General features: G+C 42.6%; 6 protein-coding genes across 7 annotated transcripts; 4 read left to right on the top strand and 2 right to left on the bottom strand.

Moving 5' to 3' along the window:
- Positions 1-10515: 10515 nt before the first annotated feature.
- Positions 10516-42622, bottom strand: wtip (WT1 interacting protein). Its single transcript, XM_086189307.1, has 8 exons — positions 40666-42622; positions 31505-31606; positions 21054-21121; positions 19361-19423; positions 18691-18821; positions 18215-18266; positions 17585-17653; positions 10516-15020 (listed from the first exon to the last, which is right to left on the bottom strand). The coding sequence occupies exons 1-8, from the start codon at positions 42161-42163 to the stop codon at positions 14868-14870; spliced, it is 2136 nt and encodes a 711-aa protein (XP_086045433.1). The 5' UTR covers positions 42164-42622; the 3' UTR covers positions 10516-14867.
- A 796-nt stretch (positions 42623-43418) lies between these two features.
- Positions 43419-46637, bottom strand: sdr42e1 (short chain dehydrogenase/reductase family 42E, member 1). 2 transcript variants are annotated; one of them, XM_086189321.1, is made up of 3 exons: positions 46364-46499; positions 45990-46066; positions 43419-45660 (listed from the first exon to the last, which is right to left on the bottom strand). In XM_086189321.1, the coding sequence occupies exons 2-3, from the start codon at positions 46049-46051 to the stop codon at positions 44562-44564; spliced, it is 1161 nt and encodes a 386-aa protein (XP_086045447.1). In that variant the 5' UTR covers positions 46052-46066; positions 46364-46499; the 3' UTR covers positions 43419-44561. The 2 variants fall into 2 exon arrangements, with proteins under 2 accessions (XP_086045447.1, XP_086045459.1); XM_086189333.1 differs by having other exon boundaries at positions 43497-45660; positions 46485-46637.
- An 834-nt stretch (positions 46638-47471) lies between these two features.
- On the top strand, positions 47472-49017 carry LOC147269695 (arylamine N-acetyltransferase, pineal gland isozyme NAT-10-like). Its single transcript, XM_086189344.1, has 2 exons — positions 47472-47601; positions 48130-49017. The coding sequence occupies exon 2, from the start codon at positions 48135-48137 to the stop codon at positions 49005-49007; it is 873 nt and encodes a 290-aa protein (XP_086045470.1). The 5' UTR covers positions 47472-47601; positions 48130-48134; the 3' UTR covers positions 49008-49017.
- Positions 49018-49698: 681 nt separating this feature from the next.
- cnep1r1 (CTD nuclear envelope phosphatase 1 regulatory subunit 1) lies at positions 49699-52634 on the top strand. Its single transcript, XM_086189360.1, has 6 exons — positions 49699-49810; positions 50393-50464; positions 51039-51112; positions 51673-51782; positions 51926-51980; positions 52242-52634. Exons 1-6 carry the CDS (start codon positions 49699-49701, stop codon positions 52281-52283), a joined length of 465 nt encoding a protein of 154 aa, XP_086045486.1. The 3' UTR covers positions 52284-52634.
- Positions 52635-52809: 175 nt separating this feature from the next.
- heatr3 (HEAT repeat containing 3) lies at positions 52810-63325 on the top strand. Its single transcript, XM_086195626.1, has 15 exons — positions 52810-53083; positions 53373-53545; positions 55069-55156; positions 55415-55515; positions 56329-56438; positions 56930-57070; positions 57298-57584; positions 58718-58808; positions 59010-59164; positions 59839-59921; positions 60041-60177; positions 60475-60563; positions 61476-61619; positions 61687-61863; positions 62112-63325. Exons 1-15 carry the CDS (start codon positions 52943-52945, stop codon positions 62223-62225), a joined length of 2031 nt encoding a protein of 676 aa, XP_086051752.1. The 5' UTR covers positions 52810-52942; the 3' UTR covers positions 62226-63325.
- Positions 63326-64117: 792 nt separating this feature from the next.
- tent4b (terminal nucleotidyltransferase 4B) lies at positions 64118-88249 on the top strand. The gene is made up of 12 exons (XM_086189247.1): positions 64118-65038; positions 81192-81315; positions 83021-83067; positions 83268-83388; positions 84343-84450; positions 84714-84842; positions 84971-85184; positions 85326-85452; positions 85947-86050; positions 86190-86386; positions 86663-86809; positions 88075-88249. Exons 1-12 carry the CDS (start codon positions 64479-64481, stop codon positions 88231-88233), a joined length of 2037 nt encoding a protein of 678 aa, XP_086045373.1. The 5' UTR covers positions 64118-64478; the 3' UTR covers positions 88234-88249.
- Positions 88250-114118: the final 25869 nt, after the last annotated feature.

Genomic DNA, 114118 nt, shown 5'->3' with positions numbered 1-114118 from the left:
TCTGCAGTACTACCCCCCCCCCCCCCAAGAAAAAAAGAACAAAAATCCAAACTCCACAGAATCCATTTAGAGAGGAAAAGCAAACAACTGGGCAAAAACGGCATCTGGACTACAAGCCGGTTGTACTCTAATCTTAACATTGCCTAACTGATTAAGTTCAATATTTCAGAACCCTTCTCAAAAATCTCGCGTGTCTCTCGTAACCTTAGAAATCAAATTTAAAAACAGAACAAATCACCAAATGCAGCGTGCAGCATTTAAACAAAGGCTTGCCTAAAATATATTTCTCTGTTTTGTTCATCTGAAACATACTGCTGGGTACAATTATTGAGTGTGTATGAGGACAAACAGAAAGTTTGAAAAAAAAAATCCCAGACCCCCAGACACTGCTGGGTTTTCAATGCTGTTGCCAGGCAACAATACTTTACTTCAACTTGTGTTTTTATCTGCGGCTCTGAAACACGATACAGAAGAAAGTGAGTTTGGCCGTGGAGAGAGTAAACCTGCTCGTCATTTTTAGGATATTGCAAATTGTTAGCAGAATGCTGTTTTGTCTCTAATGTTAAAAAGAACAAGAGGCTTTTCTTTTTTTCTTTTTTTTTTAATTTAAAGCCATCACATTTATGTATGAAATTCATCCATGGAGAACTGCTCCTGGAGTCAAGGTTACATCCTTTACAGTCAACAATATGAAAGCTGCTCTTCAGTCAGAAAGTGTATTTTGCCTGTCAAGCACGGACTCTTGGGGTCACGAGGACTTCTTTTTTCCTCTCCTGCATCACTTCTCTGGAACTCCAAGAAGAGACAGTATACAGCTGAAGCTAACGGTGACGGACACGAACAGAAAAACTGTTCTATACAACGTCCATTCACAAACACTCAAGCACACGGCCTGGTGTAATCCAAGTCCTCTTGTTCCAGCTGTATGCTCAGCAATCCATTAGAACTTTTAGCATATTAGCGCCAACAGGAGCACAGACACAGAAGTGCGGGGGCAAATTTGGTTTTAGCACAGATTAAATGGTTTCTGGATCATAGAGCACACGGCTGGCTAACGAAGATGGAGATTATACAGGATGATGCACTGAGTTGTCAGTCAACATCAATGTCAGCGTCAAGCTTTACGTACGTGGCTGGCTCTTCCTGCTTTCTGGAGTCACAGACAAGTGACTGTTTTTGGATACTTGGAAAGCAAAACGCACTTTTTTTGGGTGAATTACCGCTTTAGGAGCTTTAGCAACTAATTATCTCCGTTGTAAACGATTTGGAACAAGTGCGTGTGGCTTAAACAAACAAACAGCGAGTCAACATGAGGAAATAAATGGTCAGGACCCGCCTTTGTTCATTGAGGAGCAGAATCAAACAGCTTGAAAGCATGAAAAAGGTTCTGGGTGCGTTCCTGAGATGTTTTTCGAACAATGGCACTGCATACCCTCACATTCCACTTCATGCTTTATTGGTTGGGCCTGTCAGTCATTTTTTTTTTTCCCCTGCAGCCTATTAAAGAGCTGCCCCCCCCTGCCCGATCAGGATCACAACCTGCCCAAGTGCGGTGGTTGCCATGGGGATGTCACCCCCTGCCATCCTAACTGGGCAGTCCCAAGTTCATGGCGGTGTCAGAGGAAGGTTTGGGATTCCTCTGAGCTAACAACAATGATTCAACAACATATAATCGCTAAAAACTAAGGAACTATCTCAACAGCTTGTAGAGTAATGACTTCTCTGATGAGTTTTTGGGTGTCTTGTATATGTTACTGGATATTCTGCAGCACCCCGTTGAAACTGCACTGGTGACGATGATGAAGATAGTTGTACTGGTGCTCGTCAGGTACTGCAGCCAGGTTGTACTTGTACAATCATGCGAGGGGCTTGTTACACAAGTAAAAATGCTCTCAACGAAAGCAATAAAATAGATTTCCAAGACATACCGGGTTTGTGCAAACTTGAAATGCCTGCTTTCAACAGGAAATGTGTATTTGAATCAACCGTGTTACAACCCACGATGGGTCCCTGTCGACACGGGACGTATCGTTTAAAAAAAAAAACCCAACGAAGTACCGCAGGGAGGGAGGGGAGAGCAAATGAAGGGATTCAGATTAGATTAGATTTCTAAATTCGATCAAACCTGCTCAAGACTGAAAATAGTAAAGACTAGTAAGCAATCAGCGAGCGTACACCTCCACCAAAGAGGCTACACGGGTACAGGGGAAGAATATCAAGCATCCTCATTCATACACCAGAATTCGGTTGTCTGGATCACCGACCGCTTCTTATTTATCCACCTAATCTTAATGGCCTCCACAATGATATCAGCGTGTCATCAGGATCAGCAGATATTGATTGTATTTTAAAAGTATCCGTATCGGTCTGCTGGTGATCATCAGCCCAGTAAATGAAGATTTATTTCTTCTTCTCTGCTGATTGTTGTAGACACATCCTGCTCTGTAACCGAGGTTGTGTTTTCTCTTTTTGTCGCCATCATCCCTTATGTTTCCTGTCTCGTGCTTTCTCACCTGTTTTCCTGTCTTCAGGTCCTCCACCTCATGCCCTCATGTGCCTCCCTCAGGTGCGACTACCTGGCCCCACCCTCATGCGTCGCACCCGTGTCTCGTCGTCTCCCCTCCTCAGTGTATTTAAGTCATGTCTTCCCTTCTATTTGTCTCCTTCCTCATGTTCAGCGTCTCCTGAATTCCTTTGGTTAGAATCTCAAGATTCTTCCTGTTTCGGAGCATCGATTCCTGCTCTTGCTTTTGTACCCGAGGCTCCACTGACTGTGTGCCATGCTCTTTTCCAAGCATTTTAGAGAAAAATATAAATCACTATTCTTTCAATTTGACTTTGTTCATGTGTGTTTTTCGGTATGAAAGAAATGTCATATAAACTAAACAAAAAAAAAAAAAAGATATTATCAGCATACATACATCAACATACATCAGCCAAAGTAGTTGTAAAATGTCAACATATCTGATATTGGAAAAAAAAAAAGAAAAAAGATCCACAACCGTGCACCCTCAGTCTCAATGATGTTAATCATCAAATGCTGAAACTGTCATGTTGGATCATAGATCCAGAATACAATCAAGATGGTTTCCAGAAGTGGAATTGTTCCTTCATCATTTCATGTGTACACTTGTTCCATTACCATCTTGATGGCACTGATTCGCACAGTAGCTAATTCCAGCACATTTAGTGCCTACAGCACAGGAGGTCATCGCCACCATCATGAGCTGCAGTGCTGGAAGAAGTTTCACGGTCAGCATCTTTGCATGTAAACAAGCTCCCTGTAGAACGAAGCGCCACACACATTCACACAACATTCCCCAGGACGGGACACAGTGAAGGGTCTGTAGTCTGAGGCTGCCACTGACAGCAGTGACACTGAGACCCCGCAGGCTGTAAAAAGTCAAGCCCAGCTTCATTTTTCCCACGACTACTGGAGTTATATAAAGATTAACTTAAGTACGTGGGCAGAGCTCGCCGCAGCATCGGACGCCAGCAGCGGTCCCGAGAGGCTGCAGGGCGCTCCAGCTGACCCCTTGTTGCTCAGGCTCCCTGTTCCCCTTCAATAAGTTTCTTCAGTTCAACATTAGCTGGCACTATCTTGAAATGTCTTTGCCAGCAAAAATACAAGAACAATACGACGTGAAGATGTGGTTCCCATGTTGATGTAAATCTATAGGACCATGGGGGGAACTCGAAGGTTCTCGCCCTTCTGAGCAGCTACAAGCTAACGATGGCTAATTCTTTCACCACAGGGACGTATGAAGACGCGGTAAATTCTCTGGGATGTCCCCGACCTCAAAGAAGAGTCGAGGATTACTTTCTTCTCGTTTTCTTTCATGTCTGCCAAACCAGCAGACAGCTGGGCTCGTCTGTCCTCCAGGGTTTGCCCTCGGTCACTTGCGTGTTATCTCCGTGGATTTCTTCACGCTGAGCACCCATTGAGAGATTCTTAGTTTCACTGGTTACCCTGAAAAAAAAACAACAACAACAACCCTCAGATATTCTGACAGAAACAGACTCGTGGGGATTTAAAAAAAAAACAAAAAACAAACAAAAACAAACCCAGAAGACTCCCACACTGATTTCAGCTCCTGTGGGTCAGTTGGTGAGACAAAATATCGTCTTCTTCACAGCGATAGTTGATGCCTCACATATTTCGATGGCATATTTGATCCCAAGCAGAAATGACGGAAGGGGGGTTTTGAAACCAGCAGCTGAAATAGGAATTCATTTAACCTTCACATTGTCTCTAGGAAGTGACTCAGGCAAGCATTAACACCCCCCCCCCCCCCCAACACACACATCCAAGAGTAATAGCACAGTCTACTCAGGTTTCTGAGGTGAATCACTCCTCCCTGTGCTTATTCTTTTACAAAAAGATCACGGATTGTTGTTTTTCTTAGGGTTTTTTTGGGGGGAGGGGGCTTTGTGATTTGGGGTTAAAAACGTGGTAAATATCTAGCAACTCAGCCACAGGAGCAACTGTGACAGATTTTCTTGTGTTATAAAAGTCGATAAAACTACAGCTTGTGTTTAAGTGCATAATATCACAACATTTTCATATCATTCCCTGGAACATAGAGTTTCAATTTCTTATATCTGTCAGGACGTAAAACAACAGTAAATTCTTCTGGTATTTGAATGTAGGTACTGTGAAATGACAATTTCTTACATAATATAAGCAAGAGGGTGCGGCACGGTGGTGCAGTGGTCAGCTCTGTCGCCTCACAGCAAGAAGGTTCCGGGTTTGAGCCCCGGCTCCAGCACAGGATCTTTCTGTGTGGAGTCTCCATGTTCTCCCTCTACCTGTGTGGGTTCTCTCTGGTACTCCAGCTTCCTCCCACAGTCCAAAGACATCAAGAGAGGACGAGGCTGATTGATACTCTAAATTGACCGTAGGTGTGGCTGTGAGTGTGAATGGTTGTCTGTCTCTATGTGTTGGCCCTGAGATGGACCGGCGACCCGTCCAGGGTGAACCCCGCCTCTCACCCAAAGGCTGCTGGGATAGGCTCCACCCCCCCTTCAACCTCCAACCCTTGACAAGATAAGACAAGATGCTTTATTGTCATTATACACGTGTTTAACAAAATTAAGGTGCACGGTCAGGGTATGGACTCATTGACAAAAGAGAATACATGAGAATAAAATTGAATAAAACGCTAAAACAACGTACATCACTCACAACCAATCACCGATTCACACAAGATTCAAGCATCACACATTCACAACAATACCAAATAAGAGGTAGACAATGGATGGATGGAATATAGGCAAGTGGAAACAGATTAAACTGCTAGTATTTTGGAAGTACTGGGTACTACTTATGAAGGTTGCCTGCCTGGCAAAGGTGCACCTGTAAAAACTGACAACTCAGACATAGTTGGCGTCAAAGACTCTGTATTTCAAAACAATGTAACATGCATTTCTTTCTCTCTAATACCAGATTGTTGCTCTCTTGTTCCACATGATGGAACCATCAGTAGGAACAGGTGAGTCGCTCATACTCAGAATGTTACAGTGTAAGTTCTGGGGAATGACATCATAACTTTGGGGAGTTACACTCTAAAACTTCTTTCCCACTGGCCATAAAACCTGCTAATATCTGGCTTTTGTCTGCAGAGGGAAAGGATTTAATTGGCATTCAATTCCGGGACAAATGACCTCTGCAGACGTCCAGTGCGAGCGTGCTCATTTGCAGGCTGCATCATGATGCATCATCTCTGGCACCGCTTCAAACCGTCTACGTTCAAGTCACACTCACGCAATTGGGGTTGAGTTTGAAAACGAACAGTACGCTCGAGTTAAAGAACCCACATGTAGGTGGAACCAAAACCTTAACAACAAACCAGTGACTTTCCTCAAAGTAGAAATGGTAAACAATAATCATCAGCTAATGATGTGAGATGTTCTGCCGATCCGTCCAGGGTGTGACTTGCTGGCTCTTTTTGTATATATTTAGGGCCTGAGCCTGAAGGTACTTCCGGCGAAGACCCTATTATGTTTGCTAGTTATATATATTTCTTTATTTATCTGTTTTTTTATTCTATACTTTTATTTTCACCAGGGAGCTCTTTTTTTATTTTTGTTGTAACTTGATAATGAAGCATTCTGATTCCGTGTCCTCTGCCTCCCATTAATGACAGCTGGGAAAGGCTCCGGCCCCCCACAAGCCTTAAAGGATAAGAGGTTGTCGAAGGATGGATGAAGGGGAAGGGATGTGAATGTTCGCCGTGATTTGGATGACCCGACCCTTTAAGCACACAGGTGTGTCTTTTCTCCTGAATTTTCTGTGGACGAAGTTGAGCTTTCTCGCAGACGTTTGATCAAATCAAGAAAACCTAACCGCGCTCGCATCATCCGTAGCTGCATTTAGTAGGCGACTCAGAGTTCCTGTCTGTGCAAAGTGACAAACTTTGAAATGATGAGCGTGTATGAGTTAAGAACCAGACGACAGCAGGCAGGAGGCGAAAATCTTTGTAACCAAAGACTGAGACGGGTGAGGTAATCCTGCGGTGAGCATATTTTCACTCACTTCCTGGCAGCGGAGGGACCTGTGTTCTCCAGGAGGAAGGTACTCTTTTGTGCAGTGTAACAGAGCTCACCTCACATCACATCCCTCTGGGGCACAGCTACCTACACACACACACTCTCACACACACACACACACACTGAGTCACAGGGTGGAACCCTGACACACATAAAGGGCGCTTTGTGCCCCAAATCATGGAGCTGTCAACCAACACCAGAACGCTCCTCCACTGAACGCCAGTGTTCTGCTCACATGAGCGCTCAGACGGCGCTTTTATGTTTGCCCACGTAAAATGCATCCACATCAGTTTCTCTGTGTATCAGTGCCGAATAAACACTGCTCTACCTTGTGCAACTCAAATTCTAGACGAAATGGTGACAGGGCTTGTTCACATTATGAATTTTCTTTTTAAAATTCTCTGTAAAGGTGAAGCCACCGTGAAAGCCCCCCCATCCTCGTCTGTTTTTTCCCCCTCTTATTTTCCTGAAAGTTCTACAACCATATTTAGCTGGCATGCACAAGTCTGTCCTCAACCAAGTATTTTCATGGCTAAAAGGAGAGGATGGTTTGATTTGTTCCCACGGTTGCTCTCGGGGATCATTTAGAAAGTGAGAATTCAAAGCATGTGACTGTGTAACCCACCGACTCACCTGGGGGCGTGAAGTGGAGGTCAAAGGTCATCTTCCTACTTCCGAACACCTTTGCTTGAACTTGAACTTCATTTGAACACACCTTTAATTTTTGTTATTGTAACTCCGCATGTTTGTGGTGATACCTCAGGGACAAAATCCACCAAACTAGATTTCAGTTCAGTCCCCACATTAAAAATCGTCCAGGTTTCATGGCTTAAAGTGGGTGGAAACAATTTTAAACTTTTAAAAAGAAGCCTGCATTGTAGAACTAATCAAGTATTTAAGGCAGCTCTTCAAGCAAAGAGCGTCGGAGCCCAAGATGACGACCGCATTGCCGCCATTTTGGACTCAATACATCAATAGAAGCAGAACAGAATAGCATCCACAGACCAGGACAACCGAGAAGAAAGTGTGGAGTCAAACGTGGTCTCGTTCAGCTCCTTGATAAGTTACCACATATTTCCTTATTTTTCTTGTAATATCAAACATGGCAACAGGAAGCCGGTGAACATGGTGTGTGATTTTTGCAGCTGAGGAACCAGATTCTCTCTGTGGTGCGTGGAGGTTAAAACAAAGATGGAGAGTAAAAATGACATTTGACTCAAGGCTTCAGACACCACGTCAGCTAAGGCTTCGACTGCTCCGCCGGATGAGGGGAAGTCTTTGCTAATATATGAATTTAGACGTGATAAACGCAGTCTTAGAGATGAGATTGCACTGTTGTTGTATCAACATGTGAACTGAAGCAGAGGCTTGGACCTGCTGTGGTCCACGTTAGGGGACCAACACACGTGTTTAGTGAGCGCACTGCTCCTGCTTTTGTGTCCTCTGTTGAGACGGTCTCTTATCTCACTGTTATCTTCTCAAATCAAAGGCCCAGAGCTTTGTGAAACAGTTTCACCGTGTTTTTCTTACCTTCTGCCACCTCAGTAAAGATAAGACTTTATATGATCTTAATTAAATTTCCAGGTTACGTAACAGCTAATGGAATCCGATGTCTGCTGCCTCGGGAGACTGCTCTCTAGGACCAGGAACGGATGTGAACCACCTCTTGCTCAAATCCATTGCAGTTCTACGCTGTTCTGGCCAAACCGTGGCTCGCACAGAGGGTTAAGATCTGGACCAGGCCTCTCAATCACGCCCACCCCCTGAGTTTTATCAAGACCTCTTCATCTTCACTTTCCGTCTCTGTTCATATGACAGCTGAGGTTTCTACTTCCAAACTTAACCGAAAGAAACAAAAGTTCCTGTTACCAAATAATATCAATGAAAAGCTAAAGGCAAAATGTTTCCTTTTCAACAAATAGAAATTATAGAATTTCACAGTTACATAACCTTATTTGTCCCTCTAGCTAGTGAAAAGCTTCAGCGCGTCCTTGGAGGCTGATGTGGTATCAGCTTATCTTGCCTGGTATCTGCAGGAATGTTTATGTGCTGGAGCGGTTCATCAGAAGGGTCAGTACCAAGGGAAACGCCTAGTCACTGATGGCGTGCGTTTTCGCTGGTTGCTCCGTAACCTCACATATCATCGTGTTTCAAAAAGATTTTCTAGAACCCTACCAACACGACCGGCATTCATAAGTTTTAAGACATTAATTTGAATAAAAAGTTTGTCTGAGTCTAACGACCCTGCCAGGCTTCAGATTATCTGACCATCAAAGTGAATTCCAGGCAGGACACGGTTGCATGCATGGATGTAATTACACTGCAGCCTTTTACTAATTATGGACAGAACCATTGCCAGTGACGCTCTGTGGGGACGTGATGGCTTCAAGAGCCTCAGTTGGGAAAAGAAACTGTGATTTAATTATTTCAGGCGTCATTGATCGCTTTATGTACACGCTGGACGAGATTAATTTTAATCAGAGGGATCAAGCATCAATCCAGAGAACCTCCGTGATGTTAGGCAGACGTGCGGTGAAATGAAAAGCAGAATATGAGTGAGAGGGAACTTAGAATGAGACGCTGCAAACAAAGTTACATTTTTTGCCTCAATATAAAGTTTAAGGCCGATTAGAAGTCAGAAACAGAGCAACAGCATGACCATCTGACTCTCATCAACGTTCCAAAAAAAATTCCGGTCCAGTCGTGAGAAACACTTGGATGTGGTCAACTCCAAACCATTCTTGACTCCACTCCATATGTGGCTCCAGTCTGTACCTTTTTTTTTTTTTTTTTTTTTAATTTCTTTTATAGTGTTTGCAATTGTCTCCGTTTCAGTGTGTTAATCTAAAAAACACATACTCATCCCATCCCCGAGTTTTAGTGCCATTTAATTTCTCTTAAATTGCATCTGAGTGTTTTCACAGAACATTATGATGTCACTCTGAAGGTGACCCTTGGCCTTTTGGTTACAAAATGTCATCGCCTCATAATGTCACACTATACAACATTTGTGTGAAATTTTCTCATAATCAGTGCCTGCATTCTTGGCTGAAAACGCTTCTTTTTTTTGTAGTTAGCGAAATCTAAATTGTTGACGGCTTTGAACGATCGTTGGAATTCACTTCCTAATATTTGAAGAAATAACTTCCAATGAGGCGGCACGGTGGTGCAGGGGTCAGCACTGTGGCCTCACAGCAAGAAGGTTCCAGGTTCAAGTCCCGGCTCGGGCACAGGATCTTTCTGTGTGAGTCTCCATGTTCTCCCTGTTCCTGTGTGGGTTCTCTCTGGTACTCCAGCTTCCTCCCACAGTCCAAAGACATCAAGAGGGGACGAGGCTGATTGATACTCTAAATTGACTGTAGGTGTGACTGTGAGTGTGAATGGTTGTCTGTCTCTATGTGTTGGCCCTGAGATGGACTGGCGACCCGTCCAGGGTGAACCCTGCCTCTCGCCTGAAGGCTGCTGGGACAGGCTCCACCCCCATCCCTGTGAACGTTAACAGGATGGACAGATGGATGGACTTCCAATGACTTCCAGAATTTCGATATAAAATGTTGGTATAAAATCACGCCATGTGGACTTCTGAAACGTCCCGCGATCATTTCAGCTCTTGAAGCAACACAACTAGAAGAACTCAGCTGAACATCTATACATCGTGTCTGCAGCCTCGACTGTGTCAAATTTGTCATTCATGATCATCACATGCGGAGCCTAAATGTCCTGAGATGGATCCATTATATCACAAAAGCACGTTACCCAAGTGAAGCTAATTCTTTACAAGGCCTCAGTCTCATCGCCAGCACTTGTTTGTGACTCCGAGACATTTTGTGGTTTGCTGATTTCACACTTTATCCAAAAAAAAAAAATCAACAAAAAAACCCCTCAAATATTTATTTTACCAGCAGCAAAAGACCAAGAGGGGGAATTTTTAAAAAAATAAAAATCAGACACTGTTTTTTCCTTTACAGTTAGCTACAAAACCACTTTATTGAAAAAGCAGATTATGTCATCTACAGTTAAATGATACATCCCGATTTTTAATACTTTAAATAACTTTAGACTTTTTCATGTTTAGATAAATAGATCTAGGGTTGTTTTTTTTTTTTATGAACCATCTAGGTAATCAAAACACTTAGCGATATAAAAGATGTGTGACAGGTGTCGAGATGTGCTTATTGGAACTACCAGTAGGAGAAGAAGTTGTCTCTTTTCGAGTGAGTTTTGACAGAAAAATAAAATAAAAAACTAGACTCTTTATGTACAGGGTAGCTAGGTGTGTGCTATGCAATAGAAACTGAAGTAGTACTTTTTTTTTTTTAAAAAAAGGTGAATTAAGACATCTTTAAAGAAAGGTGACACACTCTGGTCTTCGTTTCGGGTCAATAGTGTGCAGGAAAAAGTCTGAAAATGCCACACGTTACTTGCCCTCGCATAAAGCGGAAGTTAAACACAACAAACACCAATGGGAATGTCTCTCATATGCGGCCCGTTTCTGCCTTTAGAAAAAATACAACCAACAGAAATACAAAAACTATTCATTATTACATTCCAAAGAATCTCATAGGTTAGAAAGTACTTGTTGCCTGTGTTGGCCCCGCCTTCGATCCCTGTTTCAGTCTGTTTTTGACAGATTCAGTAGTACTTATGCAGACCAGACACTCTGAAAAAGAGCAGGGCCAGAGGTTGCAATATTCTGGCTTGTCAGGTGGAGAACATGACACAGTATTCGATTTGACTCAAATGAGCCCAGCTTGGCTGACAGTGCCAACAGCGCTGAAGCGATACTTCACCCAGAAAGTGTAAAATTGCCTCTCAAGTACTCACATGCGGGTGCATTTAGCTCAAAGACATTTTCTCCCCATCAAAGTACTTCTTTGTGACTCCAGAGTGCAGAAAGAGCCAGCCAGGTATAATCAGTATGTGTGCAGAAAACGGCGTCTGACGATTAAAAACATCAAAACTGTCCATTTACAAATTTTACATCTCCTACATTCAGGCGTAAAACAAACTCTAACCTTCCAAAATGCCACAACCGTGAACCAGCGTGGAGGTGTTGGTTCAACCGAATGCTCCAGCTGGTCATGCTGGTTCATGGTGGCACCACGCAGGAACAGTTTGTTACTGGCTCAAAGTGTTTATAGAATACTGAGCGTTCAGTCAGATAAAGAATGTGGTCAACGCTTGTTTGAGTTTGGAAAAGGACATTTGGGGACAGTTTGGCTCTTGTTAGTCATCGGTCCTTGTTAGCTTCAAGATCTGCATTCTACTTCACCAAGAAGACAACCAGGAGGGCGGACACGTCTCTGTGCGTTCAAGACACCCATTTGTGAGTACTTTAAGGTAAAAATACACCTTTTGGGTGAAGTATCACTTTAATATTGTATATCCCTCTTACACTGTTAAACAGACACTAATAATTAGACACAAACATCCAGAAAAATGATGTGGTATGATGGGTTGGGTGGGGGTGTGTGGGGGGGGGGGGCTATTTCATTGGATGCTGCGCTGCCCTGCAAACACAGTGAGGTGTGTGTGCCATGGCCCTGCCACTAGTGCACACACAAACACTCTCACACACTCTTAAGACACAATTTGCTCAAATTGGGATCTTCCTGCATGAACACGCAGCGATTCAGATTCTTACAATCAATGTTGGCGCTTGAAATTGAAAATGCTTTCAAACAAAAGACTGGAAACCCAGTCAGGGAGGTGGGGGGGGGGGGGGGGGTCAGCACCACCAAATCCTGCTGTTCAAGTGTTTTTGTCTCATCTAGATTTTTTTGTGTTGGATACATGCAAGCATCCACACGCACACGCACACGCACACGCACACACACACACACACACACACACACACACACACACACACACACACACACACACACACACACACACGCGTGCGCTCAGCCAATGGGGGACTCCCTAAAACATCACGGGTGGGACCAGCAGCTCCGGATTTTCAGGGACGTCCTCACCAAACGCAACAGCAGACTTCATGGCAGAACAGCGTGTGAGACAGAAGTATACCTGTTCTGTCTTAAGGCATGCGGACAAGTGGAGGTTCCTTGTAGTAATGCACAGTACACTCAGTGCCCAAATGACACAACAACCAGTGTCTGGAAAACACACCAGTCCTGAACAGACTTGGAGCAAAATGCGTTAGCAAGTACTTGTATCTCGTTTCTACTCGGTGAGTACCAGATGGCTCAGATGCCTCGTTCACACAGCGCCGGTTGAGATGTCAGTGACAGAAAAATTCACTCGAGCCCTCAGGTTCACATCTGTTTCGCTCAACAAAAATCACAAGTCACCAGATTAATTCGTTCGCCTCAAGTTAAACACTTGTGAGTGCTTTCTTTTCAGTGTTTGTGCAAATTAGAAACACATGCTGACTTGACTGTTTCAACTGAACCAACCTTCCCAACAGGAAAGGGTTAAATAGTTCAGACCTGCAAATGTACTGCGTGGAGTCAACTAAGGCATCGCTGTACGTACAACCAGAGGACCCCGAACGGTGGACAACAGCAGCTTTGTTCCTCCACGCGGACCTTGATGGGCACCACTTACAGCGGTCTATTTAATAAATAAAAGTTTGTGTTTTCATTAAGTCCAGCATGCTTTTAGGGTAAGTTAATTAGAAGGAATTGTTTAAGATGTTTTTTTTAATGTAAGCTGAAAAAAAACCCAGTCCTATTCAATGCAGACGAGTGCAAGGATGAGACTTCTCTTCATTTAAGAGTCAGAATGTCTTTGTTTTACCTCATCGTGACGGGAATTTTCAACGTTTCTACTTTGAGCTGACAATTGTAATAAAAGTACGCATCATGCATCAAATATTAAGTCTGCAATTATCTCATATTGACACAAATCAACTTACTATTCTCTTTTTGGTGTCTAGTTTCAGTCCTCCAACAAAGCGACCTGCATCTTTACGATGAAAGAACCAAATCTAAAGACGCCCATTCAGCGATCAGAATTTTCATAATCCAAAATACTTGGTTGCTTTGAAGGGTTGAAAGTTTAGATCAGTGTAGTGAGCTGCAACACTGGTACACCATTCAATAAATGATGATGTACAGTTTCAGAGCTGCCTCATTAAAGGCTGGAATGTTGGACTGGCAGTGTGTGTTGCAGCAGGGGTTGATGCTGTGCAGAAGAACTGTATAAAAACGTGGCTGTCATGACTTTATTTAGGCATGAGCCATGTGGTACTCAGAGAGGGATAAATATGTGAACGCTTGAGGATCTTTGACCTGCTGACGGTCATGATGAAGGTCTGTGTCCTGATGAGAAATGATGCAACAGACCAAAACGCTGGAAAAAGGCCGCAGACTGCATGACAGATGATGATGCGTCTCAACTCTGAATCTATCATGAGCCCAGTGAAACAAATTGATATTTTATATATATATATATATATATATATATATATATATATATATATATATATATATATATATATATATATATATATATATATCTAAAACTTTCTGTCATAATATAATCATGAATCAAGACACTGCTTGTCAATCTCTCAAGGTCTGGTCTAAGACGTCTTCATGGAATGTCAAGTCGTCCGTCCTCTGGGCCTCTGCTGCTACGGTGCCTCTGTTGGTGGTGCAGACTGCAGCTGGGAGCGATGAGTTAACAGTTTTCCTCCGAGCGCTGCATGGTGATGCTGGCTGTCCTTTGCATAGCCTTTAGCAGGACTCCATTTCAGTGTCAGAGGCTGCACGGAGAGCCCGCTCTGAAGGCACAGCATGGCCACGCTGGGCCTGTCCGGTCCAGCCAGCACTGGAATGTGACGGCCTTCCTGACGCCGGGATCAGCAGCGTTCTCAGCATTGACAGCACTGATGGATGTGGAGTGATGAACGGCTTCGGTCAGAGCGTAGGAATGGCGAACATGGAGGGGACCAGAGGGAGAGAGACAAGTTTGCATTCTCTCCTCCAATCCTGAAAACTCTCTCTTTTGATGAATGTGCAGGGGTCAGGAGGTGTGACGTCACTGGGGGCCTCTGGGTGAGCTGACGTGTTGGCTTTCAGGGTTAGGCACCCAAGGGAGGGAGGAGGACCACAGATGGAGGAGGAGGGGAACCCTTTTTCCCAGCCCTGTCATGTGACTGTGGTGAGAGCTGCACTGTGTGCAAGTCCACTTCCTGCCCGTCCCGCTGAGGACAAGAGCAATGTCTCAGATGGACACACAGGCTTCCCTTCAACTGCTGAGTGTGCGGGCGAGGGGGCGCTGGCCGCTTTTTTCCTCTGCTGGTGGGCGTCTAGGTTCACCTGGGAGGCAGGGTTTGGCTGCCGGCCCCTCCCTCACAGCTCGGTGACATGGAGAGGATAGCTGGGGGGAGGGTGGGCAGGGACCTGGGACTGGAGCCGGTGGATGTGGCAGCCGTGGCAGAGGAGGTGGCCTTCCAGAGGGTAACAACGGTGGCCCTCCTCGTCGTTTAGCTGGAGACCGCAGTCCTGAGAGTGACATGAAGATAGAAACATGAAGACACACCGTCAGTGGTAAAGAGCCTGCAGCACATTCACTCAGGACAGAGCCCCTCAAGTGACGACACAAACAAAAGAAATAAAGAAACTCACCGGAACGAGTGAGCATGAGAACATTTTTGATGAGCCTGAGGAAGGTTTCTAGTGAGCATGACAGAATATCTAGTGAGCATGCAAAAGATTCTGGGGAGGAGGAGAGAGTTTCTAGTGTGCACGGGAAATTTAAATTCATTTCATTTTTTTTGTCCATGTTCTCTTTGGGGCCCCATACATGATCCCATACATTCACATATTGTTGGCAGAGGCTCTTATGGACTCGCTGACACATTCACACAAAATTCACACAGTGATGGTGAAGGTGTCAGGAGCAACGGGTGTCTGTGGGGGAGCTGGGAATGTGGTGCCACACCAGGATTTTTCCACTTAAGTGAGCGTGAGTAGCTCTTGTGAAGGATGAACTGCAGTCATGCAGATATTTCGGGACCCTTGTGGTGAAAACGGCTTCGAGCAGGGAGGCTGAGATGTGCGTGTGTTCTTTTTCTCACGGCGTGAAAGTTCATCCTCACAGTTCAGTCGTCCCCAAGGATTTCTGATTTTCCTTCATATTGAAATAAGCGAGATGACTCAGATAAGCGACTGCGCCTGGAGACGGGTCTTTCCCTGTCTTGTTGTTTTGTGTATTTCTTTAATATGTCGATGCCGGCTGGTTTAACCTATGCATTTATGAATGAGGAGGAGGGTTGAATTCACAAAAACATGAACGGTGTTGTTTTTTTAGTTTGTGTTGTTTTTTTTAAATGTTTATTTCATACTATTATTGTAAACATTTTTGTACTGATATTGAACAAAAAATAGTGAAATGGCCAATGTCAGTCTGGCTCTTCAGGCTGTGTGTGTGTGTGCATATATGTGTGTGTGTGTGTGTGTTTTTGACACAACTAACAAAGATGTTAACGGACAGGACAGCCAACGCCTACATAGATCAAGAGTGTTCTACGGACGCTCCATGATGTTCCTGCGCGTTTCCGTCCTGCCCAGCTGAGGTTGCTCCAACCCGTCTCAAAGAAATGATTCGGCCACCGTTTGTCTGATCGGACGATAAAATGGGCGAAATATTTGAAACTTGCGTAGTGGCGCCTTCACCTCTTACTGAGCCAACCGTTTGTGTAAAAAGTCAAAGGTGTTCAACGTCTACAAAACAGCCATGTCCCCTCAAGTCTCTCAGAACAGCGGCAAGTCAAATTTAATAGCAGAAAATTAAGCGGATGAAAATTCAAGTATACAGAAGGAACGTTTAAATGCGAGTCTAACTGTAACTTCTGCTCAGCACTGTTGCCTCTCACTGAATAATGAGTTAAAAAATAAAACCTACCAACCTTGATGGCAACTCCTGTTATTGTGCTTGAGGAAACATGAATATTCTACAATATGTAATGAATTTACCACCTCCAGGATGATTCACCTGTGGACTTTATCCTTGCTCTGTCCATAAATCCCCGCCGCCAACCACCCTCCGCAGAGCATAGCGGAATGGTGACCTGCTGCTTACATAATGAGCCGTGTCCATGAAGTTTCAGCCTTCCGGTGAACCTGACCTACCTCACCCTGCTTGCGTAAGACACAATGATCTTCAATCCAATCAATATTCATGACCGAGAAGGGTGGAGAGGAACGCAAAGCCATGTCATGGAGGTTTTTTTTCCTTTTGTGGTTTGTTTTTAACTTAACTGTTCTAGTAACCCACTTGAGCTGCAACCGTCTGACGGAGCCGAGCGGAAGGACCAACGCCATTTCATAAATCTGGTTTGAGCAACACGTCCCCGTCTGAGTTCAGAGCTCAACGCTGGAATGTGCTTCGTCAATGAGTGACAGTGTTGATCTGTAACCTTGGGTTGGTATTTGTCTGTGTGTTTTTACTCTGTGTGTATGTGTGTGTGTGTGTGTCTTTCTCATTCATTCCACAGAGTCTCGCAGTGATTCACACTCTCCGGGAACAAAAAAACTAAACAAAACAAAAAAAGAACACCCAAAAACCTCAGTGTCTAGTTCACCGTGTCTGTGGGTGGATACAAACGCGCATTTCCACAATCGGGCGTGTGTGTGCAGGGCTGTGTGAAATCTGTGTGTCATCCGATTCACAACCTGCTGTAACGATGAATCATACACACTGATGCCACATTGTGCGTGTGTGTGTGTGTGTGTATGTGTGTGAGTTAGAGTGCGGATACACGGGTTTAGGTCGGGCTTGGGCACTTCAGCTTGGCTAATCTATTTGGCTTGTTGCCTTTAAGTTCTATTCGTAAAATAAAGATAAACAATTAGACACGACTGGCCGACTGTCTGTTGGGCTCAGACCTTTTCGCCTCAAGTTGTTATTAACTTGATGACACATTAAAGCAACAGAGAGGCTATTTGTTAACAGCTGGTAAATATCCACATAAGAGGATGGAGGAAGTTCAACAGGAGATGTAACTGGGGAACTTTACAACCACTGATAATCATGCAGGTCCTAGAGTAGAAGACGGACTCCTCACCTCACAGTGGTAACACTCCACATGGTAGTCTTTGTCCATCGAAACAACCCGAATCGTTTCCTCTGAGCCCTGATGAGACAAACACACAGGAACGTTACATCAGGCCAGTGATGGTCCAAAAATCGCCAAGTCCCAAGTTTGATTCCCTGCAGCTGCCTCCTGACTGAAGCACAGTACACCAACTGGTACACTGTATGACAGACTGGAGTTTTGTTGCTTTGTTTTTATTATTCATGAAATAACTTTTTGCTGCCAAACAGAATGTTTTTTTTTCGTTAGTCATTTTAAAGTTGACTGAAGTATTTCAGTTGACAATATTCCCTGATGGGATGTTTTCTTGCTTAGAAAGTCAAGCTTGTGCATCAAGTCATATCAATGAAAGGCGAGATGGTCCAAGACCCGGAGGTGATCAGAGACCTGGAGGTGATCAGAGCGATGTGTTTCACATGAAACTGGTCGACAAAAATATCAAACAGATCTGTTTAAATGTTTCCTTTTTAGCTCAGCTAGCCACAGACAGAGGTGTTGGCCGATTAGTTCTCAATTTTATATATTTTAATCTGTGTAATAAACCAAACTAACAGGACTGCAAGGTAGGTTCGACCTTGAATGCACAAGTTTACATCTTACCTGGGCGGGAAGGATGGGTTGGTTGCAGGAGGCACACTTGGGAGCAAAAACCCTGTCAGGGAAGAGACGAGAGACATGACAAACTAGAATATTCCTACCTGTCTCTGTGGAGCTGAAACCTGTAGCTTCCACGTTCTCTAAGAGCTTTTTCAGTGGCATAAAACATCAGAATGCAGGAGAACGTCTCAGTAGCACCGGTGCTTGAACATTTTGAGAGATCCACTCGTCACATAAGCATCAATTTAAAAACAACAGGTCCTCTAAATAAGTCATAAACCTTGTGGGGAGCAAAATACTGCAATGCTCGAGATAGTAACAACGCCAGTTCAGTCAAACAGACAGCAGGTGCACAGTTCCATGAGTGGCTGCTATTTCCATGTTCCAAATTCATGCTGGGCAGCTGTTTGTAAATCACAGATCTGTCTTGCAGTAATCATATTTTATCGGCGTAGTGGGGAGGGAGATGCTCTCCTTACGTGTGGTAGTCTTTGACACAGTAGATATTGTTTTCCACGTCCACGGTGAAAGGCACTCCATCTAGACCCTCTTTACACACCACGCAGCGGAAACAGCCAGGGTGGTAGGACTTGCCCAAGGCCTGGAGGATCTTAACACCCCCCCCCCCCCCCCCACACACACACACAACCACACACAGAAAAAAAAAAGAAAAGAAGAAAATAGTAAGATGTGAATGAAGTCATGGAGTTCATGTCGTATTATACAATCGGCTGCGAACAGGGAAGCTTTTAAAACACAGATGGCTTCAGAGAATAAAGAGTGGGGGCGAGAAAATGAGGATTTTTAAGGTAATTGGCTAAGACACAAGCTAGCAGAGAACAGCAATTCTTCAAGCAAGTGGAGAGTTAATGTTATTTATGAGGGGTGAGAAGATTCAACGCTGTATTGAAACGATTTAATGTGTAAGATACGGCTGCATCGTTGGACGCCCCCTCATCCAGGGCTGCCGCAGGCCAAGAGTACCAAATTGTTGGCTACTGAAAGAGTAAAAAAAAAAAATTCAATCGATGTATCGAGATACATATCGAATCAGCCTCAGTGGGAGAGATGAACACCTCTATAATTTATGCAGCTACCATAATCTCATGCAGTCCAAGCGTACATAAACGTCTCTGACAAAGCTCTTACCATCTCCATGATGAGATGACCGCAAACAAAGCACTTCTCAGCCGTCTGCTGGAAACCGGAGTACTGCGGATGAGATAAGATACAAAACTAATTATCCTCAGCTGTGAATTTGTGACATGCAGGCTTCATTATTTAGGAAGAAATATGCAAATAACTCAGGTGATGCATGAACTAAATTTAGTCGGTAGACTTACCCATGGAGGGTGATGCTGCATACATACATACATACATGTATATACACATACACACATACACTTGAGAAAGTATACATGAAGCAGAATGTACTGACAGAAGTTGTGAGCCTCCATAACAACTGGCGGATCGATGTCCCCTTACAGCTCATTGCAATCAGATTTTTCCCACTTCCCCTCTTGCATCACATCCCCAACAAGTTAGCAAGTTGCATCCCTGTCAAACAGAAGACTCCGTGTATTTTAGGATGTTTTACTCCAGAAACACACAGTTTAGCACCCGCCATGACTATGACTCCCTTGACTGTTCGCTGTTTGACCTCTGGGTTTAATACAGCAGCAGGACCTAATGGACGTGCAGAACTACATCACGTAGGCATGTTTGTCTCACTCTGAAAAGATCAGCGTGGTAGAACACAAGCCAGACTAAAGTGTGTTTTAAAGGTTCAGTTTTAGATGGACCAACACAATTAATCAAAGCCTTTATATGTCATGTACACATACTGACTCTGGATCAGCTGTGTAAGGTTCCTCCTGCAACGCAACAACAACACCACCACCTCGATTGCTCCGTTCCCAAAAACCCAGCGTGCAAGCACACAATGAAGATGACCATCTGTAGCTCACAATCCCCTCAGGGTCATGACCTGATGACTCGGGGGGGGGGGGGGGTAGAGGAGTCATGGCTACCAGGTGGATGTGGGAGGCAGTGATGGGCAGCTGCCCCTCGCCCTGACATCTCCACTCATGATCTACCATCTGCCCCCCGCCCCAGACACCCCGGGGGTGACAAGCTGGACGAGTCAGTTCTCTGCTGCACGAGGGAGGCAGCAGGAGATTAGTGTCATCCTGTCATCTGACCTCCAGCATCAGTTGGATAAGTGACTGTAATCTAAAAAAGATGAACTTAAGTATTTCCTAACTAATCAGCAGGCTAAAATAAAAGCAGAAGCTGCCCTTCAACAGCAGATGAGATCACGGCTGCTCTTTCCTCCAAGCTTGGAATCGTCTCCTGGAACGTTTTATTCAAATGTTCCCTGTCTTTGTAAAAACGACACTCAGAGACATTCATTACAACTACAGCAGACATATTTATCAGAAAAATCCTGCTTTAATTACAATATCTCTGACAGTAAGCGAAGGCATCATGAGAGCAGGCCCAGCGACTGCTCTGCTAACCTGAAGCAGATGGACAAGGAGCCAGAGAGCTGCAGCTGTCCTCCACGCCTCCTCCCATTCTTAATTATAAGTGCTGGGGAACAGCTCGTGGGGTAATTGACCTCCTCGGGGAAATGCGAGGAAATTAGTGTGAATTGGAGAGGCGGTGCTAAACTCTAATTGTAGTGGCAGTGTCTGCTTCCTCTGTCAGTTTGGAAGAATGTACTCTGTGCTCCACCTGCTCTTTATTCATCCCGACATGAGACAATGATACGGTGCAATCAGCTGATGAACTCATCACTGAACTACATCAATAATCATGAACACACAAATGTGCCACTTACCAAGAAATCCTCCTCACAGTAGACCTTGCCGTTGACGTTGTAGAAGGCTTTCCCTCTCAGCCTCCTCCCTGAAGAGAAAAACAAAAAAAATTCAATGTAGAAGTTGATAGAAATGATGGCATGAGCCGATTTAAATTTATTAAATTACGTTTTTTTTCACAGCAGTAACAGTCAAATTTTCAGGGTGCAGTTTGGCCTGCAAAGAGTGTGCATGAACATGTTGACGACGCGAGACTTCCAGTCCAGTAGGTGGTGGTAACACACTTGTTGTTGCGTGAATGCTCGATCATTTATTACCTCCGCCAGGGTTCTATTTGTTTCTTTGGTAGCAGTATTTCTCTTTGGACTTGATCTGGTACTAAATCTGATGCAATATTACCTTGGTGGAGTTATAAGCTCATCTGGTGCCATCCATCCATTTTCTATACCGCTTATCCGTTAAGGGTCAGGGGGGCTGGAGCCTATCCCAGCTGACATTGGGCGAGAGGCAGGGTTCACCCTGGACGGGTCACCAGTCTGTCGCAGTCACCTGGTTCCCCTCTAGGTCTACATTCCACCTATTTGGAGCTGAACCAGCAGCCCCTGTGTCGGTAGGGGACACAATAAACCGCTGCACTACCTGGGAGCCCATATTTGACCTCTTTAACCCTTATGGCCCGATCGGCCCGCTGCCGGGCCGAAAAACGCTGGACGTAATTGGGCGCTGTAAAAATGTACCGAAATTCGACGGCAATGTTTACTTTCAATTCTCGATCAAAGTTTGGACTGTAATGCTCACAAAACAGGGTCGGGTGTCTGTTTTAGTGCAAACGTTACCTTTTTGTGGTGATTTTTATCTGTTTTGGTACGAAATCGGGACATTTAAATTTTGCGACCACAGCGGAATCAAAGTTGAATAGTGTCGCGTAGACTTCTTCTTTACGGCAGTGTTTGTAGTCTTTGGAAAGGGGAGAAGCTACTGAATCGATCGACACCTACCATTCCAAGAACTACAAATCCCAGCTATGTAAAACTTTGAGCATAAAACCTGCGCAAACTATGCGCTCTCGCCGTCTTTTACACGCAGCGCCCCACAGACGAAGGCAGACCGCTGAACAAAAGCCAAAAGCTCCACTAGTTAGTAGTAGACGACTGAAATTAAAATTAATTGTAATTTGGAGCCAGTTTTCATCAGAGGTAGAAAATAATTCCTTTGGCACAATTTGAAAACTGAGTTCTCGTCTGGGTGTATCCTTACACAATCCTTGATGTAGGCTTCACTGTTAGCCCAAATTCTATCAACTTTGGTAAATTTGTGGTCAAGGAGTGGATGAAGCTAATCAGTGGTGTCTGAGTGCATGAAATCATTGCTGGCATAGTGTTTTCCTCTGTCAAAAAAATAAAATATTTTGGCGAGAGTAAAAAAACGTAATTTTTCCTCTGGTTTATTCCAATTTACTCAGGCTTAATGACAGATACAACACTTTTGACACTTGGGAACACATTCTCTGAAGTCCCTAGATGTCCAAGGACACCAAGAACATGCATATGACCTTTAGTAAAGTGTAGTAATTACACATTTACTATGGGTATGTCTTTTTAGGCGTTTTTTCCTGAAAATATGCTGTGAGTGGAAGAGGTTAAAAAGGTTTAAAAATCTATTTTTTTTACACGCTGGCACATGATGTCAATTTAATTTCTGAAAGAGGTTGGGCTCAGTGTCAGGTAGAAATCAAATTTTAGTTCAAATGACACTGACATTAAAATCCAGTGTGGGTCCAAACCCAGCTCTTGTATTTCATGTTTCACGAAAGGAAATTTTGGTCCCTGATGTTGCAAAAGACATTCAACCGAATGTGAATATCTTAACGAGGCTGGTGATTAACAAGAAGCTCCCGTTAACGAGTCTCGTTGTCACTCATAATTATGTTGTTAAAATTCATCATTTTCTAACAGTTTCAAATATTTTTTCACAGTAGAAAATATTGACAAGATCATTAAAAGCGCCACAGCATTCCTTTTTCTCAGTTCATGTGGCACCTCACCCTCACAACATACTGCGGGTCTCTTAATCTTGCTCTTTAGCAGCTCAGTGCAGAGCAGATGGCCGGCCAAAAGTAGGCGACATTCTCCTTGTGCCTCGATTTAATTACTTTGACCGGTGATCTCAACAGGATTCCATTCACAACCCATACACAATCAATACAGCAGACTGCTCTCCAACCCCCCCCCCCCCCCCAAAATCTCTTCCCCTTCCTGGCATTGTGCACCGCTCACAAACAGGCTGACAATAGCAGAGTGGAGCCAGTGTGTCCCCATCTTTGACACATGCATGAACGCCACTGTTGAAACCATTAATTGATTAGGACACTGACAAGAAATGCGTCGTTTTCAATGAAAGACACAATAAAGAGAGAAAGCTGCAAACGCGATTATTTCTAATCATTAGTCAACGAATACTGACGCTGGAGAGACTGATGAAGTCACTTTTGAGAATCACTTTAATGGGCTTCCATCATTTTTTTGGGGGGGGGGGATTTTAAATAAAAATTCAACAATTTCATCACACAGGAAAAGCAGGCTGATGTCACAGTGGGCCCAGGTGCAGGATACTGAGCCTCAAGCTCTGAGTGTTGGGGGCTGAATTCCTCTGGGTGAGCCTTCATTCATCAGAATCCAAGTCTGAATCCAATCTAAAAGGAAATTCTGCTACAAACTGGCTTCTGCAGCCCCCTGCCACGCATCTCTCACAGCTTGCCCATTCAAATTCATTTAACAGCAGCGGTGTCTCTTTGGCAGCGCAATGACTTCACCCGAGCCTGGCAGACGATGCACACGGATCTCATAAATCTGTTGGATTAGTCAGATTTAATTGTTGTCCTGGGCCACCATTGATTTTATGGGTGTCCCAGCATGGGAAAGACATGCCCCCCCTAACCCCACCCCCCCCCCCCCTCTCTTTCTAACAGTGAAATTTATGCAATCGCTATATTTCACACACAAACACAGTGTCACAATGCTGGGAGATGGCAATACATTAACACCCACATAAATGGCTGGAGCAGCCGAGGAATGCCGTCCACACAATAGGTGAGACTTTTAAGACTTTGAGACTGAGGAGCAATTAGCATTTTGGTGGCGTGGAGCAAAGAGAAAAGCATGATTGAAGAAGAACTCCGCGTGAAGCAACTCTTAAGAGACACCGTCTTCAAAACCAAGAGGCTAAACTCGCAGGAACAGTGAGGTTATAGAGAAGAGTGCAGCAGCGGGGGCTGCGAGGTGTTGCTGAGTACTCGTCTGTGGCCTCTGCTCTGGGGTTTGGGGTCTGGAAGGTGAACACAAAGGCCCCAGCGTTGATGACTGTGTGGTGCGCTGCTAGGGGAGCGGGCCGACTGAGCAAACGGGGACATTCTTTCTGCCTGAGGTCACTCGCTGGTCCCATTCAACCCCCCGCACCTCTCCAACACCCGCTCTCTGCCCGCTTGCCTCACCGAGAAAAGGAGGGGGAGGGCTCCATCATGCCTGCCTCTCTCGCTCTCTCTCCCCTCTGGCCTTTTGTCACCAGACAGCGCTGCAGAGAGGCAAAACCTCCTCTCAGCACTGCAAGAAAGTACCGGCTTCCCAGTTTGAAAGTTTCAGTTTCAAAGGCAAATTTGAGATGTAGCTGAGAAAAATTAAAACACACAGTTCAGAGGTTCTCTCAAAATAGTTGTGACTGTGACCTTTATTCTGAATCACACAAAGTCGGAAGTCAAAACTGTTCCCTTCACTGATCAACTACCGAAACACTATCACCAACACCCTCCTTTTCAACTGCACACTCTTCGGCATGTACATGCAGGAATCTGAATTTGTGCTAACCCTCTAAGAAGGACGACTGACCCCGTGCCCGTCCGTTTTTGGTCTTTGTGGGGAATGAGGTTTACCATCACGGACACAACGGACAACAGGTCGGACCAACAGTTGAGTAGAAAGCGTAACGGAGGGCAGTGACCAGTGTGCTCCAACTAAATGATGTTGGAGCGCTGCGTTGATTGCAGATGTCATAGCACCGCTGGAAGTGGGACGCAAACGGCCACGTTGGCCTGGGGTTTGCGTTTACTTCGCTGTCAACTGGAGTGTCATTTGACCTGTGATTGAACACCGGTTAAACCCTTTCACATTGCAGCTGTTAGCAGGTTTTTGTGGAGAGTGGAAAAGTTGCTTGAGTGTAATTTATCCCCAAAATGGTGACTTGGAGGGTAAACCCAAGACAGCTGCCTAAAAATGATTAGTAATGACACATAATGAGGGCTGATTTCTGCCCCTCTTTTCTCCTTGAGTGCAGCGTTCCCGTTAAAGCTTTAAGACCCTAATCTCCACATTCCCTCATGTTGCCTGCTTGTAATTTTTGGTCATTCACAGCTCATTCTGCTAATGCACTCATTATGACTGATGGTGTTGCCATGGAAATAAGCGCTGGTGTAATGAAAGAGGACTGATGTGTCACCATGGCAAAGGTACTGTTTGACTACATCTTCCTGAGCTGAGCAGCATAACTTGAGTTTCTTTGCACACTGGCACTTACACTTGCTTCCATGAAGAAACCAGCGACACTTAACTGGCATCCATCGTTCTGAACATGGCTTTAATTCCTAAAAAAATTAATTGTTATTGGTATCTTTTCAAACAAAGCAGAGAAAATGGAGTGGGCATGTTGGGGGAGTGTTGCAGCAACTGCAACAGGATCCAAAATGAATTGTGCACAGTAGAAATGATCACAAGCAAAACAGTGTCAAACTGTTCACGTTACAACAAAGTTGAACAGAAATGTGCATCTCAAAGTATTTGATCAGCCAAAGCAGAGCCTTGTGGGAAGCAATTACGTTGATCCAGGGTCTTTAAGGCTACTAAAGGAGCATGTCTTTCAGATGCATCACAAGTTATTGTCTGTAAATTGACTGAACAGAGTTTCATGGTCCGATTGAAAAGGTGCCTTAAGCCTGGATTCTCTCCATTGGCAGGGGCGAGCTTGCACAGATGTCTGACTGTATAGAAGTCTGAGAAAATATCCCAACATCTGGCTTAATTTATTACCTCATTAAATCGTTTCCTAGCATGTTTGTTGTCTCAATTACTAACTCAGGTCTTCTTCAATGCAGCATGATGCAATGCAGCCTATCTTGAGGGTGAGTAGAAACAGGCAATCAAGGCAGGTAAGCTTTAGGCCGTGGCGTCCTTGTGACGGGCAAGTTATGACCACGTCTGTCAGATGCACCTCCAGCTGCAAAAAGTCAAGACGGCAAGTAACAACAGCTGTCGCCAACTCTGCGCACTTCCTCAACAGTCGTAGGTACAAGCACATTGATAATCCTGGATATCCCTTTGATATATGAAGACATGGAAGCTTGAGGAAGTTGTGGCTTCTTAGGATGAATTCTGACATCTCCAGCGCTCTCTGACCTCTTACAGGCTTGTGAAAGCAACTAATGACCGACTGTCTGCTGCAAAGTTTGGGATTATTTTCTGAGCGTAACCAAAGAAAACTTGCCCGATGAAGACACTAACATTTGGTTGACTGTCAGGGGGCAGCTCTACTGATAATATGCTGCATTTCACAGATGCGCGAATCCAGTTTTGCTGCTCTGAGCCTGCCGGTGATGACACAAAATAGCTAGTAAGAGTTTCAAATCTTCAGTTTCTGCTCGGTATGGAAGTAGACTATTCACGTCCCTTCAATAAGAATCAGTGTCAGAGATTTCAGAGAGCAAGACAACATAAGGTGTCATGTGACGATGACAGCTACCAGTCTGAGTGGAAATGTTACTGCTCTAAAAGACTGTTATTTGCATGTTATCCTCTCCACATTCTTTAGTCACAGACAATAAAGCAGGCTAATTAGACGTATCGTTCTTGCTCTTGTTGTTCGAGAGTCATCACTCAGTCTCTCTGTTGTCTGCCTCCTCTCAGCTCTGGCAGAAACCCGAGCTTTGGACTGGAGAGAAAGGTGGATGAAAGTGGAGACTGCATTACAGAGGGAGTTTCAAATGGATTTGTAAAACATGCACTGGTGGGATTTCTGAGTATTTTTTTGGTGAAAACTCAGCAGTAGAAAATGTTTTCCACTGTGAGAGAGTGATGCAGTTCTCAGTAACATATCGACCTGTTCTGTCACCCTGATGAGAAGCCAAACTTTTCACTTTGTTTTTTTATCCCAGATTTTGACCATCATTTGCCACGCTGAGGAATTCTGAAAGATGTGACTTCAAGAGAGAACATCTGGTGAGGTGAATGGTTAAGCGGTAAGATTTTAAAGTCCCAAATGGCTTTGATATTTAAAAAAGGGATTAGAAGTTAGTGCCTTTTTTTTTTTTTCAGCAGATGAAAGGGGGGCAGAGAGTGGGAGATTTACTAGAGGTGCTAGAGAGTGCTTTCATAAGTACAACTGCAAAGCTGGTGCGGCTATAGCAGCAGAACGGCTTCTGGAAATGTGGCAGCAATTGCAGAGTCTGACAGTTCTCCAACAGTTAAGAGAGGTGAAGAAGAAGTGTGTGTGTGTGTGTGCGTGTGTGTGTGTGTGTGTGTGTGTGTGCGTGCGCATGCATAGCTCCTGTTGGACATATGTTGTTCATAATATCCTCTAGTCTTTGATGTCCTGATATTTTTGTCATTTTGTGTTTGGAATTTGCTCGCAGACAAGCTGTGAAATTCTCTTTTGTGGTTTAATGGGTTTCAGATCATCAACAGATAACTTCCCCCTAAGATCATCCGACCAATCACGTTGGCCCTGCATGGAAACGAGAAACAATCAAATGAAACCGTTGTTTTCACCTGAACTTTCAAACATTTCAGAAACATTTTGTCCGAAATCTGATAAAATAATGATGTGCACAGCAACACTGTGTATCCCAAGTCTAAAAAGAAAAACTCATTTGAAAACTATCATGTTCTTGTCCTCCAACACGTAGCTGCAGCCTGATCTGAGCTCTAGGTTATGATATAGATCCCGACAGCAACACAGCATCGGGTCCGTCTATTATTCATTACATGAAGAGGATGAGCTCAGCTACCAGAGAGGTTCAGCTGAGGATATAAACATCGCTAAAGGCTTGTTGCCGTCGGCTCGCTGACCTGCTGCTAATGAGGACGCTGGTGAGAGGTTGGTATCGAACGAGCCGTGTTTTACTCCTCAAGACTTGTGATGACATTTAGTGAGCGAGCAGTGCACGAGAGAAAGGAAATGCAACAAAGTGACTTGTGTATTTCTGTACATCGCATTCCTCGGTTCAAATACACGCAGTGATCAGGATGTTCTTACATGCTGTTTATGTTATTTATAAAAGACACTTTCCGCAGCGTCGCCTCACGCTGATCACAATCCAATTATTGCTCATGCGACAGCTGAAATCATTGCGCCTGTAAATATGATGCATGAAACCAGCAGCTAAACAAAAAGAATGTTCCCGTTTTTTCCCCAGCCCTTCGCCGGCTCTCAGGTGCAACTGGTGGTGGAGCTGAATGATTTGAGAAAATTCAAGCCCCTGAGCTCTTTTCTCCCGCCAGGGCTTTTAGAGGCTGTTTTGATTACTTTAACACAGGAGTGAGTCATCAGCCTGACAACTGACTGCTCATCCAGCCCAGTTGCAGGCTGTTTATTTTTTCATCTTCCTCTGAGAAGACATGCTTGGCGCTTCACACTCACACACGATAAATATTCACTCCGGTGAACAACTAATTAGGTGCCAAGCTTTGAACGTGCAACTTGTGCAGTGAACCCGTGAACGTCAGGAGGAACATCAAGTCAACAAAACTTGTGACTGACCTTTTACTCAGTGGATAAAGAGAAATAAATAGTATTATGATAATAATACTCAAGTTTTTAATAGCTGCTGGCTCACACTTATACCTCTTCAGCAGCAGAAGAATGCAGTGGTTCTGAATGTCGATGTGTGTGTCACGCTGAAATGTGGTACTGGAAACACTTACTGTTGAAGGGAGAACCACAGAGGGGGTTGAAAAGTTTTTGGCAGGTTTTCTCAAGTCGGCAGATACATCTTATCAAAGCGCTAACATCACAAACCTGCACAGGACATTACAGGTATGCAGATGACATCGAAATGAAGCCGAGATCAAAGACGGGTCTCGTCTGAGCAAGAACACCTACAGGTGTCGAGATCAAAATGAAGGTGGAGTTCAAAGACGGGTGTTGTCCCAACCATAACTACTGAGTATTTGTGTAAATGTGGGTTTCCCGCGTGTCAAAAGATAGACTGTACTTGTCCTTGGAGCAGTCGATCTTTGCAGCATCGATGTTTTGTCCCACTCCAACGACTTACATCTCTGCTTTACTTTTACGTTATGAAGCGTCAAGATCCCTCAGGTCATCTGGGACAAGTCTATTCCAGACATTAAAAAAGCCATAATTGACACTTCTACTGTAGGCACCGCAGGCCTGAGACTTGATTTATTCCTTTAGCCAAACCTGTACCACCACTGTAGAAACAGCAGCGGTCACAGGCACAGGCTCCTCTTTTGATCCTCCTCTGATGCTCCAAAATCAAAACCAGTTGGGAGTGGAAGCAAGTCTTAAGGTGCACACTTAGCAATCTAAAACAACTGGTGAACTTCAAAACACATGCGTCAAGACGCTTGCTATGATGGGCCTTCGGTGTTCCCACAACAAGAACCATACAAGGTGAAGCTACCTTTAGCAAATCAGGGCTTAAATATCATTGTTAAATGGAGCTTTAACATAAATGTAATAGTTAACCTCTTCAACTAAGCATCTGCTTGTTTTTCTGTTTCTTTTTTCCCTTTGTGTGTTTGTGAACAGCCTCGTGTCTGAATACTGCTGTGTAATATTTCTTGCCTTGACCAGCTTATTCTAGGCGATACTGATATGTTAACACATGCCAGATCCACCATGCTACCGATCCTAACGGCTGCCTCGGGCCTAACTAAAAGACAGTTAGATGGTTTGTTGCACAATTAGAGCTGAACTGACCTTACAGGTCCTCAAAACGGGGTCCACTTGCATGTGTGTGTGTGTGTGTGTGTGTGTGTGTGTGTGTGTGTGTGGGCGCGCGCACGCACAAACTGCACATGTGTTTGCATGCACTCCTCCATGTGCCGTTGAATGCGAACCCATGCCAGGCCTGGTACACTTTGTGACTGTTTGATTGAGGTCCCCCAGGGAAGGTTGGCTGAAGTGGAGGAGGGTAGTTTGCATTCTTGGCCATTTCATGAAAAAAGGGTGCAACCATGGGAGTAAGCCAAGAGGAGGGCTCAATTATGCATGGTTAAACAAAGCCCAAGGCTACCAGCAAGCAATGTCTCAGCAAACCCAGCCTCACTCTGGAGCTCTAGACTCCAGGAGGACCCTACTTAGAGGCGCGCACACACGCATGCACAAAAACTTAAAAAACAAATAGGGACATAAGAACATAGCTACTGATAAATCACTGGATCGTGTTATGACAAGTGTAGCCACTTTGAAACTTAACTTCTCAGAGGCCTTCAAACCACCGCTTAAAAGAAAACATTCCCATTCACATGAGGTCAAACGATACATCAGAGTTTATATTAGCAATAAACCATCTCGAGAGTCAGGCCGGCCCGGGGAGCTATCACAGTTAACAGCCCGCACTGAAAATGACTTGTGAACTAATTGTAGACATGATTTCTCCAATAAACGCAACAATAACTCTCTCAGGAGCTGTCTGTGGTTTTCATCAAACGGTAATAAATTCCGACATTGCTGTTTTAGGATGTAATCACCTCACACCCACAAATAATACCGTCATTAAAGAGGAATTCTAGGCTTCCCTGGAGATAATCTAATTGTTTTACAAGTAAATGTTTAAACAACAACAACAACAAAAATCAAACACAAGCAATGAGAATTCACTTCTAAATAAATAGACCTTTAAATGGAAGAGCAGGGTTACTGGAACTGAGTTGGTCTGATCCGGGTCAAAAGCTATTTTTCCACAACAAATCTCACAACTACAGCAACTGGACACTCAGCATCTGGCCCCTTTTTCTTCAGACACAATAAATCGGAAAGTATGAGGGTTTGGTTACATGTAAATTATAGGCAGTTCTTCCAGAGCTGGAGGGGGTGGACTGGAGGATCAGTGTCCATGTATAGTACACATATGAATGGAAGCAACCTGCCTAAAAAGCTTTCTCCCGACATCTTCCTCTTGTTTCCCTGGGAAACAGGAGAGGAGGGCAGGAGTCGGGTGACAGGAACTTCTGAAACAAACACGCACACACACACACACACTTATACTTGGAACCCAAGAACCGATTTAATTCGTCTTGAAGAGCAAATAATGTCAGCGTTTGATTTCGCTGGGTCCCTATTAGCTTGTTCCTGCTGTTACTCTACTGGAAGACGTCAAGACGCAGCGTCAGAAAGCGTCCAGGTGGGCTACAGACCCAACCGTGGGCCATTTTTGTCCCTCGCAGATTCTGACGGTCTGACTTACCACACGAGCAGCAGGTGAAGCAGTTGGTGTGGTACAGGTTTCCCATGGCCTGGCAGGCTTGGCTGGCTCCGTACACTCCCTTCCCACATTTGACACAGATACCTGTCGGACACACAGACGGTTGGTCAATTGCAGTGACCTGAGCAAACTACAACTACAAAAAAAAAAAAAAAATTGGGAAATTGGGTTCGTATAAGAGCACCCGTCCACTTTTTTCCTTTTATGATCAGGTACCTGAGACTCTTTTTTTCTGAATATCCTCATGATTTGACCTGTGAGTGGACCGGCAGCATGACTCACGTCAGTGTACAGCAGGTTCCTGATCCAAGGAAAGCTGTGGAGTGGAATCTGTATCGATGCGTAGTTCAGCACCATCATTCTCCATATCCTATCAGTGATTTAAGTCAATATTGCCACCTATTTCCGATATTCCTGATCTGATATCCCATCTCTACTATTTAAGTGATCTCAAGAACACCTCTGGGGTGTGTTGACCTCATTCAGATTAGCTAAACGGTGACAAATCAAGGCACAAAAGGGTTTCAGCTGATGTTTCCTGCTGCATTATCAGTGGATGAGTTGACGAGGTCAATCATCCTAAATTTGTCACCGGACAAAGATAACTCCAGTTTTCTTTTGTGTAAGCCTGCTCAAAATCACACGCTGTATACTGGACCTGAAAGATATTTGATATCTAAGCAAGCAGACGATCAGGAGCATCGGTCACAAACGAGCAAAGACACCTGTGCTGCGTGCTGCTTTGCACTGATCATAAAACTGGGCATAAAACTCCATGCAATTTTTAACGTATTCATCATTCTTTGACTCTCAACACCAAGCACCATGTGACACCAACTCTGATTTACTCTTGCTTGGCAGCTGAGAAGTCTGTTAGAAATTGTGTGGCGTCAGAAGAGCTTTTACTATTCAATGACGACACTGACGGGTGCGCACCAGTACAACCGATCAATTATTAGACTAGATTAGTTCATCAGAGCACAGGTCAAGTTCATATTTCTGTTAATGCAACGGCTCAACCAAACGTGATCACAATCTCACAACTCTCACGACTACAGTGTTTTCCAGAGGCAGTTTTCATCACGTTCCCCTCTGAAGCCAAAATCACAATAAAATTCAGAGACGTTGCATTACGTCAAACCCTGAAACCAAACACGTCGACGCATTATTAAGATACACAGCTGCGCTTTCGTTTAATGGCTACAGATGTGTAGCGCCTTCTTGCTGAAAACAGAGAGAGACCATCACGGTGACAGCCACAACTCACAAGCAATATGTCTTCAAAATGATTTCTTCTAAATTTACATATGTCAAACTACTGAAGTTTCCATGCATTACATCATGCTGTGTGAAGCATCACAGAGGCTCGCCGCTGCAGGAAAGCTGATGCTTATATTAAAATGTGCTGAAAGGAAACGTATTAAAAGGAGGCTAGAAACAAGGTCTGTACCCTAGCGAGAGGCCGACTCTGTGTTACTCATAGCAGGGGAAAAAATGACTTTTTCCAGAGGGAAACTTTTGTACCATGAACTTAGTATTTTGGTTCTTTCTTTTATTACAACTTGTCTTTTAGAAACTTGACTTTGATGCTTGATGCTTGATGATACACCTGATTTACACAAATTCTTCCTCCGTATTCATGGCTCTTTCCAGGATTTACCAAATTAAGGCCATGAGGTCAAAAGTTCCCCAGCATAATCAGAATGTTCACATTTCAAAGTAACCACCATGTTTCTCTAACAACATCAGTTACCCAAGAAGGTTTTTGCAACTTAAGTAGTACAGCCTATCAGCATCCTAGAGACGAACGGCTGTCAGCTACAGCCCTGGTTCAGGTGCAGTAACAGCCAGACATCAAAAAACAATGGGCGAGAGGCAGGGTTCCCCCTGGACGGGTCACCAGTCCATCGCAGGGCCAACACATAGAGACAGACAACCATTCACACTCACAGTCACACCTACGGTCAATTTAGAGTATCAATCAGTCTCATCCTCTCTTGATGTCTTTGGACTGTGGGAGGAAGCTGGAGTACCAGAGAGAACCCACACAGGAACAGGGAGAACATGGAGACTCCACACAGAAAGACCCCGTGCCCGAGCCAGGGTTTGAACTCAGACCCTTCTCGTTGTGAGGCGACAGTGCTGACCACTGTGCCATCCCATTTTTCAATCATTTGCATTATTTGTTAAAGGCTAATCGTGTGTTGAAATACCATGTTAAGTTAGATATTGTGGTGCTGCAGAGAAGTTCTGCCTAACATGTTGAAGGATGTCTGGGTCGACCAGATCCATCCCAAATTGAGACTGATCCTTAAGTATGCATCCAATAAGTATATGTGTGTATATAAAACACACATATACACACACACACACACATATATATATATATACACACTGTATTCAGGATGCACTGCAGAACCCGGAGAGAGGCCATCGGCAGGTACACAGCTTAAAAAGTAATCTGAGACACAGAAATACACTCATAAACCAGAACCAACCAACTATGGAGCGCTGTGACCTTTAGTGGAAAAATATGAGATAGTGAAGAAAACACAGTGGATGCAGCAACAGCAGCAGACTAAAGAGCTCCTAACTCTCTCGCACAAGACGGCCTCCATCGGGGTCACATTCCTCAGGGAGTGCAGGGTCAAAGCCTGGGTGGGGTGAGTCCAGGGTCACTGTGCCTACAGGATACAAGACTGCACATGATCCCTACTGGGGAGCACCAGTAACTTGTCCTCCTCCCATTGACAAACTATTGCATTAACTTATCTTTTAGATATATACAGGATGGAGTGACGCAATCCTAGAATTCCCTGAGACAATTACTTCCCTTACATAACAGCTGCAGTGTGTGACATTGCGAAAACAGATAAAGGACAAGGAACCGGAAATGCACCCTTCCCTAAACCCTTTAGAAGTGTTTGCACTTATCAATTAATCTGAATCATAGTCAAATATTGTCATTTCCTGTGGAACCCGAACTTGTGACTGCACACATACGCTCAACAGAGATAACGGAGGAAAAACCTGTGATAAGAAGGAATGAGTCAACCTGAAATCTTAATTGGTTAAAAGACTTTTGCCAAATGAATGTCTGATAGTTTTACTTGATGTTTTTCAGTCCTAATAGTGGCCCGAGTGACCATCAGACCACTCTGTAAATCGGAAACATTTTTTTATAAACTCAGTGAGGCGCCGACTGTAAATAAAAGAGCCCTCTTGTGGCCTTTTAATCAGAGGAAGATGCAGGTGCTGAGTATTTGCTCACACATCACATTATTGGTAAGAATTCATCAAGTTTAATTTGTTGTTTTCTTCAGGGCTTGTCATTCGAGCTGTATTGCTTTTTAAACAACCATCCATCCATTTTCTATAACGTTGATCCGTTAAGGGTCACGGCGGGGATGGAGCCTATCCCAGCCGACAATGGGCAAGAGGCAGGGTTCACCCTGGATGGGTCGCAGGTAGCAGGTATCACTTTTATTTGTTTCTGAGAACGATTCACTCTTGACAAGAAACACAATTCACTCACTTTGCCTTTATGATAATAATAATAATAATAATAATAATGCCAAATATGTCTGGAGTATTTGTCCCTGTATTGTTTCTGCTATTTGATTCTTCCCTTACTAGCTGTTGATTACTTCCCACTGTTGTGGTGTCCTTCCTGTTTCTCCTTCCAGTGACAAACGCGTATTTTGGCATCTCACTGCCTTATAAACGCTTCCCTTTTTCACGTGAGCAACAACTGAACCTGGATGAGGTGAAGCCAGACAACAGAAAGGAAGTTGAAGCAACGACTGTCTTCTGCATTACAGCAGCAAACTTCCTATTCTGGATATTTACGGAATACAAAGAACATGAACAGCCCTTGTTCTCTCTTGAACTCTAAATATAAATATCATATTCGGTGTATATTGGCATACTGCACATACCTGGATCTGAGTTTGTTTAGCATTTACAAGATGATAGAAGAAGAAGAAGAAGAAGAAGAAGAGGAAAAGGAGGAGGGGGAGGAGGAGAGGTTAGCCACCAAGGATTTGTACCAGACACAAAACAGAGAGTGATGCGCTCATATACAGGACTTTGACCACAGACACTGAGATTCCAATTCAAAGGTTTTCTGTTGTCATTTGTGTGGGTCAAGCGACAAAACCCCTCAGTCTCGTGTGGATTAAAACAGAGCCTTTGACAAAGTTAAACACACACAGTTAAAAAAAAAACTCCCTGCCAGAAAGCCTGAGAGACAACTTCATCCCTGCGTGTAAGAGACACTTGGCTTGAAGGAGAGATAAAGAATATGGAGTTATCTTTTTTTTTTGGTTGTAAACTATGAACCAGCACAAACATGGCAAACGACAAACATCACATAGGACACCATGATGGGAACATCAGCCACCAGAGTTTCTCTCCATTCAAAAGTTTTGTCATCCTGCTACCCGTTTACCACCGTACACTGTTCTTGACACTAAGGCTCCAACAAACATGTCTCACAATCAGCTACAACTGACTCACCACACACACACACACACACACACACACACACACACACACACACACACACACACACACACACCTCTCTGTGTGCCTACAGGATAAGTCACAGTCTCTCTGATTTACAAAGCCAGTGGAGCAGCATAAGGACAGAAATATGTTAGAATCTATATTTCAGATGACAAGCTAAGGACTATGAGTGACCAGAGACACAGAAAAAAGGTTTTTTTTACCCCTTTAATGGGACCACATAACTACATCTCTATCCAGTATACAGCTTCACATGAACACAAGTAGCCGTTTTAAAACTCAAAATTTTATTTCTACCTTGTTGCTACTAATCTGTTCAGTTGCTATGCATTTACGGGACCTTCAGAATTGGTCTTTATTTGTTCATATTAAAGCTGTATTGCAGAACATCAGGTCATAAGCTCTGCTGTAGCCTTCCCTACTGTTGCTACTCAATTAGATTACTTATACACATTTAAGTTAGCAAAGGCTAACCAGAAGTAGCCGGCTCAGCCAGCAGAAGTCTCTGGTGTGCATGCTGTGCCCATGGGAGCATGCTCAGGATGCAGCCTCCCTGCAGCGAGGGAATGTCTCCAAAGGCACAAACTCCACATTGTGTGACGTGAAGAGATTTACCTGGTTGTGATGAGCTTAATTAGCATCGTGTGAACGCAACTGGCGAGGGCTGGAATATAAGGGACATTCGTTTATTACTTTCATCTCTATGGTTCTGTCTATTTACAAAAACTACAGGTGTTGGCTAGACTGCCAAGCATTCTTACAATGGAAACTTTGTCATGTCAAATCACAAAAGGTACACAGGGACAAACATCATGTGATTTGCAGATTTTCACTCAAATGCTGCAGTCCTGTGAGTGTGTGGTTACCATTTTACAGGGCAGAGGGGAAATCTCTGCAGCTCTCTTCTCATTTTTGTAAAAACAGGAAGCTGAATCCCTCATGTGCCCATTGCATAACATGTCCATGTGGCAACGACAGGATGTTGTGTATTCACTGGGGTTAAAAATAAAACGGTATAACTCGGTGCGCATACATCGCCACACCTTTGAACTAAACCCTGCTCAGATCAGAGCTGCTCCGAGACAGCATTGCGGGAACACACGGAAAGATTCATACTGATCCACCGGGTGCTGAAACCCACTCAGGTGACGAGTATGTAAAGAAATATCTGGTTAATTCCAAGAGGTCGGGAAACGTAACAGGGAAAATAAAGCAAAAAGCGAAAAATATTCAGACGTCATAGTAAAATCAATATTAAGATCTTGAAAATTCAAAATTAAATCAGTCACGAATTCAGCCGTCAGTTCTATAAACATACTGGACTTTATGTTCCAGCATCACTGAAAACAGATCGTGCTGTGAGATGTACCAGGCATGTTATGAAACTTAAATGCCAAGAATTTTATGTGTGTCCCTGACTTCTTAGAGCACAATATCACTCCAAATATATAGGCAGGTTATGTAAAAGCTGTCAATCATATAAATAGAGGGAAACATCGGCAGATTGCTTGTGCGCAGAAACGCGGCCAACTGCTTGAAAAGCTCTGCACGGCTGACAGCACCGATTCGGTTGCTTCAGACAGAGGTGGTACATGCATCTTCCCACTATCATGCTTCTGTATGTGCATCATTTAACGGTCCGAGAGAGCGACGTGGCATCAATACTAAGCACCGAAACCTCACCGCAGCCAACAGAGCAAAATATACTTGAGCTTCAGAGAACAACAAAGGGAAAGCTTTGAAGTGCTGCATCACATCTCAAAAATACTACAACCGTTACACTTCCCTAAGGTTGGAGTGCGACTTTCCAACACAGTCTAAATCTGCACACTGTTTACGCTTTGGAATTGTGTGAATACACTGAAGTCCAATTTGGTGCACAGGTGGTGTGTCAGTTCTTTAACTTCTGAGTGGAGCAGAAAATACCAGGTTACCTGCCCGCCGATACCAATATCAGTATTGGGAGTATGAAAATTCTAATGTCAATTTATCAGTTTAAATTACGTAACATTAAGTTACATGTTAAGTTCTGATTCCAGTAGAAAAAAAAAATAAAAATCAGCAAATATTCTTTTTGCAATGATGCTTCAAAAGTAGTTATCGAAACTTATGACAAAGATAGGTGATGGGGGTAGGATATACTATAGCACGGCTTAAAAATAAAATGATTGTCCAAAAATCACAAAAGTGCACCGAAACGATCATTTAAGTTAAAAAATATAATTCACATCAGCATATATCGGTCAACATACACACCGAATCATATCATCACCCCCTTGGTACATCAATCTCTCTACCTTCAACAGTCCAACGCAACGAGGGCAAAAGGTTAAACAGACGACAAGTTAGAATGTTTGCCGTCATTCACAACTAAGTCACAAACGAGTTCAAGCAAGCTGAATAATTCCATGACTCACAGATGGGACTTGGTCACATCAAAACATTCTAAATGTATTGGAATTTGAATTTAAAAATATGCATGTAAATGTAATCATAGACTTTAGAGTCTATGTCTCAGTCTCCAACTGCTGTTTTGGTACCTATATAGCAGATAGGCGAGTCCGGTGCGTGCGTCCCCTCGAGACGTGATACTCCCTGCCTTTATTTATTGGCAAATAACCTGCAGCAATGTAGAAAGTGTAAAACCTTGTTATTTGTACACAACTTGAAGAGACCACCCACATCTTTACGCCTTTCTTCACTTGAAGAACAACGATCCTGGTGCTTTATTCTCTTGTGGCTCTTCATCATAACCCACAAATATGGATTTCTGGAGAATTGCCTATGAATTAAAATGATCCTGATACAGCGATGTGAGCATTTCTAACTTCCAAATCAAGCAGCAGTAGATCACATTTCCAGCATCAAAGCCTGGAAACTTAGCACCATTTCAGGGGAAGTCTTCCCTGGTAAGACACGGAGGAGAATTGCACACATCAGAGGATATCGTAGACTTAATAAATTATACATCTACTCACATGTCAAGTGGGATTTCTGCATCTAAAGTTTAGAATTTATGGAAATGAGTCTGCAGCAGAGGACACAGGGCAGTTGTCCACAAGTCAGCATTTGTGTGTCACGCAGGCATGTGCATGACTACTGCCATTATAATTCTGGGCAGGTGATCAGACTTGACCCCCACCAACTATGTCTGGCCCGCCAGCCAAGATCGTGTGCCAAGTATCTGGTGTTGCCCGACTCCCCACTGGCTGGTTAATGAAGGGCTTCGCGGGGGAGTTGGGGTGGGCTAGCGGTGGAGAGGAGAGGAGAGGAGAGGAGAGGAGAGGAGAGGAGGGGACTCACTCTGCTCCCTCAATTGCAGGCCTGTATCGGGCCAGCTGTTGATTTACAGCTCCTTCGCCACCACAACAAACACAGGCCACACAAGGGCCGGCCAGCAGAGCAGAGTGGGCAGTGTGGGACACTGGCAGTCAGTGCTGGCCTCCCTCCCTCCAAAAAAGCCCCAGCGATCCATTTCTGTACTGTCGCTACGGAAACAGAGCCGTCTCTATTGGGCTTGGTCTGACTGCATTCTTCCCTCGCCCTCCCTTTCCTTTCTCTCCTCATGTCTATTTCTACCCTTGTGCTTCTCTCTCCATCGTCTGTCCTCCATCCTTCTTCTCTCACCTGCTTCTGGAAAGCAAATCAGCAGCTGTCTCAGCCTCAATGTGTGCGAGAACTCGCTTATAAAACAAGCCAGTGTCCTCCAACTGCAGGCGGGCTGCTAATTCAAAGGTAGACAGCAACTTCCTCAGCAGGGTTACTGATGTGTCAGCGCTGATGAGGGGGAACATGTACGGTCTCTTCATCACAGGGCCATGTTTCAACGCCCAAACACGACACTGACAACAAGTATCACGACCCCAAATAGCAGAAGGAACTTCAAGTTGCAAAAGTTGGTACATCCCTGCTGCCAGACTCACAATGACCCAACCACAATATTCCCCTCCAGACGATAACTAATCGCATCGAGACCACACTGCTGTGAATGACCGAAGGGCGTCTGCCCTGGCAGAACAGAGGGTTCCATTGAGTTTGAGGGAGCACTGTGCAAATGTTAGCTGTGCCAAGACAGAAATTACAACTGCCCTGCAAAGTCACTCTTATCTGTCATGAACAGACCAGCTGGGGGGTAACTGAGCAGGTGAAAATGGTGCAGTAACACCTATTTCTGGAGAAAATGAAAGTTGCAGTGTTCACCCGTCTGCGTCACGATGTTATTTCATGCTGATAATATCACTTGTTTGCTCATTTGGCGCCAAGAGCAAGCAGCTACAAAGACTCAATGAACCGTTCCTGAAGCTTGCTTTAACTGTGCTGTATTAAAACCAGGGTTTGTGTGAAACAGCATCAGTACCTTCGCACCAGAAATGAAAGAGAAACTCAACATTGACCTGAATGATCTGGTTGAGCTGAGTTGAGGTCCATTTTCGTTACATTCTAGTTAAATACTGGGTTAAAGAGAGCTATGTGCTAAAAAATTCACTCATGATGAAATCGACACATGCAAAACAACTTTTTTCTGTATGTTTTTGCAGCCCTGCCTCCTTGCACATGTCACGCTTTGGTAAGTCAGTTGTAAATACATTTCCAGCCACAAACTTAGTAGTACCTACCAAAGTACTCCTTTTTCATGTGCATCTCTAACTCCTTCTCCAGCTCCAGGGTGAGCGCCTCCAGCCGTCTCTCCGCCTGACTGGGCCCACTCTCTCTGCTCGGGGTCACCTGGTAAGGCAGCTTGAACCTCTGGCCTGAGGGAGCCGTTTTTGAGGACACGCCATAACTAAATGACGGTGACCCCGCGGTCATCTCCGCAGCCCCGCACGTTTGGGGCGACTGCTGCAGGGGCTCTGGCACCACCGAGAGCCCCTGGAGGTGAATGCGATTCTGGATCCCGTTGGAGTCACCAAAATCCTGCAGAAGCGTGTCCTCGTGTAGACTGCTGCCCAGCATGGAGGACCTGGGGGAAGGCAGCTGCAGATCTGGGTAGGTGCTCATAGACCCCCTGGAGCTACGGGAACTTCTGGAGCTGTGACTGGAGATGCTGGACCGGGGACTAACCACGCAGTTGGCGGTCGTCCCCGGTCTTGCGCTCCCGTCTTGGCTGCATATGCTTGACCGCGGGCTCGCCAGCGGGGCTGCGTGTAAAATAGACGCCTCAAACTCATGGTTGACCACGGGCCCATACCGTGAATCAGAGTAGCTGGACCTGGGGCTGGTGGTGAAGGAGTACTGGCTGGCCGTGCTCGACCTGGGGCTGGCGTGTCTCTGGTCGTAGCCCATGCTGATGCCGCTGGTGCGGTTGCTGCTGGGCTTGCTGCAGCAGTCACAGCTGTTCAGGCTGGCCCGGGGGCTGGAGTGTTTACTTGTGTCGCTGGCGGTGCTTGCATAGCTGGATCTGGGACTGAGGACACTGGTTCCCTCACAGTGAACCATGCTAGACCTGGGGCTGGTGTACCTGTCCTGGCCCGGTACCACTAAACTAGTACGCGGGCTGCTTATGCTCGACCTCGGGCTGGCATGCTTGCTCTGCTCCTGAGAGGAGAGGGAGGATGCCAGGCTAGACCGGGGACTGGTGGCGTTATGCCTCCCGTCGTGGCTGCTGGAGATGCACACACTGTTGCACCTGTTGCCGGGCAGGGCCGTCGGCTTGTTGAGGGGCACGCCGTCAAAGGCGGAGCCGGTGCTGTACCTGTGACCCTGCACCTCCAGAGAATATCTCCGGTGCCTCTCGGAGGCGCCGGTGTAGCACGGCAGAGCCACTTCGGATTTGGTGCAACAACCCTCCTCACTGTAAACCGCGTCTCTTTGAGGAGCACAAAAATCTACTGGAACGGTCCGGTTGCAGTTAACTGGACGCACCGGAGCCGCGTTGTAGACTTTATTCCCCGTGGTGAAATTCTCCACAGTGTGATGCTGCTGCAGGAGCACAGAGGTTCCATTCATTGGCTTACTTTTATACTCCGCGACCGCCGGAGCCGAGAAGTCTAAATCGGGGTTTATCACCAAGTCTCTCCTTGCGTTGTACATCCCGTCCTTATAAGCATCATACAGGGAAAGATCCTCCATCATCTTACTGGCCCGGAGTCCTAAATCTTCCTGGTAGTGCTCCATGTTGTGCTCTCGAGGGGCGAGAAACAAGTTCAGTGTGCTCCGCTCCGCGTGCCAAACTAGTGAGCACCGCGGAGCACTAATTGCATTTCACATGGAAATCAAAACAAAAAAAAAAAAACAACGAAAAAAAACCAAAACGCCGCGGTACAGACGTCGCTCAATTACGGAAAACCAGCGACGTACATGAGAACCCTCCGTCGTGCGCACAGCATCGCCTTCCTCCGCTTTCCCCCCACCTTCGCCCGAGAAAAACAAAACTCTTTCGCGCAGTTTCAGCCGACGGGGATACGTTTGTCAACTTCAGTTTTTGTTAAGTTGAAAGGTCCTTACAGTCAATGGCGCGCTGCGCGGAGGAATTTCCCCTTGTTGGGTTTTCCTCTAGATTTCTCCTACGCGCACTATATGAGACATAAAAACCTGGCTGGATAATCTCGTTCTTCATAAATACTCCTTGCGTATGAGTTAGAACAAGCAAGGTGACTAAGAATACAAGTAAAATCCAGTTTGAAGCGGGGGGACTTGTTCGCGCAGAAGGAATGCGGGGATGAAGACGGGATGCGCTGCGCCCCTCTGGAATGTGGTTAATGCTGCAGAGAAACAATGATTGCGACCAACTCAGCAAGGGGCTGCCGGCTCTGAAGAGAGAATAGTTTAGAGAGAAGGGGACGTCTGCATTCATCCCGGGCGGACTAAAATACCACACAAAGCTCGCCTCACCTGGCCCCGACTCATTTTACACCAGCAGTGAGCTGATTTAGAGGACAAAGCAATTTCTAACTCAGGTTTATCCACTTTATTCAGCCTGTTAAAAGATTCTCAGGCAGGTTGTAATTAACCCAAGTGAATTAATATTATCATTTTATCAAGAGAAGGATTTCAGCTGTACCCATTAGCTTCTCATTTTAATAATATATGCACCTTATGTTGGTGAGAATATAGGCTATAAAAAGGGACAATACACAAGAAGCAAAATTTCAAAAAACAAAAACAAAAAACGGTATAAGTTTGATTTTGGAGATGTTAATTTTTCTTTGGACTAAACCGTGAGCGCCATAGCGTGTGAACACAATACTTCTCCCGTGTAAAGATGTGGAAAGCCTCAAACATCCATGTCATATATTAAATAATTTATTCTCTTTAATACCCTTACACAGTATACTACACATTTTTCCTTGACTTTGCACCCGTTTATACACTCGATACTCTTTTGGTACATCAACTCTGTCAGCACTATTCTAGTTTGCACTCTGGCTACATGCAAAACTTCCTTGTACTTGTACTATGTCCATAAAACTGACTCTGACTTTTAAGTTTGTGACCCATTTCAGAGGGAAAGCAAATAAAAGCTGAGGGAACTGTTGTTCGTCTCACGATGACCTGCATATGTGACTGTGATGGCATAGAATACTTTTTACCTGTTTAATTTAAATGTGTCCATAATGTGTAAAAAAAAAATAAAAAAAATTGTAATTTTATTTCAAGTTGTGTCTGTACATTTTGAGGGTGTGTGTAAGTAAAAAAAAAAGAAAAGAAAAAAAGAATCTATGAATGAAAAATCAAACATCGTAGCAACGTGTAGACCTTTTTTTTTTGTTTTTAAATGTTTAATTTTAAAACAGTTCCAAACAGACAGTCTCTCAATATTTTTGTCAAGAGTGGAAGAGATATTTGGAACACACCCCAGTATAATCCAGCAACAGCACCACGAATTACAAAAGTAATCCCAGAAGATTCAATGGTCATGAACATTATACTGAGCAGGTTAACACTGCCGGGCATTAGTTTGATTTTGAACCCGGATATTTTCATCTGAAATGGAACCCTTGTGGAAGAAGAGGTAGTGCATGATACATAGTTTCTAAAGTGACGGCGATGAGATGTAAAATGAAGACATTTCAGAGAGTAAACGATGACCTTGTCTCATGATCTGTGCTAGAGGACCACACAGAAAGTTTTAAAAACACATTTTTCTGAGTTAAAAAAGAGCAGCGTTTTAAAATTTGGGCACCGTTTTGAACAAAAGATGTGCGTGACGTTTGTGATATTAAGACTAAGGATGCACCGATTGTGAAATTCAAAAGTGATATGACGTGGATGTTTCAAAAATGAATCATAAAAAAACAACGACTGTAAAGTTATTTGGCCCTTTATCAAACCACATATGATTACAAATTCAATCCTAAATGTTCATGAAACCATATCTGAAATAACCTTTTGCATGAAAACAAATGCTGGCCACTGTCACCGCCGTCATTTGTGCCGACGGCCATCAACAAGGTGAGGATCAGCTGCTGTATCGGTGCACGCCTGGTGAAAACTTGTGGACGAGCTGGTTGTGAACTCGTTCACCTACGGTAACATTTTGGAAAAGTTGATATTTTTTTGCCTCTGCAGCTTATCAGCTGCCAACGACTGGAAGAAACGAGAGACACAGAGCCACCGACGCAGCGACAAACAGCGCTTGTAGTAGCGTCTGAGTGAGGGCGGAACCTCGCAGCTTCTTCCCGTGGCCCCTGCTTCTGAACCACTGGATGACCTCGTCCAGGTTGTGCTCCTGGGGAACGTAACCCAGCTCTGCTTTGGCTTTTTCCATGCTGAAGTAATGTGTCACTCCAGTTTTATACACCTCTGTACGTGTCAGCAGTGGCTGGAAGTTATAGAAGGGGCCAACCAGGTGATGGATCATTTCTGTGAGGAAGGCGAAGAAGTAAATGAGAGAGATGGGGAGGCGCAGCTTGGGGAAAGGATAACCCAAGCCCTCAACTAGAGGCCTGAAGAATTCAAAATTGTTGACAGGGTGTCCGTCGGAGATAAAGTAGGCCTGGCCAGCAGAGCGGTGTTGCTTCTGTGTGGTCAGAGCCTCAGCAGCCAGCTCGTGTGCTGACACCAGGTTGTCCACATGGACAAACTCCACCAGGCTGCTGGGATTCCCATAAACAAACCTGAAGATCCCTTTCTCTATGTAGCCAACGACCCTGGGCAGGTGCCTCTGCTCTCCAGGCCCGTAGATGCCTGCTGGACGCAGGGCGCAGGTCCTCAGCAGCCCAGAGCCGTCCCTGAGTGCAGTGCCGTTGGCTTCCAGCACCGCCATCTCAGCTAGAGACTTGGTCCTGGAGTAGTGGTCAGGATGCTGATGGAGAGGCAGATAAGGGAGGCTTTCGTCTCCGTTTTCTATCACCTGGCCTCCAAACACCACATTGAAGGTGCTGGTGTAAACCAGCCGGGATACTTTGTGCTCCACGCAGGCCTTTAGGACGTTCTGTGTGCCTTGAACATTCACCGCCTCAATCAGACGCCGGTTCAGCTGCTCCCTGCCAGACATGCCATAGGAAGCAATGTGGAAAACGCAGTCCACCGCAGCGATGGCGCTCTCCACGTCTGTGTAGCTACGTACGTCTCCCTTCACGAACACAATGTCCTCAGGCACATGGCAGTCTGGATGGACTGTGTCGAACAGAATGATTTTGGCTCCTTTTTTATGTAGGGAGCATGCCAGGCTGGGGGGGGGGGGGGGGATGGGGGGATGGGGGGTGGTAGTCCATATGAGCACATCTTCATGTAAGGCATTCATACACATCTCCTTGTAAAGACAAACTTATATATAGTAGTAATACAATACATCTCTAAGAACAAGACGGGCTCAAATCTAACTCATAGTGTGGTGACGCCTCCTTGTGGAGAAGGGTTGTTGTTGCAGGAGGCAACGCTACTGCAGGTTTACTGACTACATTACAATCTTTTTTGGAGTTTAAGATTCAATGTATACACATAATACATAAAATAGACATACAACTTCAACAGTAAATCAACATGAAAATGATCTTACCGATATCCAAAGTATCCACATCCCCCAGTAATTAAAAACGTGTCGGTACGTGTGGTTCCCATTGGAGGAGGGCGAATCTGTGTTTGTAAGTAAAGATTAGAAGTTGACGGAATTAAAAGACAAGTAATGTGTTAAAACACCTGTGTGTATAACTACAACATTCTTGTTAATGTTAAAAGTGTGCTGAGGCTACACAAAAAGTAAAAAAAAATATATACATATATGAAATGTCTACAAGCAACAAGCTTTTAGTTCCCCAGCTTTATATTTCAGTTATTAAACTCTGCGTGTTATTAACCTTTTGCTAATATGTCGCAGAGCAGTTTATTTTATCATACAAATATAACCGCAACGCTACGAACAGTCTAGCATACTTTGTTTTGCGTAAAGTGTAACTCGGGATACCGGGCAACACGGCGGTGTGACGCGGGCTCACAGTCGTTGAAATAAAGGCTGTAAACTACTTAAAATCCGCGTCTACCCGGCGGTACGAACCTCTGAATAAACGAGTAGAGGACGAGTGACACGCCTGTTGAATATCCCCTCTTCAAGGCTGGAGCAGCAGCGGGAAAGCGCCAGAGTGTTCGCTTCCTCGGGTCGGAGGGGTACGTGCTTGTTTCTACGCAGTTTACGCAAAAAGTGTAAGTAGCGTCAAGTGAATGTACGGAAACAAAAAAAACCCAAAGGAACCGTAGGCACTTGGTTTTCACAATATAACATAAACGGTTTGAATAATTTTAACACCATTAGGAATTAAAATGTGATATATGTGCATTAATTTTTTATTATAAATTCATAATTTGCAACATAATTGTTTGTTGTATTTCCTCTCTCCTGGTCCTTCTTGTTTACTATTTTTCTGTTTGTCACTGCTCATTTAGCCTGTATAATTATGGATTTCAAGTCAAATAATATTGGCTTTTTATAAGAATATACAAATCTTGAAGCCAAATTTAGAAATCCTATGAAGAATTTAGTTTTGTTGTTCAATCTTTATCGTTTTTTCATTCTTCTCTTGCAGAATTTCTTTGAGAGAAAAAAAGCAGATTAAAATAATTAAGTTGTGTTAGAAGTAGTAGTAGCAGTAGTAGTAGTAGTAGAAGTCGTAGTAAAAGCATTCGAAGTGTTGACTGGCGTTGTTTTGAAAGTTGCAGCCGGAAGTTGGCGTCATTCTTACATTACAACAACAATACAACTTCCGCTTTAATATAATAAGGATCATACAAATACATGATTAAATTCATATAATTGTTCATTAAATTCTTTACATACACACACTTATCACGTCATAAAAATAAAAAAAAAAAACCTGCACGTCCAGTTGCTCATCCTGGGTGACTGAATGAGAAGAGTTTACCCTCTCCCGCTGCCTGCTCTTTATCCACATCAATTTTTTTTTAATTTATTGGTGAGGTTTTTTTTTCAATGCGGAAAACTAATAAGAAATAATATTTTACTTTGATCAAATGGAATGTTTGTGCGTGTGTGGTTACTCCCTCCAGCGGCGACGTGCGCGTACTACAACATTTGAATCCAGGAAACGCTACGTCAAATTATTCTCCTAATTCCTCACTACGACACCAGTTGCTGAAAGTATTCTACGTCGTTGTCGGTAAGTTAAAAGTTATTTTAACTGCTTTTTCGCTCGATTCCAGGTGAGATCCAAGATTTAATCAGAGGTGCAACAAAATACGGATAAAGATCGTGAAGCTGCCAACACTGCAACTCCGTTTTTTTGTTTTGGTGACTGTTGTTTTGTTTTTTTTGACTTACTGGCCTGCGGTGGATCAGACAGGGAATTTCCAGTTCAAGGTTCCTGCAGCTGTAAATACACGTTTGCTGTCAGTCTCACAGTAATAAGAATAATGCTTCCACAGCCTTCATGTGCAGTTATTCAAATCGTACGCATTTTAAAGATCTATTTAAGAGATGTTTTATTGTCGACACGAATTATATAAAACAATAACATTTCCGGTATAAGGATCATAAGGATAACAAGGATGACACAAAACAAAAATAAATACATAAACTAGTAGCCTATTCTGGTATACAGTCTTCACACATTAAGCATGAACAGGTATAATGTCATTGTAAATGCTTCAGGAATGAGGTTTAAAGCCATGTAATATGTCTTTTGCAGGCAAGATGAATCTGCAGGAGTACTTCCAAAGGATTGGGTTCCATGGCTCATATGATAAACCAGATCTTGCAACCATGACGCTGATCCACAAACAGCACGTCATGTCAGTCCCATTTGAAAACCTCAGCATTCACTGTGGCGAGAGGAACGTCATGGACTTGGAGGTCATTTATAACAAGATAGTGAGAAGCAGCCGCGGGGGGTGGTGCTTAGAGAGCAACTTCCTGTTTAACTGGGCGTTGAGAGAATTGGGCTATGACACAACGATGTTGGGCTCGAGAGTTTTCGACAGAGACACCAAAGTTTTCCCAGCCTTAGAAGCTCATCTCATCATCAAGGTTGTCATTGATGGAAAGGCTTACCTAGCAGATGTGAGCTTCGGGGTGTCCTCTCAAATTTGGGAGCCTCTGGAGCTGATCTCTGGAAAGGACCAACCTCAGGGAGCAGGTGTCTTTCGTCTCATTGAGAAGGGGGATGTCTGGGTGCTGGAGAAAACGGGCAGAAAGCTTGAGGTTCTCAATCCAGACTTTGCCAAATCGAGTCTGGTGGACAGGAAGTTAACAAATCCGATCTACTGCTTCACTTTGGAGCCTCGTGAAATCAGTAATTTCTTTGATACAAGTGACAAACTTCAGACGGATCCGCGCTCGCTGTTCACCAACAAGTCCATCTGCGCTTTGCAAAACCCCTCAGGATTCAGAGTCCTCGTTGGCTGGATCTACAGCGAGGTCACCTACAAACCTGAGGAAGGTGCTGATGTCTTTGACATGAGGAATGTAGCAGATGATGAGATAGAGCGCCTTCTTTGGGAGAAGTTTAATGTAAAACTGCAGAACAAAGTGCAACTTTCTGACAAAAAGACATGCTACACAATCTGACGAAACACACCATGTAACTGTATTGTTTTGTCCTGCATTTGTATTACAGATATCGTTGACCTGGTAGAGCAGCGTGTTGAAGAAATAACTGTTTAAAACATGATGCTTCAAATCAAAATCAGAAGCACTTTTATTGGCCAAATTTGAAAAAAAGAAAAGAAAAAAAAAGAAAAGGAAATTCTTACCGGAGTGGCATTGCTCACTGTACAGGGAAGGGAATAAGTGAGGTAAAAATGACATTGTAATTTGTAAATGATGCTCATGCGCTGAGTGTTGATGAAAAGGACACTACAAGATCTCAAGGATGGAATACATTTTCTGAATTTGAGAATGATGAAAATAAGTTGTAACATGCATTTAATTTGTCTTAGAAATGAATTGTCAGCCATATATACATGCATGAATAAATACAGTGCCTCAAAAAGCTAAGACTGTCAATCATTCAGCAAAAACAACTTAACGATTATTTCAAGAGTGCTACTATATCATTTGTATTTGGGAAAAGTTATTTGTTGATTATTGTAAAATGGTTTGCCACAAAAATCAAGGCTGACCTTATTCCTCAAACTGAACCCGAAAAACAGCGCTATCTAGAGCCCGTGGGCCAGTTCCGGCTTCTCATTGGACAATAGATTGGAAGGCGGGACATTAGCTTGGAGTGTCACCTATCACCGTAGAGCTGAATACGCAGATGAATTTGATTGGTCAGTTTTACCTGCCCATCAGCCGTTGGGGAAGCAGTAGGTGTTCACACGGGCTGCTGGGACGAAGACTAGACATGAATTCCCTGGAACAGGCCGAAGGTGCACAGTTAACAACCTAAATGACCACTCTTTCATTTGTTACCCATTTCGTTTAGCGTCTTCACTTTTATATCTGAAAGAGTTTCAACAGACATATTGAAATGAGATTCACAAGTCGGAATTGGCGTTGAAGTTAGCCGGCTAGGTTGCATTTAGCATTTAGCATTGTAACTGACAGTGGACCGCTGCTCGGACGCATGTTTTGTATTGATCCATATTGTCAAACATGTCTTAATCTATTGTCTTGGCAGCACTGTCAGCTCTATGATACGTAGTTAGACTACACTTGGTGTCGGCATGACGTACTGTCGTATTCTCAGTGAAATGACTAGCAAACATGGTATATTTTAGCATGCCTGCGTTAGACGAGCAGATAGTGACTGAAACAAGCTGAGCTTTTCAACGGAGGCTGACATAGATTTTTGTACTCTATAAATGACAGGACACACAGTAGATAGAAGTTTCCCTTGATAGAGACCGTCCCTATGTTGCCAGGTTGTACAGCTACTTACTCTTTTTGAATTAAAACTTCATTGAACTATACATTGTTTTGTATCTTCGTGTGCTTGTATCTGTTGCCAGACCTGAAGGCGTTTGAGAGAAGATTGACAGAGTATGTCTCCTGTTTGCAACCTGCCACAGGCAGGTGGAGAAGTAAGTATCAAGATATGGGTTCTCGGGAAACTGAATTTATTTCGGTTTTCAGTTTTCTTATTGGGGCAATATTCATAGGAGGCAAGAATACAAAAAACAACAAATGACTGATAAGCTGTAGGCCAAAGTAGTAGCTTGTAGTTGCCTATCTTTAGCTTCCTTGCATATTTATGTACAACAAAACAATTCTGCAAAACAGAAATGAAGGAGTTCAGCACTTTAACGGATACAAATTTATGTTTTATGTTGGTTGTTATACATTTCTCTTTTTTACATGGACATCATCTAGATTCACACTGGCTCTCTTTAATTAACAATTTCTGGGCGCCATATGGAAGTTAATGATTTTGTACGTCATCAGAGCAGTTTTAAGATCCTCTAGGACTTTAAATTTTAAAGTGTATTGAATTTATTGGTGAATGTCTAATCAATTTGGCATCGACGTGATGAATACCAGGAGACTCAAGACGATGTTCATGTTGGTGCAGGCATAGTTACACTTTCTAGATGTAGAAGTGAACGTGTACTTTTCAGGTTGTAGCGCTGAGCCGAATTCTCATTTGTCTGGTTTCAGTGATTTTGATAGTGGTGTCTGTCTGTACGGCTACTGGTGCTTGGAACTGGTTGATAGACCCTGACACACAGAAGGTATGTACCAGCATGTTTGGTGTCAGTCTTCCTTTTGAAGCACTGCTACGTCGACAAGCTGTGTTTTAATGTTCTGCTGTATCAGACGTAGCTTCCTCTATAAACGGGAGCTGTGAAAGTCACCGTTGTCTTGATTGTCTTGCGTTGTTGATAAATGATATTGATGATTCAAGAAGAAATCCTGGAAAAGTCATGGATTTTAAAAATCACTTTTTTTCCCTGCCCCGTAAAGATTTCTGAAAAGTAAATAAAGCTCAACATTTTGGGTTGCGTTGTGAAAATTTGCTTCACAGTTTACCTGCAAATATGGGTATTTATGGTTCAGTTAAACTTTGGAAAATATCTTATCAATATAGAATTACTTTGATAAATGTTTACATTGTATTGGATTGTGCACTGTAAATTCTAGTAAAGGATTTCTCCTTGTGCTTCGGTGAATGTATGGTCATACAAATTTCCCTTGAACGCGTAGGAAGGTGATGGAAGAAAAAAAAGTGTAAACCCTTTGATTAGTTAAATTTGATTAATTACTGTATTTCTTTCTTTCTCGTGTTCGGCAGGTCTCTTTCTTTTCATCACTGTGGAATCATCCTTTTTTCACCATCAGCTGCATCACCCTCATAGCGCTCTTCTTTGCTGGGATACACAAACGAGTTGTGGCACCATCAATGTATCCTTCTTCCTTATTGCCGTTCTTATGAAGTCCCGTAGCAACAATTTTGTTGCACAAAGTTCTTTCACACCAAAGAAAGAGTGTCGTTATTCGGACATGTTTAAATCACTGGTTAACATCTTTGACCTTTGCCCCTTCAGTATCGCTGCCCGCTGTCGGACAGTTTTAGCAGAGTACAACATGTCCTGTGACGATGTGAGTTAATGCGTCTTCTTTATTTCTATGATTTATATTTTTTCGGTTTTTCACACCCTAACACAGCATGTGAATCACCATCATTCAGGAATGTTTCAAATTTTGCTCATTTTAATTAGGTTACCCCCCCCCCCCCATGTTTCCTCCTTATTATTGCCACCTGTCAGGGCCTCTAAAGAAGAAGAAATGTCTTTGGTGGTCTTGTCTTTTCGAATCGTTTGTTTGAACTCATTGACACTCGTTCTTTACGTCTCTTCACAGACGGGGAAACTGATTCTAAAACCACGACCCAACATCCAGTAACCATAAGCTTGCGTGTGGTGGTCAGGCGGTGTGTCTGGTCTGTGTTGGTACCCACTGATGGACATCTCACTGTCTTGCTTCATCCAACTGGATGAACAGGACCAAGGCAGATTTCGTTGTCACGATGTATTTTGGAGCGGAGAGGAAGTGGCGAGATCGGGCCTTTTTTTTTAACTGTGTAGCTGTGTTGATGTCGTGGTTGAAGCTGCTGATCTACTCGCACAGTTCTGGATCAGTCTGACTCATGCTGTATGAGATCTGATGCGTTTATTTGTTTCTGATGTTGAACATGTATTTTATCTAAATGTTTCTATTTTAAAAAAAACTATTTACCTAATAAATACTCCTGGTGAAAAAAAACTTTTTTGTTTTATTTCAATTTACATGTGTTGATTCATTGCATTTGGAACTTTTTAAAAGTTAATGATCATAACTTAAAATTGATTTTGATCTCAGTTTAATCTGAGTGTGATTTCGTCAACGTTTTTGCGACAGCTTGCTTGCTTTCTGTTAGCAATGACCCCTTTACGGCATGTAAAATCTTCCACATGGCCTCCGACTACTGTGTGTTTGTGTGAGTGTGTTTGCGGTTTGGTTGCAGAAACCCGTGTGTACCCGGTTGGAGAGACGCCACATCTCGCACTTTAACAGGGAGAGAAATGGGAAAAAGTAAAACCACTAAATTTAAACGGCCGCAGTTCAACGCCGTCGGTTTGCCGGTGAACACCGTGAAGGAAGCGGCCGAGGAGGAGGAAGAGCCCGGTGATGACGACAGTCCAGCTGCGGAGTTGTTGGAGAAAGTAGGAGCGCAGTTTTCCACACCAACGTTTTTTAGAATTCTTGGGTTAAATTCCTGTGTGAATACGTGAAGTGACGGTGAGGCGATGGATGCGGTTCGATGGTTGTCACCGCGAGCCTCAGTTGGCCAAACAAACTCGCGGTCGGACTTTTTAATTGTTGTCGTCAAACTCGCTGACAGCCAGTTCGCCTTCTGTCCACCGCGTAATCTCAGCTGTCGTGTTTCTTCATTCTTTGCCGCTCAAGTCTAAAACAGGTGATGTCATGTTATTCATACTGTTCCTCCCGCAGTTGGAGAGTCCCAGCGCAGACGTGCGGGAGTTCGCGTGTGCCAGCATCTCCCGGGTGGTGCAGCAGAGTCAGACCATCCCGGGCTTCCTCCAGAGGGATGCAGTCAGGCGGCTGGGCCCCATGCTGCTGGACGGCAGCCTGGCCGTCAGAGAGACTGCTGCCGGGGCGCTCAGGTGGGTTTTGTACCCGTGTAGGTGGAGGTTTGAGGGAGGATGCACCATCACAGCTACATCTAATTGTTCCAATTCAGTCAGATACTTTTTTATACTTTACAATTGAGACATTTGAATTTCTACCTCAGGTAGCAAGCATGATACAAGCCTCAGTCTGTGAAGAGAACAATTTAAGACAGGAGAGTTGCAGCAGTTCATTGATTCATCACCAGCTGTTTTGACATATTTACCATTTATGTCATTGATCACATTTGTCACTTATGGCAAATTGAAGCGTATCGGGACTAAATTCCTGAAATCTTTGTAAACTAATTTGTTTTATCTGTCAGGAGCAGAGATGCACGGCTGCAGATTCTGACTGTCATGCTCTTTTCTTTCCTATTGTCATGACTGTTGGCCTTATTTGTAAAGCAAATTACACTGCACTTCTTTTTTAAATAGATCAAAACAGATACATAAGCGCTTTCAATTTGAAATTATTCCAGAAAAAAAAAAGTATTTGAGTTGTATGTAGATTGGTGACGTGGCTCAAGTTACGTTACAGTGGTTTCACATTCCAAAGCAAGCAACAGAATGTGGGATGAAACACAAATCAGTGACATCATTCTGATATCCAATCTGTTGTATTAAGTCGTTTGTTACATGAATCATGTCGGAATCGGCACGCAGTTTGTTTGCAAATCCAAAAGAACTTGACAGGTAATCCATACAAACCTGTCTTAAGATGTCGTTACTTCATCATTATTTTGATCCTTTTACTGCAATTAAATAATGTCAAAATCAAAGTTGGAAGCAGCAGCAGCAGCGATCCAGATGCAGTTCTTTGAAGGTCACCAACCGCAGATAAAAAGACGCAACTCAAATCAGTTGGACTGTAATGGATTTTCACATTTCTCCAGTTCAGGACAGAGTACAGCGTGTGTACAGCAACGTGCATCACGTGGGAGGCAGTACACGCGTCAGTCCTGTAGGCGGCGCCATTCTACAGTGAAAGTTTTGGCCTCAGCAGGACAGAGAAGTTATGATGATTGATGTTATTCTTGTGTCAGCACATAATGAAAACACATACACATTTATATCAATTTATACTGTTGTATGGTAAATGTGGCGTGTTGTTTCTTCATTCTGCACAAATCTCAAACTCTCTCAAATCAGGCACTGTCATAAGGATCTGCTGTACATTTAACACTTCACTGCACAGTCCATGCTTTTTTCCCCTAGAAATGAATGAAAAATTAAAAGTCAGTGGGAAAAAAAATCCCAAACTGTAATGGTTTCTTCTGGCTCCCACTCCTCCCCTCCACCAAGTGTCGTGAAAGTCGTCCTGATAGTGTCTGTTTTATCCTACTGACAGTCACACAAACCTCCAGACAGCTAAAACGTAACCTCCCTGGCGGGAGTCAAAAGACAGCCGTCACCACCATCGTCCTCCTCACTCAACACTTGTTACTGTGCCGGCGTCCAACCTGACAGGAAACCTCCTCACTCTGGATGATGAGTGTACGTCTTCCTCTCCCTGACAGAAATCTGAGTGCATGCGGAGGTCAGGAGGTTTGCGAGGACATGGTGAAGCACGATGTCATGACTCCTCTGACAGCGCTGCTTCGAGAGGTGAGCTCCGACGATGCTTCTAGCTCACCCCATTACTTCACTTTCCCACCCCGTCAGCAGCTATCACAGCAGGCTAACTATATCCTCAGCACATAGCTGGGCTTCCACACCAGCAGTATTCACAGTTAGACTCACAGTTGACCTTGAGGAAGGTCTTTGGTAGCATGCTGACCGTCAGGAGGGACAACGCTTTCAACCACGCGGCACTCATAACATGCTGTTAGAATTTTAACGGCAACACTCTGGTTGTCTTCCCAGTGCTGTGCTGGTTTTGATGGTGCTACCGTGCTGATGAAAGACCAGAAGAATCCGGTGGAGGATGTAGCCAACGAAGCTGTGAACCTACTGTGGAATCTGTGGTAATGCAGGCGGTCGTGGTGGCAGCAGTGGGTCATGAACACGTCACTGTATTAATCAAGGCGCTCTTTGAACCAGTAGCCGTTCTGTTCTGGGTGCTTTTCTTTTTTATTTGCTACTCTGAGACGCCTTAAAAAAAAAAAAGTATTTCCAGGTGAGACCTGCAACTTTTCATCAGTGCGGCTTCATTTGCATTCGATCATGACCAGAATTTAGAGGAAGTCATTTAAATTAGAGCCACCACAATTTAAAGTGATACTTGAACCGAAAAGTGTGAATTCCCTTTCAGTGACTCGCTGTCAGACTGACTAGTGACAACAGCCACGCTGTTCGGACACGTCTCCCAGTATAATTCATGGAATATTTATCAAGCCGTGTGTGTACACAAACACTCGTGGTTTGTTGCAACTGTGAACCAGTTCAACCGTTAAAGGTCGATAAACTGATATATTGGACAGTTTGTTGTTGTTGGTCTCCATTAGCTTCAGGGTTAGGGTTGAAAATAAAAATATGAAGCTAGGGATGTGGCTGTAAGGGCAGTAGGTAGTGAGATTTGGTGGAAATATGAAAGAACAGCTCTGGTCAGTGATACCAGAGAATGAGATCATTCCTTACGTCACGGATGCATGAACTCATTTCAACCAGCTTCCTGCTTTGCTTTCGGTGTGACGACATTCTAGCCTTGTTTAGCCCGTTGTTACCATCGTGATCCACTCCTACTCCACCCTGTTGGCGTCTCTGTTGCGACAGTTATTAGCCCCAAGATGATGCATCATGTGTTTTCTGTGTGTTTACTTGTTATGTCATCCTGCCAGTGAGAGCAGCATCCTGGCGCTCTCGGTGTTCAACAAGTCATGCCTTCTCGACGTGGTCGTCCAGTGTCTGGAGAGACACCCGCACAATGTGGAACTGGCCATATCTGCCGGTAGGTGCAAGTGATGCCCTGCACGACAAGGTGTTCCTGTTGTAAAGGTGCTGAATGGAGCCCTCTATTATTACCTCCCTTTATGAACAAAAAAACCACACTTTCAATTGTAGAAATGCCATGTACCCAAGTGAAGGAAAACACAAATGAAGATGAATTTATCATTAAATACTTCCTGTAAACATTTCTCCTCGGGGCAGTTTCTGCGATGAATCATCGTACGGTTGTGTAGCTTTTGCTATTTTTGGTATGGTGACAATGTGTAACCCTCCCAGCTCTGTCATGTATGAGTGTGGTTACAGAAATGACTTTGAAAGCGTGAACTGATCGGTTAGTGTTACACGTCCTCACCACTTCTGCTCAAGTCTCGTTTTCTAAATGGAGCTTTGAGAAGTCTCCATTCCGTTAAAAGTTCCAGTCAAACCTGTAACTGTGTTGGTTTCTGAAGTGTGTGTTGAAGAGTCTTTTTTTCCCCTCTGTGCCACCCCCAGCACACTGTTTGCACACTGTGACTGAGGATAACCCAGAGCTGCTATGTAGCATGAACACTGCTGTGCTGGGAGCCCTGGAGAATGTGCTTCTGTCGTCTCAGCCTGGCATGGCACACACACTCCTCAGAACATTGGCTGCAGGTACTTTTGGTCACTTGTCATACCGCTTTCTTTTCCAAAATGTAGAAAAGTGAAACTTGAAAGTGACATTATGTGTGTAGACAAAAGTTGACTTATCAAAATAAGGAGGGAGGGTGATGATGAGAAATTTGAGCCTTGATTGAGTCTGTGTGACCCAGATACCCTGCTCAGGCACTGCAGTCGATTGAATCGCAGTATTTTTGAATGTTCGTGCCTGCCTGCTGCAGGGACACTGTGGAACATGAAGAGCAGCCTTCCTGTTGCCCGTCAGGCTCAGACCCTCAATGCTGTCCTGGCCACCTTGTCCCAGTGCCTGGATCTGGATGCAGGTACACTGATCCCCGAACTCAAACAAGCAGAAGAGGCGAACTGCCATAACTCAGCAGCTGTGCATGACCTGGAAGACCAGGCTCAAGTAGAGGCTGCTGTGGAGGAGATGGACGAGGAGGAAGAAGCACCAAAACACAAGAAGAATGGAAAAGCCGTTGATAACGACTTCTCTGACCTCTTGCCTGTAAGTGTTCTCTCTCGTTTTCCCAGTGCTAATTTGGTAGAAGTCAAGTGTGTCGACCCCCGGAGACTGAACATGAAGTTTGCTGCTGAGTCTTTCTCAACAAACAGTTAAATACTTCCACACTTTTTTCCAAATCAGCACTTAAGAATGAGTGCAAGCACATGCTGTCAAGAGCTCCTTAAAGTCGACTGTGTGCTAGACTTGGAATTGACATCACATGGTCTCGCTGTCTCACTTCTACTTAGAACCGGGGATACCACCACCACTGCTGCACAACACTGGAAAAGGGATCTGTTCCACAACAAATTTGAACACTTTTAAAAAGTTGAAACAAAGTGAATCCATTTTGAATTAAATGATAACTTGAGGGCAATTGGAGAGTCGCTATGTGAACTAAAGTTCAGATTTATACCTTTTATATAACTTTGTAAAATACAAATCTGATAAATACCACTGACAACATAACCTCCTTAGCTAAAATGTTTCCAGTGATGCAAATTTTTTTAATAGCGCGTGTGTGTCAGTCTGGGTTTATGACCTAGAAGTGATACGGTGGTGTTCTTTGCGAACACATGTTGACGCCAGGTGAAAAGGTGATGTATGAGTCATCCTGCTGTGCTAGCCAGGCTGGCACAGACAGACATGCATTTTGGGTTCCGGGGGGGGGGGGGGGGGGGCAGATGTGGGACACCCAGTCAGCAAGGTTCAACCAGGAACCAGCCTCTGGCTTCCAGCACCATTTCAGTCCTCACCCAGACCTGACCTTGGCGAACCCGAGCTGTCTCGCCGAGCTCGGTCACAGCCCCAAGAATGCAGGCGACAGTGACATTCCCTAATACCCTGTAATATTGTTGGTTATACAACAGGATTACCTCAATCCAGCTTTTATTTTTGCGTGTAGTAAATGTAAATTGAGTGAAACTGTCAACACACACAGAGTTGAGGTGCGTAGACTGAATAAATAGGCACACTTTGAAGCTCATCTTTCTCTCTCGAAAGCAACACCGTGGACCTGGAAATGTTTGGGTCTGACTGTTAAAAGCAGGCAGCTGGACTTCGACTGGGTGATAACAGTGATAACAGTCATCGTTTTGGTAGGCTGTTGACTCACATGGCTGGTTATTTCTGTCCAGAGGGGCAAGGAGGAGCTGAGGGAGGCAATGGCCTTGCTGACAGCCCAGCAAACGTCCTTAGAGATCATCGTCAACATGTGCTGCTCTGATGGTGAGTGTTGTGGGCACAGACAGCAGTCCACCCCGGGCACGTTCTCTATCTACCATTATTTTCTGTGACACGGCCGCCCAGTGTGTGTTTGTCTTTGAAAAAGATACACATGAAGATTCCATCGAAGGAAAGCCGTTTGTCATCCTGCAGTGGCGGAGTTTGACTTACCCTGATCAATCATATGTGTGCTTATCTGTTAAGATCCATCTGACGACGAGTGGGAGGAGGCGTCGAGCAGCGATGAGAGTGAAATGGGGGCTGATGGTCTTTGCGATGGCGTCTCCAATCTAATGTCTCCATTGTGTTTGTCAGCAGAAGTTCACGGAGCTTTAATCAACTACAGCATCCCAGAAAAGGCAAATGCTTCCTCAGTCACTCCTCACATGGCGTTTGATGGAACTGTTTCACGGATGCTAACAGAGACAGTGATCAGTGTTGCTAACTTTTTAGCATATTTTGCCTTAAGTACTCACTTAAAAGTATGGCCGTCATAAAAAAAAGGTAAAAGTTCAGTTTATTCTCCAGGATTCCAGGATCTCTCTCACATACACCCATGTAAGAGTGCTACGTAGCTATTGCTACATAGCCTGGAAGATGGCATCCCCATGCTAACACAACCAAACACCCATGTGATTGTTACATACATTGGAGTTTTTGTTACTACCATGAATTATGAATTTGGAAGCTAAAATCCAATTGCTGAAAGTACAAAGCCAGTGTCCCACTGCAACTATGTCCGCTGGGACATGACTCACCATGGGATGTTTGTAGTCTCATTAGCCACTCATAAATGCTTCCATATTCACAAGTGTGGTATTTGCTGATGTATTTTGTTCCATTGAATGAAAGTTAATTTTAAGCTAGTATCAAGTGATCTTTATTTGAAAACCCTTCCAAAAACCCTTTTGGATTTTGAGATAAGCAAGCCGAAAGTTCAGCAATGCTAAATTACTTCCTGGTTTTAATACTTTGTTCTTGTGTCATTCTGTAACACAAAGACGGTTACTGTATTTCTGTCTCTTGATTCAAGGTGCTCAAAAAGACCGAGTTCCCCCAACAGGAAGCTGTTGATGTGTGCCATCAGACTCCCTACTGGAGAAGCCTGATAAAAAAGTAATCCTCTCTCTTTAGGCTCTGAAACCTCAGCTTGATGAGACGTGTCGAAGGTTCTCTTGCACTTTATGATTTGATAGTACACTGGGACAAAAGCTGTCTTTCCCTCTTCCTAATAGAATGCAGCGAGTGCAGTCGCGAGCGCTGACGTGCCTCCATAGCATCCTCTCCACGATGGACGCCGAGTCTCTGGGAGGGGCGGCAGCGCTGCAGGGAGCAGCACAGCACCTGTCCAAACTGGTTTTTGGTGCAGCAGGTCTCACATTTGTGCTGTACTATTGTAACAACATTTGTCATATGATTATTCCTGTGTTTGTTAGCAGTTTGTACCTCATAAATGTACATGTGCGATAAGAGAAGAACAAGTGCAGTCAAATAATCTAGATTCTGGATAAATAGGGATGAAAGGTATTAAGTGATGGGTAAAAAAGCCAATATATGTTAAGATTGATCCTCCCAGATTTCTAATTGTTATAGAAAATAAGCAGTTCAGAAAAATCAACTAAGTTGTAATATTAAAGTATTTATATGTGTTAATTGATGCTTTTTCCAGAGATACCTAAAGATGAGGAGTTCCTGGAGGCCGTCATCAGTGCCATGCGTTCTCTTCTTCAGATGACAGCATCTAAAAATATCCCGCAGGTACAGAACACACCAGGATTTGATAAGATAAAGAAAGTGGTTGAAATCTTTGTATTAGAGTGATCGTGACTGAAATGGGTCAAACTCCACAATTGTTGGATCATACATTTGCCATCGCGCTACTCAGTAACATCTTCAAACTTCCGCTGCCTTGTTGACGTCCACATCTTTCTTCTCTTAGTCTTAGTAACCCAGGTGACCTCATCAAGATGACCCTGGTGACATCATTGAGATAATTTCCCTGTTCAGATTTTCCATCTAAAGCCATGAAGTTGGAGTTCCCTTCTAGTTTCTGTGCCATGTCTGCTGACAGTGTTGACCGAATAACTAAAGAGGCGACACAGAAGCTAGACTTTGTATTCCTTTTGAAGGTTCTGTGTGTGACATTCTCAGCCGCTAGAGGTCGCACTCGAGCATCAGGATGTCAGACCACCAAATGCTGGATCACACTTGAATCCCAAATAGAACCTACTGGTTCTTTTTAAGGCCAAGGTACCAGAGATCTCTCCTACATCAGGCTTTTCTCTATCTGAACCTATTGGTTCTTTTTGCGATCTATTGTGTCCAAAATCCAATTATCGCAGTTCTTACCTGGTTAGCAGTCTCAACTCGAAATTAACATCAAGTGAAATGTATTTCCAGTAGCTGACCTTGATTCGATGTATTGTGTTGGTGTGATTTAGACTGCACTCCGCCGTCTCTCCGTTACCGTAGAAGACTAACAATCACGTGTTGTCTAACTGGCTATCAAAACAAAGAGCAGATAAACTTGGGGTGCCATTACTCCGCAATGTCATTGGAAATATTAGCTGTCACATGTAGAACCCAAAAAACACTCCGCCAGTTCAAACAAAACACTGTTGCTCGTGTTTTATTTGGACAGCTCAGTATCTGGGTGCTCGTTGTTGTTAGGTCATAACCCTCCAGCAGCTGATGAGCCTGAGTGAAGCAGCCACCCGCTGTGATGTTACCAGCGTGAGGGTCAACGCCGTCGCCATTCTGGGCATCACTGGCAACACATTAGCCAAGGAGAAGGGCACCGCTGGAACCCTTCAGGTACAGTTTCTCTTCGGTTCCTTTTTTGGAATGATTGTTCTGCCTCTAAGAATCTTTGCCCCCGCAGACGATTGGAAACGCCTTACTTCAAGTCGCCACCAAGGATGCCGACCTGGTTGTGAACGGGGAAGCCCTTGACGCATTGTTTGATGTATTTGCGGACGGAGAAGAGGCAGAGACGGCAGCCAAAAACATCCAGCTTTTACCTGCTTTGAAGGCACTTCAGCCTGTCTTTAAGGCCAAGGTACCAGAGATCTCTCCGACATCAGACTTGTCTTTTTCTGCCTTTGCTTGGAGGAAGTCTTAGCTATTCTCCCATAAAGCTTCCAACCACGGTCTCATCAGAATTAGGAAACAAGATCTGGGAATGTTTAAGGGCAAAAATCTTGTGCTGCTTTTACAAGTTTCCTCCATCTTTGACAAATGGGGGTAAAAAGGGAGACTCAATCTATTTTTTTTTTTAAAGGTATAATATTTCTTTTTCTCCCTCAGATTCGGAAAGAAGGAAGAGGCAAGTACAGCCCTCAGCAGCTTTGCGTGCTGGATAACATCAAAGTCAACCTGAGGAGATTCATCGGTTATCTGGAGAAGGTGGTGAAAAAGTGAAGATATCACACAAGTTGGACAGATTCTGTCTCCTGTTTGGGGGGGGGGGGGGGGGGGTAAGATTGTTGTGAACCCATTAAGTATTTATTATGTTAGTAGTAGACATTTGTTCTTGCTTTGTTTTAAAGTTTATTTTCTCAAAATAATGCTTGATTATTTTACTTTGTGACGTGTTATTTTGCTGTGAAAAGACATCAAGTTGAATCTGATTATTTTCGCGACTTTGTTTGGCAGTTAAGTTTTCTTTGACAGTCCTCAACTGATTATAAATCAACGTAAATGTTATAAAAAAAAAAATCTATATTTACCTTTATACAGGAACATTAAAATAGAGCGGAGAGGCGTTAATGCTGTGTCTTGACGGGAACGCCCCAATTCTTGACCCATATTTCATTGACTTGAAGGCAGAACTATTCAACTATTTCATACAAATTACAATTATATACAGCATTTGAATAATGTTTTAATTGGATTATTACTGAGTCTAGCAAATGTGCTTACCTTGAGGTGAAGTTACTGCCAAGTTTGTAAGTCTAAAGTGGAGTTTTGCCTTGAGAAACAAGCACGCTCTCGCTACCTCCTCTCCTCTGCTTCTCCAACTCTGAAATGTTTTCATCCCATTAATTGCACACTTTTCGAGGCACCACTCCGGTGCATGACGTTGCTTTTCTTTGTGAATGAGTCTGTCTGCAAGTTGCTGCAGCAGCCAACAAACGCTCTGTTATTCTTGTATCGTTATCAAGTAATTGTTTAAGTACAAATAGGTTCTGTTTTCCTAAAAATAGTCTTAATGATCAGCCAGCATACAGAGTAGCTGCTACAATGAACAAGGCGGCTCTACAACGGAGCTTGAAACAGTGTTTTCCATTGTCCATGTTACACCTGACTCATTGTTCATCATGCCTCATGAAACCAAACTTTAATCAGTGTTCGTGTATCCTCTGTGCCAGTTAAACACAACTTTTTCGGGGAAAATCTGAACAACTATTAAAAAAAACCCCCAAAAAACTCATCTGGGAGAAAATGTCATCAGGTCATGATGCAATGCCTTTTTTAAAATAAATCCCGATTTCTTAAATTTTCCCAAGTGTTTTTTTTTTCTTTCTCTATAAATTCAAGGAATAATACGATATTTTTTCTGTTTCAAGATAAAGTTTATTGATCCAACAACAGGTAAATATAGAGCAGCTCAAACGAACAGAAACGAAAAAAATGTGAGCGATCAATAGAATTAAAAAAAAAAACCTAAAATATTGAATATGAAACCTAAGTCTATAGGCCGTATGTATTACTTAATTTTTAGAGCAATAAGAAATACCTGTAAACGAAGCCTCTTGTAAACTGAGTACCTTCTAAGGAGCAGAAGAGGAAGAAGAAGAGATTTTACTGGGAAATATTTTCTGGATGAAACAAAGACTTATTATTATTCCAGACATCATATTTTAACTGAAAGCATGTCTGGAAGGCACCTATTCTTGTTCTGTGGTTTTTCCTTTGCACTCTGGATATGCTGCTTTTTTTAAACAGAAAAAAGTTAAATTTTATATCACCCGCCATCTTATGAGTGTAAATACAGCCTAGTACTATAAAAACGGGTGTTTTGCTCCACTAAAAAGTGCAAAAATCTTGGGATTATGTGAATTGTAGCGGAAAGCAAACTTTCACCTGGCCGACCATTATTAAGGTACCTCTACGGTTTAACGTATAGCCTGCAGGAAATTATAATCAAGTTGGCGCTCTTGCACGTTTACACCTTGTCCATTTCACTTTCAGGAGAATAATAAATCAGATCTCCTTACATAACAAAAAACAATTGTCTGTTACGTAACAGCTGTTTCTCCTCCCCCCCTTTCCCCGCGCATGCGCGCTGGCACCGCACACTCCGCCATTGAGGGACCTACGATCAGGAGGAAAGGGTCAGTGAGGCTCTTCTTCGACAGACAGAAGCTGCGTGTTTCTCCAGTCCTCACCCGCAACTTTGGCTTGAGCTGCTATCGTAACATTTGACTTACAGTATTGTCTTAATTTCTGCGTATGATTTTGGTTGGTTACGGAGTTTCGTCATTACCGAGGAACGTGTTTTTTTTTTTACCTGATTCAATAAGTAACGGGGCAGCGGAGAACCTCAGCTAACAGCAGCTATAACGAGGCTATAGCAGGCTAGCTAACGTTAGCTAGCGACCTGGCTAGCTGCACACGAGCTGAACATTGCTCGGTGGTGGGGCGGGGGGGCGGTTTGCCTACTCTCGTTTGATGGATCCGAGAATTTCCTGGTTTCAACCAGAACAACGCGGACCAGCAAACAACCTGTGGATGCAGATTTGGGAGACGACACAAGGGCTCGGGTACTTGCATGTAAATAGCAGCTACACCACTGGATCTCCAAGTACGTCGAGCCTGAAAGCAACCGTCAACGGGGCGTCGGGAGCCGTCCTCACCAGCAGACACGGAGCGCTTGACTCAAACACCGGCAGCAGTGAAGCCAGGACTCAGGGGATGTCAACCTCAATGGGGGACGGAGAATTAACGGAGCAGCGGGACTTTATACCACTGGAAACCAATAGCAACCACAACAACCGAGCCCCTAGCAGGGGCGGTGTCGGAGGAGGGGGGCAGCAGGGCAGCGGGGTCGCTGTGCTTTGGAGGGGGCTGACGGACGGACACCCCAACAAAAGGAAAAGAGACAACAAAGCTAGCACTTTCGGATTCAATTCCAGCCTCTTGAACAGTGGCAGCGGCCCTAACACGGAGGGTTACGATGGTTACACGGGCACGCCATGGAAAGTCAGGAACTACTCAGAAGGAATTGTGGGGTAAGAGAGTTTAAGTTTATTAAGCTATGGCATTTTTTGAAAACGCGCTGCTGGGAGCGCTTGCCTCCTATAGAGCAAGCCCTCATAAATCAAATGTAGTGAGTGGCTCTAGTAGGGGGGGGGGGGGGGGGGCTTCCACCAGTGTGCGAGGCTGGTAGCGTTTCAGGGGATCCCAGGAAACTGTGCTTGTATTTAAATCCCCGCACCTGAGCGTGACATGCAGGGATGCTGCTGTTAGCAACTTAGCCTCGCCCCACCCATCTTGTCAACCCTGACACATGAAGCTGACGGTTTGGTAACTTAGAACATGATGTTTCAGAGCCAGCCACTCTTGAACATAAACGGTACATTCAGTAAGGTTTACACAGCCAGCCGGGAAGCACAGATGACTTGAACCTACGTCTGGGGCAACTTTTAGTGACTTGTGCAGTGCAAGAAGTAGAAAACTGTCTTCAGGATGAGAACAGCATTGTATTTTTTTTGGTGAAACTTGCAGTGTCCAATTGTATTTTTTTTCTAGGTAGCTTAAAAAACGGCCAAATACACAATGAAGTGAAGCTCATATTCAGCCCATAGGGACCCATTACACTTTTTTTTAAAAGCCATTCAAATGGAAGAATAACTATGCTTCACCTTTGCGTTGCATTTTGAGTGTTACAGTATAAACTTAGAAAAGAGAAGCGCTGAAGCTTGAACCAACCTGAAAGTCCTTTCATTTTATTCATGGCTGTTATATAATTTAGTTTTGTTTTTTTTAAGGGTTTTATCAAAATGCAAACTTGCTGCATGCATACTTTACATTTATGTAGCTCTGTTGACAACGAGAGCAGGGAACTAAAAGATAATCCAGATGAGACAAGTTTGCTCCCTTGGTTTGCCCCGGGCCTCATCAAACTCATTAAGGTCAGGCTGTTTGTCAAAGGTGTCAAAGTTTGTGCTGTGAGCAGGTATCAGAATTTTCACTGACACTGATGGCTGAAGGTTAGACTTTCTTTTCCCTGATTTACAAGCAAGAAGGCGTGCGTCCTGCACACAAATATAGAATGCACTATTGATTCCTCGCTGGAGGAAGAGGGCAGCAAACAAGCCTAAACCAAGTCGGTTAGCCAGGATGAGCCCATGACTGAGCAGATGGAGCGCTCTGGCAGTTTGCCACCTCATGAGGAATAGCAGCTGTAGTCAGCTTGATTTCAGTCAGAATGTATCATATCTGTGACAAGTTTTACATTTGCAAAAGAACCAAAATGCTGGCAGACATCACAGGGAATTCTCAACTTCTTTGAAATTATAATTAAGTGTCTATGTGTGTGTGGATAATGCAAGTTAATGTACTAACTCTTCCACTGGTTCCAAACAAATTCCAGAACTGATGTTGCATGTATGGAGAGATTATAGCTAGTTTCTGTTGCATTCAAATACATTTTGCTCAGTTTGCAACACACAAAGGGACATACACAAGAGAGCTAATGCTGCATGGGGGATTTAAGGGGGATTTTGTGACAGTGAAATTATAGCATTGTTGAAAATATTGTAATGTTTAATCTGATCACTCTGCTGTTGTAAGAGGAAATGACATGCTTTTCACAACCATGGCCCAATCCAATCCTACAGGGGATTGTTAGTTACGCTCAAGATGTTGAGCAAAGTGTATTTTAATGCTTATTCTTTTTTATGATGTCGGCAAGTGCCCAGATCTCAACCAGCCCTTATCAGTTAACTCTATTTTAAATGCACAGGATGGATCATTCGGAACACCGGTTAGTGTAGTTAACGGCACCACAACTGCTCGCGCCTCAGCAGGGCTGCCCAGAGTGGGACCCCGGGGGCCAAATCTGGCCGTGATAAGGTTCAATGTAAGCCCATCTGTTGTAAGAAAAAAAAAAATGTAATAGCTTTATTATGAAATATGTAATAACATAGGGATGGTGAGGTACAATGCTCTTTAGACAAGTAGGATCCCTAATGTTGAATTATGTGTTCATAATCTGCTCAGATGGCACAGCAACACTTTGCAGGCGTCAGTTTGGCAGGAGAGGCAGAGACAGTGGTTTGCAAACAAAAAGCGTTTTAATAACTCAATATGTGTCTGTTTTTGGCCGCCAGCCTCCAAAGTTTGGGCGCCCTTGAGCCATAGGAGCCCATCTTTTCAAGTGCCTGTGCCCAGTTCTGGTACTGACTTGGTGGTCAAGTGTATTTCGATCTGGGTTCCTCATGTGAAAGAGTGGTCTTGTGATAATTGGAGGTTTTTCTTTTTTTCCAGTGTCTCTGGTCTTCTGGGTGTGAGTATGTGGAGAATTCTGTTCACACCTCTCCACTAATCTATCCATGATCTGTTGGTGAAAAGGATCATGTTTAGTGCCTAACAGCGTTGAGCTTGCACAATCCCCAGGTGCTCCTGGGTTTTTCACACTGGAGATTGAATATGTTGGATTAACTTCTACTGTTGTAGTTGTAAGACACAAATGGCGCCACTGAATCGGATGGGGGTGTGGGGGGGTGAATTTGTAGTTGATTCATCTTTGCTATTAAGAACTGTGGCTGAATTGTGTTGAATTTAGATGTAAGATCATCCAGGAGGTCCCCAGCAGTTATTTTAGGCTTGTCTGAACGCTTTCAGTAGATGTATTAATGTTAAAGCTTCTGTGGTGTGGTGCCGCAGCAACTTGACCCTGTAGTTTATGCTTCATTAGTTTTGGCCTCTATTAGTTCATGAACCACATTTTCACCTCCTTCAGTGAGTCATTTTCAAACAAGTTCCCCCCACTTTTTCCACTGAGTGTCAGATTTTAGACTAATGTTTAAGTATTGGGGTCTTCACCGTTGGACTGCCTCTGTCTAGGAGCAGAAAGCCCCCTCCTTTTTTTGTTAGACTTGTGCAGACAAGCAGAATGCCAGTGTTTGGAGCTCAGCGTTTGGCTGATCCTCATTTATAGTAATATGGGAGCTCTCTGTTTGCACTAGGACATTCCTTAGTGATTAGCTCCTCTAATACCAGAACCTCAGAGCCTTGATCATAGCCAACACTGAGGGCTCTCTGTCTAACCAAACTCTGGTAGTTGACAATACCAGCAGGCGCTGTGGTGTTACAGGACATATATTTCAAAAAGCACGTCAAGCCTTTACGGTAATTCCACGTTTAAATGTCAACACATGTATGAAGTCTTTTTGCCTTGAATGTGTAGGAGGGCGATAAATGTCCACTCCCACTGTTGGTTATATTCTAAATTTATGCATTAAAAGAAGAAGGAAGTTTTTTAATAGTCCTGCTGTTGGTGATGAACATGCCTGCCTTGTTGATTTCATATTGACATTTGTAGTACTTCAAAATTGATTAGCTATTGGTTAATAATACACACTTTTCTAGCACCCAGCTCAGCTTCCAAATCTCCATCCTTTGTTCAGTCTCACTGCTGAGATTACAGTTTAGTTTGTTAAGTGTCACAGGATAAGAAGGTAGGAGGATTTAGGACTTCTTATTAAGTGCCGTATCAAAACAGAGTGTGAAAGTATGTGTTGCAGTTGCATGAAATAGTTGTGGTCATGTGGACTCGTGATTTAAAGCCTTGATTTTGGAATTTTTTTGCTGTTGAGTCATCATCTTTTGCAGCTGGAGTTAGCTGCATCCCAACCGGAGTTGCACTTTTTTCAGTTGGTTTGATTTCATCATAATTTTGTTGATGTTGTTGAATGTGCATGTTGACATTGTAAGGTTTAAGGTACATAAAATAGCAACAAAATACACATATATGTATTAATGAATGTGTTCAAAGCATTTTATGTGAACGATATGAATCAGCGCATGATACAGTGCAAACTATGGCACCATTCTGAATCTATGAATCCCATGAATATCAGCGCCTGATTAAAATATTCCTGATCTGATATGATCCCATTTCTAATTTCAACAGGACTGTTGAGCCCGGAGAGAAATGAGAACTGGTTTTGACTGAGATCCAGATGGCTCGCTTTCGTAGCGATGTGTCAGTCACATGACAAACAGAGTACCATGCTGCATTGTGTATTTTACTCCAAATTCGAACACAATCCACGAAAATGACTCGTGTCCAAATGAGGAGGACTTGAAACCGGTGCTTGCTACTGAAAACTCGTTAGTAAAATGTTTACTGGGGTAATAAATCAAGTTAGTGATAGGACCATTGACTCTGACTTTTTTACATTCAAAATTCTTTTGGCAACCACAGAAGTTGGCCCCCGCTGGTCATTAGAAAGAATGCCGCTGTGAAGCAGTTGTGCTTCACACTGGGAGGGTTTGTCCATTCTTTATTCAGTCCTCAGGAGCAGACTGCAGCCAGCCAGCTACACCAGGTGTCATCGGTGTCCACGGTGTAAAAGTGCATTTTTTGTGATTGGCATCATGAGCGTGTTCATCTAAAAGATAAAGGAAAAGCCATTTAATTTTTTTTTTTTTTTTTTACACAAAAACTGTAATTAAAATGTCTTTGTAACAAATATCCAGCGAGGAAGTTTCTCGCACTGTTTATGTGTGTTCTTATATTTGGACGTAGAGAATGAAATTATGTTTGGCAGCTCAGTTAGAATGAGTGGCTGACTTTGGTTGTGGGGAAACATGATACATGGACAAGTTTCAAAAAACAGTGAGAATGGGTGGATGTTTAAACACATTTTTCTTGGGACAGTCTGTACACTATATTTGGCCATGGGGGTTGTCTAGAGAGACAGAGGCATGTGCTTATTTGTGTTTTACACTCCCTCAGTCTTTCTGGAATGGAGTTGGTCCAAGCAACCTGCCTCCTGATGGAAAAGGATCGGTGTGTTTACATGCTCCACACGGCCTCACTTCCTCAAAACAAAGCCAACCCTCACAGAGAGGGAAACCCGAGCTCCTTGTGTGTCAGCCCAACCAGATTGGGAGTTTTAAGGGAGTGTTTCCGCCCCATTTTCTGCTCCTGGAGAATAGTGGTTTAGATTCTTTATATGGGCAGAGGAAGTCAGTGTAGCCTGGGAGAACTGTGGCCCATTTCTTCCCTGCTGAACTGAGCCCTCGTCTAGTATTGTGTCGAGAGTCTTAATTGTGTTGGCAAGATGCGGTGTTCCCAAGTTCCTGACATTTTATAATAGAGAGATTGTGAATCAATTAGTTCAGAGTGATAAATGGAGTGAGGTCAGTTGCTTTCTCGACAACAGTCCAGGGTCGTTCATCTAGATTTGACTTTTAATTTATGCCAGAATTAAAGAGCAATGTTATTTTTCCATTCATTGTATTTATTACATTAATTAGAGAATCAATAATTTTTGAGCTGTTGTTGACAACACAGGGTACGTACTTGCCCATTCTTAGCCTCAGTCGTCTGGACCCATCCAACCCACTAAGAATGGTAGAATTGGTAGGAAGAATGGTCAAATCTACTGAAGGGACAGAATGGAAAAAGATCAGGCAAACTGATCAGATGAACAATGTGCAGAATGTACTCAGTCTGTCCTTGTCCTGCATCCAGGAAGCTAAATCTTGCTACTAGCCAATAGTCATGAACGGGACCTATTATGATACAGTCACATGCATAATATAACACGTTACATAATGTGACAATGGCCATCTTTTCATATTAAATGTGACCAAAGTCTCAAACAAAAGAGAAACATGCACAAACGTAATGGTCTGGTGGCGTTGAAGATTTCTATAGTTTTTACTGCCGTGGAGATGATGTGATTGATTGCCTGTCTTACTAATTTCCTTAATTTCTCATGAAATAGTCAGTTGACCTTTCTGTGGAAGAAATAATCAGGCATGTTCAGTTCTTACTATTCGAAATATATCCACACAATACTCCCTATGACGTGTCAGTTTCAGATCTTGGCAGAGGTCTAGACTCTCCGAGTGCACTGGAGTTTTCTACATTGGTGACAAGCTGACATTCACCTGCTGACATCACTGATAAATCAGTCAGTCTCCACCGTGAAGTGCAGGGCTGCTGCTCCGCTGCAGGATTCTGGAGGTTTGCTGAATCAGAGGAAATCGTGGGGGTCATTGTGAGCAAACCTGCACAGCTGAACTAATTTTAGCGTGAGATTTAGTCATTTTCCTCAACTGTGTAGCTATTCACCGACCTGCTCGCTCCACATGTTTCCATACTGGGCTTTTGAAATGGTTTGTAGAGTTTGGGGAAGTTTGAAACTTTAGACTTTTTCTTCCCGATCTGTTGCTCTCAATCTGAACCTCTCCTGCTCACATGTGTCTCTAATTCTCGTCAGGCTTTTATCTCATCAGTGTTGATATCAGCCCAGAAATTCACAACCAGTGCATCTATTCGTAGCATCTGGTACTGGCAGTCTCTGGGTGTTTGAAATCTTTCTTATACTATTGTTTCATTGGTATTTTAGACAACGTATTTTGAGTTCCTTTGTGATTTCTGCCCCGATTTGGCACAATCATTGTATTTTAATGCGCCCAAGGAGGACAGCCTCGCTGGTGGAGTAGATCGTTTGGTGTTCTTGTTCTGTTGTGCCACCTCATGAATTTCTAAAAATAAGATGTTGCAGTCATGTTTTTTTTTTTTTTCCTTCTCCCTTATTTTGCACAGACGAATTCATTAATCATTCTAAAGCTGTGAAAAAAAACTAACCCAAACATCTAGATTTGTTTGGTCAGGTCAACTTCGACTAACCATGTGAAAGAATTTCCCATTTCCCACATCCATTTTCTGGCTTCCCTATGTATGAGCTTCTGATGCTTTCGTTGTAAACTCACGTCCTCACATGCAGTGATAAAGACAAAGCCCCGTGGCCTAACATGGTTGTAATGACAACACAAACAACACTTGATTTAGTGAAGCCTGTTGTCAGCCGCCAGTTCAGTGATTGAAAAAGAACATTGTGTGGTTAATCGCTAACTGATGAGTAGTCAGGGCCCATGATTTTATTACCATTTATTGCCAGTTTCTTTTGGGGATTTATGACTCCCAGCATTAGCACACAGATAGCACCTCTGTGACTGAAGCTCCATTATTAGAACTGCGGGTCATCCAGCTTTTACAGGCATTGACGTCTATGTCAAGCTCTCCTCTCTCCCTCTCTCTCTACTGGCTGGCATTCAGCCATAGAGTGTAAGGCTGCAGAGAGAAAGAGAGAGAGAAGCCTGCATGCTGCTCCTTTGGACTGTAGGTGCAACAGGCCCCTTCTGAGCAGCACGTGTGGGCAGCTCTCCATAACTCAGCCCTCCCATCTGTAGAGTGGAATGTGTTTTTAGCCCTCTGTCCCATGGATACCCTTCACATGCTGCAGACTGATGCAGTCAGCATGCAACATACAGTATTCTAGTTTTTATGGCCCCTGACCATGACTACTACTTTTTTTTTAACTTGGCAAACTGTGTACGGCATAAACAAATCCCTTTTTTTAAAAAAAACCCAAAAAACAATACTGCTTTTCTGTGTAACGCTAATGTTAAGTGCTAAAGTAGTGCGCAAAAGTGCCTTTAATTTGCAAGTGCTGCCAGGTGGAAAATTATTATTTCCCATTATATAGGACTTTTTTTATTTTTAAATAAATATATTCATAAGTCAAGTCAAGTCAATTTTTTATAGTGCCAAATCACAACAAAAGTCATGTCATGACTCATGTCTCGTACCACACTCCTTCAATGAATTTACACCCAACAATTCTCGTTGATTAAGCACATCCTGCAACAGCAGCAACAAAAACCTTCCTTTTAAAAACTATAATTTTGAATATTTTGTGCTGAAACAAAACTTTACTCCTGGAGGGAATGGTTACAACTTTAACGATGAACCCTGGTGAGTTTTAGTATCGCTGCTGTGAATTCTAATTAGCATTGATGCCCTGTGCTTGATTACCGGTCTTACAGCCTAAGTTGACAGCAGGCTCCCGAACGCAGGTGTAATATTCAACATGTGTCAACAAAATGTAAAACATAATTCCCGACATTACGATCACCTGTTATCGAAACTGTGTTTCCCCAAGTGGTGTGGCGGTGTGCGTGCGCACGTGTGTGTGTTTGTTCCACTCTCCCACTGCAGTTTTCATGGTGACGCAGCGAGAGGCAGTTCACAGCTCGTCTACGAAGCACATGCGCCATGTGATGTGTGGAACTGTTTTGCATCATTGCCATCTGTAAAAGACGTTTTAGATCTATTCAGACCAAGGGTGGTTGCAATTTGACAAATAATTCAGTGCATTTATCAGTAGTTGCCAATATTCTACCTTACTTATTTTGGTCACAATAGAACTATAATAATTATGAAACTGTTGTCATCTCTAAACTCTTGGGTATGCACAGCTAAACAACTCAGTCCTCCTGAAAGCTTGAAGAGGCTTCCCATGCTAGTGCTTTCCTCACTGTTTGGAATACTACTTAGGAACTGAAACCAGTGATGCTGCAAGCCTCGCAGCCTTGTTGGACATTGCAAGGGACAAACTTGGTACTTGTGATAAGGAACATAAGGACTTAATTTGAATTATTGCGTAAAAGTAGATAAAATGGAATCAAGTTGATTACATTGAAACCCCCCTCCCCCATTCAAATTGCTCTTTGAATTTATACAAATTGAAGTGAAAGTTCTTTTTTTTTTTTATTGGAAAGTTCAGAAAGTATTTTAAAGTCAATTTTGATGATAATCCCCACTGACAGGACACTGCTTGGTATTCATGGTGCCGTATTTAACATTCAGCTCCTCTGTTTTGACCACAGTCCCTGCATCACTCAGGCATGACCAAGACTAGCAGCAGCAGCAGCAGTCGGCAGTGTTTGGGCTTGTGTGTCACTGGAGCCGCTTTGCCCCGGTGTCCAACACTTAGCACCCCAGATCAGTTCATTGATCAAATATTAATGATTCTACCATCTGTGAGACATTGACACCTCTGCTCCTGTTTGGAGTTGCCTAATATTGAGGCGACGTGTGTGAGGCGACGTGTGTGAGGCGACGTCTTTGCCTTCTGGCAACTGTGTCAAGCAGAAGCTGTTCTTGGTTAGGGAGATTCTGTTGCTGCGGGAGTGTCATGTAACACGCTGCAGTCCTTTAACAAGGTCCAAGACAGACGTTGTCATAGACGGCCTGTCTTCATCTTTCATTACCTGCCATTTTAATGGGTGGAAATATTTTATTGACAAATGAGACAGGCTTTTTAATTGCACTCTGTTTTCTCCATCACAGTATTATTGAATGTACCAGTCCACACTGGATTGTAATTACCAGCGCCACTTCAGCCAGAGCTTAAAGGTTGGGCAACCCTTCTCTCAGGGAAGTGATCTGAGGTTGGCAAGACACTGACAGAAGGATTTCCCCATTCTGGAACTCTTGCCTCACTGGGAGGAAATCCTGCTGCATGCACATAGTTCAGCAGGGCTCGCCCTGTTGACTGGGGCAAATGAAACACCACACCAGGCCTGGTAAATCTAGCAATTCAGTCACCCAGTCAAGCCAGTGATTAAACAACTTAAACAAATCTGGGTTTTTGGACTTGCTGACGAGTCGGCGAGCCTTCTGGCCTCCTTGTCATTTCACACTGCTTCAGCACAAAGGTTCCTCCATCATGGTGTTTTGTTTATGCTGTTATGCTGTTGGTTTACACAGAACCAGTCAGCGCTGATGTATAGATAGATAGATAGATAGATAGATAGATAGATATACATACATACCTTATTCATCCCCATCGGGACATTTCAGTTATCTACCAACAGCCCATAAAACCATGATGAGACGATATAAATGGAGACACAGGCACCATGAAAGACATCAAACACAAACTGGTTTTCTCGAAGGATGCCTCTGCCAGTAGGAGCTGCCGTGATCAAACGTCACGCCCAACCAGTATGTAATGAGAGTTAAAAGCAAGCCATCTAAACACGACCCAGAGCCCTGAGGTATACATACCTTCGTCGAGCTGATCGTTCTGGGAATCAACACATTTTTAATGCCAGAATAGATGGGTGACAACTAATCTCAGCCACGATGTTTTGGATGACCTGCTCTGCTCTTCCAACTGACGCTTTCACACAGGCGCTGGTTAGGCACTGGTACGGGGTCCGTCGGCAGCTCAGAGGCACAGCGATCTGAAAGCACCTTGAATGAGCTTCTTAAAAAGGACATCTGCTGCATGCATTTGAAATGAATTTAAATTGATCTGATAAACTTATCCCTGAAATTAGGTTAACAGTACTATGTTAAACACAATAGCACCTAAGTGAATTTATTTCTGATCATTGTCGAAGTATTTTCATCTGCCGGATAGCTCAGAGGGGGATTAGATTAGCACTGAGAATGAAACAGCTGTTGGGCCAACATCAGGATAATACACTTGATGACAACAGTAAACTGAGCCCTCTTGTTTGTTGCATCAGTAATGCCGAAGTAGGAGCTCTCGGGATTCTTCACAGGGGTCGATCTGTCAGTTCTCCCCATGCTTCAATCAAATTTGTCAGCAATGGTGGGTCATGTTAGCACTTGCAGCATGTAACTTCATTGTTTCCTTTGCATTTCTTTGGATAATAAAAGTTTAAAAAAAGAAGAGATGTTGGTTTTGCTGGGGTATGCACCAAACAACAACTTCCCTATCGTGGGGAGAAAGTGATGTGCAGACTGGGACACCTGTAGCATTTTGAATATTGTTCTCTGCTATATTGTGATGTTTAGTGTTGTTTTATAAATTGTGCTGCCCCAGTATACAGTATATGAATCCACAACACTGTCTGTCTGGTAATGTAGAATATATTCATGTTACCTTGGCAGCAGTACTGCTTCAGCTCAATTATTAATCAAGTTGTCCAGTGGAAACCCACCACCCTTGAGCACTAAAGCCTGTGTAAACATCCTCAGGTCACTAAGCTGAATGTTTCTCTGACAGGACTGTAACACTTGTTTGAGCCTTCATAACAGCTCTGCATATCACAATCAACACAAAATTAGGACTTTTAACCCGTGACTTGGCAAACACTGGCATGAACACTCCCAGCACCAGCAGTAATCAGGTATGATTGCCACAGTGCTTTGGCAACATTTGAGTGGTTATTATAATAACATTCATGGACTGAGCCATGGGCGGCAAGGTGCTGCAGTGGTTAGCGATGTCTCCTCACAGCAAGAAGGTTCCGGGTTCGAGTCCCGGCTCGGGTACAGGATCTTTCTGTGTGGAGTCTGCATGTTCTCCCTGTGCCTGCGTGGGTTCTCTCCGGGTACTCCGGCTTCCTCCCACAGTCGAAAGACATGCAAATGGGGACTATATATAAACACACATAGACAGGCTGGTTGTCTCTCTATATGTGTTGGCCCTGTGAAAGACTGGCAACCTGTCTGGGTTATGCCCTGCCTCTCGCCCGAAAGCTGCTGGGATAGACTCCAGCCCCTTCCGCGACCCTTAATCAGGATAAGCGGAAGAAAATGGATGGATGGATAGAATGAGCCATAGTTAGAAAAAGAATGAATGCAAAGGAAGAAAAACATGTTTGTCCTCCAGGAGCTTCAGCTCTCTGGAAACATTTTTCACAAGATTACATAATGTCACTATGATATAGGCAAGTGGGATTAATCCGATAAGCAGTGCCGAGGGCCAGTGTGCACCACAGACAGGAGCAAGACTGATATGCAAGTCGATCCAAGGAGGCGGGGCATGAGATGTGAATTCCGTGGTTTCTCCCATCATGTAAAGACGAGGAGCAGTAGCAGCATGTTTGCTGGGAAATGAAGCCTATGGCTGCAGTTCTGGAGCAGAGGTGCTCATGTTTCTGGGATGTCAGCTTTTTTATTTATTATTTCGCAGTGTAATCGACTGACTGAAAAAATATGATTAAATATAAGAGGTTTTGAAGCTGTCAATATTTGTGTGTGTATCAGTATGACATAACTTTATAGTAAAAGGAGAGTTGCTACTGGAAGTATTCAAACGACATCACTTAATTGCAAAAATGGACGGGAAAAGCCCCTTAATTACTTTAACAAAAGCTTTGTAATGCATTTGATCGTTTTCCCACCTTGTGCATTTCATTTTTCACACATTACATTACCTTTTCATGTTTGAAGGGTTGCATTACAATTTAACAAAATGGAGCTACAGAGAGCGTGTGTGTGTGTGTGTGTGTGTGTGCGTGTGTGTGTGTGTGTGTGTGTGTGTGCGCGCGCGCCTTTGAGCGCTCCTGCACATGCACACAAACTTGAGCTGCTAAGTTTCATTTTACCCTGAAATGAAACCTAATGTTTGTGTGAAGGACTTTGGAGTGTCAGGAAAAGAGATTAGTTGTTGGGCATGAGCAACATAGGCTGTAAGCAAAAGTATTATTTTCAATACTGGCAAAACCGCAAATGATCCTCTTATTATATAAACTATAAGATATAAAATGAAATTAAATCTTGACAATTTGGAAACTAACTAACAGAATTTGGAGGTTGCAAAAAATAAGAATCAGTGGAAGAAAAGTGTATTTCATTTCTATCTATTATTCTTTGGGCCGTAAGTATTTAGAACAACAAGACCTGATCAAACTTAATTTGTTTATGTGGAAACGAGGTTAAAGATTCTGCACTTTTTTGGACATTGCTGTCATTTTAGTGTTTCCCGAGGTGGGAAACTAAACAGACTAAAAGCATCTTCTTCCCTGGCAACCACATCAACAAAATCCATACGTACTAAGAATGCAGTGAATGGCAGCAGCAGAGAAAGGAAGACGGGAGGGAGCACACAGGTGAATGGAAACATCACAATAATTCTATATGGACACTGCTGCTATCTGTGCCTGTGCTAGAGTGAGCGTGTGCTGAACTGGAGCACTGAAACTAAAGAGATGCAGCATACTGGACATTGGTTTCCTTTTAGCCTAGATCATGCATCTATAAAAAGGCCAACCCTTTCACCCCTCACTGGGCTTGTTGAAGTTTTATTACTTTGTTAAAAGTCACTAAGCACACATCAAATGTAAATGCACATGTCTTTTATGTTGCTTCTAATTGTTTTTTCTTTTATATCTATTATTATTGCAACCTTCAGTTCCCCCCCCCCCTCCATTCTAAACCTCTTGTTTCAAAAGAAAAAATGCATTCATCCCACTTCTTTATTTGTGGTCCGCTCTGTAAAGATTTTCTTGAGATAAAGCCACCATACTTCTGTGTGATAGATGTGTTTAAGAAGTCTGGCTCAGCACAGTAGATTTATGTGATAGAGTTTACAACACAGCAAATAAGTGATGTCATTTTCTTGATACAGTGGCTGGATGGTTCCGCTGGGTGCAACTCCCAGGTTTTAGTCTTCGAGTCTTCTGCATTTGAGTTACATCTTTCATGTGCGCTCAGACTGAGCAGCCCGTCAGACAGGCTCTATTTAGATGGACAATAGCCGTGCATGCAGCATCCTCATTCACTTCACAAAGGCTGCAGCCTTGAAGCAGCGAGCCGCACACCTCCCCATAAAAGTTAAGGCTGCCCTCATTTTGCTGCAGTGCTTTCCAGCAACACTTATCAACTGTCTGCAAGAAAATGCTTCAGGTGGAATATTTTTAAGTGTTCCCTTGGTAACTTGCATAGTTTCTAACAAACATTGAGACTGAGGTGCACATTTGCATTGATGCCTACGTTTAAAGTGCTGTCTGAGTATCTGATAAACAGTTTATTTGACCTTTACTGGTAAATGTAACAGGATGATCACACGTTTGTCGGGATGCAGTCACTGTGTGTCCCCTGGTGGCTTTACTGCGAGTTTTAACTGGAAGATCCATGAGCGACAAAAACAGCGGCTTCATTCATTTTCAGTGACAGCCGGCAGCGAGAACCGAGTGACCTGGGCGACCACCTGAGGGACCGCCGGCAATCCTAAGTTGTTTTGTGTCAGCTCACGGTTACAGTTGATGCTGCAGGTAGTGCTGATGATAGCGTTTGGTGAGGGACAAAATTGTTGTTTTTCTTTTTCTGCAAATATTTGGTTGGTGGACCAGTAACCTTGTTACAGTAGTTTCTTCAGATGCAAATACAACTATTGTTTGTGAGACCATGTCCACAATGGCTGTTGTCCCATGTAGAGACAGTGTATGTACATGTGTATATACATATATATAGCTACATCCATCCATCCATCGTCATCCTCCGCTTATTCCTACACATTAAGGGTCGCGGGGGGGCTGGAGCCTATCCCAGCGTCAACGGGCGAGAGGCGGGGTACACCCTGGACAGGTCGTCAGTCCATCGCAGGGCCAACATAGAGAGACGAACAACCATTCACACTCACATTCATACCTACGGTCAATTTAGAGTATTCAATCAGCCTAGTCCCCAATTGTATGTTTTTGGACTGTGGGAGGAAGACGGAGTACCCGGAGAGAACCCACGCAGACACGGGGAGAACATGCAAACTCCACACAGAAAGATCCCGTGCCCGAGCCGGGACTCGAACCTGGAACCTTCTTGCTGTGAGGCCACAGTGCTAACCACTGCACCACCGTGTAGCTATATAGCTACAGTGTATCTATAAATACACTAACAAATGCAGGCACAAATAGTCCTCCTCATATCTTAATCCCAACAGCCGTCACTCAGTGTTAGTAACTGAGTGTATCTCTTGTCCAACTGTGTGCGGTATCTACAGGAGGTGGTTCTGTTGTTGAATACAGAAATATCTTTGCCCTCTTGTTCAGTTGTTGACTATTGGGGCCAAACCTGTCATTAGCTTCATTTTTGGGTTTATATGGTTGGTGGTGTGTGTGTGTGTGTGTGTGTCTGTATGTTTGTCTTCCTGTTTGTCCACCCACAGAGACTTGTCCCTGCGTCTACGTGTATGTAGATAAAACTGGTCAGTGAAAAGGTCAGAGCATGTGGGCAGAGCGCTCTGTTCCAAGGACAAATGCAGTGCTGTTGCTTTGCCTGCCCTCACTAAGTACAACCTCTGCTCTGACATTACTCTCAGCCACAGCGGCGGGTCTGGTTTTGTTTTTGCTCTGACCAATAGTTCCTCCAAAATGAAACGGTGGTTGTTGAATAATGTTCTAAACTCAGCTGCCTCTCTCAGGAGGAGAGAAACCTCTTGCTGTGGTGGTGCTTGTAGTGTCTCGCATGGTCTTGTTAATCTACCTGTGGAGAAATTGACATGAACCGCATGAGAAATGTGATTGTACGTGTAAATTCACACCCGTGGAACAGGTTAAATGCTGAACATTAAATCATTTAGAGAAGTCCTGGAGATGCTTGCTCTCTCTCTCTTTTTTTTTTTTTTTAACAAAGTTGTATTTGCCAGAAGAAGGTTGACACATTTTTGGCAACACCCTCTTCACACATTTCTGTTATATTAATCCATGTATTGGGTGTGCTGAGGACAAAATGCACCTGCATCTCTACAGGAGCTGTTTTGTAACATTATATTCCTTAACCAGCCTTTTTTGAATGAAGTTTTGGTAAGTGAGGAGGACGGAGGAGGACATGAGACTGTGGCTCAGCTTGGCTGGGGTGGACTTAGCCTGAAGCTACCTTCTTTTTACAGCGCGAGCAGACCCTAGTTTGCAGTTTTGTGTGTTTGCATAAGTATAAGTGGATGAAAAGGGAAGAGCTATAAGCTATGTCCTGTCAGTGGGACAGTGTCTGGCATCTGGCAGAGACTGTTGGCACCCGGTCCTTTGGCAATGTGTATTGCACCCTTTTCCTCTGCTGCTGACATGATGGCCTCATAGGCCACAAAACTGAGGCCATCCCTTGGGTTTATTTTTTTCCACACTAAAATGAACGTGTGAACCGGGATTTTGGCTAAAAAAACACAAGACCACAACCACAACAGCTCTCCCTGCACAAACCTTAAGCCAGTCAGTTGCCAGTTCCATCTCATATCGGCAGCTGATGGTGGCAATAAACATCCATTCTCTTGTTGCATGACCTGGGTGCTGCGTATTTGCCATAAGAAACCACAAAATTAGCAGTACACATCCCACAATTTGATGCTAAGTGTAACATGGAAAACCATTTAACATTTGGCATCATTTTGAAGTCACCGGAGTGCATAATCAAATTGAAATTCTGAGTACAGTTCTGGGATAGCACGAACACTGGATGCCATCTGATGGGTTTTCTTTATAAATGGGAAAATGGTTTCTGAAAGCATTCCTTTCCTGTCTGTCCAGGGAACAGCTGCAGCCAGCTTTGACTTTCTCCTGTGTGTGATTGACTCTTCACAATGCTGTGTTTGTGTTGTTCAGGTTACATGAAGAGATCAATGACTTCTACCAGTACATCTCCCCACGGCCGGAGGAGGAGAAGATGAGGCTGGAGGTGGTGGACAGGATCAAAGGTGTCATCCACAACCTGTGGCCCAGTGCTGAGGTACATGTGCTGACAGACATTCTGTGTCAGTGTGCCAGTGGAAATTTACAGTGAACCATTGCAGAGGAGTAAAACAACACAATTAAGAGTGCCTTTAAAACTCAAACGGTGAAAACCAAAAATTGAAAAATATGGCTTTTGTGTCATGTATTAGTTGGAGGAGGGCCATTCTCCTCATCACTTCAGGGAGAACTAACTTCTGCTTCATGTAGGCTCTCAGTTATTCATCTCTAAATTTCTAGGCTTTGTTTAATGTTTCACAGTTTTTTGTTTGCTAGATGGAACTGCCTATCAAACAGGTAGCTGGCTTGGCTGCTATCTAGAAGCTTCTTTGGAGAGACGCTTTGTCACTAGAGGTGATTTTCTTTTGGCAACCAAAGTGACTAGAATGGTGAACCCACTGGTTTGTGCACCGGCTCAGCAATCTGATCCAACTAACTTGGGCATGAAGTCCTCTTTAATTTACAGCAGTTAAACTGACTGTAAATGTCAGACTGTATTTGATATCAAGCTAAGGACTGGAGGCCCCAGCTCGTCTTAGCATCTTGTTTTTGCTATCTCTCTGCTGCACGGATCTGTTTGGGTCACGGTATCAGCAGAACCTCAGGCTTGTGCCGACTGATGCTGATCCTGCTGATAGAGCACTCTGCTTGAAAGTGTTGCTTCCCCTAAATTAAGGAGCACTGTACTGTCTCAGTCCTGCCCAGCTCGCCTCCTTTTCCGCTGCAGCCCGAGGAATGATTAAGGGCAACCCGGTCGTCACCTCAGTGTGATGCTAGTTTAATTGATGAGCATAGATTCCTCCATGTCCACACAAGTCTGTTGCTGCTCCACAGAATGGTGAACTTGATGAAAGCCTCTCCATCTTTGTTCATCTTGGGATTGAAACCATGCTGAGCCCATCTGTATTTACCTCAACCTTCATAGAAGCCTTTACATCGTACAGTCCCCTCATTCACAAACACGGTTCTGCAATCAGCTTAGCTCTGGACATGTGACTGGGCTGTAAACCAGAGTTTACACTATGGGTTGATTTGGGATGTCGAGAGGAGGTTTAACGGAGTAAAGAGCAGGTCAGGGCTTAAATCTATTTCTGTTCGGACAGCAATTTGTGTGCTGCTCAGTGGGAGGTTTAAAAGGTGGAAGGTTGGAGTTATTTCAATCACCGCTATAGTGTGCAGATTAGGAGATCAGTGGCTTAAAGGACTATTTTGTATGTCAACATGCTGCCAATTTTGATTTCCTCACCAATGCAGCATGAAACCAAAAATATGTGCTTAGGTGAGCTACCCTAGTACCTGACATTTCAGCTGTGGCCAATTTAATATATTCTACTCTTGCTTTTACCACTGATATGTAGTTTTTATACCACACCTGTGCAATTTGTCTTGGCTTGTCAATGAGTCAACTTGTTGTTGAATAGCATTTGTGGAGCTTGGAGAACAGGTTTTTTTTTCTTCTTCTTTTTAGTAGTGAAATGAAACTGTGTGGGAAAATAAAAAGAAAATGTTACTCTGTGCTGACTTTGGTTCACACCTTCGTCCCTCAGTTTCAGTAAGAACTACTAGAGCTTTCAAGAGATTTAAAAGTGAAGCAGCACAGAAGCAGTTATAGAGAGTGTATGGTGTTGAGCAGCATTTGCATAAATTACTGTACTGTCATGTGGGCAAATGTTTCTGTGTGTAATAATGTCCTCTGCCTCCAGGTCCAAGTGTTCGGGAGCTTCAGTACTGGTCTTTATCTGCCAACAAGGTGAGCCTGAGCCAGGTTTCCTAAACCAGCCCAAAGACCGAAGCTCATGCTTCCTCTTGCTGTGATTGTGAGCTGTGATGTGCAAAGAGAGAGGGACAGAGATGCCCCTGAATTGCCATGTCTGGTGTTGTGTGAGGTTGTCCATTATGTAATGGTTCATCAGTGTTGGCTGTCATGTCTCATCATCTGTTTCCCCTCAGTGACATCGACTTGGTCGTTTTTGGGAAGTGGGAGACACTGCCACTGTGGACACTGGAAGAGGCTCTGCGGAAGAGAAACGTTGCAGATGAGAACTCGATCAAAGTTTTGGACAAGGCCACGGTAAACTCACTCCCAAATAACAAGCAAGCTATGAAATCAGATTGGCTGTTTCCACTGTATATGGTTTTCAAATGTGTACATTCACTACTACAAGGTGAATAATTCTCAAAACAGCTTGTGGCTGCTGAACCAAAAGAATTTCACTTCAGCGTAAAGTTTGTTTTTTACTTGTATTCCCTTTGCTTTAGCAGGATTTTTGCACTGACACAGAATCTGGCAGTGTCGTACCATGTAAAATGTAATTAAATGTTAAAAGTCAGTTTTTTCCCATAAATATAATAAATATCACATCACTCTTGCAATCATTAATTCAAATTCTTCCAGTTAAAATGTCAAACCTTAGCATGCGTGTCTTATTTACTGGTATTTTCACATTCATGTTCATCAGAAGAAGTCCCTGAAGAAGGTCTGTGCTTCAGTACATCTCAAGTAGTTTGTTGGACTTGATAAAAGACGGTATTTTTCATCCAATGTCAGGCATTTGTAGTCAGTAGTACCTCAGACATTATCTGGACAGGAACTGGCTCATTGTTTTCATGGTCTTCCTTCTTATTTCCAATTCCAATTTGCTGTTTTGTGATTTGTATTCTTTCTAAACTTTGTGAAGATGGGATTTCCTTCCCGTTTGGGTTCATTCATCTTAAAGGATTTAGGAAGCTTAGCTTTTCCTTTGTGTTCCTGGGTTCACTCTTGAGGGGGATTTTAAAGAACCAATAACTGCTTTAAACCTTTTCTCAAGGATTTTGGTTAAGGATTAGATTAATCCTAAAAAAGTGAGTTTGTATATGATTGTGTTTGTGTGTTGTTTTACTATCTGCTTAGAATAAGAATACATGTTTAATTAAAAGTGTGTTTTACCATCTTGCACAAGTTGGACAAGCTTATAAATGTTGAGTGGGCACCTCAGTCACAAGTGAATTACCTGTCTGAATGTGTGTTTCGTGTTCTCTTCAGGTTCCCATCATTAAACTGACCGACTCCTTCACTGAGGTCAAGGTGGACATCAGCTTCAACGTTAAGAGTGGTGTCAAAGCTGCTCGGCTCATCAAGGAATTCAAAGAGGTAGGGTGTGCAGAGCTTGAGCAGCTCTACGTTGTGAATGTTCCAGGCGCATGAGCCAGCTTTGAACATTCAGGTGGAACCTCCCACCCCTTTTCCCTCCTCTTCCTTCCACCTGAGTGCGCACAGCGCAGCACAAAATTGTGAGGTTTTGAATGTCTTGGGGGTGGTGGGGCTTATTATCCTCCATCTTATGGACCTTGAATTCTTTCTTCTTTTCTTTTTTTCCATTTAGTCCCTTATATCCTTGTCTGTTTTCCCTGCAGAAATACCCTGTGCTGCCTTACCTGGTCCTGGTGCTGAAACAGTTCCTCCTGCAAAGGGACCTCAATGAAGTTTTCACCGGGGGAATCGGCTCCTACAGTCTCTTCCTCATGGCTGTGAGCTTTCTGCAGGTCAGATGCACTTGGAGAAACCTGATGGCCTCATAGATGAATAAGGATGCTTGGAACTGTGGAACTGGTCCACAGTTGGCCAAGTTTGCAGTAATTCTGACATCAACCTGTATTTTTTTTTTTCCCAGCTCCACTACAGGGAGGATGTATGCAGTCCAAACATCAACATCGGTGTTCTGCTCATTGAATTCTTTGAGCTCTATGGTCGCCACTTCAACTACCTGAAAACGGGCATCAGGATAAAAGATGGAGGCTGCTACGTTGCCAAAGATGAGGTTCAGAAGAACATGATGGATGGCTACAGGCCTTCCATGCTCTATATTGAGGACCCGCTGCAGCCAGGTAGGAACAGTCGACATCTCTGTTTTAGTCAGATATGGTGTATTTCCTTAAAGCATGATTTTTGTCGAAATGCATCTGAAAAGTAGAAATGAGGGAGAGTCATGGATGGTTGCTGTAACCATCTATCTTGTGTCCCAACAGACAACGACGTTGGCCGGAGTTCATATGGTGCCATGCAGGTGAAGCAGGCATTCGACTACGCCTATGTGGTGCTTAGCCACGCTGTGTCGCCCATCGCCAAATACTACCCCAATAACGAGACTGAGAGGTAAGACGTTAATCACTAAGCTACTACCGAAGTGTTTGACACCACAAATTGACTCATTTCAAACAAAGATGATGAGGTTCTCACAGGTCACAGCTCAGTACAGTAGGTTGCTAATATGCTTATAGCCTACAGCTTAAGGTTTCCAGGTGGAAGTCATGCTTGTTAAACTGGTTACTGCAGTATCTTCATGCATGTGCAACCATATGCTCTCTGTGCGGCTGTGCACAGACTGTACGTTGTTTGCTCAAGTTAACACCCATATGCTGCTGTTGGCTTTGGTCTGAGCAATGTAACCTCCAAGGAACAAATCATTTGAATGTGAAGCAGGTATGATTATGCCCAGCCTTGTACCTGAGTCATCAAAGCATCGTCTCAGTCTTGCTCAAGAAATTAGTGCATTCAAGTCATTATTCTCATTAGGGTGGACATGGTTTATGTTTCAGTGACCATAATGATATAACTCTGATATATATACACATATTTGCATATCACAGCATACTTGGCCGAATAATCCGGGTGACTCAGGAAGTGGACGAGTACAGAGAGTGGATCAGGAAGAACTGGGGGAGCCCGTCTCAGAATGATCTGCCACTCAACAGTACGTTCAAACTGCTGCCTAAATTGTTTGTTATGATGGGATAAGATTTGAAATACGAACTGAAATTCCAGTCATATCTCGAATCAGTTGAGAACTGAACCCAACACTTTGGATTCACTTGACATTTGTGTTTCCCTAGGAAATGACGTCACGCTGTTTGAGTCTCAGCAGCTCGATGAATGCAACAACAACGTTCCGGATGACGATGTTGTGATTCTGCCGGCTCCTCACAGCAAAACCTCCTCCAACTCCTCCTCTCCATCCCCGTCTCTGCGCTCTTCTCCCTCCTCCTCTCCACTGTCGCCTTCCACCTCATCCTCCAGCTCCAGCGATGCGGTCAGTGTCGCGCCCCCCCCCCCCCCCCCCCCGACACACACACACACTCTCACATCCTTTAAATGCTACATTATCACACGCAGTGCATATCCGCTTGATAAGGAAACATCCTGGATTTTTTTAACCACCCTTTACTTCATTTAAAGAATACTGCTGCGATCTATGTCGCCATTTCACATTTTTAATTGTTCATTGTACAAAAACACAAATGCACAAGTCTTTCTGCTCTCTAAATTGCAGTCTGCTAATATTGTTGCGTGTTCTGGTTTTCTCCAGGACTCAGATGGAACACCGTGTAAGACAGCCAAGCAGCAGCCTGGTCGGGGCTCCAGCACCCACAGAGAAAAGTCTGCTGTTGTCACTAATCACCGAACACAGAGCCACACCACCAGCACTCCACCTGGAGGCAACAAGGGAGGAAAGGTGTGCTAAGCTGTATGGAACACATATTTATGCACCACATTCAACGCCCAACAATTCAAGAGGACAAAGGGCGCTGTATCAAAATAAGCATCCTAACAGTCTCTTTATGAAGTATACTTTTATACAAATTTACACACAAAATGAAACCATTCGTGTTGTATTTCCAAAAACATTATTAGATTATGTTATCAGCACTTGCTCAATTGTCATGAGATAACGTTTGGTGTGATTTGGCACCGTATAAATATAAAATGACTCGACTTGTTCAAGATGATGCTGGTATTTTTACACCAGGACTCCATACCCTTTGTATCCAGGTTGAAATGATCAATGTGGACCAAAATTATTGGTGTTGTTTCAACAACGTTTGAGAACACTATGACTGGCATGTATGAAACAGCTGCAGCTAGCATACATCACTCCACTAAAGGAACCTGTTTTGAGATTGTTATTCCTCCAGTGTCTGACATCACTGAAGGACCCCACATGTAACTGAAATCTCAACGCCTTACTTCTGTCTCATTTCCCATGATCCCTCTGGTTTTGGTTGTCTCTTCCAGTGTATTTTGGCCACATGGAAGAATGTGTCGAGCCCAGCCATAATCAGAGGGGTCAAATGCACTGACGTGGTGCCACAGTGTTGTATTGCGTCAAGTTCTTGTCACTGCAGGACAAGACAGACTTAGGCACCCGGGTAGTGCGGTGATGTGTTGCGATTCCCTCCAATGAAGGGGTCGTTGGTTGGGTTCTCTGCTGCCCCCGGTTGAGCATCTATACGGGTAGAATTGGCAGTGTCTGTGGGTGATCCTTCCATGTGCAATGTCCCCTTGGTGAAACTCCTCTCCACTTGCTGAAAAGATGTGGCCAACGGCTCCGCAGTGCTCCCCAGACTGGCAGAGAGGGTGGAGCAAGACCTGCAACACAAGCATGATGTCAGAATCTGACAATGATTATCTCAGCCCGTCTGTCATAAGAAACACTTTTATTGGGCAGACTTTCACCTGGACTGTTACCTGCTGTTATTACTTTACAGCTGTTTTGCAGCAGCAGTCATTGTTTTACCTCACTGTTCAAGCAATTCTAAATTTTTGCGTCTATTGATCATTTCGACCCAAACACATGAGGAAAATAAGGCTTATATTGGGAAAAGGAAAAAAACAAAACATAATTTCCATATTAAGTTCACATTCAGAATATATTAAAGAAAATGGTGTCAAGTGGGAAATCTGTTGCAACGCTGAACTTGTCTTTGCTCTCGACCTCAGGCCAGGATGTCTCGTTCACAACACAAGGGCGGCCATCACGGGCAGCAGAGCTCCTCCTCAAGCAACAAAAGTCATCAGAGCAACAAGCCACACCACCAAGGCAACAGCAAGAAGAGGAAAAATGTGCGAGACTCTACACAAGACGACCTCTGCAGATAGGGGTGACCTCACCTACCCACCCCCAACCCAAACCCCACCCTGCCCCCTTTGCTGTCCTCCTCCTGCTGCCAGACTCCAGCCTTTGGAGGTTGTTAGTAGTATTAAAACTTCTACAGTATCTGTCTCTCTGTCAGGCTTTTCGATGACATGCAACAATTTCTAGCAGGAAAAAAAAAGAACAAAAAAAAAAGTTGTTATAGGAATTGCGGTCTAATTACTTGGACCTGAAAACTGAAATCATAAAGGATAGATGCTTATTTGCTTCCTATGGCTTCTTTTATGGAGCAGGTTTCCTTTCCACAGCCAGCACCTGCATAACATGCCTCTTGCTCCTCCTGCTGTACAGGAATAGAAAGGCCGCTGTCTGGAATCTACTCTGGAGCAATACGAGGAACTGCTGGCTGTACCTTTCACCGACGATAAAAAGATCAAAAACTGTATTAAAAAAAAAAAGAACATGAAAATGGCTTAAAATGTACAAAAACAATGTTGAACAAACAGATTTTTTTAAAGATTGCATTGCATTTGTAAGATAACTTACAAATACAATCAGCAAGAGTGGGATATAATAACTTATGCATGAGATTTCTTTTTGTTGGTTGATTTTTCTGTTGGTTTAATCTGTTTTGTTATGTCTAAACAGGTTATACAAAGATTTGTAAAAAAGAAAAAAAAGTATAAGGAAAAAAACAACAACAAAAAAAGTGCTGAAAACACAAGTAAGAGGAAATTGTTTTCATATGATCTTTTTACAAGATATACCGATTGAAGACATGTAATCGTACACATCTTGTGCCCGCAGCTTTTTTGGGTCCCATTGCCAACACAAATCATCAGCATCTACTTTTACTTTCTCTCTTGTGAGTGTTTAATAGCGTTAAAGGTTAGCCTTTTGTGAGCCGATGCTCACGTACATCCCTATAGAGGACTGGGCGGGTCTTTCTCTCTCACCCAGCTCAATAGCACAGCCACACCAATGTAGAGGCTTTAAGACTACCGGTTTAAATAAGTAAAGGGTGATTATGGTTTTATTGAAAAATCCTACACTTGAAAAAAAAATGTGTAACAATACAACTGTGGGTGATAATCTGTTCCTTTGGTAATTTACCTACTACAAAATCATTTGTATTTGTTAAATGTATTTATTTTTTTATTAATTATATGGACATAGTATGGATATATGTATTATTAACCCTTTGAGCCTATATCTTGAAATAGGGTAAGTTTGTGGGAAGTGGGGGGGATGGGGACAGGTTTATTCAGGTACAGCAAAAATGCCACCTATATTATATCATTGGTTTTTTTCTTTTTCTTTTTTTCCAGTGACAGTTGAGTGACCAAGTTACTTTGAAAAGTTTGAGAAATCATTTTACTAGTCATACAATGAGAATTTTGTTTTAATATGTGGCTGGTCTACTTAAGAAGGGAGATTATTATTTTTTATTTTATAAATTATAACAACACAGTATGTCAATCCCCCCTCTGTCATTGCAGTACAACAGTTAACCTGTAGATGGAGCAATCGCACCAGTCTGAATCCACGCAGTTTGAGCTGGTATACTGCATTTTGATTTCTGTTTGCCTGTATGTAAACTGATGGATATCACACTAGAGCACACAAAAATCTTGTTAACGTGTCCATCCCAAATCACACACATGAATTCACAACAATTAGCCAGCAATAAACACCATCTTGCTGCTCCACGACACCCTCACCCATGAGCAAGTTTTACCTCGTTATCGTGACGGAAAAGCACACCCATGCACTTACACGCACCCTTTTTTTTCCTTTTCAATTTGGCTTTAAGATGTGGAGACGTGCTAAAAACAACCCCGCCTCTCCGCGACAGTGTCATTGGTTTAAATGCAGTATATCAACGCTCCTCTGGTGGTGGACAGACCTGTGGAATGCCAGCAGGAGGGACAGCTCATTAAATGTTAATGAAAAAGTGTTAACCTGATTGGGTAAAGGGGGGGGGGGGGGTTAAAGTAAACCGACCAATCAGACAGCACTTTTCTTCTATGAATGACCAGTCCCTCATGCTGCTCCAAAAGCAGAGCAAAGTCAAGCCGTGCCATCTGAATGTCCACTGACCATCTTTCCTCACTGCAGGAAGGCTTCTAACCCAACTGTACCATCTCCGCAGCTATTACAATTCATGCAATAAAAACAAAACAAAACAACAACAAAAAAAAACAAAACAGTACAGTTACACCGCGTCTTGTTGTACTTCCTTCGGGTTTGACGACTTCTTCATACACTTGAGCGTTGAGTCTGTGTGATGAAATCCGAGATGGAAAGTAGCGTTTAGCGAAGTAGCAACGAGGCGCGTGGGCGTTTGAGGCAGGGGGCGGGGCATCTTCCCCCTCAGCAGCAGCAGCGGCACGCGCACGGACGGTTGGAGCAGAATGACTGGTATACCACGATAAACCATCTCCCGATAGACCCGCAGGTCCTCCGTGGAGATTCATCTTCTTGAGTCGTTTTAAAGCCACCAGGTAAGATATTTTAAATTTTTTTCGAGCTGAAAATTTAGACTCCTTGTAAAAAAAAAAAAATGTTATAAATCTGACATGTCTGACGGTCGTTTCACCGCGCAAAGAAGAGGTTGGCTACTGCGCCCAAAAAAAAAAAAAAAAAAAGGTTAAAACACGAATTATTTGCTAAAAGTGGTCTTTGAGGAAATGTTTCGGACGTGGTGAGATATGTTTACTTTAGTTAAGAGTTTTCAGTTGAGCCATCGACTTTCCCTTGCCCCCTCATGCCGCGTTTTCACCTGACTGCCCCGGCATCCTTTTGTAACTTTTGGGGGGCATTTCGGTTTTTTTGTGGTGTAAAAATGTGGGTTAATCCGCCGCTGAGGAAGAGAGTCGCTCTGATGTGACAGCACAGACGCTCCAGACGGAGGTCAGCTTGTGTTGTATTTTGTCAGCAACTTGGTGTACTGTCAATTAAACCTGAACCAAAATATGTGTTTCTTGTCTTAAGACTCTGACGTGAAAGAGAGAGTTTATCTCCTCCTATCTTTTACGCGAACATCATGTTCATGTGCTCAATGTAACTTCTGACCGAGTCCCTGTACCCTATCATTCCACTCACTGATGATTTTACCCTTTTGTTACAAAAGACCTACATAAACACAACGCAGTGACTGAAAAAGATTCCAGAAACCAATTATTGGTTTCCTCCAATGCGGGTTCCTTTGTGAAATCTGTCTTACACAAAATGACAGAGTTCATGTTTACATAATGTAACATTCATAATTATGCCGTGGTCCATTTTTAATAATAAAAGAAGAAACCATAGAGCGTTTGAGGAGTGCCATGAGATTGCGTCAGACAGTAAATGTTTGCGGTCAAAATGCAGAATATGATTGTTTTATCGTCCATATTTGGAGAAATCTGCAATCTCCCCCAATACGACGGCAGTGAGTAGAATTTCACGTAGCTCATAAATGTAACATGTTGTCAGATCAGATTCGAATGATTTTTTTGTTTCAATCAAAGATGTATTAAGGACACAGCAGGTTGGAGGTCCTTTAACAATATGATATGAAAACAATAAGACACTTCAGATGTGTGATACACACATGAACACACTCATCTATACGTAGGATTTCAAATCATAAAGCAGGCGAGTATATCAACATTGTTAAACATTTGACTGACACTGCAGCAACATCTAGTCATCAAACGGACTACACTTGGACCCTGAAGTCAGTGTCAGTTTCACATTGTTAACTAGGGCTGGACACAATCAAATTTGAAATGACAATGTTGCCCTCCACTGTTTATGAAAACAGGATTATTGAGTTACGTTATATTCAGCAAAGATTCCCTCATTTTGTAATAGGAATGACTTGAAAGAGAGCCAATAAACAGGAAAGCACAAGTCAATGAGAAACCATGGTTATTAATCAATATCTCAATATCATTCAAATACTCATGGGATTTTTGTTGTATTTGAGCAGCCTGTTGTCAACCCATGTTTCCCAGCACTGAGCAACATTAGCACGTTGGTAATGATTTTACCTCTGTGAATGCAGAATTAAACCTGTAAAACCAATGTAAGGCAGAGGGATGATAATGTTTGGATTTCGCTGATCAGTATACATGGTATATGTTTACAGTTAAATCATCCTCCTATTGCTTTTTTTTTTTCTAATTTTGAAAAAACATCGTTTCGTTAGAGTGGCATGGTGGTGCAGTGGTCAGCACTGTCACCTCACTTCAAGAAGGTCCGGGGTTCGAGCTCCGACTCGGGCACAGGTTCTTTCTGTGTGGGTTTCTTCTGCGATCCAAAGACATGTGAGAGGGGACTGGGTTAATGGATACTCTAAATTGACCATGTGTGTGGCTGTGAGAGCGAATGGTTGTCTGTCTATATATGTTGGCCTTGAGATGGTTGTACCCCTCCTCACACCCAAAGGCAGCTGGGATAGGGTCCCCGCAACCCTCAACAGGATAAGCGGTAGAAAATGGACGGATGGATCATTTCAGTAATGCCATGCGAGCAAAATACACTATTTTTTGCTATTGTATCACAAAACAGCCTCCATGTGTTGTCTATGCATTTCTTTGACTGGAAATTTTCTAAGTAGTTTCCTGGCATGATCATGGAGATGGAATCCAGAGGTTTCTCTCAAGTAGCAGCAAGAGATTATGTAGCTGTGCAAATGTATAGTAAAAAGATCTAACAGGTATTGATGTTTGCAGTGTAAACTGAATTCCTTGTTTTATGTTTGCAAAAAAATGTGAGAATGAAAAACATGGAAACCCAGAGACTGAATGCATTCCTGCTGCTGTAGTTTAGTGCACATATGCATTTGTTGTAGAATTTCGTAAGGTTAACAACCACTTAGGAGTGCAAATGGGATTTACTTTGAGGGATGAAGGTCAGTCATCTGAATGTATTGGTTATGTAAGACTAAGAGTGGGGAAAATAATAAATTCTGAAATAAATGGCAAATGGCAATTTTAATTGACTGATTAATTTGTTGATTTGTTACAAAAAGTAGAAATAGTGTACAACCAATTGTCACCAGCTGAGCACTAGATAATATTATAACATAATGAACTATAATGAGAGGTGGGTTTTTACTTTTATATTGCAGATGAGCTCCCTGTAGAGTCCTCTCTGGAAGGAGTCGTCGCCCCAAGATAGTCAGTAGGGAGTAGTGTATGTAAATGTAGTACTGTGTTTAAAGCTGTGTCAAAGTTGTCAATAGGGCTGCACAATTTTCGAAAAAATACTTAATTAAGATTGTGGTCTCTCAATGAGAAATATTTCAAATGTATATGGTTTGAAAATTGCTGTAGGCCATTTTGAGTTTTCAATTACATTTCGATAAATTGTGCCCTAATTGTAATCTAATTGAATTGTGAAAAGCAAGAGTGGTTCCACCCATCCATATAGAAGAATAAAGAGCGGACCACAGTGCACTGGGGTTGAATTCTTGATCATGGATCAGTGGATCACTAATCTGCTGGGATGCCGAGAACCTTTCATAGAAAAGCTGTAATCTAAATTATGGCAGAGGAATTGCCATTTGCTCTTGTGTGCAATTATCCACTGTGATGCTCTTACTCTGACATGATGGGAATCTTGTTGTGACTGTGCATGTTATTAGATTAATTTCACAGTTTGATGGATTTGGACAGGAAAACGTCTGTTGAGGGTTATATGGAGCATAGACCCATGTGCACGCACACACAGAACCCCAGGAACAGATCTGTACTGTTTAGAGTGAGACTAGAGACCCTATGATCTATGGTACTGTTTTGTGATGAGTCTCTCAATAACCAGAAGCCAAGTTTTTTTTTTTTTATATTTCTTTTTCCTCTGTCCTCTCTCGCTTCCTCTGCTGACCATGTAGGCAGCAGAACAAGGTTCCCCGAGGCCATGGTGATATAAGTACTGGTTGACCGATATGGGTTTTTCAGTGGCTGATATGTAATGCTGAGAGGAGATTGCTGTTTTTATACATCTGGGAAAAAAATCCAACAGTTTAGACGTAACATGAAAGAAGACACATCATTGCTGAACTGAAATCAACCTTCATGCAGTACTGTGATTTACTGCATACTGTTTCTGTTTGCTTACATGCTGTTACCTGAATATCTACAGTGTATTGGCAATACACAGGTAATGAAGAACTCCGCTTATTGCATTGTTTAGTATTAATTTGTGTATTATATTTACTGTTTTGTCACATTCTCAAAAACAAACAGTGATGCATTTGCTGTCCAGATGAATTGGTTTGGGCATCATGTCTGTGCTGCTGTATTGTTCATCTGACCACTCGCTGGCCATGGTTACTGAATAACTGGTGCTTTTGTCCATGAAGGGTTTGATTTTTTACTTTAACATCTGAGGTTTATCTAATTTTAAATGCTGGAAAATTTGGTGTTCCTGGCTGTCAACTTTGTGGAAATTCCAAATGTGGGTTGATCCCTGTAATATTGACTGTTGTGAAATTTATTGGAAATAATATCACTGCTGTTTGGGATTGTGTCTTTAAAAAAAAAAAAATCATTCATTCCTTATACTTTTTAGTTGTGTCTCAACAAAGAGGAAGAGAGAGATGAATAGACACAATCACACAGAGACATGACAAGAGGGAGATCAGCTCTACGTGATTGTAAAAGAGCAGATGAGTAGAATAGAAATGTTTGTTGTCAGATAGGCTTTTGATATGAATGTTAGGCTGACATCAGACCGAATCAGACACTACCTCAGTTGGGGCCTGTTTGCGTTCCATGTATTGTGAAGTTTTGAGCAGCTACCATTAAATAACAAATGAGAGGAAGAAGATTCTCAACCCTGACATGGTCCCACTCCTCAATTTTCTCTCCCCAAACTCCAAAAAACAGTGACAGTGATATTGCTGTTCAGCAGTATGGACTCCAAGCCAGACAACAGTGACCAGTCGGTGATCTGTCTGTTGCTTTGGAAACTACAGAAGGCGTCTGCCTTGGCGGGATCTCTGGCTTATGTGATTGGCCACTGCAGCATGATGTCAAGTAATGGATCTCCAAAAGTTGTGTCTGGTTCAAATTTTTTTGGCTGTGCAGCCAACTGCTGCAACTACAAGTCCATCCGTCCATCCATCCATCCATTTTCTACTGCTTATCCTGTTAAGGGTCATGGGGCCGTTGCAGGGCCAACACATGTTGACAGACAGCCATTTGCTCTCACAGCCACACGCTCTATGGTCAAATTAGAGAATCCCATTAATCTTACGCCCACTTGCATGTCTTTGGACTGTGGGAGGAAGCTGGAGTACCCAGACAGAACCCACGCAGGCACAGGGAGAACATGCAACACACGGAAAGACCCCATGCTCGAGCCAGGGCTGGAACCTGGAACCTTCTTGCTGTGAGGCAACAGTGCTAACCACTGCTCCACCGTGCTGCCCTCAGCCAAATGTCAATAGCCCATTTCAAATGAATGAGAGAGCCAGCAGTTCCCCTTGCAGTGGCATATTTGGTCTGACTTTAGTGTCAGGCTTCTGCTCATGTAAGACTTCACCTATTGCAGTACTTACACCTTCTGCATGTCCTGACTGTTTGATGTAAATGATCAGGATGCTGAAACCCGTTCGTGCGAACAAACACACATTCATCCAGAAACAGTTAAAAAGTGAGACTGTCCACTGAATAGCCATTTCCTGTGTCTGTGTCACATGGGTTTGCACCTGCCCTGCTCCATTGAAGGATTTGCACTTCTAATCTGCACAAGTGAACATTACTGCTGGTTGATTCTTTCATACATTATCACTTAAATAAAATTTGTACCTAATTTTTTCATGTAGTTTTCCACATATTGCATTTTGTTAGATTAGGGATTAGATTAGTGATACCTTGTAGATTAGAAGGAATTTGGGTATGTCTCAGTTTGGGTTGAGTACTGTGACACCAGTACAAGGGCACAACTTAAAATGCATGAGATTTTGTTATAGTTCTGCATATACATAGTGTCGACCTACACTTGACACTGAGGAGGACCTTCTCAGGAAGTATGGGGAACCTCCAGAGGAAATGTGAATGTGACTTCTGTGTCATTTTTCTTTAGAAGTAGGGTTACCACCATTTGTTTACTGACACACACACACACACACACACACACAACTCTTGTGCTACTTTCAGTGTCTGCCTTGTTTCTCAGCTTCCTCTCTTCCAATAACACTCAGCATTCAATCCAGTCAGTTATATAAAGTCATACTAAGATATGTGATTTGTGCAGCAGTTATGCAGAATGCAGTCCAAAACACTGGCTTCACACAGCAATTTTTATATCACTGGTTCCCCTCATTTTTTTGGCCAATACCTCTCAGCCATTATCTGGGTCCTCAGTTACCATGTAAGGGCCAGAGGAGGTGCCTCTTTAGTGGACGACGGGGACGGTTGCCTCTGCAGACTCCATTAATTTCTGATTATGGACACCTCAAAGGGCATTATTCCACCTATACAATGGTCACTTGTTAAGAAGAAAAACATTGGACCATTAATATATATTTTCATGTCAATCAGAGTCTCTGATGGACAATTTGTGGCCAAACAGATTTGCGTTTTCACCCAGACCATGGCATAATGCCTTTTTAATTCAGCAGTTATTGAAGAAAGTTAGTCATTGAACAGAATCATGTGTAATTGAAGCAGTTGCTGATAGTTGATTATAATGTGATTTCTTTGGATTTATGCAGTTTTCATTTCCTTTCGTGGGCATTTTGCCCTTATATCAATGTTTTTACACTGTTGTTTTTTGTGTGTTTTTTTTATTTTTGGCTTGAAATAATAAATTGTTCTGTTTTATCAGTTCAAGTAGGCACAAGTAAGCCTATATAATAGAGTGCAGTTGTAACTCTATATAATGGTTCTCAAATGCTTCTAGCAATGTATTACCCAGACGATTACCCCAGTCTCTCCCCTCCTTCCCTTACCCTGCACTTTCAAGCATGGTCTCCTGAAATGAGGAGGGTACCTGGACAGTGTGCTTATCCCTGAGCACACTGTGGGTACTAGCTGGTCTCATTAACTTCAGCTCTGGTGCTCCTTTCCAGAGATCAGCACTAAACCTTCCTCCACACAGCTGCGCTATGAGTGTCGTTCTATACCACCTGTGTGTTTTTGTGATTCTGGGTTTAAAGAAAACGTTCCCTCAGTATCAGACGTGCTTTCCGAAATGTTTGTGACACATTCACTCTTGACAGCAAGGGTCATGTAATCATGCCTAAATATACATAATTATGGGTTAATAATATATTAGACCCAAAACACTGGCTGTGAGATCATTGGTCAATGATTCAGGCTGTTTAGTGACAGCCACCAAAGTCTGGATTGTTTCTACTCTGCTTATGTTGTTGCTGTTGGATCTATTTAAAGCAAACCTAATCTCTTCTCAGTGCCTACTGATCTAAGCATGTGTGGCTATAGTAAAGGGTGGGGATGACCTTTACTTGGTCAATGCCCCCCCCCATCTTTCACTCCCAGGATTTCCCCCATATTGTGTTTTGAACTTGTAGGAAGCTTCCCCACTGTACCCAAATAATGAATACAAGCAGGACACCGCTGTTACTGGGTTCTCTAAAGTCCCTCAAGGTTCAAAGGTTACTGTCATTGACGTCATCAAATCTGCTGGAGACTCAATCTCAGTGTTTAAACATTCCAGTGGAATGAGCAGGTGTTTCTTTTCTTTTTTAATGTTGGAATTTTTTTTTTTTTTTTTTGTTCATTCAACATCTTATCTGCTTATTGGCTGTTTGACAGACAGGACTGGCATACACACAGATTTATGCTATCAAAATCAGCAACATGTGACATGTAACATGAGCATTTTCATGGTACTATAGCACAGTAACACTTGAATGTGAACCAACATGCAGGGTGAGGTGGAAATGGAATTGTGAGGTGAACATTAGTGTAAAAGCACACTATCTTTTTATCTTGTGTTTTTAAATGCTTTAGAACTACACTGAACCACATGATGTGTTGGAGTAGATTTATGGCTGTTACTGAATTTGTATTAAATTTCATAGTAGTGTAAGTAAAAAAGAGGATTTGTTGTTATCCATGACAGGAGTCATAGAACGACACTTTTAATGATTAAAAACCAAATGTAGGTCAAACCAAGGAAGGAACAACAGGAACTCTGCTGCAGAGAAAGTGATTTGTGTGTAATCAAATAAGCCCTTTTTGGAAATATTTGATGATTGTGGTCACTACACCAGAATATTGATTATAGCGTAAGTATTAGTGGGAATCATTCCCACTCTTAGAAGAAGCTCATTCTCAGCCCTCATTCTCCACTGCTGTCCTCTCTTTATTTGACACATTTGTCTTTCCATGGGTGTATCTCCAGGTGATGTCACTGCAAGGTGTGCAGTTATACTGATTCTCTCTTTTACAGGAGTGCCCTGATCATTCACACAGTTGCGTATTTGAACTTGGAAGTTGCCCAGTCCTACCTGTCTAATCTGCTCGTCACTGAGCAGCTGCACTGCAGCAGTCGGAACTAAGGGCCTAGCTCAAGGGCACCCAAGTGGTGGTTATGATTTCATTTTCCACAGTCTGTCTTTTGTGTTTCTGGTTTTCTGCATTGGGCTCAGGAGATGTCGACACCAGTTGCTCCATATAATCAACAGTCGTTGAATGCAGAACTCACTCACAATAATATCAGTGTATTGGGTTTTTTTTTAAACATAGTTTGACTAAATGCATTGTATCAATGTGACTGCTTAACATGTTCAATTGCTGTCAACATTTTCTGAAATTTGTTTGGTGCAAAAAGCATGTGCTTCAAATTTTGGAGACATAAAAAGAAAAGATTTTAAATGAAACCACATACTGAAAATAAACACTGCTTTACAGCTTTTTAGCAAGCAGTGGATACTCATGCTTCAAGAAATTTAGCACTGTATCACTAGATGTGTCCATATACAGTTGGGATATTAACATAAGTGTTGCATTTTCAGTGTATGCTCTGTTGACATCTGAACCTCTAATTTCGTACTTGTTCAAGACCGCTAATGTATCTTTCTTGGGAAAGCTCTTGAGGGGCCATAAAAGGCTGTGCCCGCTTTTACTTCTGCCATTCGGAGAGGATCAGGGCTGCTAAAAGGAGTTACATTAGAAATGCCTCTTCACTTTGTTTTCTATTATATTGCTTCATTTCCGAAGAACCTTCCCCACCCATAGTCCTTTTCAACAGCAATTGCTGTGTGCCTTCAGTCAGCAGTTTGGCAATTTAACTGTATTTTAGTGTAAACAAAAACCCAGTGTTAATCATTTATTTATAAGTACTTTGTAAGTCAATCACACATTGAGACTGCTGTATCATGTAGAATATGCTTATTATACACTGATATGAAATCATGGATTGTTGGTCATGTTTGGCTTGTGCTAGGTCATATGGATACTGATGAAACTAGAAGGACTCAGCAGAATGAAACAATGTCAAGGCCTCTGTTAAATGGATTTTAATTGAATGGGCTCTTCCTTGGCCCACACTTCACCATAGAGATGGGCATCATGGCCAAGATCTTGGCCATTATCATCATACAGTGACATTTCTATAAATTTTAATGAAGAAGCGATTTATTAAAAAAGCAGCACAGTAATTTTAGGACAGTGTTGACGGACAGGTACTCAGAGAGAGCAGCCTTCCATCAACACCAAATGAAAAAGACACAATAGGAAACAGGAGAAGTGTGGGTTCTTCTTTGGACCATTTTACGCCCATCCACCATGTTAGGTGGTATTTGCACAGTCCTGCTAACAGACAAACAAGCCAAAAGGTCTGAGAGAAAACCTAATCTCTTTGCTGCAGGTACAAGTTGAATGTTGAACCACCCTGGAGCTGATGCATACCTCCTGTGAATTTGACTTTGAACATGGATGGTGCAGCTGTGTGGGTGTCTTGTGCTTTCTCTTTTTTTCCCATTACAATTTCAGTATTTTTTGAGCTTATCGTGGTTCAATGACATTATGTAATGCTTATGAGAGCACCCCATCTGGAAAAGTGCCATTGAGACGCAGAGTTTGCAGAATGCACTTTAGAACTGAAAAACAGCTTACCTGTGGTAGACAGTAGTTACTGGTGAAATGAAGAGGAATGTGCTCAACATTTTGTGATAGTTTTCTGATCAGTGTTAATATAGTAGATGCTGATAATGGCAGTAATTATTTAGATGGCACACAAATATATGCAACTGATGGATATATCTTGCATTATTGTTTGTTCTTAGAATTGTGTAATATCAGCATGGCGTAAGAAGGTTTGCTGCACATTCCTGCTTCAACGAGCCTCTCTTTGTGCTTGGCTGATTAATGAATGATTCAACGGTTGGTAGGCAACATATCAAATAAATAGTGGTAAGGTGAAATATTGAGCTTGACTGGCAGAACTACATAAGTCACACTGCATACTGTAAGATTTCAAGTCAATTTTGATTTCAATATAGCTTGAATTGAGAATAAAATGCCTCCATCTAGCAAGCTGTCTATTAGCTATATGGTGATCAAGTGAGACAACTTATCTGTCTAAATGAAGGTACCGAAATTATGCCCATTTTCACTAAATAACATATTGAGACAAAAGAATGCTCCCCTATTAATGAAGTTTAGCAAGCCAATTATATGTGAACGTTATGTTACTTATGTTCTAATTGTTTCAAGTATTTCAGAAAAAATGTAGAGGCATGTTACATTGTGTTGGTAGAGTCTTAACTCCCTCAAAATGTTCAGGACAGAAAATAAAACATTTTTTTGCCTCTTTGTTTCACAGACTTCAAGGGTTTGTTTAAGGAACAAGTTGTGTCAGTGCAGCAAAAATAATTGTTAGGTTATTTACATCCGTGTTTATTTATCCTAACTCAACTATTTGTCCTGACATAACATAAAATCCATGGTTGCTTCATTTTACCATCCATCTGTGACTAATTGTGCAGTGGCTTCAGGTTCCTTTTTTTTTTTGTTGTTTTTTTTTTTGAAGCTGTCCTTGCAGTGTTGCTAGGGAAATGAGTCACGGTTGCCAAGGAAGTGAGATGGTGTGTGGTGTGGTCGACTATATGACACAGGGTATGGTTGGCCTTCACTCTCAGCTCTTGGAGCATTGAAAATTTGTGTGTTTGTTTGGTGTTAGACTGTAGAAAAGCTTTCAGATGGGGATAACTCAATGCAATGACCTGTACTCTTCACACTGCAGTATTTTGAAACTTTGGTTGACAAGATATGTTGCAAAAAGCCATTGGTTGGAGAACTGATACGTATTGTTTGTGAAAACACATTCAGAATCTTAAGGACCCTGTATTCCAGAACTTGTGGTCACAAGCCTTTTTTGAGAAAGTTACTTTGCTACGTTAAGTGAATGACTTGTAGTTAAACACTATTGTGAAGAGTGAAACGAACAGTACATAATGGTCTTCCTCTTTTGAACGAAGCCTGTGTGATGCAACAAAGTGTGAAGATGTAAAAGGTTAATGACCCCATGGATGTGGAACTGTCTAACAATAAGTGAGCACGCAGGAGTACCATGAAACTTACGTTGATTACTCATATTAAACTATTTCCCGTGAAAAAAAAATTCTTAGATTTCATAATTGATAATGCAAATAAGGCTTTATTTAATTAAATGTTGCATACATTTCCAAAACAGAAATATGAACATCAGGTGATGCTAGATTCAAATTCCTTGTTCCTAAAAAAGAAAGTCTTGTTTCACAATGATGACATTTTTTTTTAATCATTTTTATCACTTCAGAAATCAGAAAATACTGTGAATGGCCAACAAAATCCATTTTGACCTTGTCTGTCAGTCTAAAAATATATAAATCCTCAGTAAAAACCTTTAAAATATAAGGAACACCACTGGGAAGTTTAATGTCTAATCAGAGAAAGAATGAGAAAATGTACTTTGGCAAGAGATGTTTTTTCATCACATTTACTAAATCATCATATAAAGCACATGTCTGGAAAAAAATCATGTTGTTCTTCTGATTTGTCTGATCTAACATATTTAGTTGTAAGATATATGCTCATTCAGTTTTCACAGCTCAGGGGGACTGGTTTCTCGGCTCAAGATGTCAAGCTGTGAGCGTTAATGCAGAACTGGGAGTGTGACAGCGATGTCACCGCAAGATTTCTCCAATTCTTGCTATGCAAATTGCTTGCCTGATGTGGCATTTTACCTCTCTTGTGTAATCAGGTGACTCTTCTTGTTGACTCAAGGGATCAGTTTTCTCCTCTTGATATCACCTTGCAGGTCTGAACAAATGTATTGTTTAGGATTGGCCACTGAGGCAAGTGGTCACATGACCATGACTGTTTGAACACTTTGTTGATGTTGACTCATTGACTGTAATGGAGAACAGGAGAGGTGCAGTGGGCAAGTTTGCAGTGAAAATGGCTGTGCTCCATACTAGCTACTTAGAAGGTTTTTATCTTAAAGATAATTGAGGTTTTTAAACAAAATCAAATCATGTTGCATTTATTTTAAATAATATCAACATCAGGATTAATTAATCTTTGATATTTATCCATAGCCCTAACCCAAACAGTATGAATTTCTCATACCTGGAAAAAAAAGTATATTATGTACAGTATATGGTATTAAACAAGACTGTGACTCAAATTTGGGAGGGGCTGAAAAGAAAGTTGGGTCACTTCAAGTCAGTTTATTTAGAAATCCTGCACTGCAGACAGATGCTCAGTAGGAGTAACCTCACCCAACTTGGCCAAAAACTCCTCTTCCCACTCAGCCACAGAAACTCCAGGAAGGCTGCCGCTGCCTCCAGACATTCCTTGCTGTTTGACTCTTCAACAGAGATGCTTTCCTGCACATTCCTTGGCTTGCAGTGGCAAAATATATGGGGTGGCTTTTTAAAAATTCTAATTGTAGCCTTGGCACAAACTGTAAAGCTGCCATAGACAAGGTCTCCATTAAGAGGCAGGAGTAGTGTGTCGTTGTAGAAGGCAGAGTCAAGATAGGACCACAGTATGAAGTAGGACCCTGTAAAATCTGTTTTATTTCTAGGGGTGGATATTGACAAGGACCTCACGATACAATATATATATCATGATATTTAGTCACGGTATGATATTATCACAATATCCTGATTATATGAATAAAGATCTCTTCTGGGATCTACTTGAAAAAAAAGAAATAAAAGAATAGATGCTATAGATCCAATGCATTTGCTCCCAGATTTAACAAGTTCTTCCTTGGCTGATGTCCAAACAAGTTTTCTGAACATACTCCTTGTAGTTTCTGTAATCCTGCTCACAAACAGCAGCAAGAATATAACCTCTTTGCTGGAGGGTAACACAGTATATCCTCCTTTTTGTTAAATAATTGTTACCAGTTCAGGACTTTATTGCCACTCAATGGGAAATTTGGTTTCCACTACCAGACAAAAATATTGACACAACAACATAAAGGAAGTTGATCACAACCTCCTTTATGTGGCAAGGAGGTTGAGTGGGAGGTTGTGCTGAAATCATAGGCTCTATCTTTGGTTTTGAGAACGTTTAACTTTAATAAGAGGGGTCACATGACTGTGCTTGTCTATGTGTAGAGTTGGAGCCTTGCAATTTTTATGAGCTGACATTTGTTTTTATTCCATTACAAAATTTTGTACATCCATGTGATTATATTTGCACTATGGAAGTCATAAACACCAAATAGAGTAAAGCAAATGGCTGTTCAAGACACACCAGATCAGTTGTGCGAAAGAATGGTACAAGAACTAAAACCTCTTAAGAAATGCTAATGAAGACACTCAGCGGGGAGACTTGGATGCTGTTAGGTAAATCCTGAGGCTCCATCCACTCCAGTCAGCCATAGCTCCCAGAAGGCATTTGAGGTAATGAGATCCCTCTGTGCTCCTGCGTCACTCCCCCTGTCTGACCTGTTGGCTATTGCACAGGTGTAATTGAAGGCTTAGCAGAATGTGCTATGCATGAAATGCTTATTGCACATACAGTCAGCATTTCTTTAACCTGTTATGCACTGTAATACGTAAAGTACTGTCTGGCTTTAAATTCTAACATCTAAGGTTACTCACGTCATTGTTTTTTGCCCTGCAGGCGGCGATACAGTATGTTGTCTTTATAACAAGATGGAAATGACCTGCTAATACGATATTACCACGCAAGTGTCAAATATTGCCCATTATTTGTAAGTCTATTCCTGTCCCTTTTTAAATGATCTTTTGTAAGACACCCAAGTTCTACTGTGTTTACCATGGGTAAATGTATTTCTCTGTGCTCTCTTGAAATGGAAACCCGCGGTAAAACCAAAAAATGAAATCTGTTTTTTAAAACCAGAACTTTACATATTCTGTTACAAACTTAATCAGCATCTCAAATATTAACCTTGCTCATCTAAACAAACTAAAATGTAACTGTGCAATGTGATTCTTTTGCTAAAGTGACAGATATAACCTTGAGAGAATCGTGTGTGAATATATTGCATGTATATTTGTGTGTTTGTGTATATATACAATTTATACACACACACACACACACACACACACACACATATATATATATAAACATTCACTAATATACTGTATATACCAATGGAGTTGTAACATGAAAGGTGGCAAAGGCAAACATTTCCTTTAGAATGCCTGGCCAAAATCACTATATTTTCAATGGAAATAATCAGCTGCATGTATAAGCAGCTATATTTTCGAAAAGTCTTGGTGACTTCGCAGAGAAATACGTTATTTAATCAAAATTCTTAACCTCAAGTTGTATTTTGCATTTAGTATCAACAGCACATCTCATGTGTTTCCATCTTTCAGTGATAGTGCCACAGGATGCTGGTCAGACATCATAGTTGACAGAGGAGGGTGTGGTGCTGATATGGCAGTACACACACACACACATAGACAAACACAAGAAGAAGAATTGATTTTCAGGTCAAACAGACAGCACTGTGGGGATTTTCCTAGAGCTGTAGTTCATGCTAGTGAGTGTGACCACCATTGTCTATGCTTCCCAAAGATAACAGAAAATGTGTTTTAAAGCAGAACTATGTAGTTTTGCTAATCATCCGCTGGCTTTGCTGATATCATGTGGTAAAATACATGGCACTGCTCCATTCACATCTGTTCATTTGACAATTGGGAAAGTAAAGCACTCCTGGAACAAGATTTTAAATAAAGTAGCTTGCCTGTAATGCTTGAGAAAAGGGAAATAGCATCAAAGTGCCTCTCATTACTGAAGGCTGGTTACAAGTACTGGATATATGTACTTTTAAAATACTGTGTGTAAACGTCATTCATGCTACACATCTGATATTTAAAGGAATTCAACCATAAAACTATCTTCCCACAACATGCCATTTGATTATGAGTCAGCCACTGCAGTTATGGGTTATTGACAATATGAGTCATAAATGTAGTTAAAACAGCACTAGATATGACAGTAGATTGTTGACAGGATGCACTAGGTTGCCTTGTCAGCAGCCAGGGCTTGATAGTAGCCTCGAAAATTACAGTCATCAGTATAATCTGAAGCTACATCTCATTTCTGTTGCAGCAGCTCTGCATGATATCCACATTCATTTTTAGCTGCAAGCAGCACCTCTCTGCTGGTTGCAGATGTTTTGGTTTCTCTTTGAACAGCAGTGCCAGTATTTGGCTGGCTGGCAAACTAATATATTATTATGGTTTTCTTATTGGTTTTGGTGGTGCTGGAAGGGGCTTGGCATACAGTGAGCCCTAACAGCTTCACAGCTGAATGATGGACAGAGTCCCAGATATGAAACCTGAAATGGGGATGTGGCTAGCTACACCAGCTAGAAACAATGGTCCCTCTCATTGTAGAACATTCTTTCCACCCTTCTTTGTTTCCAAAATGAATTTTGGACTTTCAAAGTAAAGCATAAAATAAGAAGTACAGCATTCCATGAAGGTGATTTAGTGAGTGATTGTCCTCAATAAACTCTCTAGTCAATATAGAATACTTACATTTTTTAAATTTTTTTATTTATGTTATAACATTTTTTAACAATTGTGAATTATGCACTGGTACAACAAATATCTTCAGTGACATTATGCAAAAGTGACTGGTTTTGTTTTGTGGGTGTGCAGGTGTTTTCAAATCCAAACAGCATTTGGGAAGGAAATGGCTTGGACTAATTCAATCAATACTGTTTCAGTATTGAATTTGTCTTATGACTGATATGTTGAGATCCGAATTCTATGTATCTTTGAATCAATAAAACTGGCTTTGGTTGGCTGTTTGTGTCCGGAAGCAAAATTGAAGGCTTCACTCATGGTGGTGCAGCACACTTCTAATTTGTGGAAATAGATGTGAAACACTTGAGCAGTAAGATGATGCTTGTGCTTGAACTTCTTATATTTATTGTAAGCAATGGCATTTGAAGCTGAGATCATTGTTGAGATAGCATCCTGTTAATATTGTTAGGTTTCAGTAGCTCCTTCTGGTGAATGTGGCTAATTCAATACCAGTATCCAGCCTTGGGAGGAGAGAAGAGGAGATGGGAAAGGACAAGAGGCCTAATCTAATTGTCTCTGTGCATTGCTGTACATACATCAGTCATCTGTTTATGAAACGCTTTGTATCGGGAAGCTCCTGCAAAATTATGAATGAGGCCCAGGCAAACCCAAGTCTAACCAGGATAGAACAGGCAAGTTTCACTTGTGTCTTCTTCTCAATCCAATTTCAGGGATAACAATTCAGCCCATAAGCGCACTGGGTGACAGACTGTATTCACTTTTTGATTACATAATAGTAAGCAATGATATTTGTCATGAATTTAATTTGTCTTCTCAGTAGCATGCATTTTATAGAGTTCATGTTGTTTCACTCAGTGAATCTTGATCATCTTCTCAGCCAATAATCTTATGGCATCTAATTGATAAAGTCAGAAAACCGGATTCATGTTTGACCGTGACTCAATTAAATTAATAACAGTTTAGTTGATCAGTGTTTAACTTGAAAACCTCATGGCCTCACTCCTCAGACAGGATAGTGGGGTGTTGCACGTAGTCATGATATCACATTATGACTAGATGGCTTTGATGATCTGAGAAATCATGTAAGCATGGCCTTGTCTCTTCAACTCTCACTCTTTCATCAAAGGGCACTGCAATACTTCTTTAAATTCCCTAAACATTCAGTTTCCACATCACAACACAGAATAAAAGCCTTCCCTGTCCAGGCACTCTGTTCATTGCAATGGCATAAAGGGCTTTAAAAGAGAGGCAATAAGCAATAATTTAATCAGGGATCAGTATCATTTAAAGTCTTGGAGATTAAAAATGCACTAACCAAATAAAGTGGAAGGTTTCATAGGGTTCGGTGACAAGGGTCTGAAACACAGATCAGCAGATAGAGTAAGCAAATGAATATCCCAATTAAGGCATAATAACACTGTTTCTGCAATTTGAAATGTAGGATAAATCCTATTGGGAAAAGTGTGCTATTGATGTACCCCCTTGTGCATGGAGTATAACAGGATTAAATTGGCCAATCAGACTTTTATAGTGTCCCAATCCATTGCAGGTTAGATCTCATCGGCAGGCTTTGGTGAATAGTTTTGTCTGGGCCTGTCATGATAGCTGTTTTAGCTGGACAATAAAGTGTCTCACAAGTAATCTCAATGAATGCATTGTTTTCATTTAAGTACATTTTATTCCACTCATATCATAAAATAAATTAATGTTTTTGTGCAGTCTTTTTTGCAAGTCTGTATCTTCTAACCACCTGTGCAATGATCACTTGTGCTGAATTTAGCTAGTTCACACATGTATCTAGACACTTGTGACCCAGTAGTAAATTGTAGAGGGCTGCATTGATCGCCTTGTTAACCATGTCAGGATTATGGCTGTGAATGGCTGCTGTTGATAACTCCTTACACCAGACGAATCCTTCCTCCTGCCGCTTAGGTGCCTTTTTTTTCTTCACAGCTTGAGTGTAACAGATGTTCATTTATATATGTAAAAATCACACACTGCAGCTTGAAACTTATTTGAATAACCAAATCAATATGACAGACAAAACTAAAGTGGGCAAGTGAGGGGAAACAAGCTTGTGTGAGACGGAAATTAATTATAGTTCGTAATTTTATTATTTAAATCTGCTTATTTCTGTGGTTTTGACAGTGTAGCAAAAGTGTAGTTTTGTTAATTCACTGTAGAAATTTTGTTTAAAATGGAGACGTAACAACCACAAATGAATCTGTCTCATATGGGTTCAGTGTGGATTGAAAGCATGTTCAGTGCATGTGTCTACTGAGTGAAAAGCGTAATTAGAGCCCAAAAAGGCTTTTTTTCAGTGTTCTTTGACCTTAGTGCTTGTCTGGTGAGTCGAGCTGACCTTAAACCACTTTGCCTTAAACCTTGAATTGTGTACACCATGGGCTAAGAAATGTGTCTCTCTGCTTGCTTTTACAGAGGTCACTCTTTGTCTTTTTTGTCCAAGCGTATTGAAAACTAACACAAAGACTGCCATAAAAGCAGATGTATTTTCTTAGGAAAGAGATCTGGCTGTTTCCTCGAATGAAAAAGGCTTTGAATTGGGCATAATTTTAAAGATCAGAACACATCTTTAGATAAGATTGGTTTATTATCATAGACGTCATTACTTACCATAAAGGCTTGAACATTCCCTGGCCCTTTTCAAGTTGCGAAGAAAACTGCAGTGTCTGAAATAACGGAAATCCATGAAATTGAAATTTCAAGTTCCATTGCCCTGGCTGGAATTTGAATTTCAAAGGTTGGATGAAAACGTAACATTACTATCTAGTACAAAACATTTTAAGTCTCTTCAAAGACCTTTGAGAAAGAAACAAAATTTGAGTACTTTGACAACATAGTTATTGTGTTATTTTATTATAATTTGTTATATTATTTTTAGTTTTGATTTGCAATGCCAAATATTTGTCTCCCTGCCTGAGCAGAGCAGATTCTTATACCTGCTTCATTTCCTCTGATGCTGAACATGTCATTCTGCTGCTATAACATGTAACCATTTTCTCAAGGTTCCATCCATGCTTTTCTTTTCATCAGATATCAATTAATGGAATGCCAAGCAGAAGTAAGACCTGTACAACTACAGAAATAGGATGCTAATTTTTTAATTGACTTTATTGGACATAAAAGATGCCTTTTGAATAACTGATCAAAAAACAAACTCATAGGTGCCAGTTCAACTCTCTAGCATAATGCAAGTGGCACAGAATTGTATTCAGTTTTAGTTTAATCGCCCTCTTCCCAGTTTTAGCCCATTGTCACATTTCAGCATTAAAACCTACTTTTTTTCACTTTTATATTGCATTAGCCCAAATGTTTTCACAATATTCCAACCCAGAAAAATCTGTAATGTTATTTTTGTCATTTTTTTCGTTTGTCATTTTTGTTGCCTGTTTTTGCCATCATGTCTCCTTTACCACAGGCAGTTGCTGCTATACAACACTCAGTGGTATTTTTTTATTTGTGGAAGACCAAAACTACCAACATTAAAAGTAAATGAATGAGTAAATCATTGATATATGTCATCAAATGCACCAGAAATAACATTAAAAATAACATGAAATAAACAAAATTGCATTTGTATTTATTTATTTACCTTAGTGTAAGCACTCTCTGTTATTTGTTTGTTTGCATATAAATTCCACTGTCACTGTTTTCATTGAAATAACCCTGATGGAAAATTACATACTGTAAAAGCAATGCCAGCTCAGTCTCAATCCTCAAGTTAATTATATAGTCCTTTTTGCACAGGCGCATGCGCGCACACACACACATACCCACTCACCCCCCCCCACACACACACACACACATTCTGTTACTCTTCATCTCCTTTCTTTCTTCTGACATGAAGGCCTGTACGTACCTGTGTCTCAGCGGCAAGCGCTCGGTGACGTTAGTTGGTTTTGTATGGCTTCTATTCCAGGATTCAATGCCGCCACTTGACAAGGCTGCTAGTGAAAGACCTGGCAGTCAATGCTGCACAGTTTTAGCTATTCATCCCCTCTTGCTGAGAGACTGCTCTATTGAGGCGAACATCCCTGTCTGTTCTTCCAGCTCAAATCTGATGGCGTTGCTTTTTACCATGGCAACATTGGAGTTGTAGGATTGAAAAACTTGTTGTGCTTACCCCTTATGTCATTTGTGTTTCTGTTATTTCTTGAGAATTCAACAGGGAAGCCTTAAGGCAGACTCCTTTTGCTCCAGGTTCACTGCAACATATTTCTTGGACCAGTTCAGTCTTGCAGTTTACATTATTTGTTCATTATAATGCAGGTGAAAGGGAAAATGTCTGGAATGAGAGAAGACCCAGTCTGTAGTCCATTTATTAGTAGTTCCCTTGAAGTCTACGTAAGTTGTGGTAGTAGCTCCCTTGTTCCTTTTCAGACACATTTTGTTTGGACTGTTAAGTATTAATTGAAGTTGTGGTTTTAGCCCAACTCCACCCACTGCATAATGTTGAAAAATGCAGGCAAAGTGATGAGAAGAGCAGGGAGGGTGTGTGTATGTCAGAGAAGATCAGTTGCATGATTTGTATAGGTAAAATTGAGAGCTACTCACAATCCGCGGATGAGAGGTGCCAATGTTGGTTGTGCCATATTGATTTGTCCATGATATAATGTCATCATAAATCCTCCCTATGATAGGACCTTTCTTGTTGTTAATTGTTAATAATATTGTGCCACTCTTAGTATATTTGCACTAAGGAGGAAAGGTATCCTGTGGTTTCACTGGACTTTTGATTTCACAAATCTTTGACTTTCTGAGGTCAGTTTTTGCAAGATTGCCCTATCCTGTACTTTGCTGTTTTCCTATTACCTATCACCTGTGTCATGACTGCAAAAATTAAATATGAAATACAGTATGCTTTAAAATCATTATCATCCACTTTTAGTAACGATCTCTTTACTAGTGCAGCTGACACCACCTTCCATGTGAAAAGTAAGCTGTTAATGTGATCGCTCCACAGCTGTAAGTGCCAGACAGTGGAGCAAAGTGCAAATGCAAGAGAACTGGGGAGCAGTCTTTGAATTATTACTGAGCAAACATTCAACGCACGAAAAAAAACATGAACTCCTCTTAATGATGTGTCTCACTGAATAGATTTGAAAATGTGCATACACCTCTGGCCAGAGGGGCAGGTGGATAAGTATCATATCCTCATTACTGTCTATGGCTCAAAGACTGTAAAACAACTCTGCCAGAAGAATTACTGAATCAGTCGGCAACATAACTATATACCAAAATACACTGCTTTTCAGCTTGGTTGGTTTTGTTTGTCTTTAACAGCAATATACGATAGAATATCCCTGATCGCCCAAAGTTGCATTCCTCCAGTGTTTCCCCTGAATAATGTTAATGGTTTTGGCTGTGACCCAGGAGGTTGGGTCTCAAAGTAATTTTAGGGTTTCTCATTTGGCCCTCTCCTCCAGAGGCTGTTTTGAACTGCACCTGATACCTCTGCCCTCAATGTATGAATGAATGTGTGAATTTGAAAGTGTGCGCGCTTTGAGTGGATCACAATAACACCATATAATTGTAGTCCATTTACCATTTAATGGATGTGTATTACTTTCAAGTGTTTCAACAACACTGTCTAATGTTGAGCACATTCAGTGCATGGTGGCGGACAAATTTATTTTTGCTTTGTCTACCATTTATGATGGTGCTTATAATAACAGGTGTTACCAGTGGTTTCCAGGTTTAAGATGCAGACGTGGCATTTAGTAGGTGGAGGAAATGATTCCCTCAATGTAAATAGCCAGTCAGGTTCTATTTTGGGTCCCCTTTCACAGACCAGCTGGTTCTTAATGGTGTAAGACAAGGACGATCCCCCACCTCTGTTCTGTGCTTTGTTTTACCTCCCTGCCTCCCCTCTTGCTTTTACTGCCTTTAGATTGTTGAAGTTGAGTTATCTGAGGCTGGAGAGCTGGGTAGCTGCTATTTTGTCCAGCAGAAGCAGTGAAAGGGAAAGTTAACAGTGGCTGTAAACTGCTGGTGGGTCTGTCATCTTGGTGCTGCTTACTGTGGCAATGTGTTTTACACGAATGAATACTGCTGCTGACCTGATGCAACATTTGTATGTGTGAATGTGCCCTGACCTTTCTTGCTCTGCTTGGTTATTAGCTGTACTCTCTTTTTATGGCACATAGCATCTGTCACAGTTGCTATGTGAGGGACAAACATGAAGTAGTTCCTTCCTTATACATGCTGCACACTGGGACAACGATATTAGCAACTGGAGGAAATGAGGTTTCTATTGACAGCAGTGCAAAGTCCACAATGTTTCTATTGAGCCTGAAGCCAGGGTCACCTCCCCCTAAATTAATATATGGAGCTTTTATTAGCTCCATAGTGCATATTTACATGCAGGTATATTGGCCTCAATAATATTGGTAATTGCCTGCTTTAATTCTCAAATCAGTTATTAATTTATTAGTTATTAAATTTATTAAAGGAGATCTGAGCCTTTCCAAGACCATCCTCACAGACTTCCCCTTGCAGCAGTTAAATTAACAGTGAGTTTTGGAAATAAATCATAATTTAGTTTCGTAATGATAATTTTAGTTTAGCCTGCCTTTCCTCAACTCCCCTGCTCCTGCTTCACCTCTCACACTCCAGCATTGTGGTTGAACTATATGTAAAAAAAAAAAAAAAAAAATCATATTGTGATTACTTACAGATATTATGATTGCGGTATGAGTCATGACTATACTGGGAAGATAATCAAAGTCTGTGTCTGTACCTAACATAAATCAACTGGGGCGCAGTATGAGAGCAGAAACTGTTGGTGTCCACCCCTAACATAAGAAAAAGGATAAGGCTTAGCTCTAGTGTCAGTAATATGTTATTAGCTACCTTCGTAAAATATAGGTGCGGTGTCTCCAGTAATGTGAGGCTACACTGGTCGGTTGTGGCGAAGTGGAAGGCAAAGCTCTACATTGACTGTCCTTTTATGTTCTGGCCTGAGATGTGTTCCATGTGTAGAGTTTTGCCTTCTTGCTTTGCTGTTGTTCTTTGGTGAGGTGATATTTTATGGACTGAACTTTAATTTCTAAGGTCACCATATGGTAAAGCAGCACAATTTTTTTGATAAAATGAGAATCGTGATTTTGATAATTGAGATTACAGTTCTCTGTCACAAAGATTTAATATTGGTTTTTATTGTAAACATTTACCTTACTCAGACAAAAAAGTAGAATTATGGACTGGATTATCGACAGAGAGTGAACTCTCGCCCTAATTTTTAGCTTAAATCCAAAAACTTCTCAAATCTGACACTTAACATGAAAATATGAAACAATTAACTTGTCCCCTCTTACTTACAATACTGATGTCTGTGTGGGCAGGCAGCAGGAAATGTCTGAAAGAATTTCCTTGGCCTTTAGAGCTCTGGTTTGTGATAATGTTTAGGTTGATTATATAAATTTAGGAATCTGTGAGACTGGTTGTCATTTGGGATTTATATTGCACAGATATATGAATCCACATCAGGATTTTAACACAATTGATCACCTACCCTAGATGCTCAGATTGTTTAAAGGTTTCATTGTTTTAATTTTACCAGTGGACCTATGTTTTTACTTAGTTCTGTTGTCATTTATGTGGGTGACTTCATAGGACAGAAGTTCATTCTATGGCATATTGTTCATGTAATGGCTGCAAAGAAACAGCTCTCATTCGCGGCATGACACATCATTATGGCTGCCTTATATGAAGGTCCTTGGGGTAAACAGAGACTGGGCCTTCGGATTGTGGGGACTGTGGAGCTCAGTTATGAATAAGCATGTGGTCATTGAGGTATCTGGATATTTATGTCTCGCTGTCATACAGTATTCACAGTGAGTCACATGACAGCATGATTACGTTCTGCTTTTTGGATT

Source organism: Aulostomus chinensis, chromosome 2 (assembly GCF_037954235.1).
Source record: "Aulostomus chinensis isolate RoL2024-O1b breed Wild chromosome 2, RoL_Achi_v1.0, whole genome shotgun sequence".
Taxonomy (NCBI): domain Eukaryota; kingdom Metazoa; phylum Chordata; class Actinopteri; order Syngnathiformes; family Aulostomidae; genus Aulostomus; species Aulostomus chinensis.
Note: the sequence above shows the minus strand (reverse complement) of the source record. Positions and strands in the feature narration are given on the sequence as shown.

Bases quoted from the DNA above. Each gene is read 5' to 3' on its own strand.
- wtip (XM_086189307.1), bottom strand. From the start codon at position 42,163: ATGGAGCACTACCAGGAAGATTTAGGACTCCGGGCCAGTAAGATGATG. The intron at 17,654-18,214 runs GTAAGATGTAAA...TTGTCTCATCAG, and splicing joins AACCCATCCTTCCCGCCCAG to GGCTCAGAGGAAACGATTCG. The intron at 15,021-17,584 runs GTGAGGAGTCCG...TGTCACTCTCAG, and splicing joins TGGAGTGTTACCACTGTGAG to GACTGCGGTCTCCAGCTAAA.
- sdr42e1 (XM_086189333.1), bottom strand. From the start codon at position 46,051: ATGGGAACCACACGTACCGACACGTTTTTAATTACTGGGGGATGTGGA. The intron at 45,661-45,989 runs GTAAGATCATTT...CCCCCCCCCCAG, and splicing joins TGTGGATACTTTGGATATCG to CCTGGCATGCTCCCTACATA.
- LOC147269695 (XM_086189344.1), top strand. From the start codon at position 48,135: ATGAATCTGCAGGAGTACTTCCAAAGGATTGGGTTCCATGGCTCATAT.
- cnep1r1 (XM_086189360.1), top strand. From the start codon at position 49,699: ATGAATTTGATTGGTCAGTTTTACCTGCCCATCAGCCGTTGGGGAAGC. The intron at 50,465-51,038 runs GTAAGTATCAAG...GTCTGGTTTCAG, and splicing joins TGCCACAGGCAGGTGGAGAA to TGATTTTGATAGTGGTGTCT. The intron at 51,113-51,672 runs GTATGTACCAGC...CGTGTTCGGCAG, and splicing joins TAGACCCTGACACACAGAAG to GTCTCTTTCTTTTCATCACT.
- heatr3 (XM_086195626.1), top strand. From the start codon at position 52,943: ATGGGAAAAAGTAAAACCACTAAATTTAAACGGCCGCAGTTCAACGCC. The intron at 57,071-57,297 runs GTACTTTTGGTC...TGCCTGCTGCAG, and splicing joins CCTCAGAACATTGGCTGCAG to GGACACTGTGGAACATGAAG. The intron at 61,620-61,686 runs GTACAGTTTCTC...TTGCCCCCGCAG, and splicing joins GCACCGCTGGAACCCTTCAG to ACGATTGGAAACGCCTTACT.
- tent4b (XM_086189247.1), top strand. From the start codon at position 64,479: ATGGATCCGAGAATTTCCTGGTTTCAACCAGAACAACGCGGACCAGCA. The intron at 81,316-83,020 runs GTACATGTGCTG...CTCTGCCTCCAG, and splicing joins ACCTGTGGCCCAGTGCTGAG to GTCCAAGTGTTCGGGAGCTT. The intron at 84,451-84,713 runs GTAGGGTGTGCA...TTTTCCCTGCAG, and splicing joins TCATCAAGGAATTCAAAGAG to AAATACCCTGTGCTGCCTTA.